Source organism: Tursiops truncatus, chromosome 8, assembly GCF_011762595.2.
Source record: "Tursiops truncatus isolate mTurTru1 chromosome 8, mTurTru1.mat.Y, whole genome shotgun sequence".
NCBI lineage: Eukaryota > Metazoa > Chordata > Mammalia > Artiodactyla > Delphinidae > Tursiops > Tursiops truncatus.
Window position 1 is genome coordinate 14,220,246 of NC_047041.1, and position 130,113 is coordinate 14,350,358.

General features: G+C 43.6%; 4 protein-coding genes and 1 long non-coding RNA gene across 33 annotated transcripts; 2 read left to right on the forward strand and 3 right to left on the reverse strand.

Moving 5' to 3' along the window:
- Window positions 1-2,511: 2,511 nt before the first annotated feature.
- Window positions 2,512-18,743, forward strand: IFT46 (intraflagellar transport 46). 2 transcript variants are annotated; one of them, XM_019941793.3, is made up of 11 exons: window positions 2,512-2,671; window positions 3,412-3,508; window positions 9,570-9,706; window positions 11,386-11,460; window positions 11,616-11,709; window positions 12,155-12,283; window positions 13,958-14,079; window positions 14,436-14,502; window positions 17,460-17,520; window positions 17,806-17,891; window positions 18,251-18,743. In XM_019941793.3, the coding sequence occupies exons 2-11, from the start codon at window positions 3,470-3,472 to the stop codon at window positions 18,344-18,346; spliced, it is 906 nt and encodes a 301-aa protein (XP_019797352.1). In that variant the 5' UTR covers window positions 2,512-2,671; window positions 3,412-3,469; the 3' UTR covers window positions 18,347-18,743. The 2 variants fall into 2 exon arrangements, with proteins under 2 accessions (XP_019797352.1, XP_073664248.1); XM_073808147.1 differs by lacking the exon at window positions 2,512-2,671 and adding an exon at window positions 6,977-7,056 and having other exon boundaries at window positions 3,456-3,508.
- Window positions 7,827-31,441, reverse strand: TMEM25 (transmembrane protein 25). 15 transcript variants are annotated; one of them, XM_073808143.1, is made up of 9 exons: window positions 31,381-31,441; window positions 30,763-30,856; window positions 30,184-30,495; window positions 29,435-29,725; window positions 29,097-29,228; window positions 28,773-28,803; window positions 28,517-28,617; window positions 28,288-28,374; window positions 7,827-23,420 (listed from the first exon to the last, which is right to left on the reverse strand). In XM_073808143.1, the coding sequence occupies exons 2-9, from the start codon at window positions 30,830-30,832 to the stop codon at window positions 23,260-23,262; spliced, it is 1,185 nt and encodes a 394-aa protein (XP_073664244.1). In that variant the 5' UTR covers window positions 30,833-30,856; window positions 31,381-31,441; the 3' UTR covers window positions 7,827-23,259. The 15 variants fall into 15 exon arrangements, 12 of the variants coding, with proteins under 12 accessions (XP_073664244.1, XP_073664245.1, XP_073664241.1 ...); XM_073808144.1 differs by lacking the exon at window positions 31,381-31,441 and adding an exon at window positions 31,048-31,179; XR_012333302.1 differs by lacking the exon at window positions 31,381-31,441 and having other exon boundaries at window positions 7,827-9,989; window positions 10,618-23,420; window positions 30,184-31,164.
- A 74-nt stretch (window positions 31,442-31,515) lies between these two features.
- Window positions 31,516-37,145, forward strand: LOC109550964 (uncharacterized). Of its 3 annotated transcripts, none has more exons than XR_012333304.1 (4): window positions 31,516-31,647; window positions 32,106-33,702; window positions 35,360-35,466; window positions 35,802-37,145. It is a non-coding gene; the product is annotated as an uncharacterized lncRNA (long non-coding RNA). The 3 variants fall into 3 exon arrangements; XR_012333305.1 differs by having other exon boundaries at window positions 31,529-31,651; XR_012333303.1 differs by lacking the exon at window positions 31,516-31,647 and having other exon boundaries at window positions 31,938-33,702.
- TTC36 (tetratricopeptide repeat domain 36) lies at window positions 31,633-35,808 on the reverse strand. The gene is made up of 3 exons (XM_019941803.3): window positions 35,323-35,808; window positions 34,132-34,320; window positions 31,633-31,965 (listed from the first exon to the last, which is right to left on the reverse strand). The coding sequence occupies exons 1-3, from the start codon at window positions 35,654-35,656 to the stop codon at window positions 31,703-31,705; spliced, it is 786 nt and encodes a 261-aa protein (XP_019797362.2). The 5' UTR covers window positions 35,657-35,808; the 3' UTR covers window positions 31,633-31,702.
- KMT2A (lysine methyltransferase 2A) lies at window positions 36,132-112,262 on the reverse strand. 12 transcript variants are annotated; one of them, XM_033861992.1, is made up of 38 exons: window positions 111,813-112,262; window positions 109,616-109,714; window positions 86,070-86,139; window positions 82,567-82,890; window positions 80,237-80,373; window positions 78,736-78,913; window positions 77,434-77,668; window positions 75,507-75,571; window positions 74,699-75,076; window positions 74,098-74,171; window positions 72,984-73,115; window positions 72,294-72,407; window positions 68,676-68,822; window positions 68,155-68,250; window positions 67,823-67,943; window positions 66,752-66,874; window positions 66,140-66,324; window positions 64,976-65,149; window positions 64,127-64,237; window positions 63,751-63,824; window positions 62,435-62,628; window positions 62,002-62,108; window positions 61,018-61,155; window positions 59,839-59,997; window positions 59,448-59,565; window positions 59,247-59,325; window positions 58,027-58,187; window positions 57,645-57,830; window positions 53,188-57,433; window positions 52,219-52,299; window positions 50,801-50,865; window positions 49,540-49,710; window positions 48,625-48,699; window positions 43,431-43,605; window positions 43,161-43,268; window positions 42,041-42,124; window positions 41,494-41,623; window positions 36,132-41,036 (listed from the first exon to the last, which is right to left on the reverse strand). In XM_033861992.1, the coding sequence occupies exons 1-38, from the start codon at window positions 112,245-112,247 to the stop codon at window positions 40,761-40,763; spliced, it is 9,825 nt and encodes a 3,274-aa protein (XP_033717883.1). In that variant the 5' UTR covers window positions 112,248-112,262; the 3' UTR covers window positions 36,132-40,760. The 12 variants fall into 12 exon arrangements, with proteins under 12 accessions (XP_033717883.1, XP_019797354.2, XP_019797356.2 ...); XM_019941795.2 differs by having other exon boundaries at window positions 68,155-68,247; window positions 80,237-82,890; XM_019941797.2 differs by having other exon boundaries at window positions 66,761-66,874; window positions 80,237-82,890.
- Window positions 112,263-130,113: the final 17,851 nt, after the last annotated feature.

Below are 130,113 nucleotides of genomic sequence, written 5' to 3' on the forward strand. Positions count from 1 at the left end.
AAAGTACATACTGAGGAAGACCATATTCAGAGAATCATTTTCTTAAAAACTCTATACACTTTAGATAAAAGGAATCAAGATTTAACCGGTATTAAATGAAGTCCCCAAAACAATAACAGATGAAAAAATTAAACCCACCATCGAAAACTTTTAAACTTCACATGTCTGGAAAGATATATATCAAACTGTATTGTTTATTTTTGTTATTAAAAACACACATTTTTTAAAAAGATGAACAAATTTTTTTTTTTTTTTTTTTTTGCGGTACGCGGGCCCCTCACCACTGTGGCCTCTACCATTGCGGAGCACAGGCTCCGGACGCCCAGGCTCAGCGGCCATGGCTCACGGGCCCAGCCGCTCTGTGGCATGTGGGATCTTCCCGGACCGGGGCACGAACCCGTGTCCCCTGCATCGGCAGGCGGACTCTCAACCACTGCGCCACCAGGGAACCCCCGAACAAATTATTTTTAAAATTTATTTTATTGAAGTATAGTTGACATACAATGTTGTGTTAGTTTCTGGTGTACAACAAAGTGATTCAGTTATATATATATACGTGTATATATATATATATTATATATTCTTTTTCATATTCTTTTCTATTGTGGTTTATTACAAGATATTGAATATAGTTCCCTGTGCTGTAAGTAGGACCTTGTTGTTTCTTCATTCTATATATAATAGTTTGCATCTGCTAATCCCAAACTCCCAATCCATCCCTCCTCTACCCTCCTCCCCCTTGGCAACCACAAGTCTGTTCTCTATGTCTGTAAGTCTAAAAAAACGAAAAAATTCTTAATTTAAAAAAGTAAAAATTCTGTCTGGAATTATTGCTTTATTATGGCAACTTCCAGGGGCCTTCAATATGGACCACCAAAGTTCAGCAAGGACCAACTGATACTGATTCTTTGGAAATATGAAATTAGCTGAATTAAACTGCAGAAGAAAAGCACCTCTGCAAGCATGCTTCGTGAGGAGTACCTTAGAGGCAGTATGTCACAGTGGTTAAAAGCAGAGACTTGGAAATTAGACTGACCTGTGTGTGACTCCCATTTTCTGCACTTACTGCCTGGGTGACTTTAGGCGAGTTACTTTAACTCTCCTAAACCTCAATTACCTAATCTGTATATTGGCAGTAACATCTATCTCATAAAGTTACGAAGTTAGATTACATATTAATAAATAAGATTATCTACTCTAAGTGCTCCTACATACTAAATGCTCAACAATACATATCCATTATTGTTAGCAATAACATGACAAAATAGTTCTTAACGTTTTGCATTTCCCTTTTAACCAGAAGTGTCTCAGAAGAGGTGTCTCTGATTTCCCTTTTTAAAGCCAATTTTCGCTTTCCTCTGGCAGGTTTTCATGATCAAATTTCCAAAATTCTTTTGTTTCTCTCCCTCTGACTCCCCAAATTAAGTATGTCTGTAGTTTTGAAATATTTGTTCCTTATATCTTCATTCATTCATTCCTTCATTCATCCACACAATGAGCATTTTGAAAGTGCCTGATTCATGCAATGCACTAATCTGTGAAAAGCTTAAAAACTAATTAGACACAGACCCTGCCCTAAAGAAGCCCACAGTCTTCTTAAGCAAATAAAAATGCAGGAGAGGGCTTCCCTGGTGGCGCAGTGGTTGAGAGTCCGCCTGCCGATGCAGGGGACACGGGTTCGTGCCCCGGTCCGGGAAGATCCCACATGCCACAGAGCGGCTGGGCCCGTGAGCCATGGCCGCTGAGCCTGGGCGTCCAGAGCCTGTGCTCCGCAATGGTAGAGGCCACAGTGGTGAGGGGCCCGCGTACCGCAAAAAAAAAAAAAAAAAACGCAGGAGAAGGAAGCAACCACATAGCACAGGGAGATCAGCTCGGTGCTTTGTGACCACCTAGAGGGGTGGGATAGGGAGGGTGGGAGGGAGACTCAAGAGTGAGGAGATATGGGGGATATATGTATAGCTGATTCACTTTGTTATAAAGCAGAAATTAACACACCATTGTAAAGCAGCTATACTCCAATAAAGATGTTTTTAAAAAATTCAGGAGAATGGGTTAAACCTGAATCTCAGATAATGAATAATTTGATAGTACTGTAAGTTATGTCCCATGCAATGAGACACAGTGGAGGGGAAGGACTATAATGTAATATAAATACTATAAAAGGTCGTACAAAGTGTCCTGGGAATTTAGCTAAACTTCCGAGTTTGCCTAAAGTCTGATTGGACTGACTTAGTAGGAATTGCATACCCAGTGCTCCTTGTCCTGGGGGAGACAGGCACACCATATTTCCGGATTGGAAGGCTAACTCTATGCGAACCGAAATTCATCCGTCAGCTTTGCCGCCCCCGGCCGCTAGATGCCGCCACAGACAAATTTATTGAAACCCTAGACAAACAGGATCCGAGGCCCTCTAGATCCTCCCTGGATCCTTCAATGCTGGAAGAGACTTAACGCGCGAAGGGAGAAGGTCTCACGAGAGTGAAAGAAAGTATCGCGATTTTTTCTTTCTCTCCTTTTTTTTTTGCTTAGCGACTGACAACAGGCCGGTTGCTCCGAGTAGAAGCCCTTGGCCTTCTTCCAAGTAGAAGTGGCCTGGCCTGAGATTGGAGTGAGACCCCAGCCCTAGGCTGGGGTTCTTTCCACAGAGGAGACGGATTCAGAGGGGCTACAGGTAATTCGTACTCACCCTAGCAGAAAGAGATCTTTCTCCCACCGTAGAGGAATAGAAAGGACTCCCCTTCCCTCTCCCCATCTCCCCTCCACCTCTTCCCATCTTCTTGACAACTGTTCTTTCCCTCCTTCCTTCACGCCATCACCAACCATCCTGCTTCCTTTACTCCCCAAGAAACTTAAGTGGGATCCGACATACAAGACGGGGGTGGTGTGGTGGGGGTGAGGGTGATGCTTTCGGGATTATTGGGTGGGACCAAGAGGCTGGAGTTTACCCTGTCTTCGGGGAACGCCCCTCCCTCCCAGGTAACCCCAGAGACAGAACTCTTTCTAGAGCCTCTACAGCCTCCCCTGAGAAGCTCCGGCCGCCTTGCGAAACTGATCGAACCGGAGGAGACAGCCATTATCTACAGACAAATACTGTTTTGCCCTTGCGCGGGTATCTTACAGCTTTGGGGAGCTGCTTCAGAAGTTGGCTGTCGTTTCTCTCCACGATTCCCTCGTTCCTCAGCCAGCCTGCCAGCAGTTCCTAAATAAGGGCTGCAGCAGAATGACTTAACTGCTTGACCTGGGGCAAAGAAGCCTTAAGGAAAGTTTGAATGGGGGGGGTATGGTGAAGGTTTCAGGTAAAACTGGTGTCTTGGGTAAGGAAGAGGAACCAATGCTGGTTTGGAATCCACCTCCCCACAGAGTGCTTAATGTCCCGTGATAGGAGCTCTGTTCATATTTCCTTTTGCTTAGACCAAGACCGTTGAAAACCAGACATATGATGAGCGTCTAGAGATTAACAACCCTGAAGATGTTGCGAGTATTTATGCTCCAACCACAAGACACAAAGGTAAGAGAGGCATGAAGAGGAAAGAAAGAAATGGTTGTTTTTTGTTTTTCTCTTTGTTTTGTTTGTTTTGCAATTGTAAGTCAGCGGTTACTAAAAACAAACCAAAATTTGTAAAAAAAAAAAAATCTCCAAATAAACCATGAGAATCAAAACTGTTTATCTCACATGAATGACATGTAGCTTAGAATGGCATGTAGCTTAGAACTTAGCCGTACTTTCTTAGAAACAGAAACAAAACAATTGTCTATTACCACATGGAGAATACTTTTGACCCTGGTAGGTACCGCCTTGAGGGTTGCAGGATGGATTCATGATTGTCCCCAAGAATTTTCTATTTTCTATTAGCAGATGTTGGCTTTCAGAGTCAAGTTACTTGCCATTGCTTCTGTTTTCCAAATAGTTAAGGGGGGAGAAAACACAGCCACCCAGATTGCAGGATCTTCCATCAACCTAACCAGTGTTCCCCATCGCCATTTACTTCATGATACTGTTCTGCCCACAGTCTGCCGGGGGTTCATGTTTGTTTAATTTATCAAAACTCTTTTGCTCAGTTCTGAAGATGCTTCAGTTACCTATCCTTAACCTGCAATTCCAATTGAAACCTCAACAGAATATTTTTAGAGGACTTGACACCATCATTTGTTCAACAAACATTTTTTGAATGCCTATTATCTGTCAGCCTTATGCTTGGCACTACGTATACAGTTTTTTGTTTGTTTCTTTGTTTTGGCCATGCCGCGTGGCTTGTGGGATTTGAGTTTCCCGACCAGGGATTGAACCCAGGTCTTCGGCAGGGAGAGCTCAGAGTCCTAACCACTGGGCCGCCAGGGAATTCCCAGGTATACAGTATTAAAAGAGACACTGACCCTGCCATCCTGATGCCTGTAATTATGGGAGACAGATGCCAAATGAATAAAGAAACACAATTACAAATGTGTTAAGTGCATTGATGGGAAGCAAAGAGTTTGATGTTATGGAGAATACTGGTGAGGAGTGGGATCTACTTTTGATGGAGGGGTCAGGGAAGACCTAAGGAGGTGATGGTTGAAACTGAAAGGTGAGAAGGATTTAGACACAGAGGAAAAGTAGGCCAGGAAGAGGGAGCCCCTAGTGAAATGTGAAAAGGACCTGAGGCCAGAAAGAACTTGGGTTACTTTGAGGACTTGAAAGAGACCAGCATATGGTAGGAGAGAGTAACCTCAGAGGTAGTCAGGAGGTATAACAAGCAGGGCTTTAGAAGCCATACTGATGTTATGCATGGCATGGATTGAAGGGTGCAAAGGTGAAAGCAAGGAGCCAGTTAGAAGGACTGTCGCCATGCTGAGTTGAGGTGTGACAGTGGCTTGGATGTGGGGAGGAAGTTGAGAATAGAGAGAGTTGGCAAATGCTAGAGGTATTGTTGTAGTAGAATCACTGAGACTTGCTGATGGATTGGATTTAGCTCTTGAGTTAGGAATCAAGGATGACATCCAGGGTTGTTTGTTTATTGTGGTAAACTTGCCTAATATAAAATTTACCATTTTAACCATGTCGAAGTGTACAATTCAGTAGCATTAAGTACATTCGTGTTGTTGCATAAGTATCTCTACTATTTCCAGAACTTTTTCATCATCCTGAACAGTTATTATTAAACAATAACTCTCCATTCCCCTCCCCTCCCCCCCGCCCCCCAGCTGCTGGTAACCTCTATTCTGCCTTGCCTCTATGAATTTACCTATTGTAGGTACTGCATAAGCAGAATCATACAGTGTTTGTCCTTTCCTGTCTGGCTTATTTCACGTAGCTTAATGTTTTCAAGGTTCATTCATGCTGTAGCATGTTAGAATTTCCTTCCTTTTTATGGCTGAATAATATTCCATTGTTTGTATAACCACATTTTGTTTATCCATTTGTCTGTCGATGGACACTTGGGTGGTTTTGGCAATTGTGAATACGCTGCTATGAACATTGGTGTACAAGTATCTGTTTGAGTCCCTGCTTTCAGTATTTTGGTGTATGTATACCTAGACGCACAGGTGTTTTTTTTTTTTTAACCAGGTCATTGACCTACTTATTTTTTTGTTTTAAATTTTTAATTAATTTTTAATTTTTTAATGCCTGTCATACATATTTATTTATTGAAGTATAGTTGATTTACAATGTTGTGTTACTTTCAGATGTATTGCACAGTAATTCAGTTATATTTATTTATTCATATATTCTTTTTCAGATTCTTTTCCCTTATAGGTTATTAGAAAATACTGAGTATAGTTCCCTGTGCTATATAGTAGGTCCTTGTTAGTTACCTGACACCCAGGTTTTTTTGGTTTTTTAATATTTATTTATTTATTTGTTTGGGCTGTGCTGGGTCTTAGTTGCAGCATGTGAACTTTTAGCTGCTGCACGCAGGCTTCTTAGTTGCAGCATGCGGGATCTAGTTCCCTGACCGGGCGTTGAACTGGAGCCCTGTGTACTGGGAGCTCGGAGTCTTCCCCATTGGACCACCAGGGGAGTCCCCTGACACCCAGGTTTTTGACTTGAGCACATTTATAATCTTGCCAGCCGTGGACATTAGAATTTGCTTTCAGTTTAGGCAATTTAAAAGGAGAAAAATGGTGTTTAGTGGGCATTCACTTGACTTAGAAATCATTGAACATGTTTTCATGCCAGTTAATAATATCTTACATCTGGTTATGCTTTTAATTGTTCAGAATATTTTATTGCTTTTATCTTATAGACAGTGATTCAGATTCATATTTGTGACTACTATTTGCCAGGAAGTAGGTCATTTCCTTCCACATAAAATTGTTTTCAATTGATCCTTACAACAATCCTGACTGAGAAATATTACTGACCCCATTTAGAAGTGGGAATACTGAGACTCAGAGAGGTTAAGTCATTTTGTCCACCTGATAGAGTTGTCCTATAAACCCAGTCTTCTGACTATAAATCCAGCACTCCTTTTGCTTTACTAATTACTAACTAATTACTAACCTCATTTCACCATATGTAAACTAAGGGCAGATTTTATGCTATTTATGTAATGGCAGATAATCAGTTAGTATAATGTCTAACCTAATGCCTTAAGCATAGTAATACTTAGTAAGTATATCTCAAATTGAATTGACAGAGCCATGACTAGAATTCAGTTTCCTGTCTTTCAGCTAGATATTCTTATAAACCCTGTTTCATAAAATGGTTAGAGCATAAAATATTATAAATGAAAAATATCTGTCTTTGAAAATCATTTTAACAATAACCTAGGGACTTCCCTGGTGGCAGAGTGGTTAAGACTCCATGCTCCCAATGCAGGGGGCCTGGGTTCGAGCCCTGGTCAGGGAACTAGATCCCACATGCATGTTGCCACTAAGAGTTTGCGTGCCACAACTAAGGAGCCCCCCTGCCACAACTAAGACACAGCGCAACCAAATAAATATTTTTTAGAAACCCCAAAAAACAATAACCTAAAGGGAAAACTTTTCTTCCAAGGACTTCGTCGTTCCACCCATCTTCCTAACAAGACTATGGCTGACAACAGCAGTGATGAGTACGAAGAGGAAAATAACAAGGTGCAGTATAACCCACAGCTTCTTGTGAAATTTCTGCTTTGAATTTTTAGTAGTTAGTTTGAAATGACACTAGTTCAGTAGCAAACATTTCTTAAATACTCACCTCCAGTGATTGGGTTCCTTTGAGCTGGTGGAGGACAGTCACGAGGCAAGAGCATTAAGATTTTGACTCTCCTTCTGCAATAAAGCTTACTGTTATAGCTGATGTTTTGGTGAGAAATTTCATATAACACAGGCCAGTGTTTCACAAACTTTTCTAGTCATAATAATCAACTGGGGTACTTATTTAAAAAAAAAACAGATAGGAATTCCCTGGTGGTCCAGTGGTTAGAACTCTGCTTCCACTGCAGGGGGCACGGGTTCGATCCCCTGGTCGGGGAACTAAGATCTCACATGCCACGTGGCATGGCCAATAAATAAATAAATAATTTTTAAAAAAAATTTAGAAAAACATTTCCAGTCCCCACCCAGAACTGCCTAATCAGAATCTTGAAGGTAAAAGCCTGCAAATGTATATTTTGAGCAAGCACTCCAAGTCATTCTTATGATAAAGAAAGTTTGGAATGATTGATCGTGGCATTGGTTCACTGTCAACAGTTGTGATACTGCTAGTATTTTGTGAAAGACACTTTAGTTTTGAAGTCTTAAGGCCCAGATGTTTGGTGTTATTCTATGAACCAAGATAATCACCGTTTCTGAAAGTGGGATGAGAAGACGCCTTAAATTTGCACACGTGCACTGTCTAACAGCCCCTGTGTTTAGGCTTAGCACATGGTCCAATGGTTATGTTTTAATCGTCCTCCAAGAACAGGCGTTTTGAAAACTCAGGTGAAGGAGAATATTTGAAGTAATGCAGAAAGCTGTAGCAACAGAGACGGATTTCATAGAAAGTCTAAAAGGTCATGTTTTAAGATAGCCCCACTTTGTGACTAGTGTGCTGTTTGACATCTTACCTACAAAGTCATTTTTTGGCATCTTGTCTGTGGTATATAAAGTCTTCTCCCATAGGTCAGAGATTTTGCAAAGCACTACTTTGAAGAAGCAGACAAAAGAAAAGTGAACAGTTTTCCTAAATTGACCTCCTTATTTTGTATATTCACCCTAAATTTTTCTAGTTTTCATCATGATGTAGTCAATATTCAAGGCTCATTTATCTTTCCAATTTAATATGCACCCAGAATCAGCAGATAGGATCCACTTTTGAATAATCTTTGAGCTGACGATATTCTTAAAAATCTCTCCTTGCCAGACTGCTTCCCATGTGACCAAGAATAATTTGGGCAGATTTTAAATTAGGAAAGAACACTGTGGGAGATTCTTACCAATTGTATACCAATAAGGCATATTCTGCAACTGTGTCATCGGTCTCACATGTTACAGATTAGTTAAAATATATTTTTATCTATGTATAATAAATCTGTGTTATGCTTAGAGGAGAATGTAACCCAAAGAAGTTTTTGATGTCCTGTAATGTGTCACAGTTTTATATGTCAGTAGCTGCTTTAATGTAAAAGAAACATTAAATAATTCAAAAAACTAGAACCAATCATCTCTTAACCTCAGTGTAAGCCATATGGCATATGGAAACCAAGCTTGAAAAACCTATTTTTAAAGGGGGCCAATTGGCCACCCTTTAGGTCCTAAGTGAGGGCATGCCACAGGCTCCAGGCCCTAAAGTCAAAGACATGGACCCTGTCCCAACTGCCCCGGCAAGCCCAAGCACCACCTTACCCCTTCTCGTCAGCTTGAGGGTGGGGTGGTGCATCTAGAACCAGAAGCCCAGAAAGGTAGGTCGTAATGCCAAGGACAGAAGAGTCTCTTATCTTGAGATATAATGTACAGTCATTGCATTTAACTTACGGGGGAAGGGAGGGGAACCATGCATAGGTCAGATACCCATTGAATGGAAAGGGAAAACCCACAGTCTCCGGAACTGCTGGTCAGAATCCAGGCCCGGGGTTGATTATGAACTTTCTTCTTTTGATAGTTACAAGCAGCTTACCCTGGGCAGTCTTGCAAATTAAATACTAGATTTCCTCCCTGTGATCTCTGTGAGTATTAAGATTGCCTAAAGTGTGTCTTCCCTACTTCATCTTCCCCCATTTCTTCCCAAAGTAACTATTATATTTAGAGTTGCTTTCTTCTTCAGAAGTCCCTCAGTTTTAGAGTTGAAGCTGACTGGATAAAGTTTATGCAGAGTTCTCAGAATCTCCTAAGTAATAGGTAAAAGAGATACGTATTCAAAAAAAAAAAAAAAAAAGAGATACGTATTCGATAAAATTTATACCCAAGCCTCGAGCAGAGGAAGAGACCATGGTTATAGAAAGTGGGGACTCAGTAGCTAAGGAGGAGCAGAAGAAGGTTCTCGAGGCCCTTCTTGGGAGTGCTTCCTTCTCTTTCCAGTGAATTGGTGTCAGGCGGGAGGGTTCTGGTTAGAGCACTAGGAGAGAACTGGGTAAAGGTACACTAAATTTCTCCTTACCTGGACCTTTCTATCTCCTGCCCTATCTCAGGAGAAAAAGAAGACCTCGCAGCCCACTCCTCAGCGGGGCTTTAGTGAAAACGATGATGACGACGATGATGACTCATCTGAAACTGATTCTGATGATGACGATGATGATGATGAAGAGCATGGGGCCCCTCTTGAAGGGTGAGAAAAGCCCCCTTGCCAAGGAGGAAAACGCCTCCTTCAAAACACTGGACAGGAGGACGTCACTGAGAAGTGAAATTCCAGCAGCTCTTTTGATCTCCTCTATTTAGGATTATCAGATGCTCAGAAACCCAGTGTAATGAGTTTTCCTTCTTTTTCGGCTCTACTGCCCGAATCCTGTCATGTCACTTGCACTATCGGAAACACTTGTGGGCTCAGGGATTTCATGAGGATTTGCTGAGTCAGTTTAACTGATGGTCTCTGACTTCAAGGAGTTCACATTCTAGGGAAGAGAAGATAAATTTATACACATACCAAAGCATTTCTATTTAGCAAGGAAAACATGCATGCACAGGAACATTTCTATTTTAGGCTCAGACCCTTTTAGGACGGGTAGAGAATAGGTGCATCCGGAACCCTGTATTGAGGCAAAATGTTCCTGCATGATGCTTCAGTAAAAATTCTCCTCACCATATTCCAGCTCTGGTGCTAGATTAATCATGACCCACCCTTGTAGGTTTTAATCAAAGTAGATTCTAAAGCCCATTCATTTAAAATACACTTAACTGGTGTAGCCAATCAGTAGAATTCTTTCTAGCCATTAAAAAGTATGAGGCAGCACTCTATGCACTGTAAAGAACAATCTCCAAGGGACACTGTTACATTTTAAAAAGGTATAGAAGTCTTTAGGCTGTGCTATCACGTGTATAAAACAAATGTTACATAAGCTATCTCTAGGCTGCCCTAGGAACTAATAATACTGATTACTCTTGGGAGGGGAACTTGGTGGTAAGGGAACAGGGGTGGAAGGGGACATAACTTTCCACTGAATACATTTTGTACCTTTTATTTCCGATCATGTGCATGCATACTTTATTCAATGAAGTAGTTTAATAAAAATAAAAAGTTACCTTTGAATTATCCACCTGAAGGTAGACACTAAGTAAATTAGGCAAATGTTTAATACCAGACTGACTTTTCATGCTTCCCAGTTTACTTCATGATTCTACTTCCATAAATTATAATCTGGGGAAATATAAACTATTTAGTTTTTTTGTTAAGCAACTCTTCCCAGAAGAACCTTAAATAACTTTCCTAGTCACTTATATACTTTGTCAATTCATTACCTTTTACTTAATTATAGTCATTAATATGTACTCTACTACTTTTTTACTGTATACGTTTCATGTATTAATACAAGTATTTTTAATAACTGCGGTATTCATCTTGACATATCTAACCATCTCTCAAGTGTTGGACATTTTGTTTCTAATTTTTTACTTTTATAAATAACACTGAAAAACATCTTTGTAAAAATTCCTTTTTTTCTTGGGGTAAACCATTTTCATGTCAGAAATTAAGACCTCATTCCATCTTTTCTCTTCATCCCCTTCATTCAAAAAAAAAGGGAAAACAATTTCTGCTACTTTCTAAAATTTTTTTAAATTATGTTTTGGATTTTCTGTAGCTCTGTTCTTCATTGTCAGAGATAGCTGAGAGCTAATTATAATCACTTTTAAAGTTACCTTGCAAGCTGCTCAGAAAACGCAGATGTGGGTGGAGCAGAAACTAGGTCCAGAGTCATATGCCCTGTGGCCAGAGTAACACCCGGGCTGAACCAGGGCTCAGCAACCCCTGCTCTTCTCTGGCTACCTTGAACCACATTTTCCTTTCCCCAGTGCCTATGATCCTGCAGATTATGAGCATTTGCCAGTTTCTGCTGAGATTAAGGAACTCTTCCAGTACATCAGTAGGTGAGTACCAGGCCCTCCCACCATAATCCCCAGCCCTGCCTTGCCCTTTCCTTCCTCTAGTCTGAAACATGGCCATTCCCCTTAGGTTTTTTCAGCCTGAATAATAAAGTAAGTTTCTCTGACAGTTTCCACCTTCCCGTGGCAATATCTCCTAGGTATACACCTCAGTTGATTGACCTGGACCACAAACTGAAACCTTTCATTCCTGAGTTTATCCCAGCTGTCGGGGATATTGATGCATTCTTAAAGGTACAGTCAGAACATCCTAAAACTGACTCCTTAGGTGTTTCTTCTGACCCCTCTATCACTCTAACAGTTCCACTAATTTCCCTGACTACCAATAGCTACCTTAATATATATTCTTCATTTCACTGGAGTTCTTAACTTGCTCTCAACTCCAAATTATACTTATTGCTATTAGGTAATAATTGATTATCTCACTAGGTGTTAAAAATTTGTCATGTATCTGCCTCCTGGTTATCCATGACTTAAGCTTTATACCTAAGGTCCTATAGATCATGTATTTTTTTCTAGGTAGTACTTTAGTACAGCATGATATACAGGCATGCTTTTTAATACTAGAAATAATGATGAACCAGAAGAGTTCTTCCTCTTCAGCTTATTGGAAGCAAGTGTACCTTTTTAGATCCCTCCCATGTTTTTTTCTCTGCTTTCTTACCTTTCTCCTAACCAGGTTCCACGTCCTGATGGAAAGCCTGACAGCCTTGGCCTACTGGTATTGGATGAGCCTTCTACAAAGCAGTCGGACCCTACAGTGCTCTCACTTTGGTTAACAGAGAATTCCAAACAGCACAACGTCACAGTAAGATACTAGCCTAGCACAGGCCCCAGCTCCAGGGGGCCGAGAGTAGAAGCCTTGCTAGTATTTGAACAGTTGACTTACTGCCTATTAAAAGGGATGGCTATGGTTTCAACCAGCCCTATTTTTTTCAGTAACAATTGTATTAAGATATTATTTACCTACCATGAAATTCACCCTTTTAACTTGTACAATTCAGTGACTTTTAGTATATTCACAGAGCTGTACAACCATCACCACTATTTAAGAACATTTTCATTATTCCAAAAAGAACCCCCTTGGGAATTCCCTGGTGGTCCAGTGGTTAGGACTCAGCACTTTCACAGTGGTGAGCCCGGGTTCAATCCCTGGTGGGGGAACTAAGATCCCACAAGCTGTGAGGTGGGGCCAAAAACCTAAACAAAACAAAGAGAAACCCCATGCCCATTAGTAGTCACTCCTCTCCTCATTTCCCCTGCTCTTAAACCCTGGTCACTACTTCATTCCTTTTTTATGGCTGAGTAATATTCCATTGTATGGACATACCATATTTTGTCTATCCATTTACCAGTTGTTTCCATTTCTATTAATTCTGCATCTATGAACGTATACAAGTTGTTGCATGCACATATATTGTTGTCTTGCGTATATAGGTAGCAGTGGGGTTGCTGAGCCATATGGAAACTGTTTAATATTTTGAGGAACTGCCAAACTGTTTTCCAGAGTGGCTGAATCATTTTACAATCCCACCAGCAATGAATTAAGAGTTCCAGTTTTTCCACATCCTCGCCAACACTTGGTATTGTCTGTCTTTTTTATTCTAGCCATCCTAGTAGGTGTGAAATGGTATCTTATTGTGGTCATTCCTGTCCTATTGACCTGCCCCCTTCCCCTGGCTCCAGAAGATTTTATCAGGTTTCCTATAATCTTCATTTGGCTCCTGGCAGGCTTCCCTTTTCAGCAGCTACCTTGAATACGAAATAGCAGCATATGATGAGGCACTCTGTAAAAACAAGAGTAAAAACATCCTTCAGGACTTCCCTGGTGGCGCAGTGGTTGAGAGTCCGCCTGCCGATGCAGGGGACACGGGTTCGTGCCCCGGTCTGGGAAGATCCCACATGCCGCGGAGCGGCTGGGCCCGTGAGCCATGGCCGCTGAGCTTGCGCATCCGGAGCCTACACATCCGGAGCCTGTGCTCCGCAACGGGAGAGGCCACAATAGTGAGGGGCCCGCGTACTGCAAAAAAAAAAAACAACAACAACAGAAAAAACATCCTTCAGGGGCTTCCCTGGTGGCGCAGTGGTTAAGAATCCGCCTGCCAATGCAGGGGACACAGGCTCAAGCCCTGGTCCGGGAAGATCCCAGATGCCGCGGAGCAACTAAGCCCGTGTGCCACAACTACTGAGCCTGTCCTCTAGAACACATGAGCCACAACTGCTGAGCCCGTGTGCCACAACTACTAAAGCCCGCGTGCCTAGAGCCCATGCTCTGCAACAAGAGAAGCCAACGCAATGAGAAACCTGTGCACCGCAACAAAAGAGTAGCCTCCACTTGCCCCAACTAGAGAAAGCCCACGCACAGCAACAAAGACCCAACACAGCCAAAAATAAATAAATTTATTTTTAAAAAAATTCTAGAAAAACAAACAAAAGAACATTCTTCAGTGCCATCAGCCAGGCTTTCCCCTTATTTTTCTAGCAACATATGAAAGTAAAGAGCCTGGAAGATGCAGAAAAGAATCCCAAAGCCATTGACACATGGATAGAGAGCATCTCTGAATTACACCGCTCCAAGCCCCCTGCGACTGTGCACTACACCAGGTAAGAAATAGTACATTCTTCACTGTAGTAACCCATGGTAACTTTCACCACCTGTGAAGCCATTGCTTCTGAGAAGGGGGTCCCAAGGCTGGGACATATTTGAGATATATCAACCTGAGGATCTACGGATCCTGGCTGCTACTGGCTAAGAGTGTGGACATAAAGATTATGATTTATCTGGTATTATTACTTAGCCAGCTTCTCCAAACCCCAGGTCCTGGGTAAGTTTGGCCCACCCAGTCTATGTTCTCCTGAAATCCTAATGTGCCAGACTGAGAATCTCCCTTCAGTCTAGAATATCCTGATGCAGAGATTGCTGATACCTGCCCATGTTCTCTATTCACGTTTACTTGTAGGCCTATGCCCGATATTGACATGCTGATGCAGGAATGGTCTCCAGAGTTTGAAGAGCTTTTGGGAAAGGTGAGTGGAAGGTAGCAAGAGCTAAGAAAGTGTGGCATTCATTCTAGGGCCCAGTGTTTTCTCTCTTCTTGTATTACTATTATCATTAACTTTTAAATTGAAGTATAATACAAAATCAGAAACATACATATAAGTGTTGGTTAACTTTCACCAACTGAACACCTTTGTGTAACCAACACATCACATCAAAAAAACAGAACATCTCTGGCATCCTGGAAGCCCCTCAGGCTTCCACCTCCCAACGTGACTATTTTCCTGACTTCTAATAGCACAGATTAGGTCTGCCTGGTTTTTTGTGGTTTTTTTGGTTTGTTTTTTGGCCATGCCACATGGCTTGCGGGATCTCAGTTCCCCGACCAGATATTGAACCTGGAATCAGTGAAAGCCGGAATCCTAACCACTAGGCCACCAGGAAACTCCCTAGGTTTGCCAGTTTTGTATTTTATCTAAATATAATCATGTTCCTTTGTGTCTTATTTGCTCATCTATATTGTTCATCCATATGGAGAGTCATCCATATTGTTCAGACATCATGGTTATATATTTGTTCTCACAACTGTATGGTATTCCATTGTTTGAATATATCCGTTCTATGATAGCCATTTGGGTAGCTTCCAGTTTGGGGATATTACAAATTACTCTGTAATATTATTGTCCTACTACTATGAGTACATACCTTTTGATGAACATATGTACTTTTTGTGTTATCACTTTAGACTCCACCTTTTCCACAGAGGTGTATATGCTATTCTAAGAAGCTGAAGTCCTATTCATAATGATCCTAAATTTTTAAAAAGTGCCCAGGAATATATTTAATAAGAAATTGTCAAGACTTTTTTGAAAACCAATTATAAAACTTTAGTGAAGGGCAGACACAAGCTCTGAGTGAATGAGGAGTCAAGCCATGTTCCTGGAAGGGAGGGGTCAATCGCTCAGCACTGTCAGTCCTCCCCAGTTCACCGTGGAAATGGAAGGCCGTTTCAATTAGGATTTTAACTGCATTGTTTTAGAAACTGAAAATTCAGTAACAAAGTTTATCTGAGAGAATCAATTTTTAAGACTAATCATGAAAATTTTAGGGAAAAAATGAGGATTTGCCCTGTCAGACATTAGAAACACATTATAAAGCTGTAGTAAATAAAACAATAATGTACTGGTTAGGAATAGAAATAGATCAGCAGCACATAACAATCCAGAAACAAACCCATGTAAATGTAGAAATTTGTTGTATAAGAAAGATGGTTATTTTAAATGATTAGAGGGACTTCCCTGGCAGTCCAGTGGTTTAAGATTCCGCACTTCCAATGCAGGGGGCGTGGCTTCGATCCCTGGTCGGGGAACTAATTATCCCACGTGCTGCGTGGCCAAAAGAAAAAAAAAAAAAACTAGTTTGGAATTAAATGATTAGAGATAGGATGGGTTGTGATGAGATGATTGACCAGCCATTTGAGAAAAATTAAATAGATCTAAGCCTCAACCATATGCATATAGGAATTCTAAATGAATTAAACAGTTAAAACAAAAATAAAACTATACAGGACTTGCCTGGCGGTCCAATGGTTAAGACTCCACGCTCTCAATGCAGGGGACACGGGTTCGAGCCCTGATCGTGGAACTAAGATCCCGCATGCCACGTGGTGCGGCCAAGAAGAAAAAAAGTTACTTACATATATATGTGACATTACTGTCCAAGCAAAAAGCTCTTACATATCAAGAAAAGAAAACTGAGCAAAGATGATAACAGGTCCTTCCTGGCCACGGTGCTTAAAATTGCTTCACCACGTTCCCCAAGCTCTTTCCCTGCTTTTTCTCCATGCTACTTACCTTCTAACATACTGTATACCTTACTAATTTTGTCTTTTGTTTCTCCCTACTAAAATATAAGCTCCATGAAGACAGAGTTTTCGGTACATGTTTATTGAGAAATTGTTGTAAAAGCAAAAAATTTGAAAACAATCTCTTTTCTCACAGCATTTTAAAGCTATAGCTGAAGAAAACTGTTTGATTAGGGAATTGAATAGATGGATTGTAGTACATCCATTCAGTGAAATACACAATGGAGTATCATTTGGCCTTATTTTGCTCTGATACAGAGAAATACCAATGACATGTTGTTACATGGAAAAAGGAAATTGCAGAACCATCTACTCTGATTTTTGTAAAAAGAGAACAAAAAATTTTTAAGAAGCCAGTGGTTTTTAAACTTACAATATTAGTTTAGATCTGGAGCCTGCTGAGATGTCATGTCATTTTTTTCTGTTCCTGTGGTGTCCAAGGACCATTAGGCCTTCTAACACCAAGTAACTATAAATACTTGGCCATAACTTGGGTCCAGTTTCTTCTTCACAAATACACACAGGAAGACTGCATGGCAGTATATTTTACTTATAAAATATTTTGGTCCTGTTATATCATATGCTACTTTGGTGGTTAATGAGTATAACCATTTTACTGATCAGGGGGAAAAGAAAAGGCACGTTGTATTATTTGCTAGGGCTGCCATAACAAAGTGCCACAGACTGGGTGGCTTAAGCAACAGAAATTTATTTTTTCACACTCTGGAAGCTAGAAGTTGGAGATCAAATTGTCAGCAGAGTTGATTTCTTTTAGACCCTTTCTCCTTGGCTGTCTCCTCCCTGTGTCTTCGCATGGTCTTCCCTCTGTATGTGTCTAGGTCCTAATTTCCTCTTCTTATAAGGATTCCAGTCATACTGGATTAGGATTCACCCTAATGACCTCATTTTAACTTCTCTTTTTTACGACCATATCTGCAAATATAGGCACATGATCTGAGGCACTTAGAGGTTAGGACTTAAAACATATGAATTTTGGGGGAACACAATTCAGCCCATGTCACCCCTTATGCTCGGAGCTCTTTTGCTTCAGAGAGAGTGAGTGATGCTAGGACCACTGAAATTTCAGCCTTTTGACTCGGGTCCATCCCGTGCCCCTCCTAGGTGAGCCTGCCCACAGCAGAGACTGACTGCAGCCTGGCACAGTACATAGACATGATCTGTGGTGAGCCCTTCCATCCCTTCCTTGACCCCCATCTCTGGATAAAGTCATTGTGGGCTGTTGAAAAGGCCGGTTCACTCTGAGTTGCAGCCTTTACTTTAAGCCCGTTGTGCTATTTGGCAGCACGCGAGGGTGGTATTTGGGTTTATATGACTACCTGCTGGGTATTTAACCCCCAGAGTTATAGTCACACATCCCGTCTGGGAGGGGACTGGCCATCCTAAACAGAAATGCCCCATAGCTTCCGGATTTTTGTTTATTTCTGCTCACGGGAGTTCTTGATTTCAGCCATCCTAGACATCCCCATCTACAAGAGTCGGATTCAGTCCCTCCACCTGCTCTTTTCCCTCTACTCGGAATTCAAGAACTCACAGGTAAGACCAGCATTGGAGATTGACTTAAGCTGTAGTGAGGACTGCTGCTGTCGCCACTATTTTGGGTCTGCTGTGATTCTGTCCTGTGACAATGGAGAATGTCTCTGCCTGGAGTTACCATCACCCTTCCCCATAACGAAGGGAACTGCAAAGCAGGCAGGGGTGGGGCTTGTAAAGGAAGGGGAAGTAGAAGCAATGTGGGCCTTAGACAAGGCTAGGTAAGGATCTACAGTGGACACTCATTCTCACAGGAGAACCAAGTGGCCTAATGAATGGAAGCAGGAAGCAAGGTTAGTTCTTGCTAAAATGTAGTAACTAGTATGTCCTCAATCCTTCACATTCCCTCTCTCTCCTCACAGCATTTTAAAGCTCTAGCTGAAGGCAAGAAAGCATTCACCCCTCCATCCAACTCCACCTCCCAAGCAGGAGATGCAGAGACATTAACCTTCAGCTGAGACACCTCCCATGTCACTCTGTTTCACGGCTGAGCTGGCTTCTCTGCCCCATCTGAGAAGGAGGGATCACTGTCAGCCACTTGGCGGCCTTGCCTGCCTCACAGCTTGATTCGGAGACAGCGCACGTCTTACTGCCCTCTCTGCCAGAAAGCACTGCCATGGTCGTTAAATGGCTAATGCCTGTGTCAGAGTTCCTTCCCATGGAAATTAATTATGCATCTACGCTACTGTGGGGATGTGAGTTAGAATCTCTGGAATTCCTGGGATCCCAGGATGCTCAGGTTGGGAGGAAGGCTTAAAAGATGTTCTTTTGAGATAGCAATAGAATTATTTTCTTTCATTCTTAAAGTTGGTTGGCAAAGATTTTACAAATAAAATGCTCTTATCTTTCAGGTTATCCTGCTGTCCTTGAAATATGAAAGAGAGAAGGCAGACTGAGCATAGGCAGAGATAAGGAACTTGGCCTAGGAATAGGCATTAAGTGAATAGCAGTTTAAGCAAATCAACTTTGTGAAATAAAATCAAACCCCAGTCCTCCAAGGTTGGCAACAGAGGGGGAACTTTTTTCTCCCAGAACTTATTTTTTCTGGGGGTCTCCCACCAGGTAGTGCTATCTGCCTTACAGGCTACCTGCCTGTATAGCTCCAGACCTGTCTGGTTGTGGTCTCAGGGAGCCTAGCTATTGCAGTCACCCAGGTGAGAGATGATGGTGTCTTGGACTGGGTGGTAGTGGTAGAGATGGACAGATTCAGGAAATATTTTGGAGGTTTTATCAGCTAAGCTCCAGTCAGAAACCATACTAGTTATTTCTAACAAAGGATGTTAATTTAAGTATGGGCAGTTGGTTACAAAAGTGTTGGAAGGGCTGAAGAAACAAAAGGGAGAATGGAGAGTGCTGAAGGAACAAGAGGCTAAAGGGGAGTGTCCACTGCTGGAAACAGAAGAGCTGCCACAGTGGCTGGGATGGCTGAGCAGGTCCGAGACCCTCACCCCTACTACAGCCACCCTGGGCAAGCACTGCTGCCTCCTCTATCCCACCCTCTCCTAGCTTGCTGGTGCCTCCCACTGGCAGAAATTAACAGCTGGCAAGGGAATCTGGAAAATCGAGCAGCATAAAGTATAGAAGGGAAGGTGTGGGGTACGAGACAACAGATAAGCAACCAGGAGAGGTGGAACCAACAGAACTCAGTGATAGAGTGAATGTGGGGGAGGGAAGAGAAGAAAGGGCGACTCCCAGGTTCTCTGGCTTGAGCAGCTGGGCGGGTAATGGAGCCAAGTACTGATACACGGGGCAAGAACTGATCGGAGCGGAAAATTACAGTAAGATGCTACAGCCTAATACATACCTGAGAAACACGAGACAGGAGGGGCATCGTTTCCTACAGACCCTTAAGCCAACTCTGATGTTCATCTCATGCTTGAACTTGAGCAGGAACATCTGAGCTCAGGCCTCACTTTGACACCATGTTGGGACCAGGTGCTCTGCTCCCAGATGGATGCCATTAATGCTCACATTTCACTCAAGGAAAAAGAGAGGCAAAAACGTGATAGGAACTCAGATTCTCCATCAGGTTTTCAGGGAACAGTCAGACTGCCTTCTTTGGCTAGAACTGAGACTCAGCTCTAGTAAGTATAGTCGACTCTCGTTATCCACAGTAGCTATGTTCTATCAAGTCACCGCAGACACAGTTAGCAAATACTGAACCACTGCTCCTGGGGGAAATATAAGGTAAGGTTCCTGTGTGCCTCTGTCATAACACTGGCGTCAGCAACCATTGATTCATTGAACTCACAGCCACCAGCACTGTAAGTCATGCCATAATGAAGCTTATCTAACGCACTCTCTCTGTAAGGCACATGACAGCCTTACTACACTTAGTTAACTCTAGCCAGCACCTCAGCACTATGCGGGTGGGGGCCATTTAATTTATTTATTTTCAAATATTTATTGTATTTATTTGGCTGCGCATGTCTTAGTTGTGGCACGGGGGATCTTTTTTTTTTTTTCAGTTGTGGCATGTGGGATCTAGTTCCCTGACCAGGGATCGAACCCAGGCCCCCTGCATCGGGAGCATGGAGTCTTAGCCACTGGACCATGAGGGAAGTCCAGGGGGGCCATTTTAAACACTGAAACCACCACCAACAAGCAAGAAATGAGGCATTAGGTACATCTTGGATAGGGCACTCATTTAGAGTGTGAGAGCCGAAACCAGGAGGCAGGATGTCGCCTTGTTCAGCCTCAGCTGGGAAGGTACGTGTCGGGCAACTCACATTTTTCACTGCTCTAAGCATGTTTGCAAACGATTGTAAAAACACTGCAAGTATCGATTTTAGGATTACAGATACATTTTAGTAAGTGAATTCGCAAATACAGAATCTGCAAATAATGAGGATCAGCTGCCTGAGTTACTGGCTGATGCGCAGGCCTGTAATGTTAGCCTGTCTCCCTACCCTAGCACGTCCACTGACCTGTCCGGTGAGCACTTCAGACACTGTTTCTATCGTGGGCTCCTCCTCCTCCACAATCTGAGGTTACTCTCTTTTGGCTACTTGATCTGTGGCCCTAGAAAAATAAGTTAACTTCTATGCCTCAGTTACTCTAGCTATGAAACAGTTATAATAAACACTAACTTAACTCCTAGGCTTGTCCTATGGGTGAAAATATGTGAAAAGATTAAATGCCACAAAATGTAAGATCTAATAATTATGTTACTAAGTACAAATTTTTCACTTGGCCTTTTAGACTTTCCATTTGGCTATTCTCTCCCTGCCCGAGATTCTCATTTTTCTAATTCCCCAGCGAAAACCACAAAACCAGCCTGCTTGCCATGCTCTACACATGATTCATGAGTTCCCTCTTCTAACTAAACCTTTATGCAGTCTATTTTCCTGGCTTGAAGTGTCCCTCCCTTCTGCTATCCCAGGCTCTCTACATTTCTAAATAAATAAAACTTGAACACAAGTATTTACATTTGCATTCCCTCCTTTAACCTTCCTAAAATGACAGTATAGGAATTATTTTTAAAGGTATAAACCAGCAAGGACAGATAATAGGAAAGAAAATGACTATAGACCAGAGAGCAATACAATTTTGAAAGATGGACAAGTGGTAACAGATTTAGTGGGCAGGGGGAGGGGAAAAAACCTGATACTTGATTTCCAGTAGAGGAGAGGGACAGAGAAACCAATAAGAAGTAAGCCATTTGACACTGCAGAGTCCTGGAAAGGATCAGGAATCGAAAATGTCAGATATTTCTGATGGCATGTGTGCAGGGAGGGGCTGCAGACAGGAGGATTGGCTGAACGTTTGTAGAAAGATGGGATCCCCAGAACCTTCCCTATCTGTGCTGCCCACCTCCTTACCCTGGCAGAAGATAGTCCCCTTTAAACCAAGGCGCCTCTGGACATGAGAACACCAAGCAATTCTGAGGACAGGAATAAGGGGCCATATTTAAAATAAGAGGACAAAATAGAGGAATAAGCAATGAGACCCGCAGCCCTCTTCTGGCTTATCCCTCCAAAGCACAATATCGGAGGAGTCCTCCCTTGGGAAACTGATCAGCCAAAGAGAAAAGACCTAAAGATATTGACAGAGAGTCTTCAAGCTTATGGACTTACTTGGTCCCCCCTACCTACCATCAACTTCCATTCAGCTTGCGGGTATCTCATTCTTGTGCATGTGTGTGTGTGTATGTGTGCGCAGGCATGCTTGCAACTCTCATTCTTAAATGTGAATGTACCGTCACCAGGCATTTGAAGAAAGCCAGAAAAAGACAAAAACAGTACAAAGGATATCAGAGAAGCAAAGCAGGCAAGATATGAAAAAAATTTTTTTAACTATAATATTCATAGAGCAGTAGTTCTCAAGTTTGGTTGCATGTTAGAATCAACTGGATATATATATATATTATTATTTTTAATATTTATTTGGTGCACTGGGTCTTAGTTGCGGCACGTGGGATCTTTAGTTGCGGCATGTGAACTCTTAGTTGCGGCATGTGGGATCTAGTTCCCTGACCAGGGATCGAACCCAGGCCCCCGGAATTGGGAGTGCAGAGTTTTAGACACTGGACCACCAGGGAAGTCCCAACTGGAGATTTTTTTTTTTTGCGGTACGCAGGCCTCTCACTGTTGCGGCCTCTCCCGTTGCGGAGCACAGGCTCCGGACGTGCAGGCTCAGCGGCCATGGCTCACGGGCCCAGCCGCTCCGCGGCATGTGGGATCTTCCCGGGCCGGGGCACGAACCCGCGTCCCCTGCATCGGCAGGCGGACTCTCAACCACTGCACCACCAGGGAAGCCCTGGAGATATTTTAAAGATAAGTTTCCTCTCCCAGACAACACACCAGACTAATGAAATCACAATCTCTGGAGGTAGGATACAAGAATCCATATTTTTTAACTTCCTCAGATTAGTTCAATATGCAGACAAATTTGAGAACCACTGTCAGAGATGAGAAGATTCCATATCCATGAAATATTGGGCTGGCCATTGGGCTGGCCAAAAAGTTCATTCGGTTAGTGAATACATTGTTCAATAAAATTCTTGGTGAAAATGAAAAATGTGTGGGACTTCCCTGGTGGCGCAGTGGTTAAGAATTTGCCTGCCAATGCAGGGGACCTGGGTTCAAGCCCTGGGCCAGGAAGATCCCACATGCCGTGGAGCAACAAAGGCCGTGCACCACAACTACTGAGCCTGAGCTCTATAGCCTGCAAGCCACAACTACTGAGCCCATGTGCCACAACTACTGAAGCCCACGTGCCTAAAGCCCGTGCTCCACAACGAGAAGCCACAGCAATGAGAAGCCTGCACACCACAACGAAGAGTAGCCCCCGCTCACCGCAACTAGAAAAAGCCCACGCGCAGCAATGAAGACCCAACGCAGCCAAAAATAAATACATACCTACATTTATTTTAAAATAAATACATACATGGGCTTCCCTGGTGGCGCAGTGGTTGAGAGTTCGCCTGCCGTTGCAGGGGACGCGGGTTCGTGCCCCGGTCCAGGAAGATCCCACATGCCGCGGAGCGGCTGGGCCCGTGAGCGATGGCTGCTGAGCCTGCGCGTCCGGAGCCTGTGCTCCGCAACGGGAGAGGCCACAACAGTGAGAGGCCCGCATACCGCAAAAAAAACACAAAAAAACACATACATTTATTTTAAAATAAATAAATAAATAAAAATAAAAAGGTAAATAACAAACAAAGTAATTTCTCAGACCACAATGGAATGAAGTTAGAAAACAATAAGGAGAACTGAAAAATTTTGTGTAAATTAAACAATACTCTCAACCAATGGGGCAAAGAAGAAATCACAAGGAAAATTAGAAAATACTTAGACATAAATGAAAACAAAAATACAGCATTCCAAAACTAATGGGCTACAGCAAAAGCAGTGCTCAGAGACAATTTATAGCTGTAATTGCTTACATTAAAAAAGAAGGAAGATCTCAAATAAGCAATCTGACTTTGCAACCTGAGGAACTAGAAAAAGAACAAACTAAACTCAAAGCTAGCGGAAGGGGGACTTCCCTAGCAGTCCAGTGGTTAAGACTCCACGCTTCCAACGCAGGGGGCGTGGGTTCGATCCCTGGTCAGGGAACTAAGATCCTACTTGCCACATGGCGCAGCCAAAAAAAAAAAAAAAAGCTAGCAGAAGGAAGCAAATGATAAAGATTAGAGCAGAGATAAATGAAATAGAGAATAGAAAAACAATAGAGAAAATCAACAGAACCAAAAGTTGGTTCTTCAAAAAGATTAACAGAATTGAAAAGCCTTTAGCCAATTGTCTAAGAAAGAGACTCAAATAACTCCAACCAGAAATGGAAGTGGGGACATTACTACCAATCCTACAGAAGTGAAAAAGAGCAGAGGGTACTATGAACAGTTGTATGCCAACAAACTGGATAGCCTAGATGAAATGGACAAATTCCTAGAAACACAAAACTTACCAATACTGAAAAAGAAAATTTGTAAGACCTATAATTAGAAGATTGAATCAGTAATCAAAATTTTTTTAAAAATCAAAGTAAAATACACAAAACATGAAATTTACCATTTTAACTATTTTTAAGTGTACAATCCAAGGGCATTCGCATTGTTGGGCAACCATCACCACTGTCCAGCTTATGAACTTTTTCATTATCGCCAACTGAAACTCTGGACCCATTAAACAACGATTCCTTCCTTTCCCTCCCTCAGTCCCCAGTAACTTCTATTTTCTGTCTCTATGGATTTGCCTAGTCCAGGTACCACATAAGTTGAATCATACACAATTTGTCCTTTTGTATCTGGCTTACTGCACGTAGCATAATGTTTTCAAGGTTCATCCATGTTGCAGCATGTGTCAGAATGGCCTTCCTTTTTAAAAAGCTGAATAATATTCCATCATGTGTATATACCACATTTCCTTTATCCATTCATCTGTTAATGGACATTTGCATTTCCACCTTTTGGCTGCTGCAAATAACACTGCTGTTAATATTGGTGTACAAATAACTGTTAGAGTCCCTGCTTTCAGTTCTTTGGGGAATAAACCTAGAAGTGGAATTGCTGGATCTATAGGGTAATTCTATATTTAACTTTTTTTTTTTTTTTTTTGGCGGTATGCGGGCCTCTCACTGTGTGGCCTCTCCCGTTGCAGAGCGCAGGCTCCGGACCGCAGGCTCAGCGGCCATGGCTCACAGGCCCAGCCGCTCCGCGGCATGTGGGATCTTCCCGGGCCGGGGCACGAACCCGCGTCCCCTGCATCGGCAGGCGGACTCTCAACCACTGCGCCACCAGGGAAGCCCTATATTTAACTTTTTGAGGAACTGCCATACTAGCTTCCATAGTGGCTGCACCATGTACATTCCCACCAGCAGTGCACAAAGTTGAACATTAATTTTTACAAGTCTTGATTAAATAGTCTATTGTGTCTGGAGAATTTCAGTAAAACATAGTCCAGGTGGGAAAATGCAGCCTGAGCTGTGCCTGCCCAAAATGTTGGACTGCTGTATGTTCCAGCTCAAGGTAACTAGTGACCTGCCTATTATTGGAGAGTAAAGATTAAAGATTAGGTGAGTAAAGTGTATAAAAATTGGGGAATTCCCTGGCGGTCCAGTGGTTAGGACGCCACGCTTTCACTGCCGAGGGCCCGGGTTCAATCCCTGGTTGGGGAACTAAGATCCCGCAAGCTGTGCGGTGCAGCCAAAAATAAAAAATAAAAATTGGTCTTCTTTCCCAGGAAAGATTGAACTGTCATGTTAAGGGTATTAGTAATGCTTGAAAATTCCATGATCCTTAGATCAAAAAGATTTCAGAAATATCAGAGAAGTAACCAGATCAGGGATCCCCCCCCGATATTTTATTATGAAAACTGTTAAATAAAAGAACTTTGGAAGAATTGTACAGTGAATTCTAAATACTCACCAACTAAATCCTACAATTAACATTTTGCTTTATCACACGTCCATACCTCCCTATCCATTCGTCAGTCTATCTTACTTTTTGATACATTTCAAGTAAGTTGCAGACATCAGTACACTTCACCCTTAAACACTTCAGCATGCTGGAGAGGGTATAGAGAAAAAGGAACCCTCCTAGACTGTTGGTAGGAATGTAAATTGGTGCAGCCACTATGGAATACAGTATGGAGTTTCCTCAAAAAACTAAAAAGAGAGCTACTGTATGATCCAGCAGTCCCACTCCTGGGCACATATCCGGAAAAGACAAAAACTCTAATTCTAAAAGTTACATGCACCCCAGTGTTTATAGCAGCACAATTTACAATAGCCAAGACTTGAAAGTAACCTAAGTGTCCATCAACAGATGAATGGATAAAGAGGATGATACACACACACACACACACACACACACACACACACACACACAGTGGAGTATTTCTCATCCATAAAATAGAATTAGGAGTTGGGGATTAAAAGATACACACTGGGCTTCCCTGGTGGCGCAGTGGTTGGGAGTCCGCCTGCTGATGCAGGGGACGCGGGTTCGTGCCCCGGTCCGGGAGGATCCCACATGCCACGGAGCGGCTGGGCCCGTGGGCCGTAGCCGTTGAGCCTGCACATCCGGAGCCTGTGCTCCGCGGCGGGAGAGGCCACAACAGTGAGAGGCCCGCATACCGCAAAAAAAAAAAAAAAAAAAAAAGATACACACTGCTGTATATAGCGATAAGTAGTAATTCTTTCAATTAGAACAGACCACATGGTGTTAAAAAATGTTTACCTCGATGCACTATAAATTCTTTTTGTGTCTTTTAATTTTTCCAGATTTAAAAGACTTAAGAGTAGAATATCACACTGCTATATATAAAACAGATAAACAACAAGGACCGGCTGTATAGCACAGGGAACTATAGTCAATATTTTGTAATAACCTATAATGGGAAAGAATCTGAAAAAGAGTATGTGTGTGTGTGTGTGTGTGTGTGTGAATCACGCTGCTGTACACCTGAAACTAACACACCTTCGTAAATCAATTATACTGCAGTTAAAAAAAAAAACATATTTGAGGGAATGAAACAGATATACAGCATTCACTCAGTCAGGTTTATTGAGAATCTACCACATGCTCAGCACTGTCCTCGGCAGTAACGTGAGAAAAATTACAAAACAAGATATCAAGAAGGGAAAAATACACTTTGCACTCTGTTAATCTGCAATCTTTTCCACGTTGCTTTTCAAAAGTGTTCTTGGGTCGTTTTGGGATATGTGATCTCCCTGCTTTTTCCATGTTCCCCTAAGGTTTCCAGCACTGTCAAGTTATGTGCCACTATGGCCATCCCCTAAAGAACAGAGGATGGGACAGGAAGAACAGCTTCCTGCTGATGGGGTAGTCAGGGCTGGGGTCCCATAGCGGGGTGGATACTTTGAGCAGGAACCCGTCAACCTCGAGGGCTCAGGGCACTCACAGTGAACCATAAAAAGGCCAGACTTGGGGAAGCCCCAGACAGGGCCCTGGGGCCCTTGCTCACCCCCTCCCTGGAAGATGTGCTTAAAGTGCTAACACTGTAAGAAAACAAGGCATAGCTACATGCAGGCCTGGACGCACCAGACTTCTCACCTCCCATTCTTCCCCTTTCTTGTGCTAACACCAGGCGCTGGCACCACCAGGGCCCAGGCCAGAGGGGAAGTCTAGTGCCAAGTGAAGAAGTGGAGAAGGTCCAATGTATAACCTGTGATGCCCAAGAGGGGGCTGGGGCAGAGAGGTATGCAGCAAAGGGTACTGGTTTGTGCTTGGCCAGCGCTGCTGGGCCAGAGGTGAGTTCCTGTGCAAAGGGCAGGTTGGTTCTCTACAGCTAGCAGGGTCCTAAATTTTCCCTGAGGGAACAAAGCTGCATAGCATGGGAAGGAGATCCAGGACGTGCAGGGCCCTCCCAACCAGGCTTGCCCCATGCCTGCTGTACACGGTGCTGAGGAGCACCGGTGTGGGGCAGAGCTGCCCCAAGCCGACAGGATCATGCCATGCCACGCTTAGATGCTGCATGACCTCCAGGCGCACCTGGACAGACAGCCCCATCCGCCTGGGCACAGGCAATCATGCAGGCCCTCAACCAGAGTTGGAACAAGGGCTTAGGTCCACCTGGCAGCCTTGCCAAGGATACCAGTGACCCAGAGGACAAGCAAAAGTGGCAGTGGCATGGCCTCTTCCCGTTGGCAATGTGGCCAGGCCTTGGAGGAGGACCGGGAGGGTGCCCAGGGGCCAAGAATGCACCCTCTGTCTCGGCCTCAGCTCAGAGCCAGATCTCATCACTGCTCACACTGGACACCCGATAAATGTAGCCCAGCATTGGGAGACGGATGAAACCTGCGGGTCAGAGATCCCAGGAGACTCAGTCACCCTCATTCCTTGGAAGTTGGGAGACCACTCTCTGCCCCTTGGGGATTCAGAGGCCTTTGGCACAAGCAAAAGGGCCGGGGAGCCGGGCAGCAGGCCCCTTTCCCATACCTCGGCTGGTGAGGAGGCCGCCGGGCTCCGGATCCAGAAGTTCTGGCTGGCTGTTGTCCTGAGCCATCTGCTGGTCCGCTCGTTTCCCTGTGGGGTGACAAAGGGGATGGTGCCCAGGATGAGGTGTGTGCCCAGCGGGGTCTAGACCCTCCTAAGGCCCAGGGTCTCTCTTTTTCTCAGAAGCACCTCCACAGATAAAGCTGGGGCCAACAGAGGGTCCTGGACGTACCTCTGGAGTCCGGAGTGAGGTCGCTGAGCTGCAGGTGGGACGGGAGGGACATGTTCTCCCGCGGCAGGCGCACGTTGTTGAGTTTCAGGTTGTTGGAGTCACTACAGGGCAGAAAAAGGCTTGGATGGGCCCTGGCACCAGCGGGCACAGACTCCTGCTTGGGGCCCGTTCCCGAACTACCAGAAAGCCCAGGATCCCCCCTGTCCCCATGCTGCCTCTCCATTTGGCCCATCCACACAGCCCCAGGGAGAGTTACCTAGAGATCAGGGATGGGCGCCGGGAGGGGCCTGAGGAGAAAGAAACCACAGCAGTGTCTCAGTGTGCCCACCTGCTCTGGGCTCTGCCCCCTGCTCTCTTCAGGCCCAGAACCCTCAGGCAAAGGGTCTCTCAGATGCCCAGACTGGCTTCCCAGTGCCTGGCCCTGCTACCTGGGATGCACGTGGTCTAAATCATGGCCATGCCCAGGAAGACCTGTCCTACCACTTGTCAGAGACGTTCTGCCCATGGCCTTGCTGCCCACCCCCTGACCTCGCCTCCCCTTCCCCAGCCACCCTCTGCCCCCGCCCTGCTTTGGCCCTACCTTTGGTCTTCTTCGCTTTCCTGCAGACCAGACAGGCCACCAAGGTGCTGAACCCCACCAGGGTGCCCAAGGCAAGCCCTCCGGCCACAACGATCCCCAGCAGTGGCACTTCCACCCGGGTGGCCAGGAGCCCTGCAGGTCATTCTCTGGTTAGGTTCCACACGGGCAGGGCCCCCCAACTCTGAGATGCCACAGGTCACTACTCTGTCCTCCTTGCCCCAGGTGGCCAGGGACAGCTTTCACCAGACTCGCCCAAAAGGCAACAAGCCTTCCTGTTTCTGCACCACGATCCCACACCCATCCGAGGCTTTGCTGGGCCCGTGGCTGGCAGTGCTCACCTGGGGCCGGAAGCGAGGCGCTGGTGACACCCACGTCGTTGGTGGCCACCACGGACAGGTTCTGTGGCAGGCTGCGGAGCTGCAGTTGCACGGTGTGTTTGGTGAGCCAGGGGTAGTTCTGGGCATCCAGCACCAGGAAGTCAGAGGTGTTGACAGTCACCGGCCCATCCTCGTCGATCCAGGTCACGTTGGCAGGCGGGTTCGCACGCACCAGGGCAAAAAGGACGACCAGGAGGCCCGGGCCTTGAGCTTCCTGGTACTTAGCCCCAACCTGGGCAATCTCCGGCTTAACTGGTACAAAGCAGAGAGAAGTATGTTCCCACCACAGCCCCTTGCACGCCTTCCCTTTCTTCCCAAACCCAGAAGGGAGCCAGGGGTCTGGACCTCTCCTTAGGGGGCACTGGGAAACAGGATGGCTGGGTCTGCCAGAGAGGCAGCATTTCGTACAAATGAAGATTAAGAGTATAAACACTAGAACCAAAATGTCAAGATTTGAATCCTGGCTCTGCTGCTTACCAGCTGTATGACCCTAGGCAGATTGCTTAACCTCTCTGTGCTTCAGTTTTGTCGTTTGTAAAATAGGGACAACAATAGTAATTACCTCATAGGATTTTTGTGAGGATAAAGTGAGTTAATATTTGCAGAGTGCTTAAGTGTTTTTTAAATGTCCTACCAGACCACTTGCCTGGTGGCTGCTGGGGGTCCCTGGGCAGAGAACCTCTGTCTCTGTCCACCTGAGGAGCACTCACATTGCACATTGAGGAGGACGGAGGCGTTGGCTGACCGGCCACTGTCTGGGTCTTGCAGGGAGCAGTTGAGCTCATGCTGGGCCCGCTGGGCAGTGACAGTGAAAGTGCTGGTGCCTCCAGAGAAGGCCTCCCTGCCCACGCTCAGCAGTCTTGAGGTGCTGGTCTTCTGTAGCTGTCCATCCAGGTACCAGGCCAATCGGGGGGTGCCAGGCCCCCCTGCCACCCAGCAGGTGAAGGCGTGGCGTTCATTCTCTCGAAGTGCCCGCTCTGCCCAGGTATGACCATCAATTTGTGGCGCCAACTCCCCCCAACCTGGAACACAGGGGATTCTGTGGAGAGCTGGTGGAGGCTTAGTACTGTTCTGTGGCCGGGATGAGGTCCAGTTACAGAAGGGCAGCAGGCCAAGAGACAGAGCACCTGGGTTCTCTAACCAGGGACGGCTGGACCTTGGGGAGGTGGATGAAGGGAACCCAACTCTGGTGCCTGGAATGGGTACCCAAACTGAAGGTGCAGGCAAGGAGGGGACAGAGGGGGACTTGACCGCACAAATGCACGGCCAAGGGATGAACAGGGGTGTACCTGAGCTCAGAAGGGCCGGCAGGAGCAGAAGTGTGTGCGGGAGGGTAGCTGGCCCTGGAGGCAGCGCCATGGTGGCCCCGGCCTGGGCCCCAGGCTGCCGAGAGAAGGGGGCAGGCCTCGATGTTAGCCAAGTGAGAGCAGACAAGCTTAATAACTGCTCCAGGAATTTACTCTCCAGAAACAAAAATAAACCATGCGCGGAAACACAAATGTAGAATGATCCACAGTAGTGAAGGCAAGGACGCAAATGGTCGAGCCCAAAGGTCCAAACCAGCCAGCACGTACCTGTACACCTTGCGGGCACAGAACTGAGCGCTGACTCCACGGGACAAACAGGCACACGCTCGCAGGTACACAGAAGCAACCTGCAACCGTGCAGCCCGCACCCGGCCCAGAAACACACGCGCGCGCGCGCGCGCGTAAACACTCGGGTACACGTGCCCCTCCCCCAAAGGGACCGTCCTTCTCCCGACCCCGGCTCTCTCCTGCCCGCTTCCCTCACCCACCTACGCCCCTTCTCCCCTCCTCCGGATTTGGGCCGAAGAGAAGAGGATCCGGGACGCGGGGGTCGCGAAGCATGCCCGCCCCCGCCTCGCCCCGCCTTCCGGTGCGGCTCACCTGGCTCAATCCCCGAGAGCAGCCGGAGCGACTGCTCAGGTCTGATGAGCACTGCAGTCATCCGCAGGGGCTCGGGCTGCGCCAGGCAGGGCCAATCGATGCCCGACCTCGGCCCGAAGGACCCCACCCCCCACCCCTCCCCCAGGGCGGCGGCTCCGGGGCCACGTCCCGGGCCTCGCAGACAGCCTCCCGCGCGGGGGATACTTGAGCGCCCTTCCCTGCGGGGACGGCGGAGGATGCAGACACAGGCGGTGGCTGGGAGAGCCGGCAGGTTTATTGGTTGCGGGCGCCCCCCCTTCCCTCACGCCCGCCCGCCGGCGGCTCAGCGCCGGTCGCGGGGCCCGCGCAGCTGCCCCATCATGTCGGCCAGCATGCGGTTGCACAGCGCCGCATACGGGTTGAGCAGCACCAGCTGGCGCCGAGCGAACGGGCTGCCCAGGCGCGCCGCCCGCTCGAAGTCCCCACGGGCGTCGTCGTCCCGGCCCTGCAGTCGCGCCACGAGCCCGCGCTGCACGAAGCTCTGGCGGGCGGCGCGACCCCGGCCGCCGCTCAGCGCCAGCGCGCGCTCCAGGTCCTCCAGGGCACCTGCGGGACCGACGGACGGGCGGGGGTCAGGGCCGCGGCCAGCAAGCGATCCGGACCCGAGTGGAGGCTCTGGGGTTCGGCCGTTTACATCCCGCCTACACTTGACCCTAGAGATCGGTATTGTTATTCCCTTTACGCAGATGAAGACTGGAAGAGTTGGCAAGACTCGGCCTGGGCTGCACAGCAGTTAGTGGCAGAGCTGGGACTGAAGTCCAGGTCTCGCCTTGTCCGTGTTATTTTCCACCATCTGATACATCAAAACACGGACGGAGGGTCACTATGTTATGAATCTGGCCCTGTTGCCAGGCGCGCATACGTTATTAACCATCTACCATGTGCCAGGTGACTGACTCCGAATCCCAGAGTCCAAAAACATTAGAATTAACTGACAACCATGTCTTATACAATAAAGTCCTTTTTTTTTGCCGCACCGCGGGGCATGCGGAATCTTAATTCGCCGACCAGGGATTGAACCTGTGACCCTGCAGTGAAAGCGCAGATTCTTAACCACTGGACCCCCAAGGAAGTCCCTCTCTAACTTTTGAAGACATTTCTCTCCTCTTTTCCATTGATGCCTTAAAACCGCTTCTCTCACCTGTGTTCTCTACTGACTGCCTCTTCTCATTCTTTATTTCCATGGTCTTCATTATTTTGTATCTAATTTTCTTTGAAAGAGGTCTTGGAGCCAGAGCTGGCCTGCAGCATTTTTGTTTTTATCATCCTCATAAATACTTGGCTTATTAGGCATCAGAGCTGTGAACTCAACCTCAGGCAGCCAGCTGGTATCCACTGGAGGGTACCGAGCTGCATTTCTTCTGGGCTCTGCTTCAATTCACTCAAGTTCTCTAGTCTATAGCGCCTGTCAGGGCAGGGCGCTGGGGGAGCGCCAGCAGCATCCTCAGCGAGGCTGATCTTCCCTGCTCTCTCTCTGTGTGTTCTGGTCCCCGGAACCCAGCAGAGGCTCTGCTCCCCATCCTGACTGGTCGGTTGAGAAGCTTTCTAATCACAGCATTCCTTGGTTTCCCTCAGAGGAGCTGGTCAGGAGGAATTGAAGGCCTTCTCCAGGCAGAATCCCCTCTGATGCTGTCTGGGGTTTTGGTCTGCAGGCTGTCCCAGCAGCCTTTATGGCCCTGCTCTGCCAAAGCCAAGTGGCAGACAAGCCTGGGAAAGGCCCTCAGAGTCCCCCAATATTCCCAGAATGGAGTGCAAACTCCTCAGCCTGGCATTCCTGGCCCCAGGAACACCTCTACCACCACGGGTCTCGATAGTCTAGTAGTTCCCAACTAGGCTTCTGTGGTTTACCCTTTAGTTGAAACCCGTTAGTGATTCCCGGTGTTTTCGAGACAAAGTCCGATCTCGGCCTAACGTTCGCAGTTGTTCACTCTCTGGCCCCTGTTTACCTCTCCAGGCTCTGGAGAGGCTCCATTCTTCCGGCACTCCCTTTTCCAGCCAGATTCCCTGTACCTGTCCACGACTTCAGGACCTCTACAGGCCGTGCCTTCTCCCACTCCCTGCCCTCCGTCCAGCTAACGCCTACTCATCCTTCAAAACTCACCCCTCAGGAACAGATCCCATGCTGAGCCCTGTCAGCTTGTTATGCTGCTATTATGTTTATGTGTCTGTTCTACCCTCTAGGCTGTGAGCTTCTTGAGAAGTATTATCATGTGGGGATTAAGAGCACAGGCTCTGGAGCCCTGCCACCTGGACCAGATCCCAGCTCTGCCGCTTCTCAGCTGTGTGAGTAGGAAGCTACTTAACCTCCATGCTTCAGTTTCTTCATCTGTAAAATGGAGATAAGAATAGCACGTACCTTTTAGGGTTGTTGTGAGGATGATACGAATGACTACAACTCACATGTGAAGTGCTGAGTGCCTGGCACACAGTAATTGCTATAAGCACTATAATCGTCCGCACCTAGCCCACTGCTAGAATGGTAGACTCTCATTAAATTTTTATCAATAAGTAAATGGAATGCAGTCCCCCTGACTCTCACAATATCCCCAAGAAATTAGCCGAGCCCACGGTATGTCTCTTATGGGTAGAGGCATACGTTCCAGAGGGGCTTAGTGACTTCCCACGCCCCATGCCCAAGCCCCACAGACACACCGCCTCTGGTCTGTGCCCTCCCCGGCCCCTCTGCACAGGCTCCAGGGACTCTCCCCTCACCTGCCACGTCTCCCTGGAGTCGCCGGGCCTGGGCTCGGTTGCTGTAAGCCGAGGCCCTCTCAGGCAGCAGGTTGATGGCTTGGCCAAACTTCTCCAGGGCTGTGCTGAGGTCGCCAGCCTCTGCTGCCATCACCCCTTGCAGCTCCAGGGCCTTGGCCTGCTCCAGCTGTGCTCGAGGGAAAACTCCATCTGTGCCAGGGAGGGAGCCAGGAGGGGACAGGTGTGCAGTTGGAAGCAGGAAGCAAAAGCCACCTGGGGCTTTGGAAACCTGGGACACGAGCCAAGGCTGACTGGGCAGGGGTGTAGGTCACAGCAGGAGTCAGATGCAGTGTTTGGGGCAGGGGGAACTGAGGTCAGCAAGGCAGAGAGCTAGCACTGCTTAAAGTTCCAAAGGGACCTGGGAAAGGGGCCTTGGTTGGCTCCCCACTGCCAAGAGAATGAAACCCAAACTCCTTAGCCTGTAGCTAAATGATTTGCTCAAGGTCACACCGCCCATAAGCTGCACCGCTTGGATTTGAACCCAGGTCTTTCTGGCTCTTCAGCCTGTCTCTGTTTTGTTCTACTCCACTGCTTCCAACAGGAAGGCCTCCATGACATACCCGGGTCATGAAAACCATTTCCAGTGTTTCTCTCAGCTTTTCAGCCTGAAGTTTCATTAAGGCTTAGGTTTCACTCCTTTAGAAACAAAGGGCATCAAAAACCCCTGACGCGGAAAGCAGGCCCCCTTAGGGGCTGGTGGAAAAGCCAGTGAGCGCACTCGCTCTGGAAGAATTAGCTCAGGGCTTGGCTTGTAAGGTGTGTGACACTGAATACTTGCTTAGGTTGGAGACGTTTAGCTGAGCCACCCCCTGCCCTGTTTCTCTCTTCCCTGCTGTGGAGGGTGACATACTCTGTAGTGACAAAGACGTGAGCGTTTCACATGGCCCCTCTCCCCATCAGCACAGTTAAGCTTGGACCATGGGGTGAACTGAGCGGGGAGGTAAGTTCAGAGGGGGGTGGTGGAGGAGAAACCTGGCTTTCTCCTCTGGGCACAGTGACCCTTGCCAAGCCCCCGTCAGTGCACTGAGGATCAGCAATCGTCATCCAAGGGTCGTGGAACAAGGGCCCTCGTAAGACCACCTACCTCTGCCACCCCAGTGAGGCAGCAGACCAGCCAATGTGGAGAGCTATACTCCAAGGTCGAATACTGACCTTCATCTCCTTCTTCCTTCTCTGCTTCCTCTCCCAGGTCCAACCCAACAATGTCTCCAAACGGAGTGTCGGGGTTGAAGATGGCCTGCAACACTGCCTGATCATTTGGAGTCCCCATGGTACTCAACTCCAAAATCCAAAAAGGTGACTCCCCGTGAGAGGGAGGAAAAAGGGGTGAGGGCCGAGCCTCCACCCAGCTGATCCAGAGGGAGGAGGTCCGTTTGAGGACCAGCCCACATGAGGAGTGTTGACCACTCCTTGGCTGCAGTGTAAACTCGGCCCCCTTTAACCTGGGGATAGTGACCCTGGCTTGACAGAATATATTTACAAACATTTCTCAACTGCCTCCCTACCCCCACGCCAGTCCTAGGGAGAAACAAGAGTAAATAAATTGCATTTCAGCTTTAAGGTGGAGTGGAGCAAAGAGAGGGTACTGCCCAGGCTCTCCCTGAAATGCTTTCATTTTATTATATTCATAGATTGGGAGGAACTCGTTAGAAGCCAACGCTTGACCACCCGTGGATGAAGAAGGGGGATATGTACAAAGTAAAGGAACTATTCCTTTGTCTTCTTGACCCCTTCCTCATATCCAGAGTTCATTAGGTCCTGAACATACATCACTGATGAATAAGGGGAGAAAATATGGTTAAGAGAGACAGTGTAGAGTGGGGCCTGAGTGTAGAGTGGGAAATGATTTCACGATTCCCCCTTAAAAGAAAGGACTGTGGAAGGGACTTTGTAATCAGGTCACGGGCCACGCCCCTCCCATTAGGCCACCTCAGCCAAAGCCAAAAGAAAGTTCAACCATGTGCAGCAATAAACTTGACATGTTTATTAATTAAACTATCACTTAAATAAAAAAAAGTGCATAGAAAATAAACATGTTTAAAAACTCCTTTTTTTTTTACAACTATGTACACTTTTTACTTTTACATTCAGTCTTTCGTAGACAGCTTTCAGCATTATTATTTTTTGAACTATTAAAGTATTTTCCTTCATCCCTGTCACAGGGAGTTAACACTGATGGACTTTAGACACATTTTTTTTCCTTTATTTTTCTCTTTTTCTCTAACCAGAAGCTTGGAAGAACACAAGGGAAAAAAAACCGAAAGATCTGTTATACATGATAAAGTTGTCAAGAAATGTCTTATTTCTAGAAAAGAAGCTTGTCATCTGTTGAGCTTTTGAAACAATTATTCAACTACCTGTATTTACTAAAGAGACTGTTAAAAGTTCAATAAAAGAAACACCACAAGTCTATTTTCTTGGTTGAAAGACAGAACTAGAGTACCTCGGAACAAGATACCAGGAAAGCACAGAACACAATTTTCCCCTAAATGCAGGTGGTAACCCCAACATTCATAACCAAAAATAGAGAAACAAGGAGTACAGGTACTGACTGGCAACATTCACAGGCAGAAAAAATCCAGGTGACACCATTTCTGCATTTCTCTCTGATCCCAGAAATGGACTGTTCCGCCATCCCCTTAGGATGGGTCCCCCTCCATTGGGCGGGGGGATCAGAGGAGCGCCAGACTGACATTTTCCTGCCACTACTAGCAACTGTAACACAATCCTTATCTATAGTGTTAAGAGAATTAAAAGCCATGGACTGAACTAGGCTTTGTTACATGGTGCATTACTATATTAGTTCCTATATATATCATATTTATATTTATTTGAAAACCAAAACAAAAAAGTTGCAAGTTTTCAGAGTGTGAGACTTGACTGGTATTCATGATTCGGCACAAAACCATCTGCTAGATAACCTTGTATTGCTTTAAAATGAAGGAAATGAAACATAAAATTACACCCAGCCCTTTGCAATGACCCGCTTTTCCTTTAAAAAAAAAAACCCAAAAAAACCACAACTTGATTTCTATTTTAAAAAATCCCAAATCAAACTTAACATCTGACAAGGTTTTGACCTTTAGTATTTTCAGATATTTGATTGAACGACAGTCCTTTAGAAAGATACATTCATTAAAAGGTTTTTTTTTTGTTTTTTTGTTGTTTTTTTTTTTTTTTTTTTTTTTCTTAAATCAAGGGAGCTGCATGGTGCTCACGGCATTGGCCGGGGGTTTGACAGAGGCAAGCGGGGTGGTGGAGTGGATCCCGGCAAAGGAGTCTGGTTGAAAACGTATATGTAGCTGCCAGGGCTTCCCCCTTGATTCTTGTCATTGGTCTAAAAACAGGAGGGGCCGGGCTGGAGGTGGCGGACGGTAATGGAGGGAGCCAAGGGACCAAGTTCCGGCCAAAGGGTCAGCGCCATGCAGCTATTCTGGTTACACAGTTGTCACTGGCCACCAGGAAATGCAGCCACGACAGGTTCTAGCAGCGAAGCTGTGAGCTGGCTCTGTCACTGAGAACTGACCAGGTTTGCAGCTGTTACTCCCTTCGGGATGCCCCTTAGGGGATTCTTGGGAATGACCCACCACAGTTCCTCAGTCTGCACTTTTGTGCGGAGATTCCCTTGGTCACTTTCAAAAGAAACTCGGAGGTGTTTTGGAGATAGCTATGCCATTTTTTTTTTTTTGCCTTCTTTCCCTCTTGTAGGGAAACCTTAGCTTATTCCCCAAGTTGCTGGCAGGTACGCTGAATTTTGGCAATGGACTCAAGGCTGAGCTCTAAGAGGAATTCCTCATTTCCGCGGTTGACAGGGAGTGGAAAGGCAAGGCAAACCATCTGCAGCTGGCAGGAGAAGGAGAGCTGGGGGTTCCTCCCCTGGCCTCAGGGTTTGGGACTGGTAGAAAGAGCTGAGGAGGGGCTCACAGTACAGCACGGCCTAGCAGGGCAGTAACTAGGTCTATTTAGCTGAGTTTCCCCCACCCCCGACTGGCCTTTGGGTCTTTCTCAAGGTGAATTCATGACCCATCAGTGCATTAATCATTTCAGTAACAAATGCAGCTTAAGGTATTTTTCTTTAAAAAAAATAGGAATAAAAGGATTTACAAAAAAACCTCACACAGTGCAATAATAAAGGAAACCAGACACTAGTGGAACCCCTTGGGCCACTGTATCTTGTCACGGGCAAAAGGAGGAAGGGAGGTGAGGTCTGGGTAGAGCGCTTTCCCCAGCCCCCTGCTGACACTTCTCCACGATGACAGGGAGTCTCTGCCTTCCTGGCCACAGTGCTGGGCTCCTTGCATGACAGTGAAAACAGTGACAATGTTCCAGCAGAGCCACCAAAGTTCTTAATTAAGGTCACGGAAGAACAGGGAGCCCAGGATGGAAGGCACAGCAGAGCCACGAGTCCCGGGGCAGAGAGCGCTGGGCTGAGTCGTATTGCTTCGCTAGACTTCCTTCCGTAGAAATGGGCTTCTCGAGGCGAGAAAAGGTGCCTCGCCCTCCACTGGACTACGCTGCTCTGAAACCTTGTAGCTGACAGAGGCAGAGGAGAATCTGCTTTATCGTGAGTGGTCAGACTGTGCTTCAGTTTCAACGGGCTGCCCCAAAAGAGGGCACAGGGGGATCCGGGGGGGTCTTTGCAGGCATGAGGACTTGGTGGGCAGAGGGAGAGGGAACGAGGTGACCTATGAGGCAGATGGTGATGGAAAATGTCAGGTTGCCATTCAGCTTGGTTGCTAACTCTGAAGGAGGAAAGACGAGGGAAGTGTAGGTTCCCACCTCTCAGCACTGAGCTGTGCCAGAAAGGAGAGAGACAGGGCAGGAAAGAAGAGAAGAAACTGCTGTGTCGAGATCCTACCGCAGCCTTTTCAGGAGCTTCGATTTGGGAAGGAGGGGAGTGGCCCGATGGAGTTGGGGGGACCTTCCTTTGCCATTTATTGTCAAAGAGCAAACCCAGGAAACGTTTATGTCAACAGGGCACAAACAAGCTACACATTAAACAACAAAAAGTACACCTTCCAGGGGGAAGTTGGGCAGGAAAAACCAGACTTTGTGTGTTCAGCTGAATATTTTCTCTAACTTCATCCTATGAAAATAAAAAATTATTAAAAACCGATCTTCTTTTAAATTAGGATAATACCGCGGTTTAAAAAATAGCCTTGTCATAAGTGCTTCTCCCTATGAAGTGCTTCTCATAGAAAAATATACAAAATATATTTACATTTATAAAACCTTAAATAGTAAACTGTAAACAGAACAGAGTAAAATCCAATGACTTAATTTAACAGGTTCAGGACACTGTCTTGGGGAAAGGAAGAGAAGAAACATTTGATGCTGTTTTGACCACATCCTAGGGAGTAATCAGGGCAGTAGTGTCATTTAATTTACTTTATCTATAGATTTTGTGCAGGTGGCAGAGTTCCCTCGATACAAGGTGGTCTAGTCCCCAAGTTTTGGGCCTTGAAATCTGATTAGTGTTCTGCCTTCAACTGGACACTGACCATTGAAAAATTAAGTCTTCCTATGTCTTAACAAGGGGAAAATAAAGTTATCACGTCCTAGGAATGGGGCCCAGGGGTTACCCTGGTTGTGATACTCTGGTTGTTGCATGATTCAACTCCTATTTAAATAATCTTCCTCTTCTAAAAAATCATGCTACATATATTTCTTTAAAACTCTCAGTGGAGTTTTATGAAAACGTCTCCAAATTCTGTCTGGTTATGGCCAATGGCTCCTGTCCACTTCCCCACTGGGAGTGCTTACAGGCTCAGGGAACGTTTTGTAGGCACATCCTATGCCCAACAGGGAGTGTCCTCGAGCAGGGAGTCACTCTCCCCTACCACCCAGAGAGCACGGGAAAGCAGTGGGATGCAGAACGGGGGACGAGAAAAGTGGAGTGAAGAGAAGGAATGAGAGGGAAGCCGCTCCTATTGTCTAGGAAGGTGACTGTCTGAGATAAGGCTCATGGGGGTAACACTCCCACTTACAGCCCACAGGCTCAACGTCTGGTAATGAACTGGCACAACCCCAAGACAGCCTTTGACACCAAAGGTGCTAAGAAATCCTGTCTCCCAACCAGAAGGGAACTCTCAAGTGGGAGCATCGTAGGGAAAACCACCAGACCGCCTTTGTTCAACACACGGCTACAGGCTGGGCCCGGCTGGCAACCAACCCCGCCCGCACTGGGGCTGTGCCTGACCCCTTGCTTACAGTGCTCTGGAAAGGCCAAGGCAAGGATGGCAACTTCTCTCTGAGGAGGTGCTCAGGCCCGATCTCCCAACATAACTAACCCTCTATAGGCTCCTTCCAGGCAAGTCTGCTAGGGACCCGTTTCCCGCTTTTTAACGGCACACAATCAGAGGGGCCCCAGCAGAAAGCCGATCGCGGATCTTTTCTTCGAGACCTCATCTCTCTCCAGGACTATGATCACATGTATAATGTGAATATGGGACCTAAGGGAGCCCAGCCATCACGGAGGCCCCTCAACTGTGCCCACTCAATCCTGGAACTCCTGGCTGCTGGCAAAGGCCTTCGGCACTGTTTTGGAGGCCCTGGGTCCTAGTGCTCCAACAGTGGGGAGAAGAGCAGCTTTAGTTTAGGAACTTCCGGCATTTCTTGGCACCACAGTTGCAGGGTAGCTTGTTGCTGGCATCCTCAATGGGGAACTTATAGTCGTAAGTGAGTTCCTCCCCTCGGTAGATTTTGCGCATGGCAAAGATGACAATGTGCTTCTGCCCGTCGATATTAATAACCCGAGAGTAGCAGTTAGGCTCACATGAGTGATTGATGAAGCGGGCAGCGTTTCCATGCATGGTGGCATCTACCACCTCGGAGTCATCGATCCGGAACATGTAGCAGCCAATGCCCTACAGGAAGGAGAGCGGAGAAGAACCTGTTATTTATTACAGCGCAGGCTTGACAACATTTCCCAACCTTTTTCTGATGTGACCTTAGCCACTGATGAACAGGTTCTTCTGGTAAAATTTCTGGATTTCTCCCATCTTTCAGGATGCTTCCATGACAAATTCCTAGATTACAGGCACTAGACTAGAGGTTTCTTAATGTCTCCACAGGCAAGAGAACTGTGTGCTTGTGATCCTGGGATCCATTCAGACAAACCTTCAAAGAGTATCTTTGTGTGCTAATCCCGAGAGTGGACTGGGCCCACTACAAATTCAGAGATGTTAAAATGTAAAAAAAAAAAAAAAAAAAAAAAAAGTCTAATTAGAATATACTAATTCTTCTGCAATCTAGGGATCATCTTTATAGTTGATGGCCCCTTTCTATAACGAAAGAACTGGGGAATGAAAGTGTGGAACTCACCTTGCTGTCATAGTACTTCTCTCGCTTGTCAGTCTGTATGGAACGGATGACATTGCCAGCGTACTCAATCACCATCTCACCTGCATCGATGTTTCTCTTACAAAAAAGACCCCGGCCATGGATGGGAGACCTAGGACATAAAGACGGAAAAGACATCAGCTGCAGATTTTGCAAATAAGGTTAAATGTGTGAATACATGAATAAATGAATAAAATCTCCTGGTCTATTAGTTCCCCAGGAGAGACAGAGACTTGGAAAGAATCTGGACCCACCTGATTTGAGTATATTAATCACTCTAACAAACAGCCCAGGATTAAAGATTTCTCCGTTCCAAAGCCCACCAGAAGCAGCAATACTTTAAAGCTTACTGTGTTACATTCCTCGTTCAACACAAGGAGCTGCAGGGTCCCAGGACATCAGGTTAGATTAGAAATATCGATAAAAACCTCACTTACTGAATGAGGGAGGTCACTCCAGCATTTGATCCACTTTGATTTTGGAAAACTTCATTAGTTTTCTATAATTCTTTCTACAATTTTAGCCATACCTGTAGACACCAACTGCCTCCTTAGAAGTCTTTTTTAAGTGCCGGAAACGCATGGGCATTGGCAGATCCATACTAGTTGCCCTCCTAAAGAGAGACGGTTCGTTATTAATGAATTCTCTTCAGGAAATCATCAGTTTTGAGTCTTGGATCAAAGGTTCCTAGAACGTATGACTACACTATTCTGTGTGTTCAATCCCAAGCATAACAAATGCCTTATAAAATTAGGCCTAAAATATAGTACGTTATATATGAAGTCTGTGGTGGTACATGCAAAGCTGACAGAGTACACTACAGTTAAAGAAAATAAAATATACATCTTACAGTTATTTGAATTTCTCCTCTAAAACACATTCCTCTCTCTTTGCCAGCCAGCTACTGTTACTTCAACACAAACTCTATTTCAGTCTTCTTAAATGTTATCTGGGAAATTGTGATCTAAGCAAAACTGCAACAGAGGGAAGCAAAGAGTATTTCTTTTTTTATTTTACTTTTAAATTTTTTATTGAAGTATAGTTGATTTACAATGTTGTGTTAGTTTCTGGTGTATAGCAAAGTGATTCAGTTATACGTATATTCTTTGCGGAGCACAGCCTCCGGACGCACAGGCCCAGTGGCCATGGCTCACGGGCCCAGCCGCTCCGCGGCATGTGGGCTCTTCCCGGACCAGGGCACGAACCCGTGTCCCCAGCATCGGCAGGCCGACTCTCAACCACTGCGCCACCAGGGATAGCCCTATACGTATATTGTTTTTCACATTCTTTTCCTTCATGGTTTATTACAGGATATTGAACATGGTTCCCTGTGCTATACAGTAGCACCTTGTTGTTTACCTATTTTATATACAGTAGTTTGTACCTGCTAATCCCAAACTCCTAATTTATCCCTATCACCTTTCCCCTTTGGTAACCAAAGTTTGTTTTCTGTGTCTGTGAGTCTGTTTCGTAAACAAGTTCATTTGTATCATATTTTTGATTCCACATATAAGTGATATGATATGGTATTTGTCTTTCTCTGACTCACTTCACTTAGTAGGATAATCTCTAGGTCCTTCCATGTTGCCGCAAATGGCATTTCACTCGTAGAGAGCGTTTCTTAGGACCGCTCTCCACTCCAGACTTACCGAGCTGACTTCAGCTGCACCTCCTCCTCTTCCTCATCATTGGGGTTGTATTCAGGAGGCTGCCGGTGCTTAGAAGCCAGGAAGTTAAACATGTCAAATGCTGACTTCCTGGAGCCAAAAGATGAAAATATACTTAGAGAAATACTTTAATAGAACCAGTGAAGGACAGTGTTAACACTGGAAATCTCAAAGGTTAAGTGGGAAAATAATTATATCGTTAGATCATAAAATCAAGACCTCAAACTGCTTATGGAAAGGAAGAGAACTTGCCTCAGGTGGACTTCAGCCCTGGCCGAGCCATGAGGGTTCAGTGGAGGCTCATTGGCCTCCTCTGGTTTGTGGAAACGGAATTTGTAATTCCTACAGTGCTTGGCACCAGACAGTTGCTCAATCAGGAACACAACTGCATCGTGGAGAATCCCCAGCATCCTCAAACCGTTCACACCTGCAGGATCAAAGGCACCAGGGTAGTGAGGAGCCCAGCCAATAGGAAGCCACATACAACCACAGAAATGCCTAAGCTAGGGAATCACTCTGCCAGAGGCTGCTCAAGGGTGAATTATACTAAAGACAAGCTAGAAATTAACATTAGATAGCCATTAAAATGATGCGGATACAGATCCATCAATATGGAAAACACTCATGATAGATTAAGTGAATAAAGCATGCCACCAATCTATGGACTATTTTCTATGTTCTCTATGTACACAGAAATGCTATATGTGTTATTTCATTTCATGGCATAATGACCACACCAGGCAGGAAGCGCCAGCTTCATCTCAAGGTAAGTAAACCTAGGCTCACACCCAAGGTCACATAGCTACTGTGACAGGATTTGAACCTTGGTCTGTATAAGTCTAACTATGATCCCATTTTTGTTTACAGGTAATGGAGTACTAAGCTCACATGCACACAGGCACCTCACTAAAATTTATAAGGAATGTTAGTGAACCCCTAACACAGAACTCTCTTCCGTGCTGTTACAGTGAGCTTATGGAGAAATACACTCAATAGCCACTTTGTTTTACTCACTTAGTCTTATTCCATTAATGAGCATTTCTTATTTCTTTTTACTTAAAAAAAGACATTTATGTAAGTCTGCTGGCATAGATGGTGAAAGGCTTTCTAAAATGGTTGGCTTCAGGACTTCCCTGGTGGTGCAGTGGTTAAGACTCTGTGTTCCCAATGCAGGGGACCCAGGTTCAATCCCTGGTCAGGAAACTAGATTCAACATGCATGCCACAACTGAAAGTTTGCATGCCACAACTAAGGAGCCCGCCTGCTGCAACTAAGGAGCCCACGTGCTGTGACTAAGACCCGGCGCAACCAAATAAATAAATAAATATTTAAAAAAATAATAATAAAAAAATAAAATGATTGGCTTCTTTCCTTAAAGGATGGGACATAGTAGTAATTGCCATACCTCTTTTTAACACTAGCAAATAGCAAGTTAAATAAATAGTGTATCACTTACAATGATTGTTTTTGGTATTAATAGATACCAAAATAATAATGGCATCTATTGTGGACAAGATACTATTTCATAGGCATAACTGTGTTAGGATCACACATGCAGTTCCAACAGACACACCGTTTGTGTTATAAAGCGTATGTATAGAGATGTAACCCCAGTGTAATCTGGAGCCATATGCTATGGCTGGAAGGATATCCGTGTTTAAATGTTAACAATTACTTCTAGGAGGTGGGACCCCGTCCACCAATTTGTTATTGTGGTGATTAGCTTCTCCAAATTTTAGAATTCTACATCTTGTATAATTTTTTAAAAGAGAGGAAAGTTATTATCAGGTGCCTAATTTCCACTTCACTTACAAGAATCTCTAAGGGATATAATTTGGTTTTAGTGGCAAGCAGAAAGTTAAGTCTCCAGATAAGCAACATTCTTATGATCACAATCGTTGTTCCGATTAGAACTCAACCTATAAAAGTATAAAACACAAGTCGACAATATAAGAGCTTGAAGTCATATAAGACAACGGCAAACATTTTTTTTTTTTCTATACAACACTGATTTTCCCTAAGAATTCCTTCCTAGGAGTTTCAGATTGCTGTGGATTCCTAGGTAGAAAAAGCCATTAAAAAACATACTTAAGTGTATTTTCACAAAATTCATTTTAATGTTTAGGCTGAGCGTTCAACTCTAGTGTTCAACCTTCACTGGAGGACTTACAATGAGATTGGACACTGTGTCAATAATGGGAAAAGAAAGATGAGTTACACACGGCCCCTGTTCTCAAGGAGCCCTTGGCAGAGTGAGGCAGATATGAACACAGACCTTGCAATGTGAAAGCAACCAGATAAAGGTGTAGTATGAAGTACTACAACAGGTAACAATCTATTCTCGTGTGGGCCATTCACTTGTTCATCCAACAAGTATTTACTGAGCACCTACTATATCTCCCGCATTCTTTCCATCTCTCCACTGTGCCGGACAGAATCTTGGGAAAACAAAGGTGAACAAGACAGGAAGGTACCCAAGACAGAAAGGTCTCAGATTTTTTTTTTTTAAAATAAATTTATGTATTTATTTTTGGCTGAGTTGGGTCTTTGTTGCTGTGCGCGGGCTTTCTCTAGTTGCAGTGAGCGGGGGCTACTCTTCGTTGCGGTGCACGGGTTTCTCATTGCGGTGGCTTCTCTTGTTGCGGAGCATGGGCTCTAGGCACATGGGCTTCAGTACCTGTGGCTCGTGGGCTCTAGTGCACAGGCTAAGTAGTTGTGGCACGTGGGCTCAGTAGTTGTGGCTCGCGGGCTCTAGAGCGCAGGCTCAGCAGTTGTGGTGCATGGGTTTAGTTGTTCTGCGGCATGTGGGATCTTCCCGGACCAGGGCTCAACCCATGTCCCCTGCATTGGCAGGCGGATTCTTAACCACTGCGCCACCAGGGAAGCCCAGGTCTCAGCTTTAATGTCACAGAACCCTTGGACCCTTACCTAATACCATACACAAAAATTAACTCAAAATGAGTCAAGGACCTAAACGTAAGACCTAAAACTATAAAACTCTTAGAAGAAAACATAGGACAAAATCTTCATGACACTGAATTTAGCAATGATTTCTCGGATATGACATCAAAGGCACAGGTAACAAAAGAAAAAACAAATTGGACTTCATGATGATTAAAAAAATTTTGTGCATCGATACTATTTAAAAAAGCTAGTATTCAGTGATTTCTCTGAATTCTATCTCAAATCCCTTCAGTCAGGATAATGATCTTAATTTGGCATATTAGGGTACTTAAATAAATCATGTCAGGTTCATTACTTTATTTTTTAATTTTTGGCTGCACCGCACGGCTTGTGGGATCTTAGTTCCCCGATGAGGGACTGAACCTGGGCCCTCGGCAGTAAGAACAGAGTCCTAACCACTGGACCGCCAGGGAATTCCCAGGTTCATTATTTTAATTAAACCTCACAACAAATTCTGAAGGTTGCATTAATATTCCCACTTAAGGACATTAAGCCTTGAAGAAGTAAATTAGCTTGCACCTGAAATAATACTGATAGCGAAAGGGCAGAAATGGGACTTGAACTCAGTTTCTGTCTCCAGAGTTCATGGTTTCTAACCACCATTCCATGTGGCAGCAAAAGACATGGATAAATGAAAGCAATCTTTGTGCCGTTGGCAAAAAGGGCTGAGCTACTCAAATTGAGACTGAGAACACTGAGCTTGGGATGCTGGTTTCCTCCAGGAGCAGAATCTTACACATATTATCAAATCATTTCAGAGTGACTCCTGGGAGAGGCCATGTACAAATTTAACTATAGTTCACCCAATGACTGCCACTGTTGGACAGAGCAGGACCTATGAACCATATTTTCCTGCCCCCAAAATATCTCCCTCACCAATCTAAAAAAAACAAAAAGCAAAAAAGACACTATCCAGAGTAAAAATGGAGGCAGCCCACAGAATAGCAGCAAATATTTGCAAATCATGTGTCTGATAAGGGATTAATATCCAGAATACATAGAACTTATAAAACTCAACAACAAAAAAACAACCTACCTGATGAAAATATAAACAAAGGACTTTGAATAAACATTTCTCTAAAGAAGATATATAAATGGCCAATAAGCACATGAAAAGACGCTCGACATCTCAAGTCATTAGGGATATGTATAGAAAACAATAAGTACTGGTGAGGATACGGAGAAATCGGAATTCTTGTGTACCATTCGTAGGAACGTAAAATGGTACAGCCACTGTAGAAAACAGTATGGTGGTTTCTCAAAAAATTAAAAATAGCATCACCATATGATCCAGCAATTCCACTTCTGGGTATATACCCAAAAGAATTGAAAGCAAAGTCTTAAAGAGATCTCTGTACACCCATGTTCACAGCAGAATTATTCAAAAAAAACAACAAAAGTTTGGAAGCAAGCCAAGTGCCCACAGATGGATCAACTGATAAAGTAAATGTGATACATACATACAATGGAATATTATTCAGCCTGAAAAAGGAAGTAAGTTCTGCAACATGCTACAGCAAGGATGCACCTTGAGGACATTATGCCGAGTGTACTAAGCCAGTCACAAGACGACAAACACTGTATGATTCCACTTATATGAGGTACTTAAAATAGTTACAAATCACAAAGACAGAAAGAATAATGGTGGTTACCAGAAGCTGGGGGAAGAGGAGAATGGGGAGTCATCGTTTAATGGATACAGAGTTTCAGTTTTACAAGATGAAAAATTATGGGGATGGATGGTGGTGATGGCTGCACAACAAGGTGGATGTATTTAACACCTCTGAACTGTATACTTAAAAATAATTAAGATGAGATATGGGGATGTATGTATATGTATAGCTGATTCACTTTGTTATACAGCAGAAACTAACACACCATTGTAAAGCAATTATACTCCAATAAAGATGTTAAAAAAAATAAAAGAATAATTAAGACAGTAACTTTTATGTTATGTGTATTTTACCACAATAAAAAATATTCATCTGTAAAAGAAAAAAACGAATGAAGTACTGAGACAACGTTACAGTAGAGAGAAATCTTGAAAGCATCATGTTAAATGAAACAAGCCAGTCACAAAAGGCCACGTATTATATGATTCATTTCTGTAGGAAATGTACAGAACAGGTACATCCAGAGAGACAGAGAATAGACTAGTGGCTGCCAGGGGCTAGGGCTGAGGAATGACTGCTAGTGGGTATGGGGCTTCTTTTAGGGATGATGAAAATGTTCTGCAATTACACAGTAGTGATGGTTTACACAACTCTGTGAGTACACTAACAGCCATCGATTTGTATGCTTTAAATGGGTAAACTGTGTAGTATAAGGTTTATATCTCAGTAAAGCTGTGAAAAATGATTTTTTTTTTTAAAAAAAAGGTTGATTTTTTTCTTTTTTTTTTGGTGAAATCAACCCTGTAGCTTAGACCCACAAGTTACCAGAGGATACTGAGACAGGAGTAAAATGACCGCTGCAGCATTACCTGCAAATGAAAGCTGCTTTAGGCGGGCGTTTGACCGAGCCTCCTGGACTTTGTCTGTCAATGACTTCCAGGCATCTGTGAGGAAATAAGATAATTCAGTCAAACATCTCTTAATACCAATGATGTGAAAAGATCCCCTGCTAGAACAGTTTTTTGTTGTTTTCTTAGTTTAAATCAGTTCAGTGAATAAGAAAGAAGCTGGGAAGGTGCCCCACCCAACAGTGTTCCTTTCTGTTACAAAGGATACAGAAGTGGTGAGGAGGTTCCCACCTTCTGAAAATGACCCCTGCATCCTCAAAGCACTCACTTCCCCTGAGGGTAGTCCAGGTCCCAAACCTGAATGTGTGGTATTAACTCTACTCCCTCTACTGCTAACCAAAACAATACCAGCACTAACGGTTAACCAGGACTGTGGGAAGGAGATCACAACCTCTCAGTTCCTTACAATTAAGGGGTGTAACTAGAAAACCTTTACAATCCCTTCCAGCTCTAACCTAAGAGTCTACGATCTCTTCCTATCTGTTGGATTTTTCCCACACTCCACACTCAAATACATCTTACGCAGAATGTGTACACTCAAACTAGTTATTTTTTTGTTCTCCTCACATATGTTTTTTTTTTTCAGTCACCCAGGCCGGAATCTTCAGAGGCATCTTTGAGTCCTCTCTCTCAACCCTCTATATCCAAGCAATCATGAATGTGTCTGTTCTTCTCTCCTTTCCTTTCTTCTTCTACTGGAAGTGGGCTTTATTACCTGACATCTCTATTGCAATAATACTCTCACTAGTGGCCTCTTGCCTCCTAGTGTCTCCATTTCAATCTATCTCATATGCAGCTGCTCACATAAATGGTACTACTGCAGCCCTAGCTGAGCAGAGCCTGTGCTGTTGGGCTGACCTAATTTAATCCACTCACCTTCGATACTTTCCGCACAGATCTGAAAGCCATCGTCACTTGAAATTTCAAAAACAAGTCCTTTTTTGGGCTTTTTCTCAGCAATGCTTTCCTTCCGCTTCTGTTCTTGCTGGAGCCAAAGCATCAGTGGAGAGCTGAAATTACTTTCTTCTTCTTCCGCTGTCTTAGGTTCTGTGAGGGAGAAAACAGACAGGGGCCACAGTGGATGCCACAGCAAACACTTACTGAGGACTTTATGCGCGTTTTGTCTCCAGGCCTAACAGCATCACACAGCTGGTTTTATTTACTCCCGTTTACAGGTAACAAACCTGAGGTGCAAAGAGGTGGAGCAGCTTGCCTGAGGTTAGAGCTAGGAAGTGACCAAAACTAGAATTTTTTTTTTTTTTTAATGTGAAGTTATGCTGTCTCTCTGGTAGTTTCTGGTATGACAATCTGACAGTCTTTCAATAAGTAATTGCCCTCAACAGAGTCAAAGCTAAAAAATAACGATGGTTAACATGTATGAAACGCTACCTATGAGGCACTCTTCTAGGAACTTCCTGTATTAACTCAGATAAACCTCACAACAATCCAATGAGGTAGGTGAGAAATGATCTAAATTTTAAAGGTGAGAAAACGGAGGCAGAGAGAGGTTGAGCAGCCCATGTTCATAGAGCTAGTAAGTGGTAAAGCTGGGATTTCAACCTAGCTGACTGCAGAGTCTGTACTCTCAGCCACCACCCCACACACTGCCTTCTTACAGAGACGTATCAATCCTCTGCAGGAATCAGCAAATCAGCAGAATGTGACTGCATCCCAAATTGTATGGCTAAGCATTTTCTCTGCCTGGTTTTCTTCTGGGAATCCCCTCAACGGGAAAAGGACAGAGTCTTATATCCAGAGTTCTCTAGTCTTGAAGCGACTAGTTGTTTACTGATGAAATGCATCAGGACAGAAGTGCTATGGAGATGTATCTGGAGCCATAACCTACCTCTGGCTATATTATATAATAAAAATGGTTCTTGGTCTTCACTAGTGACAACTAAAGGATGAAGACAGCTTATTGTGAGCTATTTCAGTCACACTGCTGTTACAGCAAACAGAGCAGAAGAGTATTTATAGGTTTTAGTTTCGTGTCCTTTGGCCAATCACTTAACATCTTTAGCGCTTTGACTGTTTTTTTTTTTTTTTTAAATCTAGAAAATCAGTAGGTAGAGAAGGTGACTTTTACAGTACTTCTGGCTTGGAAATTCTGATTCTAACCCGTTACCCACCCACATACCTGAATTTTCTTGTTCATCTGCTGGATTCTGTGTTGTCTGAATCTCAGGAAGAACAGCCACTTGCCTACATGAAAAGAAAACCAAATGTGAGATGTAACACCAGCTAGTTCTTCAATTCAAAGATAAAAACTGTCCACAATCTACCATACAGCTGTATCAGTTATACAAAACAACCACTAGACATGAACCACAGCATGCTTTGTGAACAACCTGTTGAATGAACACACCACCACACTACTGTAAGATACATAACATCAACTATCTTTTGTGAGATTCTCTCCCAAACATTTGACATGAATTTTCTGCTTTTGGAGTTGTAGACTGTGTCCTTAAAATTCTTCTCATACCCTTAACTGTTAGAAAAAAATAAAAGGACGCTTGTTAGAAGCAGTTCCGGAGTTCCTTAAGTGAATTAGCTGGTTTAATTAAAAACAAAAGCTGGGCTTCCCTGGTGGCGCAGTGGTTGAGAATCCGCCTGCTGATGCAGGGGAGGCGGGTTCGTGCCCTGGTCCGGGAAGATCCCACATGCTGCGGAGCGGCTGGGCCCGTGAGCCATGGCCGCTGAGCCTGCGCGTCCGGAGCCTGTGCTCCCGCAACGGGAGAGGCCACAGCAGTGAGAGGCTCGCGTACCGCCAAAAAAAAAAAAAAAAAGCAGCCTGCATGATGAACCAGTAAATCATACCTATTTTCACCTTTTATAATTAAATAAATCCTGCAAACAATTCAGATGCAGATCAAGAGGGAACTAGTTAAATAAATTACTGTAGGTCTACACAACAGAACTGGAGGCAACCATTAAAAAATGAAGTGGCACAGAGATATGTGCACGATACAATAGCTGAAAAAAAACAAGTATAGAACAGTATGTACGGCATTATTTATTTTATGTAAAAGGTATATACGGGGGCTTCCCTGGTGGCGCAGTGGTTGGGAGTCTGCCTGCCGATGCAGGGGACGCGGGTTCATGCCCCGGTCCGGGAGGACCCCACATGCCGCGGAGCAGCTGGGCCTTTGAGCCACGGCCGCTGAGCCTGCGCTCCCCAACGTGAGAGGCCACAACAGTGAGAGGCCCGCGTACCGCAAAAAAAAAAAAAAAAAAGGTATATACACATTCAAATGTACACCATGCATATCTGTAGGCATAGAAATGTTGGTATGAATGAAAACAAATTACAAGCAACAATTACCTCTAGGCAATAAATTGGGAACAGGGTAGGCAGGAAGAACATGGAACCGTTACCCATTATTTAAATAATTCTGTGTTTTGTTTTTTTTTTTCTTTACAAGCATGTATTAATTCCATTAAAAAAACTTTGGCCAAAAAAAAAAAAAAAACCACAAATCAGGAAGGACTATTTTCTAAATGAGGTGGACAGAACTGAGTGCTTCACCTCAGGGAACTAAGTCTTACACTTACCCTGCAGGCTGCCCACACTCTTTCTGTGGCGACTGCTCCACGTTAGCTATATCCTGCTGCTCAGCCTCTGCTCCTGGAGCCCTGGAACAGAATCATTTGTATTTTTTCAAGAAAAACAACAGTAAATATGTACCCAACAAGGAGATCACTCTAAAGAAGAATCTAACAGGATCTGATAAAATTTATGAGCTGAGAAAAGTAACCCGTGGTGATACGGGTTAGACAGTGGTTACCTTGGGGGGTACTGACTAAGAGAGGGCACCAGGAGCCTTCTGGAAGACTAGAAATCTTTTATGTTATGATCTGAATGGCAGCTACATGGATGCATACCTAGATAAAAATTCACTTTGTGTACTTTACGTATATTTTAATGAAAATGTTTCAGAAAAGGACACCATGAGATCTACAACAGGTGGTTTTGCCCTCCAGACAGGAATAATCATCCCTTAGTATCCTAACTAAGCCTCAGCGAAAAAGAAACAGGCGCAAACAGCAGCACTGTTCTAAGTCAGAGCAAAGAGCAATGAAAGACATAGTCCTGGGCTTCCCTGGTGGCGCAGCGGTTGAGAGTCCGCCTGCTGATGCAGGGGACGCGGGTTCGTGCCCCGGTCCGGGAGGATCCCACATGCCGCGGAGCGGCTGGGCCCGTGAGCCATGGTTGCCGAGCCTGCGCTTCCGGAGCCTGTGCTCTGCAAGAGGAGAGGCCACGAGAGTGAGAGGCCCGCATACCAAAAAAAAAAGATGTGGTTCTATCCAAGGGACCAACTGCCAACGGATGGAACTAAATTTTACTCCATAAATCAGCACTGTGAGGGGGGAAAAAAAAAAAAAAATCAAATCAAAGCCCAGAAAACCCAAGTAATGTAACGTGGGCCGAGGTGTGTCCCTCCCAGAAGACCACTTCAACAGCCTCTACTCCAGAGCATGAAACCCCTCAGACCCAGCAGAGCCAAGGTCTGCATCTCTCACCCTGTGACTGAGGTCAGGGGTGTCGTGCTGGCTTCTTGGTCTGGAATGTGTGCTTCAGAAGAACTGGTCCGCAAGTGGGAGACTTTGTGCTTCTTGCCACTCCCTTTGTCCAAGGGCAGCTGAATCCGTTTGATTTTTGGTTTGGGTTTCATGGGCCCCGGCACTGAGGGACTTGCTGACTGCTGTCCAGAGGACGGAGAGCCCCCAGGAGAGGTGGAGCTGGCTTGCATAGCTGAGGATAAAGCCTTATTCTGCTCCAGCCCCATGCTATTAGGAGCATCTACCGTCTGGGTAAAGTTGGAGCCCTGGGTCCCTGGAGCAGAATCAAGATCCCGCTGGGAAGAGAGAATCCCGGTTTTGCTGGCGAGGAGCTGGTTCACATGCTGGAGCTGATAGTGTTCTTCTGCTTCCCCTGAAGGTGAAGCAGCTGTTATGCCCGCAGTCTGAGTCGAGGGGAGCACACAGATGCTAGATGCTGCCGTCATTGCAGCAGTAGTGGGAGTCTGTGACGTCCCCAGTTGTGGAAACATTCCTGAACTTGGCGGTAAAGCCACAGGCTGGTCTTGAATCCCCAGGCTCTGCTGGCTGGCTTTGATTAAAAGATTGCTTATGGAGCCAATATCTGGGCTACCAAGCAACCTCGGGTTGGTTAACGCGACATGCCCTGGAACGGACGCGCTACTTGTAGGGGCGGTTGTAGTTTGCATGGATACAACGTTCAAGACGGAGGAACCGGAGGCCAAGCCAGACACAGGCCCTGACGTGAGGTGGCCGGTATCCTGGCTCATGGTGGCTGCACCCGCCGCCGGGGCAGCAGTTCCTCCCACACTCTGCGGTAACAGGGGCGCCTGTTCAAAATACATGATGCCGGACTTAGACCTTTTTATGATGTTGGGGACAGTTCGGTGAGATGAAGTATTAAGTGACCCCAAGTCTAACAGATTGGGATGATTTGGAAGCTGGGAGGGTGTGAAGTTAATCAATGTCATGTTGGAAACCACGTCGGAAGGGGCGATGTTTGAAGGGGTACTAGAGGGAGCGAGTTTTTTATTCTTTCGGGTCTGCAGGCGAGATATGGGTCTCTTCTTGAGTCCAGAGGATGGCGTGGCTACTGTGGTACTGAGATCTGTCCTCTGGCTGGCTTCTGAGACCAAAAGCTGGGGATCTGGAGGAGGCTGGACCCCGATAAGTAGGCCTGAAGGAGGACTGCTGATGTTTGGTGGGAAGCTACTCTGAGTAGCTGCAGGGAAGGAATGTAAGTGCTGGTGATGAGGCATGGGGAGCAATCCTTTGCTAGCAGGAGGGAATAAAGACTGGGAAGTCGGCAGGCTTGGACTGAGTCCTGTGGTTAGGGTGAGACCACTTCCCATGGGCCCCAATACTGACGTGTTTGTCTCCATCACACTGGGTGCAGAACTAACAGAAGAGGTCAGCTGGATTTTTTGGGTCACTCCATTCGGAAGAGTCTGGAGAACATAAAGTGGCTGCATGTTCTGGTTAACGACAATGAGTTTCTCGGTGGCTGGTTTCAGGTGGGGCGGAGTGGTCTGGACAGCGGCATTAGAAATCTGAGACGGGCCAGGGCTATCGGTAGAGTTGGGCACGTATTTCTGGTTCTGGATAGGAACGGTAGGGGAAACAGGTACCTGAAGGCCAGGGGTGCTACTATTTCTAGTTAAATCCTGATTGTTGCCATGACCTTGCTCCACCGAACCACAAGGAGGGCTGGAGATGTGGTCTGCATCCATGTGACCTTGGATAAAGTGGTCAGGAGTCATGTGGCCTTCAGGGCTGGGATCTACTCCTGGACTCAGCAGGGAGGAGTCACCTTCAGAGGAGGCCACAGATTTTTCTGGGATGGCTCCTCTCTTCTCTCCTGAGTCTGAGATTACAGCTAGCCTACTGGGGTTCTGGCTCGGGACAGTGGGACTCCGGGTGGTCAGGACAGAGAGATCTGACGGCAGCTCTAGCGGCAACTCGAACTGCTCCTCTGCTGAGATGGAGGAAGAGACACTGCTGTCCACGGCTTCCGTCGTCGGCAACTGCTGAGAAAACACTTCGAAAAGACCCATGTCTTTTTCACGATTACTATCAAGACCCAAACCTTCACCAAGATTCAGGAGTTCCGACGAAGAGGACTCTGGGCTCTCACCCAAAGCCTGCATGGACGGAGTATTCTTCAGTACAAAGTCCATAATGTCTGAGGGCAGGATGTTCCCACAGTCGTCACTGTTGTTGTTGTCTGAATCCGATTTCAGGAGCTCAGTATTATAGGTGTCCAGTAAGTTTTTGTCTGAGGGGGTGCTTGTGTGGACCCTGCGGCTTGACTCCAATGAGCTGAGCTGAGCTTCCAAGGAATCCTGTCCCTGTGTTTTCACTCTGCTCACAGCGTGGCAGTTATCCATCTTTGGCTCATTTTTGTGGCCCACAGAGCTCTTAATGACGTGCTCTTTCTCACCAGTGTCTTCAGGCCGATCCATCTTCAAGTTCTCTGTTCCGTTTTCTTTACTGTTTCTTTTTGGGATCTGGCTGCCTTTCCTCGTTGTGGCTGTGACGCTAGTATCACTCTCTGTCCCATCGTCAACACCATCCAACTGTGAGATTTTGGGGAGATCACATTGCTCCTCCTCCCGAAATAAATTATGGGGTGTCAGCCGTTCCTCTCCACCTGAAGAAATCACTGTCCTAGTGAAATTGTAATAGTATAAATCGTCTTCGTCGGAAGTGCTCAAGTCATCAGCCCCGTCCACCTGTCCTTCAGCGGATCTCTTGCCTCGCTTCTTCCCAGTTGAGCTGCTGTAAAACGGAATGTCTTCTTCGCCATAGGACCTTACTCCATAGAGTGGGGTGAGCCCAAAGAACATGTTAGAACGTGCCCGGGCACTGCGACGGGGATATCTCCTCTTGAAAGAGCCATCCTCCTGAGGTTTGGGGCCATCTGGAAGCATTAGGTTTCTGTCCTGTACTGGAAGATTCTGATAGTTATTACTTTGAGAATCCTGGGATGAGGTATTATTCGGGCTTGCTTGGGCGACTGGACCATCTCCTGGACCTTCGGAAGTGGAAATTGGTTCTGTTGGAGATGCTGACTCTATCTGCAAAGGGGAAAGAGGACTACTTTCTTTTAGGGTATTCTTGGACTGACTCTCACCCTCCATTTTCAGAGGTGTCAGTGTTACTTTGACTGTGCGTTTCCGGGGTGTCTGTAATTCCTTGGCAGACCCTTCTACTTGCATGGATGGAGCTTTGGGGACTCCTGGAATAGAATGGACTTTGTCCCCAATCTTATCAGAGGAAACATTATTACATGGTCGTTGCCCCATGAACTCAGGAGGCAAAACTTCATCAACAAACTCTGGCTTTAGGTTTCCTTCCTCACCAGTTGCCACCTGACCAGGTTCCAAAAAAGATTTACTGGAATGCTTTTCTTTGAACATTTCTTTACAAGATTTTTTCCCTTTCTGTCTCCTGTCTCTGGAGCTGGATCCCACATGTTCGTTGATGATGGACGATCTGTTGCTCACTCCAGATAGCTTCAAGGTTTTGACTTCAGTATCTTCATCGGGAGGGGAGTTTGCTGACTGGTTGGAATCTGTCTGTTGGTCTCGATCATTCCTCTGCCCTCTCAGATGGAGTGGCGGGAACGGGAGGGCCTCTTTAGAAGAAAATGGCACTGAAGACAGTTCAGCAAAAGTGCCCGTTTTACTAACATTTAATTCTCCAGCTGTTGCATTATGAACCTGTGGGGCCAGTTTCGGAAGGCCAGGGTAAGCCACATTATGTGCCGATCCCTCTGAGTTCCTGGAACTCGGCATTTTGGTCTTCTCTCCCTTCGAAGAGGAGCTCTTGGATGTTGAGTCTGAAGCACTGGAATGCTTCATTTCTGAAGATGAAGAGCCATCGAAGTGACTGGTTTTAGTGCCCATAGTAACTACCGTCCTTTGCAGATGTGAAGAGGTGGGAGTGTTCTGCCCTAAATTAGTGTTAGAATTCAGTGGCCCTAAGACATGATCAACCGCTTTGGCACTTGACTCGAGATCTGCAGCGGTCCCTATGGTGGCGACTGAGGAAACACTGTTCCTGGAGTAAGCGCTCCCAGTTCTCATTGGAGACATTATCCGGAGTTTAGACCGCTGGGGTGACAGGGAAGAAGTACTGTGACGCCTGGAGCCAATGCTTCGAAGTCCAGAGGAGAGTAAAGGGTCACCCACTGTGACTATCTCATGAGTGGTTGGGGTAGGGCTTCCTAAACGAGAGAGAAAGTAATAAAGTCCATTACAGATCGGACACATGTGCTATACCACTGGTTTCAATGACTTGGCTAGATATGTTTACAGCTAACGGAAAATCAACGTTTTCCATTGGCAGAAGTCACCACGATAAAGGTGCCTGACAGTATTACAAACTAATCTTTGAGCTGACCTCCTTGGGTCGGGTAGGTCAGTGAAGTCTTTTACCTGCAGAAGGCAGTGGCCGACAGCCAGGGGATCTCTGTGTTGGAGAATAGCTGGGTGTTCGAATCCTAGGGACCTTTGAGATGACGTGATAGAAACAGGAACCAGAGGTTTGTGAATGAGGAGGTCGATCTGGTGATGGAGGATTTACAATTTCAGCTGTGTTTTGACTTTCTTTAGGTGAAATTTCTGTGGCAGGAAATAAAAACTCTTACTAAAAAAGTTTAATTAAGATATCAAACAAATGAACCAAGAAAAAGCCAGCTGTCAGGTAAGTACCAAAACAGAAGCAAATGTGACCTCCCAAAGCAATGCCTTTTTCCCACCCGTCAATCACAATATTCCCCCAAATCGAATTCAAGTCCCATCTTGATTAAAGACTAACCTGCAAAAGATGTTGGACTGTGAGCAATGGTCCTGTTTTCATCATGTTCAACAGTGCTGTTGATATCTGGCTCTACAACCGGAGGACGGCATTCCACTATCTTGCATGTGTACACGCAGCGTTTGCGAGCATCCGTGGTGCTCCAGTACACCCGAGAACACCTGCACGCAGATGGTAACGATCACCGTGAGTGCGAGGACAGAAGCAGAGACTGACATTTGTCAAAACCTCTTCTCAGCCTAGGTTCCCTGGCCTCCTTGATTTATAAAATTTAGCTTTATTTCATGGATTCTTATTAGAGGGTCTCCTGGTTAGGGTCTTCCAAGTTTTTTGAAGTCCTTGGTTTTTCCTGGCCTCTCAGAAAACAGCATCAAATCCTTTTTATTGTGTTGTAAGCAGGGGACAAAATTAGTAAAACAGCCTAAAATGCAAAGAAAAAAAAACCAACTAACTATTGATACTATAAGAAATAGTTATTGGCCTTCAGGAAGGGATAACTGCCCCACCATGTGTACAAAGTGAGGAAAGAACAAACCTGGCATATTTCCTTTGGGAGAAAAGCCCCACGAGACAAGAGAAATGGAACTGCTTCAAGTCTGCTGGATGCTGACGGAGCCTAGCTCTTTAAGAGCTGCCAGCTAAATGTGGAGTAGAGACTGTGTTTTCACAATTGAAATGCAGAATAAATCAGAGTATATAGAACAAAAGGGAGACTCCAAAGGGGAAGAGAGAGGAAGCGAATTTAAAATTTATATCGTCAGTTTGCTAGAAGTTTAAACAATTTGCTTCATGTGGGAAAGATTACAAATTCTTACTGGACTATTTGATTGTTATTGTAGGGGTTATTTTTCGAAAGACCTGGAAAATGTAAAATGAGGACAGAGGCATGAGGTGTTTGATCCCTGACAACAAACTGGACTTCTGAACTGAAGTGAACAGAATTTAGTGGAACCTTCAGAGACTGGCCTGGTGTTTTCTACCTAGGTTTTATTTGGAAATGTTTCTGAAATTATGTCAACAATACTTTCCTTCTACAACTGGATCTAGCTGACATAAAATGATACTTTAGTCCCAATCTACGAGAAGTAGCAAAAAAATAAAAAATAAAAGGAATTAGTTAAAAGTCGCTAACAAGTATGGCTCTACATTTAATGACCTACTCACTGCTTCAGGGTGCTCAAGGGGTGGGGCTGCTGTCTTCTCTCTACAGAGCTACTTACTGATATCCAATAGGAAAGAGCTTATCCTCACAGTCAGAGAGATCGTTCAGAATCCCTAAGCAGTCAATTGTCATGGAGCCTGAGTAAGAAAAGAAGAACTGATCAGAGGCAATCATGAGAAGGCCCACTTTCTAACTGAACACTAGGAAGTACCCCAGTGCCACAGCCAGCCTTCCCCGACAACCAAGGCCCATGTCATACCAATCATCATGTGGATATTTTCTGGTTCTAAGCCATTGAGAAACTTCCTTCTCAAGCTGATTCCTTCAAAGTCCACAAACACTCTTCTAAAAACTTCAAATCCATTCTCAGGAACCACCTTAAACGAAAAGCCAGGGTAGCTATTAGGCTATCCCTTTTACATACCATACTCATGATACTGACTCAGAGGGAAAGTGCAGAGCATATCTCAAAATCACCCTTCTGTTTCACTAGCAGTGCCTCTGTTAGTGCTCCTCAGAGGAGGTGATTCTAGGAATACCTAGAATCACCTACTAGGAACACCTAGGACGATGGTGAAATACAGTTTACCATCTTGCTATTTTCAGCCTCTTTTCCTAGAGAATTCAAGAAGCAGCTAAAGCTGTCTCACCTCGCCTTTGATCAAATCCCGATGTCGTTGGCAATATACTTTTTTATCATCCAGAAACACACAGTTCTTGGCTCGGGAACACATGAAATGATAGTTGCTGGTGCAGGATGTGAGGCAGCAACCCACAGTGGCTCCTGGCTTTTGGCAGAATTCACATCTCTAACAACCCAGAAAGAACAGAGTCCAAGTCAGACTTTCAGAAGTTTTAGCCATTTTCCATCTCCCCTAGAGAGTCACCCCATTCCGGCTTTCCCACAATTCATTTCGCTATTGCTAATCTGCTGAATTACAGAGAAGTGATATGAGCCATAAAACCTCCTCTACAAATCCTTTCTTTCCTATGGCCCATGCGGCCTATGATTATTAAATTTAAATATTACAATTTGATTTAGAACTTGAATCAAAACAGTTTTTTCTAGGATGCACAACTGATTTAGAGAAGATGAAACTTTTAAGATCGATGTTAAAAACATCATCTTGGTAGAAAGCTGTTATATCCGAAAGAACTCAGTTCTGGTAAGATTATACTAGTCAGAGACGTAACAGTTCTTAATCACTAGGCCTAACTGATGAATTTATGTGATTCAAAGATTTCCTTCAACTAGGCTGTATGTTACTACCTCATTCTGTCACAGTCACAGTCTGGGCTCCTCTCCAGGGAAGACTTTTTATTTGTGCTCTCCGCACATTTTACTTATGTTTCTTACGCATGTGCTATTTTTTGTTTCTTCCTGATAATCCTTCATTTTCTCCCCCCATCAAAATATAGCTTTAAAAATTTTACTCCTCCACAGCCTTTTCTGATTACTCTAAGCTGCTACCAATCACCTTCCACATCTTCGTGTGTGTATTTTGTGGGTTCATCCTATGGAGCCTCAGAGCGCTGATTCAACTGGAACCTCTGAGGTCATTTTGTCTAAATCATTTAATAAATTAATACCTTTCTTGGGCATCTGAATTATCTCCCCAACTGGATAAGACTTCGTTTTCTATTTCTTTTGTACCCATCCTCCAAGGGTCAGACTAGCAATCTGCCTACAGGGTACACCAATATTTGCCGCTGGCTAACCATTCTGAAGGAGCTATGAGAAACACCAGCGAGGCAGCGTTTAGCCCCAGAAAGAACATCTGGAAACTGAGAGGGAGTCTCTTCCATAACATTCACCCACAGGTTCTTACCAGCTGCTTGCCCCTGATCACAGCCATATGCACATTCTTCAGTGATCCATCATCATCTTCAAACACTTCTGCTGACCACAAAGCGCAATTTACATGTGTCCATTCGTTTTGGCCAATGTACAGCAAACGGCCAGCATCCTATGAAACAAGAGATTTCCTTTTTTCTTTGAAGAATATAATGTCAAATAGGGTTTTCCTTGGTATTAGCTTTACCTCATTCAGGATAACTTCAGTAAATCAAGCCTAATTCTTTAACTTAGGGGTGCACACAAAAATCACAATTCAAAGTTTCTTTGTTTTCACTTCTCACCTTTTTCCATTACCTTTTCCACAGGCTGGAAATATTTTATAATCATAAAGGATTAAAGAACAAGCAATATGTGTTACGTTTACAGAAGTGCCCACTGACTTCTTTAATACCATATTTCAAAGCCAGTTCTCTCAGCTTGCCTTAAAAACCTTTTTTTAAAAAAACTGTATGCTTACTATGTGCCAGGACCCAAGTAAGGCTTTACATACATTATTTCCTTTAATCCTCATAACCATTCTGAGGCAAGATTATTATTATCCTCACTTTAAAAATGAAACTGAGGGTCAGAGAGGTTAAACTCTTTGCCAAGGTCAACAAGTAGGCGGCAAAGCACAGCAATGAATCCAGGCAAACCACCAGACCCGGGGACCTTAACCACACTGCTAACGACTACATGAAACACAAGCTATTTAATGCGCAACTTCTGTTTTATTCACTTTCATAGAATCTTTTTTTGAGGAACTGCCAATAGAAATTACAAGATATCAGCACGTTAATTTAAGGCAACTCATCTTTTAAATCAATTAAATCAGTTATAGAAAAATAACCCCCAAATGCCACAAACTAAGTGACAAATATTCACTGAATAAACGGCACTGGTCACCAAGTTTAGACACAAAGAGGTCACTATTGGCTAGTCTACTAAGCAGGACCCAGTGCACCAAGGTACTTACATTAGCACTGTCGTCACCGTACGTCAAACACAATGCACACTGTCTATTATCTTCTATGCCTGGGGGTGGGTTCAGTTCTGGACTGTCTTCTCGACTCCTATCAGTACCTTGGAACCCAGAAGACATACAGTTAAAATTGGCAATACTATGTCTGACATCCAGGAAAAAAGAAAACAATTCAGCTTAAATAGCCTAGAGCCTATGAAATCAACACTTTCAAAAAGTGTTCCAAGTTATGCTACCTTACTATCCATTACATTACTTGTATCAATTCTCTGTTAACATTCCAAGTGAAGCAAAAATAATGATTTTATTACATTTAAGGATCACCAGGAAATTTTTCCAATACGGAAGTACATTAAATTTAGAGTCACAAAGTCAATCATTTGCACCCAGAGAGAAATGGATAACAAGTCTTCATTTGGTGTCTTACTCAAAATTGGTGGTGTAGGAGGATGCAGAGGAGTTGGTGAGTCTGGCTCTCCAGGCCCTTTAGGTTTGGGAGCTGGAATGATTTTCTTCATTAAAGGAGGCTGCTCAGTGTGGCTGTTTTCCTCTCGCTCCTGCCACTGAGCATAATTATGGTCAAGTGAAGGTGGAAGCACTGCGTTTGGTAACATCCCACTGCTGGAAATAATTGATTCAACAAGTATTTATTGAACTCCTACAAGATACCCAGAACTGTACAAAACAGTCAAATTCTTGATATCATCAGGTCTCAGGCCTGGGCACAAGCCTTTCACAGACTGTAAGAACAAGTCACAGAATTTGAAAACTGCCTACACAGGACTTTATTATTTTTAAAAATATAATCCCGATGTATTGTGACTCTTGGTCAAACATCTAGAAACAAATGATAACTTTATCAATGTGTCAAAAGGATTTACTGGAATAAAAATTTAAGGTTAAACATGGAGAATCAAGAACTGTTGAGAACTACTGAGCCTGTGCGTCTGGAGCCTGTGCTCCACAACGAGGCCGCCATAGTGAGAGGCCCGCTCACCGCGATTAAGAGTGGCCCCCACTTGCCGCAACTAGAGAAAGCCCTCGCACAGAAACGAAGACGCAACACAGCAAAAGTAAATTAATTAATTAATAAACTCCTAAATAAGATAGAACCCAGTTATAACTGGGCTATATATATAGTACATGTATTGTACATATGCCACAAGTTCCCTAAAACAACAAATACATAAATAAAGAAAAAAAGGGCAGCAGACTGCAATAAACATTAAGTGTTGTCTCTAAACCAGCAATAAAAAGGCATTTCAGGGCTTCCCTGGTGGCGCGGTGGTTTAGAATCCGTCTGCCAATGCAGGGGACACGGGTTCGATCCCTGGCCCAGGAAGATTCCACATGCTGCAGAGCAACTAAGCCCATGCACCGCAACTACTGAGCCTGCGCTCTAGAGCCCAAGTGCCACAACTACTGAAGCCTGCGCGCCTAGAGCCCGCGCTCTGCAGCAAGAGAAGCCATGACAATGAGAAGCCCGCACACCACAATGAAGGGTAGCCCCCGCTCGCGCAACTAGTTGCTCATGCAACTAGAGAAAGCCCACACACAGCAACGAAGACCCAACACAGCCAAAAAACAAACAAATAAATTAATTAATTTTTTTAAAAAAGGCATTTCAAATGATTAATCTTTAATATTAAAACCTAGTCTAAAAAAACCCCTCAATCTAAAAATATAAGAACGCTCAGATTTCTAGCTGATGAAGCGAAAAAAAGTAATACTGAATTTACTCACTTGCTTGATACTTTATTTGGCTCCCAAAACCTGGACTTTTTGACACTGAACCACGGAAAAACACGTTCCATTTGCTAACAGAAAAACAAACAAACAAAATGTAAGCATGTGACCATTCATTTGGAAAGCACATAAAAACCAACAACTTCACACCAGCTTCTCTGTCAATATGAGGATGATTCAGGCCACCAAAGGAAAGATCCATCCACTCTGGAACCTCACTAATCTCCTCCCAAAGAATCAGAGGAACGAATTAAACGAAAAATGATTTATACACATGACAAAGCAAAACATAGATGAGAACAAGTCTGTTCTGTTCATGTGGTAACAACCCACGGATTAAGCATCAAAGACATGAAGTATTAATATCATTCACCCGAATAAAGAAGGACTTGACCATGCTGTTGGCTTTTTTAATCTCTGGCTGCCCTCCATCTGAGTTAATGGCTGCTTGAATGATCTTCACGATATCATCACTGAACTCCAACTGTATACAAAAACAAAGCATTAATTATTCATAGAACAGTGTGCTCTCAAAACCACTTCCTCTTCCCTCCTAAATCATCCAGCACAGAGAACCAATAGAAAACGGACACCCCATTTTAATACAGTGCAATTTCTCTTCAGTGGAGGCCTTTGGGATTCAGTTCATAATTAACTTGTGGCAGTCAAGACATGCCAGGCTAATAAGGTAAGAATGCAGATAAATTAGCTGTATCCTGGTAAGTTACCAAACAGGGCCACGATTTTTTACTTAGACTAAAATGAATAAACAACTGAATAGCAAACACGGACCATGAGATAACAGATGATCATTTCCTACATTTCCTTAAAATCATAAAATTAAAAGGCATCTATCTAGAAATGAACATCCATTATAAAAAGACATACTATTCAGATGCGATCTCAAAAGGGGCAAACCAATTAATTGCACATTAGTAATTTTCCATAAACAGTATTAATATAAAAATAATTTTAATATAAAGATAATTTTTGAAGAACTCAGGTGAAAGCCAAATAAAAAGACACTACCTTCCCTATCATAACCCATCTTCCAAAACACAGAACTAAAATGACTCACATATTTTTAGGTATTTAAAACCACATGACATTTCTAAATACAATACAACCATCCTTTAATGCTAACACCCAGCCTCATCCCCCAAAAGACCCAAGGAAGCTAAACTGGAGCTGGAAATTTGGGTAGTTTGCTGTATAGACATACCACAGATGTGTAGTTCCCTTGGTCCATTTTCCTCTTGACTCCTTCCAGATCTAAAGGCTGCTGATCTTCCTGTTTGCTGACCTCAGTAAGCACTGGTGGATCAGGCCCTTCTGGGGAGCTGCGGGAAGGTATACTCTCCTCTGTCTCAGGATTTAAGTCCGGAGGTTTGGCAGCCTGTCGTCAGGAAAGATATGTTTCTTTTATCTAACACTGAAAATGAGGCACCTATGTAGATTCTACTAAAATGAATAAAGATGGTACTGAATGATGTGTATTATAAAACCTAAAGAACTTGAAAATAATCAGAGATTTCTCAAATACTAGAAAAGGAAAGTTAAAACGAGCTGGCTATCTAATAGCTTGGCTAGGATCACTGAGGAGCTTTGCTTGATAACTCCCAACCTAGTATGAAGAAACAGAAACTGTCCAATTCCTTTTGAGTAAGATACAGATACAGCTAATTTTCCTATTCAAAAAACAGACTCTGTTAAAAGATAAAGCAGCAGCCTAGCTCTGAGTTAAAGCTATCCATGTGGTTCTTCCAACATTATACCTGTGTTCCCAATGACTACTTTATGTATATAGTTCATGACTTAAATGGACAAGAAGCAGAGATTTTCAATTTGTGTCCTGAGGAGCCCTGGAACTTTCCTGGAGCCGAAGGGTCTCTGGCCCCACTACCACCCTCGCAGATCAGGCCACCATCCTGCTCCCTCTTGCCTCGAGCACCACCACTGCCTCCTAACCACGGCTCCTGCCTGTAGGCTCAGTCCTCTCCAATCCTTCCTCTCACTCCACTCAGAATCATTTTTTTGTTTTTTTATTTTTTTCTAAGAAGCAACTCTGATCAGGTTACTCTTCTGGGTAAAGTCCTTCATTGGGCTCCCCATGGCCTTCAGAATACAAAGTCCAAATTTCATATTACAACAGCAAGACCTTTGAAAGAGATATGGCCCCTTCCTTCTTCTTACCCCAGAGAAGGGTTTTACTCTTGGTGCTAAAAATTTTCTTAATAGCCTAAGGCCAAAACAAGGAACTCTACAAAACTAAATAAAGAGTGAGGCAAAAGAAAATAAACTGAAAAGCACACACACACAAAAACGCACACATCCCATGACTAGGCACAAACCACCACTCGGAATACAAAATGAGACATGGGCCTACCTGTCGGTAGCGTAGCAAGTGGCTGGTGGTCCGAGAGTTCAACAAGGCTGTCAGTACTTGCTTCAGAGAGATCTGGAGCTCTTTTTCAAGGGCCAGTCGCCACTCCGCAGGGTGCTGCTCAGTACAGTTCACACAAGTGTAGGCCACACTTTCCGGAAGATTAGACAGAATCTCATACATCTCATCTGGGAAAACAAAAACCTACAATGATGAAGTGCTCTGAAGAGTGGGAGACAGGGAAAAGAGAAAGCTATTCCACTGAACTTAATATCAAGCTGCATGTTAGAACAGTATTAAGACTCTCACACCCCTGCTGAAGAACTCATATGTATTGATCTCGGAAGGGACGTTATTAACACTAACTCAGGATTTAGTCACTGGAGAATCAATAGGTTATGGTATCCACAAAGGACAGCGAATAAATATCTTAAAGAATGTGTTCAAGATAAATGAGCACAAATTTAACACAATGTTCTTATTTTAGAGACTAAAAAATAAATTTAAAAAGACTTCAAGTAACAACACTACCATAATTTTATGTTTATAGTACTTTGGGGGCTGTAAATGCAGCTGTACCAAGAAAGAAGGAAACTGTAATAAAAAGACTCCAACCTTCTGTACCTGAAAGATTCTCACATTTGGAATGGACCCATCGATCACATTTCCCACACTGCATCATCTTACTCTCGTAGTCATCATCATCATAACACTTATCACAGAGAGGGCAGAAGTTTCCTGAAAGCAAAGCAAAGTTTTCAGCAGAGCTTTGGTTCACATAACCAACGCCTCTAAAGCCCTTGACCCACATATGCCAATGTGATGTAAAATGCCAGCCACCATATTCTGCTTCTGAAACTACTTACAAATGCCAGCATGCACCTACCATGGAATGTTTACACATCTGTAAAGTGTTAAGATTATTCTGAGCTCTCAGGACATGCCACTAGTTCTCTTCTGTAGACCCATTTTTAAAGGTCATAAGGTAGATTTTATAGATAACGTAACAGAATGGAAGAGAGAACTTTCTCTCTTAAACATTCCAAAGAAATGTTTAAATTTTTAAAAAAGAGGAGAGGGTAATGGGAGTAAAAACACAGTTAATTTACACTTTTCCCTTATTCCTAGTGCTTTTACATTAGAGCTTAGAGCAGTGCTTCCTAAAATTCGGAAAAATAGACACCCTTCATCAATTTGTTTTATCCACGTATCACCTCTTATTATTTTTTACTTAGTAGACTTAACATTGATTTGCTTATTTTAAATAACTTCAATAGTGAACTTTATATCGTTATCATCCTAAGTCAGTTTAATGTATTGGCTATAATTTTTTTCTAGCACAACTATTAAGATCAAATCTTTGACTCAGTACCACCTAAAGTCATTTCTGAAACAATCAAATGGATATATACCTCACTTTGGGAAATACTGGTTTAGAGCATTTCTTTGTGGTGAGTTACTATAAAAAGTCTCCTTGATTCATCCCCCCAAAGATAACAAAACCTTCCTAGTTGCTCTAAGCCTCTGTGTAAGGAAAAGAGCAAGACCAAAAACTTAGGAAATTTGTCTAAATGGCATCCTGGACAAGAATGGTAAGACCTTTTCATTCCACTGCAGTGTCCAGTTCACCTCCCAAACACTAAGTACAACCTCTAAAAGTTGACAAAACTGGCTTTTCTGAGGTACCTTTAGCAAAGAGTTTGGCACAATCATGGCAGAGTGAGAAATCGTGAGACCACTGTGCGTCCCACCCTTTGCCGGGAGTCGTGGATCCACAGCTCTTGCAGCGAACACACTTGGTACAGATCTGGAAGACATGAAAGAAATTCAGTAGGAACTTCTTATTTTTAATATCTCTTCTTATTTAAGAAGGTCTCAAATGCAATCCATTTCTAGAGTTGACTTCTCTACTGGGACGGCTTTTCTTCCTCAAGCAGGATAGCCCTCTTACAGTTTGTGCACGCCTGACAGTCCCATGACAATTCTCTCTGAAACTGCCCATTGTGTGAGAAACTCACCCAAACTTTCTTTTTCTTTGTGGGTTTGGTGGGGTAATTTGGTCCCAGGCACTCAGGGTGATAGCTGTTTCGGCACTTATTACACTCCAGCAGCTGCTGTAAAAAAATAAGAAGGCAAAAAGGTGGGCATCACCTCACCTTCACTGGACACCTGTCACTTAGTACCCCATTTCATACTTATCTTCAAGTAAATACAGCACATCACTGTGACGGCTTAAATTTCCTCATAAATTATTTACTCTCAAGGCATAGGGATTTATGTCCTGCCAAAGGCACTCAGTGGTGAACATTCTGATAAAGGAGATTTGATTTATTTTGAGGATCTTATCCAATGCCACGTTTTCTGCTATACTCCCAAAATTAAATTAAAACACAACAATAGGCAATCGATTACACCCAGTTAAACAGTAAAAACAGGCTAAGCCAACAGAGGAAATACGTGCGTACGAAATCCTAGATTAAAAGGCAGAAATGGAGATACAGAGTAATACTGTAAGTGGCCCCATTACTCAGCGTCGTACCTTGGTGGCCTGGTGCTGCCTTCCACAAACATGACAGAACTTGCAGCGCCGACAACACCAGTTTTCCAGCTGGTCCTCCAGAGGGCGCTCGTGCTCCTCCAAACAAAACTTGTGGAAGGGCTCACAACAGACTTGGCAATACACAAACTAGGGTAAGAAGGGAACACAGAGGCGGTCAGATAGCACGTAGAAATATCAACCAAATCCTACCTGCTTACTTTGAGCTTTAGGAGTAGTGGTGTACATACTGTATTCAACATGTTCACTAAGCAATGACTATGTTAAAAAAGGAGAATACTGGGGAGTTTCAGGGGACTAAAGTAGTAATAATAGTAGAATTATAAAATAACTAAATAGATACAATCTAAGATTTCATAGAATGTGCTTAAGTGCCATAAAAGAGGTATCAACAAAGAGCTAAGGCAATGTAAAAGAGTGGGGTAAGGGGAAATAGGGATGGTTTTAAAGGCTCTCTATAATCTACTAAATGACTGTAAGCTCTGGTTTGTCCTTCCCATCTCTAATTTTAGAAATAAGTTATTTTCATACTGATAAAGAGATTTTCAGAAATTCAAATGAGTGTGACTCATAATTTTCTTCTGCCATAAAAAAATCAGTGGGACAACTGGTCAAAACTAAAGTCTACTTAAATAATTGTAATATATCAACGTTAATTTCCTGATTTTCTTAATTATATTGTGGTTATATAAGAGGATGGCCTTGGTTTTAGGAAATACACAGTGTAAAATTTAGAGGTAAAAAGGCATATGTCTGCAACTTGCTCTCAAATTTTAAGAAAAAAAAGTCTACATATAAAATGTGTGTACATATTTTATTTCTTATTTTGTACGATACATATACAAAGAGAAAAGGATAAAGCAAATTAAAAATATTAACGCTAAAGCAATTTTACTCCAATAAAAGAAAATATTGGGCTTCCCTGGTGGCGCAGTGGTTGAGAGTCCGCCTGCCGATGCAGGGGACACGGGTTCATGTCCCGGTCTGGGAAGATCCTACATGCCGCGGAGCGGCTAGGCCCGTGAGCCACGGCCGCTGAGCCTGTGCGTCCGGAGCCTGTGCTCCACAACGGGAGAGGCCACAACAGTGAGAGGCCCGCGTACCGCCAAAAAAAAAAAAATTAATGCTTGGGGAATCCAGGTAAAGGGTGTATGGGAATTCTTTGTACCACTCTTGTAGCTTTTCTGTAAATCTGAAATCATGTCAACATAAAAAGTTTTAAAAAATTTGAATGGAGGGAAAATTCATCAAGCACTGGTTATGCTTTAGGAGTGCAATGTAGGCAGTGGGCTATTCATTTTCTAATTTCAGTTTTTAGGAATCCTGTGGGATTGCTGTCACAGCTACACAATTTAAATTACAGCAATTATACTCTGGAAAAAAAAAACAAACCTGTTTTAACACAGAAGTTGAAGTACTGGTGTTACGAAAATAAGTTATTCCTGTGGGTAACATGTATATGGATGTAACGAAAGTTAAGATTATGTAGGAAAAGAGGTACAGCTAGACCCCTAGCACTTATATAGACTGAACAGTCTCAGTTTCAATGCTATCTAAAGCAACTCCAGCACTTAGAACAATATATTGTTCGTAACAGGAACTAAGAAAATATTTCCTTAACGAATACCAGGCAAAAATTTTGCTAATGTAATGTAATTTATTTTTTTAATGCCTTTATTTTATTTTATTAAATGTCTGAATCACTAAATTTTTTAAAAAAATGCTGAACGTTTACAATGACAATTTTGCATTTCTCTGTATACTTTATCATATAATGATGTCATATATTTTCTAAATTTCTTAAATCTATATTTAAGATACAACCATATAATAAAAAACCCAAGGAAAACAAAACTTACACCTCCAAATTATTGTTTATCCCATTACTATTTAAGCTGCTAAATTTTGCCCATTAAAACTCCTTTTTTCTTCACATATTTAAAAATCCATATACTGGTATCATTTTCATTTAAAAAGTCACTCTTTAATATATAACTTTCAGCATACGGTTATTTGTGAATATAATTTTGCAGAAAAATTACTTTATGTCTGATAGTTTACTTTTGAAATTATTTAGAAAGCTTAAAGATGTAGAAGAAAAATAGCGTATCGGATTATATAATCTGCATACATAAAGGATTTGCATTGAACTAAATCACAGAGGCAGTTTTAGTGAACTCTTATTCAATATTGTCTGCACTTGCTAACGCGTAATTTAAAATAGCAAGTGGGCAGGACTGAATGTCTTAGTTAGTGAGTCTCAATGATTGCTCAACATCTGGATTACAACTTGGCTTTGGGTTTTCTTTATGACCTTAGAATACATATGTGACAAATAATAACCTAAGGAGGTATTTAGGAATTGAGAACTGTACGAATGACAAATTACTGCTTCCTAGTTAAAATTGTGCTACCTTTTTTTCCCCTTATGGTAAAGATGGCACATACTCACTGCAGGAAAACTCAAAAAGATAAAGAAAAAACAAAAGTCAACCACAATCCAACTACACTCTTAAGATTTTGGTGTAAATCCTTCAGAATTCTTTCTACATATATATTTCAAAAACATTTTTCCAAACCAAAATGGGATCATGCTTTTTACATACTATTTTGTGACCTGCTCTTTTAACTCAGTGATGTGTCATGGACATCTTTCCATGTCAATATGAATCTATATTATCATCTTTAGGACTTCATATGTGCCATTATACGCATGTCCTATAATTACTTTAACCGAAGTACCAGCCCCTTATTGATGACTTTTCGGGTTGTCTCCAATTTTTTATTATCATAAATACTGAAATAAACCCTTCTGTTTATTATATATATACAAATATTTATACATATAGAAGGGTTTATTATATACATACATGTATACAAACATACATACACATATAATTTATCTAATTATATCCTCAAGATAAATGCCTGGAGTGCAATTGCTGGGTTAGAGGGTATACCCATTTTAAAGATAAATACATACTTCCAAACAATCTTCTCAGAAAGACTGTAACTAATTTAGATTTCCAGAAACAGAAAGTCTCCATTTCCACTTGATCCTTTTTATCATGCTTTAATTTACAGTGTTTGGTAATCGGAAGGCTTCACGCTCCCCTCCCACCATGTATTTACTTCTCGTTTTGTGAATTATATACTCCTGCCCTTAGACTATTTTTTTTACTGAGTGTTTTCCTTTTTCTTATTAATTGCTAAGAGCTCTTTATAGACAAGGAAGTTTTGCTATTCAACATAAAACAACTATCAACAGCATATCTCTTTTTCTAGAAAAACATTATTTCTTCCATGTTTGGACATCTAGCAAAAAATCAGAACTCTACTAATGAGTGAATTTAAGAGATGAAACTATTAAACTTTTCACACTCAATAACTGCTACTCTGAAAAAAAAAAACCTGCTACTCTAATAAAAAGCAGACTCCTTCCTGAAATTTCTAAAAAACTTCAAAGCATTGCATTTGCAGGTTTCAACAGGATATAGTGCCTGCTATATACCAACAAAACAGAATAGAACGATTTCTTTCATCACAGCAAAATAATCTATCAGTATACTGTCTGGGTTACCAAGAAGCAGGATATCTTACCTCTACATGCCCACTACTGGCACAGAGAAAGCAAACCACCCTGGGTGTTATAGGAACAGAGGTCAAGATTCCTAAGCCTCCCATCTCCCACACATTTTCTGCTTCACAATCCTCCTGCGGAGAGAGAGGAAAAGATAATTTTGACAGTTTTACGACACAGCGCTGCACTGAAAAAACGCTGCATTGAAAATAAGGACGAAAAGCATAAAATTAGAGTGACACCAGAATGTCGAGAATATTTCATCTCAATGAGTTCAAAATAACTGCCGCTTTAAAAATTTTAAATCTCAGACACAAACTCTTAAAAGGCTCACCTGTTAACTACAATGCAAAGATTTACTGGGATTGAATTTCCCTTAGAGTTTTGCTGATTCAAGCGATCATCATGGTTTGATAATACCTATGTGAAAGAAGCACTTCCTCAGATACTGTTCTCATCTAAAAGCACTTTACAGCTCAGGATGGGCAGGACTGGCTCCGTGCCTCTGTACTTCAGTCAGTTCACAGACTGACCTGGTAACACCGACCGGAGTTCTCACACACCTGAACCCATCTATTAATGGCAGCTCTTCATTCGTCCGCCCCGCCCCCTGAATGAATTTCCTCTCTTTCAACACCTTTGGTAACATCATTTTCTCGATTTAAAGTCCACAACACTCAATATACTCCGTGGTCACTGAACACTTTTACCTTAAAGTCCACTCTGATCCTGTGGACTCCATCTGCTGGGACTTTTTGCTTTGAACTATTGCCATTGGAAAGAGTGCTGAGGATGTTCAAAGTGCCTGCATTCTCCTGCTTATTGACTGGAGGTGGTTTTTCCTATGGGGATAGAAGATGGATAAAGAACAAATCCACACCCTGCCTGCCTTCACTCTTGCAACAGCAACAGATAATAATGCAAATGACAAATCTTAACAGATCTGGAAAACATGTTTCCAATATAAGTATCCTAGAGAAACAGACAAGTAATCTTCAGGAGAATTTTTTTTTTCCATTGAAGCATTTTATTGGCACGTATGTATTTATACCCCTAGAAAACACATCCCAGGCTTTTCCCTCCTGCGTGTCTTCATCTTGCTTCCTCGTGGTCCACGATGCCAGCTGAGGTTGTCAGTACAATGAAACCACACTGACCAGATGGGAGCAGGTTATTCTGCCATTTTTCTAGATCTTGGAGTTGCACACATCAAATCTGGGGCTGATCACTCCACACTTGTGTAACCTGCCTATGAGATTCAAAACAATTTTCCCAGCTCTGTGATCGTCAATGATTTCAGATTTGCCAATGTAACCATGCTTCATCATCACAGTTTGAAACTGGATAGTAACTCTGGAACACGACTTAATAAGAACCTGGCATTTGTCTCTCTTTTCAGCATTGCTGATGCTCTCGAGAGCATCAGCCTGGACGTGCATGCACACCACTATGGGGGCACAGAAAGAACTGGAAAAGTCTTTAAGACCTCTCTCTCCACATAATAAAAATAGTGAGCGATTGTTATAGACAAATACTGCTAACGGACGTTGAGGGGGAAAAAAATTATACTCATCAGCCTGCAGCATAAGCATAAGCATGTGGGGCTACAAAGAAGGGGAAAACAACAACGGGAAAAAAAAGAAAAAAAGGGAAGTGAGCTAAAGCCTAAACCTGAAGTTTGCTAATTTTAAGAAATTCCACTGCCATCTACACAGAAGCAGAAATGCAGTTTCACTCAATCACGTAAATGTCAAGGATAAGGCTATTTCCCTACAGAATAGAACACATCTTTGACAAATGGCAGGGAAACAAATCTTTCCTCACCTTTTCTTTAGGCTTTTGTTTTACAGGAATACTGGGGCGAGGAGCCACTTTTTTCTGCTTGCTTTGCTCTGGACCTAAAGAATTCAAAATAAACTGCCGTCAGATGCCACTAAATTGACAGTTAATGCTAAATAGCAATGATGACTCTAGCACTGATTGGCCTGCAAAGAAAGGGGCATTAGAAAAAACAAAAAACCATTTAAACTCTAGGCTTTGAATAGGAAATTAAGACAGTATCTCCAACTTAACTGGTTTTTGCTTCTATTTCTTTATTATTATATAACAGTTAAAAGAGAGCTAATTGGAACTTCCCTGGTGGTCCAGTGGTTAATACTCCACGCTCCCAATGCAGAGGGCCCGGGTTTGATCCGTAGTCAGGGAACTAGATCCCGCATGCATGCCGCAACTAAAAGATCCCTTGGGCCACAACTAAGACCCGGCGCAGCCAAAAAAAAAATTAAATAAATATTTAAAAGAGAGCTAGTTTTCTTGTATCAAAGACTTAACAATATACATTTCAGGTTTCCAAATGCTGTTTAAGATGTCAGTGTCCTGTGCTGGTACTTCCGGTTCAGCAGCTCTTCCTGCTGTCCTCACTCACCTGACTCTGGAGGTGGAGGCTGCTTTTTCTTGGGCTCACTAGGAGTGGTCTTGGGGACTTCTTTTCTCGGTGGTGCTGTGCTGGGGGGCTGTAGGGGGATGGCTGGTGCCGGCTGGGAGACCTGCTTGCTGGACTTCCTGGAAGAGGGCGTGGCCACTTGTTTGGCCTCAGCTCCTGGGGTGGAGGCATTCCCTTCCTCACTCTTGTCCTCCGGAGGCTTCCGCGGAGGTGGCTCACTGTTGCTTTTCTTGGGGGCGGGATCCTCTCTTGCTGACGGGGTAGACTTCTGACTAGAGTCCGCCAAGCTCTTCACAACACTGCTCTCTTTGCTCTCTTTCTTTTCACTGGTCTTAGACTTTTTCTCTTTCTTCTTCACAGCTGGGGGTGGGGGGGAAATGCAAGATTATTTTTCTGTGAGAAAATTTTATTTAAAATATAAGTATAGGAATGTAACAATCTTAGCCTCAGTTTCCTACAGCTAAAGTTGACACTGGAAGACTCAAGAAAGTTAATGCCAAGTTGGCAAGTGAAACAGGTATACTCTTATTACTCTAGGAAATGAAATATAATGTAATTTTTTGTATGAATTAAAAGAAATTTTTCTTATGGAAATATTCAAACATACTCCAAGGTGAAGGGAAGAGTAAAATGAACACTCATGTACCTATCACCCAGCTTCAACAACCAACAGCTCCCTGGGAAACAGCAGTACTTGAAAAAAGGCTAGTATTCTCTTTACACTAGATGTACACAACTATATGACATTAAAGCAGGAAGCATTTGGGGGAAGATCTTTTGACAACACTACCTTTTGCTTGCTTCTGAAGGTAGGCTTTGGAAGGCATCCATTGTAGATTCTGACATTTTCTCATCCTAGAATAATAAGGGATACCATAAAGTAAACTTCATTTAGGAGAGAAGCAATTGAAGCACGTATTAATTCGTCTGCAAGAATCCGTGAACCTTGGGCTTCCCTGGTGGCGCAGTGGTTAAGAACCCACCTGCCAATGCAGCGGACACACGTTAGAGCCCTGGTCCGGGAATATCCCACATGCCGCGGAGCAACTAAGCCCGAGCACCACAACTACTGAGCCCGCGCTCTAGAGCCCACAAGCCACAACTACTGAAGCCCGCGCGCCTAGAGCCTGTGCTCCTCAACAAGAGAAGCCACTGCAATGAGAAGCCCCTGCACCGTGACAGAGTAGCCCCCACTCACCACAACTAGAGAATGCCTGCGCGCAGCAACAAAGACCCAACGCAGCCAAAAATAAATTAATTAATTAATTTAAAAAAATAAAAAAAGAATCCATGAACCTTTACTCAGGTTCATTTTGAGAGTTGAAAAAAGGACTGCTCATTATTTAAATTCAAGCCTTTAAATCCTTTGATCAACAATTTCACCTACCTTGAGGATCTAAAAGGAGCAAATATCAAATTATTTTTGAAATGGGACTCAAATGTCTTGCAACCCAGTACTGACTAGCGCCACACACAAAACGATCAGTCGTTACTTCTCGCAGTCAAATCAGTTCTGCTCCCTTATGAGATTATTATTCATATAGTAATCTGAATACAAAATGGACTAAAATTACCCGAGTCCTTTGTCTGCCACTACAATGCTACAGGTCTATCTCAGGGCTTTGAGAGATATTTCTATCCTCAGTTTATTGAAACTCAAAACTTAATTTGAAGTTTAATATTGAACTGAATCCACTGCAACCCCTAAATTTAGTGCCATTTTATCTTGCTATCATGTACATTTTTTTGCTGTTCTGTGAATTGTCTCACTTCTTTCCACTAATGGGACTGAGACAAGATTCTTGCTTAAGGCCAGACTAAACCAAAGCACAGAACTTCTCTGTCTCCTAGAAACTGTCTCCCCTTAAGTAAGTAATGCAGCATTTCTCCCAATTATGTTTTATATAAGTCACTTTCCTGTTATTCGTTCATTCAGCAAACATCTACGGATAATATCCATTCCTGGTGCCAGGCACTTGATGAGATACTCAACCACCAAAATTTATTTATGCAATTCTCTTGATCCACTTTAAACAAATTATCCCAGAGAGTAGAAAGTGCATCCACAAACTGACTAGAAAAAGGGAAAAAAGGTAGAGTAATCAAAACTTCCAGGGAATTCCCTGGCGGTCCAGTGGTTAGGACTCGGCGCTTTCACTGCCGTGGCCCGGGTTCGATTCCTGGTTGGGGAACTAAGATTCCGCAAGTAGCGTGCGGGGTGGGGGAAGACTTTCATAGGCATGAAAATATGCTGAGAGTTAGCGAGTGGAGAGACTTATATCACCAATATTTCCTGAATGCCATAAAGATAAAGGTAATTTCAGTTGACCTGATAAATAGCAGGCCTAAACTCATTGGTGATTAAGTAGAAACCCTCCAGAGTTGCACTGATATGGCAGCTCTAGACACACGTGGCTATGTGAATTCAAAATTACAGGGAGTTCCTCAGTCACACCAACCATGTTTCAGGTGCTAAACAGCCATATGGCTAACGGCTACCACACCGACCTGAGCAGATACAGAACATTCACAGCGCTGCACCTGAGGATTTCTGATTTAAGCACAGCCCAAACCCAGCACAGCCCAAAATCCAAGCGTACAACTCATCTTGCAACTTGAGGTGACTTGGTACAACCACACTGGGCATTCGGGCACATTTTCTCTGTGACAAGCGGGACAGTGGCTGAGACCAGCCCCCCAGAGAGACGCGCACTCACTTGCAGCACTGCTTCTTTATGTTGCGGCCACCAAACTTGGGCTTGTCCAAGCAGTTAGTGCACACACCACAGTCCTCAGGCACCTGGCAGCCGGGACACTGTCCACACCGCCTTGACCGCCGTCCCTTCTTTACTGGAGGTTCCTGCGGCGCCTTGTTTCTGGTGACGGGTTTAATTGGTTTGATGGGCGGAGCAAGAGGTTCGGCGTCTTCTGAGCCAGCAATCGATGACTTGTCTGTTAAAGAAATGTGGCATTAGCTCTGACAGAGTATCTGGCTCCTTCCTGGGAGCAGAGGGGAGATTCTCAAAATCTACTGATGTTAGTATATACATTCAAACGTTGTTTTAATTGAAACTCCAAAAATCAAATTCATTACAATAAAAATATTCATATGCAGAACAGAGAGCCTGTTTTAAATAATTAAATGTTTAAAAATGCCTATAACTTGCAGTTTGATGAAAGCAGAAATCCAAACAATGAAAACAAAATACAGTGTAACCGAAAGTCAAGAACATGAATTGAGGGAGTTCCCTGGTGACCTAGTTGTTAGGATTTGGCACTTTCACTGCAGGGGCCCGGGTTCGATCCCTGGTTGGGGAACATCCTGAAAGCCACGCAGCGTGGCCAAAATACAAAAAATAATTAATTAATGTTTTTAAAAAAAGAAAATATGATTACAAAAAAGAAAGTAAAGAAAGCATTAAAAAAAAAAAAAAAAAGAATATGAATTGAATGCTTCTGAAGACTCTCTAAACCTCTAAATTTCATCTGAGCAGTCACCCATGAGAACGTGCCTCACAGACCTGAAACCACAGGGCCCCCAGCTGCTGTGCTCTGAAATCCAGGGGTACAGAGGCCACAATTACCACAGAGGTTGCTCTCAGGCAGTGACAAGCATGGCAGGGATACTAGGGTAGGCCTGTTCCAGGGAGACACGAGACTCCTCTGACAGTCAATGTTTGCTCAAGGGCTCCCTGACAGCCTTGCCGAGCTTTCTCACACTGCACGGCATCCAGGAAGATTCTGCCCAGCCTTCCTTCCCACTCTCCTTCACTAGGATCAGACTTACAGAGCAGTCTGACAGCTCTCCCAGCCCTTCCTGACTCCCTCCCCATTTTCTCTCTCAGGCATTTCCTCTAATAACACCCTTACACATTTAATCCCCCCACCCTCCGCCATCTGGTTTTTGGAGGACCCAGCCTAACATATAATGCTATGAAGAGCCTACTGGGCACTCCCAGGATGATCAGCAAACAAACCCAGTGTCTGCTCAGACCTCAAGGTTGACATCCCCGACCTACCATCATTTCCCATGGAAGACAAAATCTTTTCTCGTTCTTCCCAAGGTAAGGCACTCAGGGTGGGCATGTCATCAGGAAACACAGCTCGTTTTCGGCCAAGGGCAACAGCAGCTCTTCTGCAGACGTGTTTAATCCGGGGTCCTCGCACAGAGGTCTCCGATGAGTCACTTTCTTGACCCTGAGGAGGAGGCAAGCCAAAAACAAACAATAACAACCATATGCGTTGAAAATATAATTGAATGAAGCCAAGGTATAGTTGATTAACTTATAGATTCAACACATACAACTCTAGTTATTCCCAGCTGATAGGCCATATCAATATATAGAAATCACCTACTTCTAAAATTGGCAGACAAGGATTCTAATCAAAAAACAGAAATCAGCTAAGCTTCTATTCCCAATTATACTACTTCTTTAAAATTTTCCTCAAAAAAAAAAATCAAGCTGCCAGTCTGCATTATCAAGAAGCTCATTCTCGTGTAAACTGGGCTTATCGAGCCACAGACTATTTCTTATATTTCCCTGATCAACAGAGAAGTAGGGGGAAATAACCTATACATGGAAGTATAAAAGGCCACGGCTCCAAACAGAAATGTCTCACACTTTGAAGAGCCACGGCTCCTACCACTAGGAGGTTAACCAAAAACATCCAAAATGGTGTCGGAAATAAGTCTCATCATATTCCTGCTAGACCTCTCAACTGGCAGAATTACTAAATGTAAATGTGGCCCTACGCTGAATAACATTAAAACCTAAGTTTGTGGTCATCTTAACCTAACTTGACATGTTGGTATAAACACGCATCTACTACATGACGATGTTTAAAAACAATCTAAAGATTGGCAGGTTTTCTCAGAAAAGACCAGTGCCTAGCTCGCTTTGTTAATTAAAAAAAAGAGGAAAAAAAAGCTCTTCTTTACAAAAATCTGTTTGTCATCATCTTAACTAACTGAATTGTACAGCTTTTCTGTATTACAACTTGAGGCTAAGTGCTTCTCATATGTATTCTGCAGATACCTATTTTCTATTGGTCTGATCACTCACAGCTCAGAGGAAGAGATTCCCCCCGTCCCTGTTTCCTATAGGAAACAACAGTAAAACAATCTGACTGCAAAAATGCATCTTCAAAATTAAGTCACAGATTCCATTACACCAAACCCATTAAGTACAAAACAACTCAGCGTTCAGGGTAATGTGGCCCCACGTACCTTTCAGTCTTGGTTCACCGCTTTCCTACACGTACCAGTCCAGCTATCCCCGTTCCTCAAGTATGCTTTATACTTTTCTATCTCTACCCTACACTGTTTCCTCTCCTTAAAAATTTCTCCCCTATCATTTTCTACCTATCAAAATCCTACCCGTCCGTAAAGGACCACTGCGAATGCCACCATCTTTTCCTGATTCCCATACCTGGATCTAACTGAAACACTCAGCCTAAAACTTGCTCCTAGACGGGGCTCGAGAAACTGTTGATTTTAATGGGCAAGATGGAAAAGAGTACCTGTGCTTTGGGCTGGTCAGTTTGTTTAAGACTCTTACTCTTCTCAATCTTGCAGAGCTGGGCTTTGGCCTTTTTTAGGAGGCTGGCAACCCTCTTGTCAGTCATTGGAAGCTTGTCTGCCTGAGCCAACATGGAGCCTATGGAGGAAGTGGAATGTTTAACAGTGCTAGATGAAGGAGTGGAAAGGCAGAGGGTTTTCTCCTTCTCCAGGGATGGGGCAGTTGGGCCGAGGTCCAAGTTGGTTTTTTCCAGATTTCCTCTCCCTTTCTTTATAAGTATTTTGGTTTTGACAGCTGTTGTATCCCCAAGAGTCACAGAAGCAATATCAGTCCCAGAATCAAGTGATGAAGACTTCTTCCGCCCGGTTGCTTTTTTGGCAGAAGATGAAGTGGCCACATCTTCACCAACAACCTTCTCTTTGGAAACCCTACCCACAGGATACAAAGCAGAGCTACTCTGAATTTCTGATCCCTTTTTCCTTTTCTCTTTCCTGGACTCCCGCTTATTCTCTTTCTCTCTCTCCCGGTCTCTCTCTCTACTCTTGTCCTTCTCCACGCTCTTGTCAGCATCTCGCTCTTTGGACAGCTCCTCAGGGGCTTTGTCTTTATTTCTCCCTCTCTCAGTCTGAGAGCCTGGGGTAAACCAAGGGAAGAGAGGAGTGGGACTACTGGACGAAAATGGCTCTGCCGGAGCACTAGTCTGCTTCCTTGGTCTCTGGTTTTTCTCTGCAGATTCCCCAGACTGAGTCAGGGAGTGAGAAGGAAAAGTAAAAGTTGGGTTTAAGGCACTAGTGGCAAGAGGACTAACAGAAATGCTTAACGAGGAAGAGACAGAAGACGGTGGGGTGAGAGGTGACAGCTCAGAAGTGCTAAGCCTTCCACTTCTTGTCCTCATGGAGTGAGAAGGAGATCTTGGTTCCGATCGAATAGGGCTAAACACTTTTCTTTTCCTTTTCCTGTTAGATACTCCTGAAGAAGATGTTCCAGCAGAAGTTCGATTACTAGGCAAGGTTACAGACTCAAATATCCTAGAGTGAGCCTCACTTGGAGTAAATCGTGGAGCTCTCAGAAGAGGGCTCCTTTTGTGCATATCAAACCTTGTTCCAGAATGGAGTGGCGAAAACAATCGGGCTGAAGCAGCAGTACCAGATGTAGAAAACCCGGACGCGAAGCCGACATCCTCAGGAGTCAGTGGAGGGGGGCGGAAATTATCAAATATTGGTTTGCGAATAAGACCTTCTTTGGCATACTTTGCTGAGGAAAAGTACTGTGGCTCTGACCTAGAGTGCTTTAAAGAAGTCCACCTAAATGTCGGTTCTCGCAAAATAGATTTTCGCTTCCCTTGCATGGGAGCGGCAGAAGTAGGCAAAAATGGTGATGCTAAAGGGATGGTTGGAGGCATGAGCCAAGGTGTGTGGTCAGAGATACTGGAGGCTGGCTGCAGCGGGGGCGGTGGAGTAAGCAGGGGTGGAGGTGGCGAGGAAGAGGTCTGCTGCTGGGGGGCACTTTGTAGGGTGGACAACTTTTTCGTCGTTCTAGATCCAAAACTTCTCTCTGACACTGAATACCTTCTGCTTCTCCTGTCATTACTATCGTTTTCTGGGGACTGGGAAATAGGCAGTGGAGTGTGAACTTCGGGGGTATCGCTCCGCTCTTCAGGAAGTACCTGAATCTCCTCAGAGGCCTGAGAATCTGTGGAGGTATCAACACTGGGGCTACTGGACCGGGAGGAGTCTGAAGACATCTGAGAGGAGTGCTGAGAAGCTGCACTTGATTTTTCGGAAGATCCACAGGACGTGGCACTGAATCTACTATTCGGTGTAGACTCTAGTCGGGCAATTTTAATTGGAGGGTCATAATCCTCATCCTCTATGAACCGCCGAGGAGTTTTAATGATCCTCGAGGAGATGGCACTGACAACAGGCATAATGAACTGTCGGATGTTTTTGACCTGTGTCTTCACCTTTCTTCCTTGCAGCTGAGCTGCTTCTTTCTCAATTTTCTTTTGAGCCCCCTTTTTTGCCCTCTGCAAGAGCTGCTTAGCAATTGTTGCATCTGTCCTTTTAGAAGAAGGAATAATCCTAACCGGCTTAATCCTTCGAGGGCTTTGTCTGACTACTGTCTTATCTTCTTTTGTGAGTGGAGGTGTTCCTTCCTTGTCTTTCCGGACCTTCTGGGGCTTTTCCAGTTCAGAGTTAATGAGGAGACCTGAAGGGGTCTTTATCCTTTCTGTTGATGGAGGCCTTCCTCGCCGGCGTACAATCTGTACCCCCTTCCTTCCTATTTGAAGCTTCCCTGTCTTAAACTTTGACTTGAGAGGAGAGAGTTTACCTGCTCTTAATTTTTTAATCTTTGTGGCTTGCTGAAATGTAGCAGAAGGTGTTCGTTTCATTTTCTTCAGGCTATCTTCTTTGTTTCCCTTTGGTAACTCTGAAATGTCCTTTCCATGCGTTATTTTGAGTTTTACTCCAGGGAAGGTGGGAGGTCTTCCTCTCTTCTTTTCTATACTTTTAGAATCTTTCTTCTTGATCTTATCTCCAGATTTGGTCTCTGATTTATTTAGAGGGGAGAACACAGATGGGTCTGAGAGGAGAGCTGAATTTCGGTCAGAGCCACTTCTAGGTCTCCCGCGAGGTTTTCGAGGACTAGTTTTAACTGTGTATAGAAATTAAACAATGAAGAGCATATATTTAGCTTTGTAGTTTAGGTCTTAACTAAGCTGAATATAATTTAGCACAAGCCATTCTGTACTGAACTCTACCTGGGTCTAATCAGTCAATAAAACATCTTAATTGTGCTTAGTTTCTTTTCACCAAAAACCTGCCTCAAAGAAATCAAGTAAATAACATCCTACCTAAAAGAACACTTAACTACCTTTTTGATAGAAAAACTAAGATAATAAGAGGTTTTCAACTGAGCAATTAATATATAAAACTAATTTTCCTACAACTTTGGGTGAACAAGAAGGTTTTTTCTGAATTAAAAAAAGGTGTGTTTTAAAAAAAATCTGTATGAGCTTTTCCATATCGTAGCCACCAAGAGTTAATATCTGAGAACACATTTATAGTAAGTCATCCCATTTTTTAAACTCAGAATTTTGGCTTTAATAAATCTGAACAAGGTGCTCTTCAGTCAACAACATACCAACTCCTATAGGCTACAATAATATACCAACTCCTATAGGCAGCTCAGCTCCCTATATTTTCAATCTGCTTTGCCAAAGTAAGTTTAAAAAGTTTCACTGGGGCTTCCCTGGTGGCGCAGTGGTTGAGAGTCCGCCTGCCGATGCAGGGGACGCGGGTTCGTGCCCCGGTCCGGGAAGATCCCACATGCCGTGGAGCGGCTGGGCCCGTGAGCCATGGCCGCTGAGCCTGCGCGTCCGGAGCCTGTGCTCCGCAACGGGAGAGGCCACAACAGTGAGAGGCCCACGTACCGAAAAAAAAAAAAAAAGTTTCACTGAAAAGAAAAACATTCATTCATGAGACATCAGAATAAGATCACTGAACTCAGTGGTAGGTGAACTAATCAGTGAAATGACATGAGATGTCCATTAATCTATTCCCCTACCTACAGGTTCTTGAACTAGTTAGTCTCAAATTACAAAAAAGATTTAACCATAATTGATGTCAAGAGCAAACTGACAATTTAAATCAGATTTCTTCCATTCTAAATAAAAGGAATTTGCCAACTTATAAATCAGCTCAATTTGCTGCTTATCAAGAGACTTCAGAAAAACCACTGTTTTCTAAAAGTCTCTTTTTTTGTTTTTCTTTTTTGGCCATGCTGCACAGCTTGTGGGATCTCAGTTCCCTGACCGGGGATTGAACCCAGGCCCCAGCACTGAAAGCAGTGAAAGCCTGGAATCCTAACCACTAGACCACCTGGGAACTCCCTAAAATTCTTTGTATAGTCTGTACTTTCTTTTCTTTTTAAAGATGTATTCTTTGTTATTGAAGTATAATTGACATACAATACATATTAGTTCCAGGTGTACAACATAGTGATTTGATTTATATACACCACAGCTTGATCACCACATATAGTCTGTACTTTCTAAATGTATTATGAGTTGCCTCCTCTATCATATCATCTCTTCTCTCGTGACTTTTCAGTGCTTTATATGACTCAACATTCTTCTGAGATTAAAACCTCCCCTAAGAGGCACCAGAAGAGATTTATGCCATTATGATGAACATTTTAGACTATGGAACCAGCTTTCTAACAGAACAGAAATCAACAAAGGTCTTATTGTTGAGCTTTCTAAATATAAATGCTTTCCTCACCAATTAACTTGAAACCTCTCTTAACAGATTAAGATTCACAAATCTGTTCTCAATATATACTGATTACAACGAAAGTAATGGACTAGAAGACAGCAGAGAAACAGTTTCATTTCTTAATAAAGTATACACAGATGGTTTAAAAAAACAAACAAAAAACAACATTTAAGGTACACTGACAGCCAAGAAACAAACTTGAGGAAACCATCAAGAAAGGGTTGTGAATTAACAAAATAAACTCCTACCCAGAAGTACATCACAAGATTCCTTACAATCTTGGTAGACTTGAAGCTGGCTACTCATAGGTCTTTATTAATTCTGAAAACCTCTTCTATCCATCTTTTAAAAAAAGCTCTTGGTGGACAGGGAGAAAAAGCAGAATAGAGAAGAGTCCTGCTCTGCTAACTTCCATAATCCACAACACATTCAAAGAACTCACAAATCAGTCAGAAGTAAACTGCTCATCATGTCTTTTCTGGGCCTCATTTTATTATCTATAAATGAAGGGTTAGACCAGACAATCTCTAACATCACCTGATACGAAGTTTTAAGATTTCATCACATCTTAAAGAGAATATTGCTACTGTCTAAATGGCACAGATACTGGAATACTACTGGCTAAGTCCTCTCAGCTAGAATGGCAATACCACCACCACTTGGGAAAGGAAAAATTGTCAACTTATGTGTTTGAGTTAGATTACTATATAATATATGATGACTCAAATGAAATGCAAATGCTAACGAACATCACAAACTATGTCAAGGACCAAAAGCACAGCTAACAACATCATATTTAACTAGACTGTCTATGCACATAAAATCAAAGACAACCATACAAGAAGTCAGAATGGCAGCGCAGATGGGGAATGTTTTTTTCATCAAAAGATCTATAGCCCTCTCCTATACAGAACAATTCTGCAAGCCATTAAATGTTATTTCCACTGAGGATCATCTTGCAGGAAACCGCTGTTAAGTCTAGAATTTCAAGACATTCTAGATATATTCTTATTGAGAACAATGACAAATATTGCTAATAAATGGAAATACCCATGTCGTTTTTATTTTCTTTATTTTAACAGTTTTTCAAGGATCAGATAAAATAGTTTCATACAGTGCCAACATTTTGTTTTTAGTTCTTTGACAATAGTAGACCAAATTTCATCTGTAAAAAACAATGGCCAAATTATTTCCAAAGTCATATTTACTGCCACACAGTTCAAAATGTGTAAATGTGAGGATGCTGCTCTCAGTAGGTAACCTTCAATTTGCCTACCAGGTTTTGCAAGCATTCCATGGAAATCCAGCCCCCATGCCTCTGGTGGTTCCCATAGAGAAGCATTATCAAGGATAAACCAAAAGCGGCCTGACAGAGAGAGGTCCCTTAAAGAGGTCTAGCTCATAAGCCATTTCCTACTTAGTGTGAGGGAAAGGGAAGGAGGCACCCAAAAAACCCCAGTATTTAAGACCACCCTTTACATGCAGAGAAGGCAAGGGGAAGTCACCAGTCTCTTAACAAACAAAACGTAAAGATGCCATGCATTTAACTGGCCATACCTGAAGGAGACCTTGTGGGACTTCGTACTCTGACTTCTTCATCTGAGCCAAAACCTAAGAACTGCTCATCCTATAACAAAGGAAAATTATTTTAAAATCAGGAAAAAAACAACAAAAAAAACATGAATCTGAACATATCCCAGAGAAATGCCCAGAGGAGACACAAATGAATTTGGAAAATTTAGCCTCTATGTATTACTCATCATCATTCATATGGATATTATTATAAAATAACTTAATACTGAAATAAATGGACCCAGCCATATGGCTTCATTACAGACAATAGGAGCTGTGTAGTAATTGAACAATGCATTGATAAGTCACCTTTGGTGCACAGTACATAGGGGACAGTCCTAAATTTCAAACTATAGATACAGCCCAAAACAATTAAAGAATGACTTTAATTCAAGTAAGCAAATCAGTACAATGGCAGAAATATACAGCCCCAATAAAACAAATACCTTTTCAACAGGTAGTTAAGTCTACAGACACATAAGGAATAATCTACAATATCATAATCTCTTGTCTACTAAATATTAATAGAGACTGAAATTGCCATTATCGTCAGTTCCTTAACTCAGGAACTGACATTTAGATGTGATTTCTATACATTTGAGATCCAGAGATTCTCAACATGCATTTTATGGCATCATTTTTAAATGCCCTGTGATAAGAGACTTAATGGTGGGCAGCAGCATTTGTGAAAGGGATGATGAATTGACTACACCAATTCAAGAATGCATCCAAGAATAACTGAAGGAACCATCTTATTTTCAGTCATACTGAGAAAAGGCAAAAACTTCTCTTTACCTCTAACTTTTAACCTGCCTTTTGAGAAAATACTAACGATTTAAACGATTTTGAACAAATTGTCAAGAAATATGGTCTATTTAAACAACCTGATTAATAGAAATTCACCGATTCAGAAGCTAAGAGTTTTCTACAAAGAGATAAGAATTTCAGATGCCAGAAACAAAATCCACATAAAATAAGAACAAAATAAGGAATTATAGACAGATTTTCTTGTACCTCCAATTTATACTGATAATCCCCAAACTAAGTTCCAACAGTTAAAGCCCCCCAATTGTAGAGGGGGCCACTTCATCCTCTCGTTTGTCGGCACGCGCCACCACTGAAGAGAGGGAAGGGCTTGTCTGAGGTCTCAATTCTTTTATTTATTGGAGCGTTTTAAGGAATAAATGGAATAATTTATGTAAGTTATGTAATTTATGTAAAATCATTCATAAAACTATAATGTGGTATCCATATTGTAGTTCTTATTATTGATGTGGTTTTAGAAGCTGAAGTTCTGAAGGGCCAAATGACTTGCCCAAGATCATACAGTTATTTGCAAATAACTTCCTACCATAATGGCTACAATCTAAAACTATAAATAAATATGTAAAGGAATCCAATAAGTCACCCAGAGTACAAAATACCCTATTCTTTCAGCTACTATTAAAGTAACATGACACCCATTTTCAAATCCTTAAAGTTTCTGATTTAATTCATTCTTTCCCTGCATTATCCTTATGGAACAACTGCTAATCTATGCATTTCACAAAGACATCTGAGGATTTCCTAACGCTTGCCAGGGGACTACATTGCTAAATGCATAAGTTCTATGCTCCAAGTGTTGCAATGAGAGAGTTCTAGCAACTATACATACAATAGCCAACAGGTAAAGTAACCAACAGCTGAAGTAATGAAAAATGTTTAATCTTTAAAAGAAACATAAGAGATCCACATTGCTATGTTTATTATCAGCAACCTTAGTGAGTCACTTTTCTATATTTCTAACTTTCACAATATGTAGCTGTACAACCCTAATTCAGTGTGCTCCAAAAGAGTACTACTGAGCTGTCAAGCAGTAATTTAACTAACTCTGCCAATGTTTAAAGTTTCCAAGTACTTTCCAAAATGACAGAAGGCATTAACTCTTTCTTCGTGGTCTTGTAGTTGGAATAAGAAAAGAATGACTTGACTTCCACCCAAGAGCTTTCTTTTCACTTCAAATATAGACTGACTTCTCGAAGCATGCTTAAAAAAATAAGCACCCATTGTTTAAACAATCCAGACAGTTTAGCCAAAAACAAAAGCCATCATTGTTATGTTAAAGAGTTCTGGTCAGCTAACTCTGAACTTCCAATTCCACGTAAAAGTCCCCCAAAATCTAAGGAAAACCAAGCTGAGAAAGCACTGGGGGAAAAAATGCTGCAAGAAGGCGCTACAAATGAAGTCCTTTTTGCCTCTCCTGTCGCTCTCATCACCCCCTTTAAACACACGGGGTTCCTGGAAGATGCAGTAAACAAGGTAACAGTGCTTAGCTTCCCAGGGATTTAGGCTTGCGTAGAAATCAAAAGACTAAGTCAAAATGTCTACAAAAAAAGGTAACAAGAGAAGCTGCAATTAAATCCATGTTTGGCACTATGGCATCATAAGCCTGGACACTCGTGAAGAGAGGAAACAGAAGACCCCACGCTACACAGGATGAAGTATTCCTGGAAACTGGGCCCAAACAGCCATCCGTACTTTTCCTTTCACTCTGGCTTCCTCTGATGAGCACAGCACTCCAAGACAAACTATAGGCAAGAGGCAACAAACCTATTCCTTCTGGATAATGATGTCACTAGATCGTCAAGATTTTACCCTTTTCTTACCTCCAAAGATAGAAAAATATCCTTGCCGAGTTGAGCACCATAAAATACCGTTGGACCATATTTAGCTTCCGGAGATTAGGAATGCAATGAAGCTAATGTTGTTTCCCAAGTGAAAGCTAATTCTAAAATAATACATGTGTGGAATTTCTTTATTATCCCTACCCCTACCTCTAGGGGTTATTTGAGAACTTCCAAACATACGTTTACTAGCAAATTCTACGTTACCCATAAATATCTTAACATTTGATTTTTATTTTAATGGCAGAATTTTAATCCTTTAGTGGCTATTATATTTGTGATGAAGCAACAGGAATATGTTTTCCACAAGTGAATCTAAGTGAACCCAAAGTATTACAGACAATGATGTTTACAGATAAAATGTAATGACGAAGGTATTTTAGAAAAATACATGAAGTTCTGTATTTCAAGGAATTATGTACTGCTAGGACAACTCTGCAAACAAAACACTATTTCTTTTACTTGTCCATTCATTCAAAAACCATTTATATGCTATCTGTTCCCAATGCAAAGGTAAGTAGTAAGACATGATCCTGCTCCCAAGAAGTAGCTAAAGCAGACAGGCAGGTGCACAATCTCAGCCTTCCTTTAGAAAGCCAAAATCCCTTAAAAAGTCGGTGAAGGAGGGCTTCCCTGGTGGCGCAGTGGTTGAGCGTCCGCCTGCCGATGCAGGGGACACGGGTTCGTGCCCCGGTCCGGGAAGATCCCACATGCCGCGGAGCGGCTGGGCCCGCGAGCCATGACCACTCAGCCTGCGCGTCCGGAGCCTGTGTTCCGCAACGGGAAAGGCCACAACAGTGAGAGGCCCGTGTACCGCAAAAAAAAAAAAAAAAAAAAAAAAGTCGGTGAAGGATAAATTACTACGTAATTCATATTCTGGAATAAAAAACTGGCTTAAATCTTGGAATAGTTCATTCTTCCACTTGTATTTGTATTAGGTTCATGGAGAAATAGTCAACAAATCTCAAAATTCTTCCAAAGGATGGCAATGTCTATCTCCATGCCTCAGTATTGTACTAGGCACCACTCCAGCATTAGAAATCTGAGAGAGTTTAAGTAATCGAGACCTAAATCATCTGCAGTGATTAGATGCGACACAGTTCCTAGTAATACCAGTGATCTGATAAACTTGCAACTGAGAAAGTCAATGCCTTTTCCTTCCTACCCCCAACTAAAATAGATTTTAGCTCCTCCCGTAAGTTCTTCCCAATTTAGTCAGAGCAGAAACCATTCACCTGGAGTTCTTCACCTCCCAATCTAATGTGGAGGTTCCAAAGCTATTTTGAAAACTCTTCTATTAAACAAGCTTGGCCACACCTGGCCTTTGATGAATAAGGCCTAGGATAACCTCTCATAACCTTCTTTCTTTTCTAGCAAGAGACTCAGCACTTCAGAGCACTGAATTAGATGGTAAGTACCTTAGCATTCTTCTGTCTCCAAAATGGTTAGTCTTTAGAGTTAAAAAAAAAAATCAAATTTCTTCACCTACAGAGGTTTATTGATGAATCAACTGAAAATAACATCAAAAACCATAGACAGTATCAAAAGCACCCGATACGTAATTGTTTGAAATTCTTTGTTTTGAAGGCTTATAATTTTTGGTATCATCATATATGGTTCCATCATATGAGGAGGCCACAGAACTAAGAAAATTACTAAGAACAACTAAAGAAGACGAAGAAACGTCAAGGAGGCATATTGTGCATCTCAGTAGCTCTAGTTAAAGAAGAGTAACACTTCTCCTTTGGGAATTTATTCCAGTTAGCTACACTGCTGCTGGCACATTTCTCTGAGTGTCTATCGCTACAAGCTCTAAAATAACAAGGGCTTGGGAATTCCCTGGTGGTTCAGTGGTTAGGACTCTGTGCTTTCACTGCTAAGGGCCTGCATTCGATCTCTGGTTGGGGAACTAAGATCCCACAAGCTGGGCAGTGTGGCCAAAAAGATAAATAAATTTAAAAAATAAAATACCAAGGTCTTAGCGCTGCATTTTAAAGACATACATAATCACCAGTACTTAATTAGCATAATGGATAAAGAATGTGTTTACAAGTTTGTCTCCTTCTCTAGAGCACTCACTCTTTAAAGACAGGGAAAGTTTACTTATTCATTGTTGTATTTTAGTATCTGGCACAAATTTAGAGTAATAAATGTTTGTAAAATGAAAATAAAGGAAATGCAGTACACTGTTTAAAAAACATTACGTGGTAATAGCACAGTAGCATAAAATACTGGTGCACTCAAAAGAATTAGACAATAAGATTCTTCTTTTAAGAATTCATAGGGAGGGGTCTTCCCTGGTGGCAGTGGTTAAGAATCCGCCTGCCAGTGCAGGGGACATGGATTTGAGCCCTGGTCCAGGAAGATCCCATGTGCTACGGAGCAACTAAGCCTGTGCACCACAACTACTGAGCCCACGTGCCACAACTACTGAAGCCAGCACGCCTAGAACCCGTGCTCCGCAACAAGAGAAGCCTGGCAATGAGAAGCCCACACACTGCAACCAAGAGTAGCCTCTGCTCGCAGCAACTAGAGAAAGCCCTGGCACAGCAACGAAGACCCAACACAGCCAAAAATAAATAAATTAATTAATTTAAAAAAAACACAAAAACTAATGGAATGCAGTGTGTTTCCTGCTATGCCAGAGGAATACACATGCCAGAGAAATGAATATGGAAGCACAGCAGAAAGGTGACTAACCCAGTCAAGGAGAAAGAGTCAGGAAAGCCACTGCAGAAAGGGTGAAAGCTTACTCAAACTTCTAAAGGATGGTAAATTAGGGTTGAAGGGAGATATTTCAGGCAGAGAGAATAACACATACAAAGGCACAGAGATACAAAAGAGCATGGCATGGAGTGAAATTACAGACAGTTCAGTAGGGCTGAGGCCCTAGCTGATGTGGGAAAGGAGCATAAGATATTTAGGAGGAAAAAAGGCAGAGGCAGATCATGAAAGGCCTTAAATGCCTTTCTGAGTTTGAAGTTTATCTTCAAGGAAGTGTGGGCCTCATCCTGAGGGCTACAGCTCATCAGTAACACTTTCGGGCAGGAGAGAAGCATGATTAGATTTATATTTTCAAAAGATCACTATGACAGCAGTGGGGAAGTAGAGACTGCCTTTAAAACCAGAGGCAGTAAGAACAACTATAAAATGACTGCAGTGGCAATGGGGATTAAGGAAAAGGGCAGATTCCATAGACAGTTAGGAGGCAAAATGAACAAGGTTTCAATATAAAGGGTTCAGGGGATGGAAAGAATCAGTAAAGACTTGCAGGTGTTGGGCTTAGGTTGATTAGGTTTATGGTGATATATTTATAAGACTGGGAAAAAAGAAAGAAGAGAGGTTTCTAGGAGCAGGAGGGAAATCAGTTTAGACGCATGAATCTGAAATGTCTGTCCAAGTTGTAAGATACAATGATCTGGAGAAAACGCATCTGATTCAATGAATTTATGAATGCTGAAACTGTGTATATAAACAGTCACCCAGGGAGAGAATACAGAGAAAAAGAGGATACACGGCAGATCCCCAGGGAATACCCACACTTCACGTACAGGGGAAAGGGACGCTAAGGGGGGAGATAGAGATGGAATGGCCAAGGAGACAGATCATGTATCTAAGTACAGAACAGTCAAGGGAAGAATACGCATCAAGAGATGGCCAAGTTGGGGAGGGATACAAAAGGATTTTGTACAGAGGATATCAAAATTGGGAGGTCACCTATGACCTTACCAAGGGCAACTTCAAGGCAGTGTTAGAGGCAGGAGGAACCAAAGCGCAGTGGGTCAAGGTGTGATTAAAAAGTGACAAAAATGGAAGTCAGTATTGACCACTTTTTTGGAAAAACTCAATTACATGGGAAAGGACACGATGGGCACAACGTAAGAAAAGATTTGCCTGGGGGGATTACTTATTTGTTTGTTTGTTTGTTTATTGGCCGCACCGCACAGCATGTGGGATCTTAGTTTCCCCACAGTGTGGAGTCTTAACCACTGGACAGCCAGGGAAGTCCAGGACTTTTTTTTTTTTTTTTTTTTTTTGCGGTACGCGGGCCTCTCACTGTTGTGGCTTCTCCCATTGCGGAGCACAGGCTCCGGACGCGCAGGCTCAGCGGCCGTGGCTCACAGGCCCAGCCGCTCCGCGGCATGTGGGATCCTCCCGGACCGGGGCACGAACCCGTGTACCCTGCATCGGCAGGTGGACTCTCAACCACTGCGCCACCAGGGAAGCCCCAGGACTACTTTTTGAGTTGAATGTGTTTACATGCTGAAAGAGAACACAGCAGCCAGGAAGAGACTGAAAATTCTCAACAGCAAATCGCTAATAAATGGGAAAGGGATGGGGAGGAGGGGTTGGCACTGAAAGAGAATGAAGACAAAGTGCAACGGAAGGGAGCTCTCTATCAGAAAAGGGGCTAAGCGTGCATTTAGTTGCAGACAAGCTGATAGGCAGGAGTTAAGCTTAGAGAGTTTGCTGAAATCACAGGCAAAACTCTGTTTATATGGGCATCTGCCAGACGAGAGACACAGATTTCTTCAGATTCTCAAAGAAAAAAAGCAGCTCACAACCTACAAAAGTTTTTTAGACCGTAGCTCTAAAGGAAATAAATCATGGACAATGGCTGATTAAGAATAAATGGAAAAAAAAAAAAAAAAAAAAAAAGAATAAATGGGAGGGCTTCCCTGGTGGCGCGGTGGTTAAGAATCCGCCTGACAGTGCAGGGGACACAGGTTCGAGCCCTGGTCTGGGAAGATCCCACATGCCGCGGAGCAACTAAGCCCATGCACCACAACTACTGAGCCTGTGCTCTAGAGCCCGCGAGCCAAAACTACTGAGCCCACATGCCACAACTACTGAAGCCCCGCGTGCCTAGAGCCCATGCTCCGCAACTAGAGAAGCCACCACACTGCAACAAAGAGTAGCCCCGCTCACCGCAACTAGAGAAAACCCGCGTGCAGCAACGAAGACCCAACGCAGCCAAAATAAATAAATTATTTATTTATTTAAAAAAAAAAGAATTTAAAAAAAAAAAGAATAAATGGGGGGGGGAACTTCCCTGGTGGTCCAGCGGTTAAGACTCCACGCTCCCAGTGTAGGGGGCCCAGGTTTGATCCCTGGTCAGGGAATTAGATCCCGCATGCCACAACTAAAGATCCCCACAGAGATCCCGCATGCTGCAACAAAGATCCCCAGTGCCACAACTAAGACCCGGTGCAGCCAAATCAATCAATCAATCGATCAATATTTTTTAAAAAAAAGAATAAATGGGAGGGGGTAATGGGGAGAAGTGGGAAATCAGATGCAAAAATTGATAAAAATTGATTTGGTTGGAAAGGGGTAGCCACAGCAGGGCCAAGATCGAAGACAAATAAAGTATCAGAACCTTGTTAATTCTAGGATGGTATGGTCAAAGCTCATCCAATACACAGCAGGAGCTACCTTTGGGTCTCGAATGTAGACAAGGCATAACTCTGAAGTTTGAAGTTTATTCTAGATACATACATATGAAATTAGAGTAGGAAAGAGACTGAATAACTGGAGAGCAGATAGCAGCCTACAGTCAAAATTCAAATGGGACTGGCATTCAATCACTCCAGCAAGTATTTACTGAGTGTTGCCAGGCACTGTTTTAGACTACACAGGTGAAGAACTGACAGAATTCCTGCCCCATGAGAAAATAACCATGTAACAAATAAAGAACGCAATGAGGGCGTGAAGGATTGATGGGGGTTACCTGTGAGGGCTGTTTTCACTAGGGTGGTCAGAAAAGGCTTCTGACCTTGGCAAACTGTGGGCCACAGGCCAAATCTGGACTGCCACCTGGTTTGTTCAGTCCATGAACTAAGAATGGTTTTTAACATTTTTAAATGGTTAAAAAAATCCAAAGAAGAATATTTTATGCACATGAAAGTTATAAGAAATTCAAATTTCAGTGTGCATAAATAAAGTTTTATTGGCACACAGCCCCATGTGTCATCATTTCTGTATTGTCTATGGCTGCTCCTGGACCACAACAGCAGGGGGGAGTCGTTGCGACAGAGACCATCTGGCCCTTTGCAGAAAAAAGTGGCTGAACCCAGATTTAGACCTAAATGATGAGAAAAAGACAGACATATAAAGATCTAGGTGGCATAGTATTCTAGCTAGATAGTAAGTGCAAAGGCCCAGAGACAGCAACGAGCATGGCATGTATGACAGACCAAAAGGCCAGTGTGGCCGTGCAGCAGAATGAGTGAGATGAGAAGAGGTGGTGCTGGAAGAAGCAGACCTGACCAGAGGCCAGATCATGTACGGCTTTGCCAGACAGGGTAAGAAATCTGGATTTATCCAAGCAGTGGGGAGAAGGGAGATGCGGGAGAGATACCAACATGTTTAAAGTGAGGGAATGGTAAGATCTGACTGATTTACACATGGAATCTACAGTTGCTCTGTGAAGAACAAACTTCACTGAGGTAAGAACACAAGCAGGGAGATAAGGGAATAGTCCAACCAAAAGATTATAATGGGCAAGTGTGGAGTTTTGGTAGGAGAATTAATAAGAGGAAGTTGGATTTAAGGTATTCTGGAGGTAGTACAGACAGAATTTGCTGATGGGTTATTTGGAATGTGAATATAGAGAGAAATCAAGGATAACTCTCAAATTTTAGGCCTGAGCTATTGGGTAAAGGGCAGAGTCATTCTGAAACAAGGAGAAAGGAGAAAATCAAGACTTTCTGGACATGGGAAGTGTAAGATACCTACTAAATATCCAAGTGCTTCAATGCATATCTGTTTCCTTGTCTGGGAATAGCAGTGGCTACCTCAGCAGGTGGGCAAGATTAGGTGAGATGATACATGAGAAGCACTGAGAATACTGCCTGACCCACAACACTCGATAAACACTCAACATGCTTATTATTATTACGCAAATGGAACGTCAAATAGGCAGCTGGAAATACAAGCCTGGGACTCAAAGTAGTAGTCAAGGTTTAGAGACAAAGATTTAGGAGTCCTCAGCATACAGATGAGGCCTGGATGAGGTCACCGAGGACAAGTGCACAGATAGAGAAGGTGGCCAAAGGCAGACTCTTAGGTGACGCCAGCATTCAGGGGAGTTAAGCAGAGGAAGGAAGCCATACAGAATACTGAACATTAATAACCAATGAGTTAAGAAAAAAGCAGATGAGTGTAGTGTTACAGAATCCAAGAAAAGAGTGTTTCAAGAAGGGAGTGGTCACCTGGTTCAAATGCTGCCCAAAGGTTGAACAGGAGGAGGACTGAGAATTATCTATTCAATCTGGCAAGAGAGAGGCCCTTGAGGATTTTGATAAGAGCAATTTCCTAGAGTCATGGGGATAAAAGCCCAATTGCAGGGGTTGAGGAGTGGCTGAGAGGTGAGAAAGTGGCACCTGCAATTACATACTGCACTTTCAAGGAGTTCTGTTGTGAAAGGGAGCAGAAAATTGGGTAGTAGCTGGGGGAGGACCTGGGGTCAAGGGTTTTTTAAAACAAGGATTATATTAAGACAGTTTTATATGTTGATGAGAGAGAAACTGGTGATGCAGGAGAGAGGGGGAATAACTGCAGGAATGACCCTGAGTAGATGAGAGGGGATGGAATCCAGAGTACAAGTGGAGAGTGGCACTTCTTCAGTTGTAGAAGGCAGTAAAGGATGTGCTAGTGCTTAAGTTCCCTTTTAACAGGAAGGGGAAAGCTATTAAATACCCTGGGAGTGGGCTTCCCTGGTGGCGCAGTGCTTGAGAGTCCGCCTGCCAATGCAGGGGACGCGGGTTCGTGCCCCGGTCCGGGAAGATCCCACATGCCGCGGAGCGGCTGGGCCCGTGAGCCATGGCCGCTGAGCCTGCGCATCCAGAGCCTGTGCTCCGCAACGGGAGAGGCCACAACCGTGAGAGGCCCGCGTACCGCAAAAAAAAAAAAAAAAATACCCTGGGCGTACTTTAAATATCTTGATTCATATCTTGATTCACATATTACACCTGGTATAACTGACTCTCAAGAATCAGTAAATCAGTAAATGAAGACTACTATTTGAATTGCTCCCAAGAACAGTTCTGTTAATATTAGTTTTGAGAGCTTTCTTTGGCCTTCAAATTACCAACTTCCAAAGTATCTTGCAAGGTATTATAATTTTAGTATTTATATTCATGCTATATTTTAAGCCGAGCTCAGTAAAGAGAAATCAGACAGTAAGTTCCATGAGGGAAGGGGGGAAGGGACCTGTTCAATGCTAATGCCCCAATACTTGGTCATCTGCCTGGTACATAAAAGATGTTCTTTGAAAAACAGATTAGATTTCCAGTCACCGTTTCTTACTCTGTAGAGTGCTATGTTTATGAATGCCATTTAGGAGGAAGATGAGCCTCTTTGCAAGCAGTTTTTCACCATTTGTAAAAGAAAAAAAGATAGTGACACCTGTAAATCATTTCCAAAAAGTGAATTTAACAATGGTGTTTTTGAATTTATAAGAAGGGAAAAGAATAAAATACTCAAGCATAGTCCATTACACAGATATCAGGAGACAAACTTCTTAAGCCAAGATGGTTTCTGAAATCCAAGCAGTCTAGAAATGTACACAGTTACTGAACTGACATCATAGTCTCTTGTCAACAGAATGGCAGGGACAGGGCCAAGGCCAGATTCTCTCTGGCTACTGGTGCCTCAAAGAGAACTGTGGCTGTTTGAATGCAAAACAGATAGGAAGAGATTTACACTGTTTTAAATATGATCTCTGCCTGATACTGAGAAATGTTAACCCCCAAAGCCACCTAGGATTAAAGAGTGCAAAGACAGTAACACAATGTTCTTCAATAACAATAGTTGGTAAAATTTTCACCCACACAAGAATGAAATTGTTTTCAAATATTTAATTCAATTCTACCTAGCAACTCTCACCTAAGAAATACAAATGATACCCACTTTGTAATTAAAGAAAGAAGTAGTTCCTCATCCTCACTCCATTATCAACAAGAGCAAGAAGCAAAGATGCTCAAAACAGCTAAACAAATGAGACAGGTGAACTCCACCCATCCTGCTCCGGAAAAAGAGGTCGACAAAAAGAAGCTCATTGTCTTAAAAAAAAAAAAAAAAAAAAGGCAAAATGAATGCACTACATCAGATAGTAAGCTATACAGATTCTTGGCAATGCCCCAAATCACTTCACACGACCTTAAAAAACAAACAAACAAACAAAAATCAGGACTTCCAAACTCCTAGGTTCCAAGTCTGAACTGGTTTATCTACTTGCTGAAGCAAAAGAAATAAGCCCACTTATATACTGTAGAAATTAATCAGCACAATGACAGGGTTTATTCGTCTCTGTTTAACAGGAAAGTACCACAAAATGACCAGATCCACTTGAATAGGCTGGAAAAATTAAACAAACACCAACACTGTTTTCAGAGATGGTTCTTTTTATTACAAGAGGTTTTGGTCCTCCATATGCCAACTTTCAGCAGTTAACTTCATTTTGAGCTATATGTTCATTCAACTACAAGTTTCTATTATAAAATTTGTAGTTCTTTCTTCCAGCTTGTTCTGATCCTGCTGCAAAAGTCAGGTTGCATCTTTCCTTCTGGGCTGTCGAATGATCAACAGCAACTAAAGTAACATTGAGAAATTCACAACTTTCTTTCCTCTAAAGGTAAAAAGAGTTATCTCTCCAAAAAGCCAGTTTTCTGAAGGAGCAAAGTGAAGTTACATGACAAAAGTAAATAATCCCTTTGGCAAAACAACAAAGCTACTAAGTCAGCCAACACAATTTTGACCTAACATTTTTGAGGAATTAATGTACAATATATGAGTTGGGAAGTTGTGTTCTTACTAACTTAAAAAACCAACTGACTCTTCTGACTACTACATCATATTTGGAAGTTTCATCACCACATTCTGAGAAGCACACATTAGGTGGCATTAACTTACTTAAAAAAAAAAGTCCCTGGTATTTTATTAGTCAACACTGGAATCTCTCAAGTAGAATAAAGAATCAGGAGAGGGCTTCTCTGGTGGCGCGGTGGTTGGGAGTCTGCCTGCCGATGCGGGGGACGTGGGTTCGTGCCCCAGTCCGGGGGGATGCCGCGTGCCGCGGAGCGGCTGGGCCCGTGGACCGTGGCCGCTGGGCCTGCGTGTCCGGAGCCTGCGCCCCACAACGGGGGAGGCTGCGGCGGTGGGAGGCCCGCGTACCGGAAAAAAAAAAAAAAAGAATCATGAGAATTATTCTTTGCCGTTTTATAATCTTTTGTTTTCTGAATTTCTACTTGTATGAGGAGCAATTGAAAGTTACGGGAAAAGGGGCTTCCCTGGTGGCGCAGTGGTTAAGTATCCGCCTGCCAAAGCAGGGGACACGGGTTCGATCCCTGGTCCAGGAAGATCCCACATGCCGCGGAGCAACTAAGCCCATGTGCCACAACTACTGAGCCTGTGCTCTAGAGCCCGTGAGCCACAACTACTGAGCCTGCATGCTGCAACTACTGAAACCCGCGCTCCTAGAGCCCGTACTCCACAACAAGAGAAGCCAACGCAATGAGAAGCCCGCGCACTGCAATGAACAGTAGCCCCCACTCAGCCCCTGCTCGCCACAACTAGAGAAAGCCTGCGCGCAGCAACAAAGACCCTACTCAGCCAATAAATAAATAAATAAATAAATTTATTTATTATTATTTTTTTTTAAAAAAAGAATCCAACTGCCAATGCAGGGGACACGGGTTCGAGCCCTGGCCCAGGAAGATCCCACATGCCGCGGAGCAACTAAGCCTGTGCACCACAACTACTGAGCCTGCGAGCCACAACTACTGAAGCCCAGGCGCCTAGAGCCTGTGCTCTGCAACAAGAGAAGCCACTGCAAGGAGAAGCCCGCTGCACCGCAATGAAGAGTAGCCTGGCTCACTGCAAGTAGAGAAAGCCCGCGCACAGCAACAAAGACCCAATGCAGCCAAAAATAAATAAAGAAAATAAATAAAAATTAAAAAAAAAAAAGTTACGGGAAAAGTATGCCTCCCTTATATTTCCAATTCCCAGTTTCTCAAATGACACCAATTTTACAATTAGGGAATCAAGCTGCCCTTCACTTTGCCACCACTTGCAGAATCCCTGCAACAATCCAGCTTCACCTTTGAACTCCAGTCATTTTATGAGATGATCTGGTTAACAGTAGACAGCATTTACTATACGAAACTTAGAAAATATTCATTATATTTTTAATATTTAAAGCCAAATAACCTTAAATAAGCCTAGTATCCATTTATCTACAAGAAGGAAATTATACACAATTCCAGTACTAAATTCCAAAGTCCTAAAGCTTCAATAACCCACTCAAGGTTTTGCGACTAAGAGCTAGTAGGAAAATGAGCTGGTGTTAATATCAGCTCTGCCCAGACTTTTGGTAATCTATATGAATAATCCCAATTCACAGTTTTCATTCTGACTGTACCGGAAATGCTTTTCGCAACCCAACATATCTAAAAAGGTTTCATTCTAAGTAATGTAAGCCCTCCTCATGGCCTCAAAAGCCAAGGGTCAGAGGCCTTTATAATCCTCATTCACATGAAGCCAACTTATTAGACTGGAAAGGATTTACAAAGCACTTGTTATAATGCATCCACAAGCAGTGATACCCTTAACAAGGGATATTCTGAAGCACAGCTCTTTAGACTGCAACTGAAAATGGACATAAAAGCTACAAATATTTATTTGTTTCCTATATTGAGACCACATCTACTACTTTCCCTGGTTTCTCTTGATGTTTAAGGTTTCCCTCTTAGCTCCCTCTTAGCTCATTTTCTAAGTTTTTATTCTCCTATAAAACCACTATAAAATCATTTCACACACAAAAAAATCATTTCATAAAGACATTTCTTTGGAGCTTACTACTGAAAGTTAATTATTGCCATAAACTGACAATTCAAATACTTCTTAGGGACCCTAGGACCCCTTGGGGAATATTAAAAAGTATAAAACATGATCCATGCCCTCTAGGATCTAAATAGAAATATACTTATTGATTCAGAGAATGAGAAGGTAGCTTGAGAAGTCATTTTACACATACATAGGCAGGACTCCTGTCCTTTAAAATTCACCTCCAGAGAAGATCATAAAATTATTTCGGTAATCTTTTCGCCATCACTATAATGAAAACCATCATTAGCAACAAGTTCCTTACACAACTACCCTTTGCTTCAATTTAAACCTATTTTTCTCTTATTTTAGCATCAGTAGAGCTGGAAAACAGCTGGTTACCATTCCTAATAATGGATCCATTCATGTTTTTTGAAGAGTTATTAAGTTGCCTCTTAACTTTTCATTCTCCCAACCTTTCCTCATAGGTCTGACTTCCAATCATATAATCATCTTTTGAGTCTCCTCAGAAACCTCTCCAAGGTACCCTCATCCCCTCTAAGTTGAGGAACCTAGAAGTGGAAACAACACTCAAGTAAGTGGGTGATCAGTGCCAGCATTATCTATATAAAAGATGATGCCGGGCTTCCCTGGTGGCGCGGTGGTTGAGAGTCTGCCTGCTGATGCAGGGGACACGGGTTCGTGCCCCGGTCCGGGAAGATCCCACATGCCGCGGAGCGGCTGGGCCCATGAGCCATGGCTGCTGAGCCTGTGCGTCCGGAGCCTGTGCTCTGCAACGGGAGAGGCCACAACAGTGAGAGGCCCGCGTACCGCAAAAAAAAAAGATGATGCCATCCCATCAGGATTCCTCAACACTTTTTTTTTAACATCTTTATTAGAGTATAATTGCTTTACAATGGTGCGTTAGTTTCTGCTTTATAACACTCAACATCACTTTTAAAGCCCTAATCGGTACTTTTACAAAAATGTCCTTTGATGGCTCTTAAGACTTTCCTCTGCGGTACTTAAGTTAGCTTACTATTTCTCAAAATTACTCAAAATTATCCTGCTAATAGTCTTCAACAACATAATAGCTTATGCGATATGTCCTTGCAAAGAGTTCCTAGAAGTTGTATGTATACCAAATTTTCAGTTCAACAAACATTCACTGATCACCTTCTATATGAAAAGTCACCACTGTAAACAATATAAAACACAAATGATGACTCAGAAATGGTCTGTGTCTTAAGGAAATCATAATCTATTGGGGGAAAGACAGACACAATCAAAAGTATTTACAACACAAAGTATTCTGGAGTAAATTCTTTAAGGGTAGGTAAAGTACAGTAAGAAAACAGGAAAGAAGTTGAATTTCAGCTAGTAGTGGTATCTTGAAAGCTTCACGGAAGAGTTGGGATCTGGGGATCTGAACTGAGCCATGAAAGATGAATAAGTCAGAGGCAGGTCAAGATGGGAAACATTTTAAGGCAAAGGAAAGGCATTAGCAAAGGTGTAAAGGCAGGTACACACAGACTGTGGAGAACATCTAATAGACTGGTAGTTCAATATGGTTGAAGCACTTTAAGTGAAAATGTGTGTTCAGGAGATAATGTTCAAAATGTAGAAATGTAGGCCAGCTAGATTATAAAGGGCTGGGAATTCTAAATCTTATTTTACATTCAGTGAGTAGTCAAAGGGTTTTAGGAATAAAGTGACAGAATCAGATCTGTATTTAAGAAAACCACTGGCACCACTATACAGTGAAAAGGAAGGCAGTGAGACCGGTTAGGAGCTTATGGTTTTAATCCATGCAAAGGTAATGGAAATTTAAAGTAGGATGGTAAAAACAGAAAAACAGGGACACATTAAAGAAACAATACAATAGTATCACAGACAAGCCTCAGAAATTTATTGGATGGGCTGAGAAGAGAAAGGGACTGAAGGTACCACAGTGCAGAGAGCGTGAACAAGCCTTCGAATAGTTACAGATTTGGATTTGAATTCTAGCTCTGCCACTTACTAGCCATATGACTTAAGGAAACCTATTTAACGTGTCTGTACCTCGGTTTCTTCATCTGTAAAAGGCAGTGTATTAAGTATTTCAGCAAACCTTTTTTTTTTTTTTTTTTTGCAGTACGCGGGCCTCTCACTGCCGCGGCCTCTCCCGCCGCGGAGCACAGGCCCCGGACGCGCAGGCTCAGCGGCCATGGCTCACGGGCCCAGCCGCTCCGCGGCATGCGGGATCCTTCCGGACCGGGGCCCGAACCCGCGTCCCCTGCATCGGCAGGCGGACTCCCAACCACTGCGCCACCAGGGAAGCCCAAACCCTTTTTTTTTTTAAGTGAGATAAAAGAGAACTACATTTTTCCTCCTTAAGCATATTATCCTCTACTAGGTGAAGTTTAACTTGTTTTTGACTATTCTGCTCGTGGTTATTTTTATTTCTCAAGTTAAGTTCCAACCTACAACTTAGCATTTCTTCTGTAATTAAATTGTTAGCTGCATTGATCTCCACAGACCAACACTTACTCTCCACTCTCCCTAAGCTAAAACTTGAGAACAAATGTCAAATAGCTACCAAGTATAGACTAATGAATCTGAACTTGGGGGCCAAGAAGCCTGAAGAACCTCGGAGTTGTTTTAGGAAATCACCAAGTACTCATACTCAAAAAGATAAGGAACACTAGTTACAGGGACCAAGGGTAGCAACCCCAATATAGCTGTCTTGGCTTGACAGTTATGCAACTCATGAAGGCACTGCCTTCCTTGGTTACCTACCTGCCTATTTACTGTCCTGTTCTTTTTATTCCCTTTTATGCCTTATCGCTAATAACATTCTAGTTGGATACCAACGGTACCCACTGTTACCAAGATGTGTGACTGGCTTCAGTTTGGTTCCACCTAGCTTACTGATGAACTTGATACCCATACCAAAATCAAGAACATTCTAAAGTCAAGATTATAGCACTCGAATAGGTATATATGTGTACACATATATATGTATACCTCCAAGTAAAAAAAACCTGTTACCTCGGTGGGGGAAAAAAAAAAAAAGATTAAGCACTCCTGTCCTTACAATCTGAGTCCTACTGAGTCCTAATAATAATTAGGGATCCCTCTGTACCAGGCAAAGTGCTAAGTACTTTGCATGCATAATTTCAATTAAGCCTCACAATAATCTTATGAAGCACAATTACCACTGATTTACAAATGAAGAAACTGAAGCACAGAGAGGTTAAGAAAGTTTTTCAAGGTCATTCAGCTAATAAATAGTGGAGCCAAGATTTGAACCCAGGCAGTCTGAACCCAGAGCCCATGGTCTTAATAAACTCTTAATTACTGTGCTGTACTATCTCACACTATTACAGATTACATAATGAGATTCTGTCCTTCCTTTGTAAAGGTATTTACATATGCACAAATAAAAAATCCTTGCTGGAGAGATTACAAAAGGATTTCCTCATTAACTAAGCTTAAAGAGATGTTATCCACATGGTTTTACTGCTTATAATTAAAGGCAATAATAATCTAGGGACAATGTTGTATGCTTGTGTTTGATCTAAAAATCAGTCAATACTCATGGATGGACAGAAGTTGAATACAAGCACGTGTAAATATTTATTCCTTTAGGTGTAGATATTTATTACAGATACGTGTGATTAACTACTCCCCAGTTTTTAGAACTGAGATAGTACAAAGGAGAGCTTAGTGAAAAAAAATTTCTCCAAAAACACTCCTCACAAGTAATGTTACTCCCCTAATTCAAGACAGAAAGCCACAATTACTTTGATGCTGTAAAATGAGAATGAAACAATGATGCTTCAGCAAAGCGTGGACCATAAGGGTTGGATCTCTCTAAAACAATTCGAATGTTAGAAAGCTTCATAGCTCTCAATGATGAGAGACATCAAAACATCTACACCCAAACATTCCAACCAAACCCAAAACACAGAAATGCAAGAAAACAGATAAAATATATGGAAAAAACTCCAACTCCAGAAATAAATGGCAGTTGAATAGCTCCTACCCACTGGTGCCCCACAAGGCACTGCTGAAGCGATAATTAAAGGTAAAACAGCTGGGGAAATCCCTTTAGTCTATTTGTCCAACAGAAAAACAACTACTCATTTCAAAGAAAGGGGAATTTTCATACACTGCACAGAAAACTGCCAACTAACTCTTACATTTATATCCTTGTTTCCTTAAAACTAAAACTCATTAGAATAGTTGCATTCAAAATCTAAAAAGTTAAACCAAGTTTGAACTCTAAGAAGTTTCATACGAATCCTACAAGGGGATTTATATCATCCAAAACAACTGCAAGTCACACAGCAGCATTCTTCTTTCAAATGTCTTAGTCTTTAAAAGCAAACGCCTAGCAGCACCTCCAGCCTCCTGGTTGGCTTCCCCTGGTGTGTAACCTGACAAGGTACAAAGCTCATTGAAATATTTAACAGTGGTGGTATGGATTTCTTTGGATAGATCAAGAAAAGCAGCTCATCCTTTTTAAAAACATAAAGAACCATTTTATGGGATGCCATTCCCTCAGTCCAAGTGTCTCTGTATTTCCTCAGGGCTTTCTCAGAGGAGTTATTGAGGGGGAAAATGAAAAGGCTAACAAAAGGACCCCTTTTCTCTCCCTATTCCCAACATAATCCACCTCAGCCACAGGGCCAGTTGCATCCACACTGTCATAAATGCCAGCAATTAGAGAATTAGGCCATAAAACCACCCACTCAGGTATAAGAGCGCAGGCCTCCAGCTTTATTTCATGCATGCCATAAACTTCCTTCTTTCAGGCCTTCTTCACAACCAAGGAAATGACAATAACAACAACAAAAAAGTAGCCCTTTGTCCGCCTCATACTGATGTGATCAATGAAACCATCTGGGTCCAGGTGAAGGACTCAAGATTCCTTCTTCTTAATAAAGACTGCATTTCCTCTAGCATGGCACATATAGATCCGTTAAAGGACATGCTGTATTTTGAGCACTAACATAACACGAACTAAAGTGAAGCTACATTTTCCAGAAAAATTACTTTCCCTGCTTCTGAAACTGCTCTAGAAACCTAGCCAATTCTTGATCTTCTCAGGAAATACTGGAGGCTACAAGAGTTTTCTTAATTAACTCAATAATTTCTAGATCCTCCTGCAGTCTTTTCTAATCAAAAAAGTTAATTCAAATATCAAAGTTAACTCTATGCTTTAAAATCTGATACAATTTAGGAACAATCAGTAATTTCATTTGATTGATTGTCTTCGCAACCACAAAACCCCGAAGTCTGTGATTTACTCCATAAGCTTTTATTTATCAAGCTTTAAATCAATCTAGATAAGACCCAAACAAACACTTTTTAATAGTAAACTCTTTAGCTTCCTTCTTCCTACTAGTGCCTATAGGGTTAAGAATCTGACTAAAATGTAGGTACCTCATGTCAGACTCATTAGTAATTTAACTTTTCTTAATTCCTGAAAATAACGTATGCAAACAAAAGAAGGTCCCATCCCAGCAATCCTAGAATAAATTCCTCCCAAAGTAGTGATAGTCACAAAGCTTCCCCCTTTCTCATAGGTCTATGCCACTGGGCTCTCCACCTTGGCAGAGGAAGAATGGAAAGAGACAAGATATTCACAAAAGGCCGGATTGAAGGCCTTCAGTTAAGTGCTAGAAGGAAGCTGAAGTTCTGTGCCAACACTAGTGGAATGTGGGCAGGCACAAAGAGATCTTAATTAGGAGACCTACAATTAAAACAGTGAGTCTCCAAAGGAGAGAGAGGCACTGCAGTCTGTTATGCCTCAGAGCAAGCGAAACAAGTGTTGGCCACCCCCCCTAGCCACAGGGCAAGGAAGGCAACGGGTATTAAGCCTGCACAGCTGCTCTATGGAAGGCCAGCTCCCAGGTGAGCAGAGATGGGAGGGGAGTCAAGATGGGAGTATTTTCTCTTCTCAACTTCCAATCAAAAGATCAATCACTATTTTGTGAACGATGATTTCCTACAAGAGCATGTGCCTTAAGATAATTAGATGGAAGGTAAAGATGGGGACAAGTGATATGCCTTTCAGCGAAAGATGAAGAAAAGTTCTAAAGACTGCACTTGTGATGATCAGTAGAAACTAAACTACGTTTTAGAGCGTATTAACAACTACTCCCTGCAATGTAGGTACCATCACTTTGGATTTGTAAATACATTAGTGTATTGGATTTTTTTCATTTAAAAGCTCACACATCTAAAGGAATATACCACCTAGACTGAAAATAACTTCCCTTTTGGAGAGTCAGGAATCTACAATATTGAAAACATGAAAACAAATTTAGCCAAACAACAGGGCCTCTCAACACCAGATAATGAGTTATACTTAAAATTTTATCTTCACTTTTCTTATAAATGAAATTGGTCAACTTCAGCAAAGAACTTTTTCCATAAAATCCTTACATTTTTTTCCATACAATGAAAACTATCCCACCAAGTTCAAATTTCTCTTCCCAATAATAATGGCAGTTTAATGGCAAATGTACACTCTGACATTAAAAATTACCAAACAGGGCTTCCCTGGTGGCACAGTGGTTGAGAATCCGCCTGCCAATGCAGGAGACGCGGGTTCCATCCCTGGTCCGGGAAGATCCCACATGCCGTGGAGCAACTAAGCCTGTGCGCCACAACGACCGAGCCTGCGCTCTGGAGCCCACAAGCCACAACTACTGAGCTCGCGTGCTACAACTACTGAAGCCCGCGCACCTAAAGCCCGTGCTCCGCGAGAAGAGAAGGAAGCCACCACAATGAGAAGACTGCGCACCGCAACGAAGAGTAGCCCCCGTTCGCCACAACTAGAGAAAGCCCGCGCACAGCAACAAAGACCCAATGCAGCCAAAAAAGAAAAAAAAAAATTACCAAACAAGCTCACTGACTCTGACTTTTTAAATAAATTCAGAATAAGAAGTTCTGACCTGAGCAAATAATTAATATAACAGAGAGGAATCAGAATACTGGAGCAGAAAAGATTCCTGCGCTGACATTTAGCCCAACCTTTTCATTTTACTGATCGGAAATTTCAAGTTAAAAGTGAAACTGTCCAGACTGGTGAGTGACAGAGACGAGTGCGAGGAGAGCCCATGTCCATCGACTTTCACGCGGAGGGGCTTCTTCTAGTCTACTTGTGTTCTCTGCTTCACTTTCCTTCTGCCCAGCTCAGGATTAGCTGTGAAGGTAATGAAGGAGCAACTCCCACTCTTGGCACATATGCCCAACGAACATCCAAAAAAAAAAAAAAAATCACAGACACTCTCCCACTCCAGGACCACCATCTTTTCTAAGCCCAACCCAAGAGCCCACCTTAGTCCACCCGAACTAAACTGCCATTTCAAATACAGACAAATACATACCAATGTTGTGATTCGGTTTCCATTTATATCTAATCAAAGTTCGCCATGTTATGATCAGGGTGGAAATTCTGCTTTTAACATTTTGTGAGGTGGTAGGAATGGTAACTGGATTATGAAAGTAATAAAGATTACTTGCTGATAAATAGACCACTTCTGGGGTTCACATTAAAACAGCCCAAATTCTAGTCAACAGAGAGGATGCTGTACTGTGTTTAATTAGATGGCAAAGTAGAGTCACATATATACCACCTGAAACAATCCTCAGAAAAGTGGGACCCTGACACCATGCAGGGGAAAGGGAAGGCGGAAAAGCAGACCTCCGTGATTTCTCACAGTGCTCAATCAAATAAAACTCTAATTCTACTTCATAATTGTCACACAGAAAGCCCAAATAGGAGTTCAGCAACATCTATATGTTTTTTAAAATAATCCCATTCTGACAGACCTTGGTCATGAAGAACTCTTACATGTAGTTATTACTCAGAGAGATATCAATCCCGAGGGAAGTTCAGAACCTATGGCAGTAAAGGACAAATCTTCTACAGCTAAAGGAGTTTAAACAGGGAACTGATATGGAAGTTCTGTCACCTTTCAACCACCTTAGCTTAGTATTCAATAAGTATTAACTTACGTTTTGTTATGAAGTTATAGTCATTATTCACTGAAAGCGAACCAGAATTTAAAGAGGCTAGAATCCTTTTGGATCACAAACCATGTCTTCATGAATCCACACAAGCCTTGATACAGATCTGTGAGCAACTTCTGAGAAACAATCTTTAGAACTCTATGTCAGCCCGTGGGAACCCTAAACCTCCTTGTTGGAACTTTATCATTGATTTGTAAGACTCTGTAACAAAATGCTTGGTTTCCACCTTGAAAACAACCAGGTCAAAGGATATAATCACATGGTTTAGTACTAAGCCATACCATGGGTTAGCACTCATGAATGCATACCATTAACCCATCCTAGATTAACTCAAACTACCACATAAAAGGCTTACCAATGGAACAACAGCTCATTCAAGCCTAATTCAGAAAAAATACTGAAGTTTAATGTAAGGAGTCAACCACTTTCCTCATGATGAAGTAGCAACTACTGTTCAGGCAAAAGTTTTAAAGAAAAAAGGTATTAATATGATCTTATTTGAAATTACTGCATTTCCTTGACAGGCTTTACACTACATACTACTGCTAAGCAAAATAATGCCAGTGGATAAGAAAATGTTAGCACCTGATTAAAACTTTAAAGGTGATTTGTCAAAGACCAACAGATAAAATATTCTGGTGCCCAGACATTAGGTCCCTGAATCCAGGTGGCTCTATTTCTAACCAGTCTCTTGAAAAGCTATGATTGGAAGCTGTCAGCATAAAACTTTGCTTTTGAATATGTGATAACAACATTTGGAATGTGAACACTTGGTCCTTCAGTATAAAATAAATAAGCATGCTAAACAAGAAGAAAATGCTTCTCAGGATCCCCTTAAAAATAGACTAACTTCTCCTAATAGAGACTTTCTTATTATACTCAAATATACATGGGGCTAATATTCTACATATAACCAGGCAAGTCTCAATTTTGAAAACAAGCAGGTAAATGAAATGTCAGTAAGTCTATTTTTTTTTTGCTGCTGTATCTTTTAAAAAAGCAAAATCAACTCACATTTAAGCACCAACTCCATGCAAGTAACCTGAACGGTTCAGTCTTTTTGTCATGTATGAGGCCTTTGGTTCTCCAACTACATGGGATCTGTGTTGTTAGCTTAAAAAATACAGAATTGGCCTTTCAAAAAAAAAATAATAATCTACAGCAACCAATAAATAGTCTCAAACAACCCTGCTGACTGCAGCTGCCTTCTGAAGGCTGGGAAAAGGAGGTGGAGAGAGAGCAGAGAGAGGCAGGGAAAAGGGACGCTGCAGCTAGCTACATCGCAAGGAACACGCCCCCATCATGTCCTCCTTGCTCTGTCAGAAGGCGGGTTGTTGTCAGTCTCCTGATCAGGATGCCTTAGAAACGATTTAAAAAAGGAGGCAGGAAGACTAACAACTAAAAAATGCCAGCTCCTTGAAAGGAGGGGCCAGGGTCCCTGGGATCTCCTCCCTCCCCTTCTGCCCAGGATCTTTCTGTAGATCTAAAGGGGTGCGGGGCACAATAGGGGACGAGGGGTTTGCCCAGGATATTTTGTGTGCACCAACGGCAGAGCACGCAGGAAACGGCTGGTTGTTATCTTTCCCTTTCTGTTTCAATCAAGAGCACTCCAAAGCAGCAACCCCCTACCCCCCTCCGCTTCAGCCCCTAGCAGCTGCTCTTCCTCCTAGCATCCCCCATCCCATTCTCCCCCTTCCCCTACGATTCAAACTCCCCCTTCTGCATCCAATGTAAAACAAATGCGCAACGCCACTGGCTGAACCTGAACTCAACTTCCCTTCCCAGGGCAACTTTCCTTTTGGCTGAAGGGAGCTGAATAATGCCTATCAAAGCATCCCCATTCTCGCCCCAGTACTAAATGGGGAAGGGGCAAAGCTGGAGATCCTTCATCCATCTTGGGTCCCCCTCAAACAAATCAGAGAGAGAATGCTAACTCCTTCTAAGGAATAACTTTGCTTCATAACCTCTTCATAACCCTCTTTCTCTCAACCAGAAGCAGCCACCACCACCGCACTACAGTAAAACTGTCCCTTATCTACTCTCCTCACCCCAACCCTGCTTCCCCCACCCCTTCCAAGCCCCAGGATTGGCCTAGGAAAAGGTGGATCAATAATGAAATGACGGAGAAAAGGAGAAGGGCGGGAGGGAGCTAGGTTTGAAGACTGCGTGCTCTCAGGCGCAGTGGGTGGGGTAGGAGAGCAGCTGCTTCCCCTGGGAGGATGCTGCCCAAGTACCCCACAAACACCGCCCCTCACGGGGGCCCCCTTCCCCAGAGCTGGAGGGAAAACCTGCCTCCTCTCCAGGGGGAATGGTGGAAAGCTGCTCTTCTCTGAGCCTAGGGAACAGTGGACAATTTTCCCCTCGAAGATGCCACTAATCCTTCATTCTAAAGGAGGGAAAGGGTGGAGTGAAGGTAGAGTAATCCCCTGCTACCAATAGGCTAGAAACTGCAGCTCTGTAAAATGGGGGAAACAGACTGCTGTAGGAGGAGATCGCCGTTATCTTCAGAGGGAAAGAAGGCTAAGGGAGGCAAGGTGGAGAGGAAAGTAGCTTTTTCCTGGTGGGGAAGGGCGGGATGAGGGGAGAACCTCTCCGCTGGGGGTGGGGGGGGTGCGGGTGGAGGTGAAGGAAGGGGGAGTGGCTGGTAGTGTAGGGACCTGGCCCGGGGACGGAGCGAGGGTTCATCAGGTTTTCGAAAGCAAGGTGCTAGAAGGGACATCGGTCCCCAAGGGTGGGAGAAGAACGTGGCTTTGGATGAGGCCATCCCCCGAGAGATGCCCAAGAGGAAAACTGCCCCAGGAGTAAAACATCTGCCCAGAGAGGGAGGCGAGGATGTGGCGGGATCAAGTCTCTAGGAGGGAGGGAGGGAGGAATCTCGCTCGGATGAGGTAATCTGTGAAAGGGAGGAGGGGTTCAGTCCCGGGATGGGAAACCCGGGCGAGGGGTCTGTGCCAGAGGATGTGGGGAAGGGTCAGGGGAAGGAGAGTGGGGGGTCAAACGCCCTCGGCCAGATGGGTCCGAACCCCAGGGTGGGGACGCCTGGGGGCCTGCAACCCTGGATGGGGGTCCCGAGATGGGAGGGCCATCTGCCCCGGGTCAGGGACCCCAGGATGGTCCCCGAATTGGGATGCTCCACAATCCCGGATGGGGGAGGGGAGGGGGCTCCGCAGAGGGTCGAGACCCCGGACCTGGGGGTTCCTCGCCCCCTTACCTCTCCGCTGCCGCCTCCCCCGCCGCTCTCCCCAAACACGGCCCGGAACCGGCGCAGGTTGGTGCCGATGGCGGCCGAGACCTGCAGCGCCGCGTCGAAGCCCGGGCCCACCCGGAGCAGGGCCGGCCCAGAGGAGGCTGAGGACGATGACGAAGACGAAGACGAAGCGGACGACGAGGAGGCTGCTGAGGCGGCGGCCGCTCCCCCTGGAACACCAACCCCGCCGCTTCCCGCCGCCGCCGCCGCCGCGGCCGCCACAGCCGGGGGGGAGGGGGGCGCCCCGGGGCCGCCGCCGCCGACCAGGGGCCCGGGGGGAAGCAGCAGGGCCGGGACGCGTTGCCGCGGGGCGCCCCCTAGGCCCCGGCGCCCCCCGCCGCCGCCGCCCCCGGTGGTCCCGGGTCGGGCGGGGAAGCGCCACCGACAGCTGTGCGCCATGTTCGCCCCGTGAAGTGAAGCAGCGAGAGGGAGAGGCGACAACACAGGGGGGCGGGGAGGCGGAGGGGGGGGGGGCCGCGGGCCCCGGAACCTGCCTGGCCCGCTCGGCGCCGCCCGGCCGCCTGCACCCCGTGGCCGCTATGCCGAGGGCCGGGCCGCGCCAGCCGGCCCAGCAAGCTGTATAGCGGGCTCGGGCCCGCGCTGCCGACGCCAGGCCGCTGCTACGCCATCCCGAGGCCCGGGCCGCAGCCTGCCGCCCGCCCGCCCGCCCCGCAACCTGGATAACTGCGTGCCCCGCCCTCCGGGAGCGGCATTACTCGGGAAAAGGAGGGGGGAAGGAAGCCCAGGAGCCCGACGCGGAGCGCGGGTTCCGGGGAGAGGGGGAGGGGCGAGGACTACGGAAAGGATGGAGGCGGAGGGAGGCCGGCCGCCTGCAGCCTCTAGAGCCGAGAGGCCGATTACACACGTTCCCGGGATGCGCTGGGAATCGAACCGCCCGGGAGAGCAGCTTCCAGTCTAACGCGGCTGCCGGGCCGGGGACGAGTGCGCCTTCTCCGCCTCGAGGCACGGATACGAGAGGGGTTAGCCCGGATTTAACGCTTCTAGAATAAAAGAGCCCTTATTGTGCTACAGGCAAGACGGAATTGTTGCCCAGTTTACTATATGCAACATAGAAAGGGCCTCAATGAATGCGCTTTAAAAAATAATAAGAAAAGAGCCCCTCCCATTTTCAGGCTGGAGCTCTCTCCAAAATGCACACACCGAGTGGTCGGCCTCTCGCCACCTCCTCGCCCTACTGTGCGCTCGGGGCTGAGAAACCTCTGGCTTTGGTGCCCTTCTGCAGAGTTGGGTTGTGTTTCTCCAGCCCGGGCACTGGGGCCGCGGCGTGCTCCGCTAATGAGGCGGCGTTACAACGAAGCTGAAACTGGGTGGCTAACGGGGCCTGGAGGGAAGAGGCGGGCAAAAGCGCCCCCGCCCCTTCTTCCTCAGTTCTCTGCCTGCCGCTGCATGCAAAGCAGACCCTAATGTATGCACGCAGAGCGGGGGGGCTCGCGACCACGTTTCTGATTAAGAGAGGGGGAGGAGAAGAGCGTTGGGCATTATGATACACTGGGTGGAAGGGGCCCGCCGGCGGCGAGCTCTGTGCGCGGGGTTAGTAGGCAGAGGGGGGAGGGGGAAGGGGAGGGTTAGGGCGGGGGATGCATACCCACCCGGTTCACTTTATTGCGGGAAAGAGAGGAGGGCGCCACAAGCTAGGCGTTAGAAGCCTGCAAGGCTGGGAAAGCACAGAAGGGAGGGAGGGGTTTGTACCGGGAGAACTTGTGTTGGCTGAGGCTGGGGGATCGATACACAGCCAGCAGGCCCCGGGGCAGCCTCCATCCCTCCCACCCCTGGCCGAGGTGGAGTTCGCTGGAAGGTCACGCAGCCTTCCTGGACTCCCGCACCGGTACAGCGCCCCGCCTGTAATATAACAGCCTGGGGCAGCGAATTTGGGGAGGAGGGGGAGGGTCGTGGTGAGCAGGTTGCAATCAGCTCTGGCCCTCTGGAGGGTGCACTGCAGCCTCCAGAGAAGGTCCACGGCCTCCTGGTGCTGAAAACCTACGTCCCTCCACCCGCGAACGTTTGTGCAGAGCGAACGATGGGGTGGGGGCTAGAGAGGAGCAGGGAGAGGAAGGAGACACAGGCAAGCTCCAACTCCCCCAACTCGTCCTGGATCGATCGTGGTTCCAACCGCGCAGGATGGAGCCCAGATGGTTTGCAAAGCTCACACTCCCACAGCGCACACACAGAACCAGATTCCGTTGTTACATCGCGTGGTTTACTAGGTGCAAAAAGGGTGGGAGTACGGGGAGAGTCTCTTAAACGGCAGCCCCAGGACTCTGCTAAGGACATAGACACCCCATTGTGGACGGTTTCTCCATTGCAATATATTTAGCGTTAGGCGTTGGGGGTTTTGCTTCAGTGTCGCTGCTCTGATCAGTTACAGATTGGCGACCACGTGGATTCCCTCAAGCATCCTGATTTGTTCCCTCTCTCACTCACTCTCGCTTATTTTTCTTTTGTATTTGCCGCCCCCCCCCTTCTTAAATATGCATAACGGTCTGCAGAGGTAATAGGCAGGGGACTGAGTGACAGGCTTTACAAAACTGTGTCAACAGGATTTCTTCCCGACCTCCGCCCCTGAGAAAACATAAACCGGCTGGGTTCTGAGTAACCTCTTCCTTTCAAGCACTCTTCTTTGGGCACAGGTGGGAGGTCTGCAGGCTGAGTGGGGACAGCAGGAAGGAAGAATGTCTGTGAAGATTGTGTGAAGTCCTCAGACTCAAGCCTCTAAGTAGAAAACTCCTTGATAAAATCATCTAGTTTGTCTCTTTGCCTCCTGACTCGTCCAGAAGGAGCCAGAGCGAGTCGGAATTTGGTTTATTATTGGAGCTTTTAAGGTGGAAAGAATAATAACTGATATTTCTTGAGTGCTTTCTGTGAGCCTGAGTGCTTTATGCACATTCAATTCTCACCAACCCTCCGAGATAATTCTGATTTTACCAGTGGGGAAACTGGCGTAATGTCCAAGGTCACACAGCTGGTAAGTGGCAAGACCAAATCTCATTGGGGTCTGACACCACTATCAACTAACCATACTGCTGATTCCCCAAAAGATATACTATGCCACCTCACTCCCATTAGGAAAACAACAAGTGTTGGTGAAGATGTGGAGAAATTGGACCCTTTGTGCACAGTTGGCAGGAATATAAAATGGTGCAGCCATTGTGGAAAACAGTATGGTGGTTCCTTGAGGGAAAAAAAAAATTACTATATGATCCAGCAGTTCCGCTTCTGGGTATATACCCAAAAGAACTGAAAGCAGGATCTTGAGGAGATATTTGTATACCCATGTTCATGGCAGCATTATTCACAATGGCCAAAACATGGAAGCAAACCAAGTGTCCATCAACCAGTGAACAGATTACCAAAATGTGGCATACTCATACAATAGAATATTATTCAGCCTTAAAAAAAGGAACGAAATTCTGTAATATGTTACAACATGGATGAATCTTGAGGACATTATGCTAAGTGAAATAAGCCAGACACAAAAAGACAAATACTGTATGATTCCACTTATCTGAGGTCCTCAGAGTAGTCAAAATTGTAAAGACAGAAAGTAATGGTGGTTGCCAGCGGACAGAGTGAGGGGAGAATGGGGCGTTATTGTTTAATAGGTATAGAGTTTCAGATTTATAAGATGAAAAGAGTTATGGGGATGGATGTAGAAATAACTTCACAGCAATGTGAATGTATTTTTGAAAAAAGGCATTCTATGCCTTACTCATAAGTTACCTTAAACTGCATGTGCTTTATTTAACCTTTTATTTTAAATTTTAATTCAGCTTATTTTTCCTGACTACATAATATATTAATATGGTTAAAAATTTAAAGAAATAAAGTTTTCACTCCACTCTTACTTTAACTACCCTCTCCCCCCGCAGTCATACCTTATCCTTTCTTAGGGGCAACTAAGATTATCAGTCTCTTGTATATTCTTCCAGAGGTAGTCTGTACCTTTACAAGCAAATACGTATAGAAGTTTTTCCTCAAATGAAAAAATATCAAACCCATTTCCTGTATCTTGCTTAGAAATCTATATCTTGGAAATCATTCTGGTCAGTAGACAGCATTTCCTCATTCTTGGGGCTGCATGGAATAGATGTAGCATACTTTATTTAACCAGTTCTCTGTTAGTGGGCATTTATTTCCAAATTTTTGCTATTTCAAACAAGGCTGCAGTGCACAACCTTGAACATATGTTACTTTGCAAGCATGCAAATATATCTGTTGTATACATTTCTAGAAGTGGAATTTGCTAAGTCAAAAGGTATGTGCACCTATAATTTTGATAAATGTATGCCATGTTGTCCGCTGTAAAGATTCAGTGCCCGCCCGGTGAAGATTGTACTAATCATACTCCCGCCAGCAATGTCTGAGTGCTTTCTCCACACCCTTCCGAAAAGGATTTTTTAACTTCTTGATTTTTGCCAACTTAATAGACACGCACATATTTAAAATTTTTTTCCAAATGATATAAGGAAATTTTTAAGAAGGGCACCCCAAATTTTGCCCCTTCCTGCAAACTCATGAATTGCTTCTGGTTTAAAGGGACCTCTAGATGTTCATTCCCTTTTCTCCTGTCTGGAAAGATTTCTAGTTGCAAACCAGTATTGTGGTGAAACTAACATGGACTCAGATACAGTCATTGTAACTATGTGATCTTGAACCAGGCACCTAGGCTCATGATGCCTCAGTTTCCTAATCTGCAAAAATAAGGATATTAATAGCAACTTCACAGGATTATTATGAAGACTCAATGACCTAATCCAAGTAAAGTGCATTCTCTCGCATTCAGATAGAAACACTTCCTTAGTCATTGGTGAAGATACCCCCTCTCAAATAAGCAATTTCCTTTTTCCAAACAGGCCCCCAGTGGAAAACGTTGCATTAGTAGTCCCCAAAGTCCTAGAACTAAGAAAAGAATGGTGGCTGAGTCATTTAAGCTTGCCCATAGGAAGGCTTGATCATCACTGAACAGAGAGGACTGTTCAGAATCCTTAGATCCTGCTTTCTTCTGGAGAAGGAAGAGCCAAGTCCATTACTCTTCTGCGAAGGCACCCTTCCATTAAGGAAGCAATGGTTGCATTTTGCTACTGCCCCTTCCATGAGTTTCCATTCCAAAAGAATTAGGTATAGCTATATCTGTGACTAAAAGGACTTTAAATAATCACCCCAGCATGAACAGCTGGCTTTCTGTAAAGGATTAGGTGTAGTCCTGGCCAAAGGCAAAGACTAGATAATTTGGGGGCCGTGAGCTCCTTGAGAACAGGAGCTGTATATTGCTTTCCTTTGTATCCCCTGTGCCAAGCAGTGTCTGTATCAGCTAAATTAATATTTGTGGAATAAATGACCCTTCCCAGCTGCACTGTTGGACCTTGGGATTTATACCCAAGGGGTCTTATTTTGTCAGAGGCAGTCGCATGTGCTGGGTTTAAAAAAAATACATTTTATTTAAAATCAGTTAAGTTGTCTCCATTTGAAACTGTACCGATGATCAAAGTTTATATCTCTCAAAGAGAAAAAATAATAGGAATAATTATTATTTGATTATTACTGCTTCACCTTGTAGAAGCTTGAAGGAAATGTTGAACGAAAGCATTTCCTTTCCCTCTCTTCCTGGTTACCTGTAAATTGTACTCATTTTTGTTTTTTTAAATAGTTATGGGACTTCCCTGGTGGCACAGTGGTTAAGAATCCGCCTGCCAATGCAGGGGACATAGGTTCGATCCCTGGTCCAGGAAGATCCCACATGCCCCGGAGCAACTAAGCCCGTGTGCCATAACTACTGAGCCCGCGCACTCTAGGCCCTGCGAGCCACAACTACTGAAGCCCGTGCACCTGGAGCCTGTGCTCTGCAACAAGAGAAGCCACCGCAATGAGAAGCTCATGCACCGCAGCGAAGAGTAGCCCCCGCTCGCCGCAACTAGAGAAAGCCCACGCGCAGCAACGAAGACGCAGCACAGCCAAAAAATAAATAAAATTTAAAAAAATTTTAAAAACAAATATTTATTTGGTTGCACCGGCTCTTCATTGCGGCAGGCAGGCTCCTTAGTTGTGGCTCCAGGGCTCCTTAGTTGTGGTGGCATGCAAACTCTTAGTTGTGGCATGCATGTGGGATCTAGTTCCCTGACCAGGGATTGAACCTGGGCCCCCTGCATTGGGAGTGTGGAGTCTTATCCACTGCACCACCAGGGAAGTCCCTAAATTGTACTCTTATAGTAAGTCTTCTGATTGGTGTTCTTACCTTCAACCTCTGTGCTTTCTGATTTTCTGTTCTTTCATTTATTCAACTAGCATTTATTGAACATCTACTTTGTACCAGGTATTATGTTAGATCTGGAGATACAAAGATGTTATGTCACAAAACTTCCATAGAAACATGAAAAGGAAAGAGGTCTTTGAAAAACAAAGAGTACTTCAGTATTGCTCGAACACTAGGTACACGAGGGAAAGTGTCAAAAAATGACTGGCCAGGGGATTCCCTGGTGGTCCAGTGGTTAGGACTCCATGCTTTCACTGCTGAGGGCCAGGGTTCAATCCTTAGTCAGGGAACTAAGATCCCACAAGCTGCGTAGCAGGGCAAAAAAAAAAAAAAAAAGACTGGCCAGATCATATTAAGGAGTTTGGGATTTATTCTGGAAGGTTAGGGGGAAAGGACAGATTCCAAACAGAGACTGACATGAGGGAATTTGTGCCACACTACTGTAGCAACTGGTGTAAAGAAGCAGGCTGATGGTGAGCCTAGAAGCAGAAAATGCAGTGAGGATATTTCTGACCTCTTCCCACGCCTTCAGACTCACATGTCTGAAGTACACTGAAATACTACTACATGCAGTAGTCCAGATGATGGGAGCAGTGGCAGTGAAGATGTAGGAATGAGGACAGATTCCAGAGGTATTTAGCAGATAGAATGACTTTTGGTGTCCATTTAGATCTGGGGGATGAAAAAGAGGGGCTTGTCTCAGGTTGCCAGCTGCAGTCGATCAAGCAGATGGCAATACCACCAACTAAGATAAGGACAACAGGAGAAGGAAGATGTTTTTGCTTGGAGATGATGAGCTTGGTTTTAGAACACTGGAGTTTAAGATCCTGTGAGATCTGCAGGTGGAGCTGTCTAATAGGCAGTTGGATGTCCTGGACTAGAGCTCAGGAGAAAAGGCTAAAAATACAGATCTGGGACTTGAAGCATGAAGATGGTCACTGAAACCATGGGCAGGGATGAGACCACACAGAAAGACTGTGTGTGGCACACAGAAGCAAATGCGTCAAGCATAGAACCAGAAGAAACTTATCTTTCTATCTAGTAGGCTAACAAAAAGTAGCCAGTGGAAGGAGACTGAGAAAGAACGCTCAGTGTGGGACTTCCCTGGCGGTCCAGTGGTTAAGACTCCGAGCTTCCACTGCAGGAGGCACGGGATCCCTGGACGGGGAACTAAGATCCCGCGTGCCACATGGCATGGCCCCCCCCCCCAAATTTTTTTAATGAATTATTTTTAAAAAATGCTCAGTGAGATAAAAGGGGGCAAGAAGGAAGCCAAAGGAAAAAGAGTTTCAACCAGAGGAGCTGTAAACAATGTCAAATGTAACAGAGAGTTCCAGAAGCAAAAAGGACTGAGGAGTGTTCCTCGTAGTCCCAGGGAAGTCGCAGGTGAGCCCTGTAAGTGCGGTGGCCGGGGAGACATGAAGTCTGGAGTCGGACTGTATTTGGTTGAGGAGGACAGGGAGAGAGCAAGAAGCCAGTGGAGGCAACTTTGGAGAGGCTCAGCCATAAAGGGAAAGAGGACTTTAGCTTGGGCCCCTTAACACGTGGTTAAGAGTTTTAGCTATTTTTTGGTTATTATACAAGTCACATATGCGAGGTAAAATTTTCCAAATTGTAGGGAAGAATATAAAATAAAAAGTCTAAATATCCCTTCCTTCCCTCAAAAGATAATCACTATTAAGTTTGTTGTCTATTATTTCAGAATATAAACACATTTATATTTATCTATCTATCTATCTATCATCTATCTATATGGATGTACACACAGACACACACATACTTCTTTACTCAATGTGATTATACCATACAAACTACTATGCCTTATCCCTTAATCTTTTTCACTTAACAATATGTCCTGGAAGCCTTTCTGTACCTTTCTGACCTTATCTCCCGCCTCTCTCTCCCTAGTTCATTGTGCTCCTACCTCTTTGACCTCCTTGCAGTTCCTGGAACACACCTGCACACTCACACTTTAAGGCTTCTGCACTCACTGTTCCCTCTGCCTGGAATGTTCTTCCCCCAGATATCCTCTTGGCTCACTCTCTCACTTCCTCCAGATCTCTACTTCAACGTCACCTCTTCAGAGAGGCCACCACTGTCATTTGTGATACCTTACCCTGCTTCCGTTTTCCTTCATAGCACTTGTATCTGCATCTACGGACTTGTTTCATGTCAATCACCCCCACAAGGATATGCACTCCATGAAGGGAGGTACTTGGTCCACTTGGCCACTGAAGCCAGGCCCCAGTCCCTGCAGTGTGCTGTATCCAGAGGCTAGAACAGTACCTGACCTTAATAGCTCCTCAATAAAATAGGAAAATGCATATAGAGCTGGCATAGTATTGTATTAAGGATAACAACATAGTGTTTAAGAGTGCAAGCTCAAACTGTTTGGGTTCTAATCTTTATTTCTCAGTAGGTGGGTGCACTTGGGGTAAGTGAATCCATTTCCTCTCTGTAAAATGGGGCCATACTAGTGCCTAACTTCCTGTGTCATTGTGAGGTTTAATGTGTGAACATATGGAACATGCTTAGAACAGTAACAGCACGTAGCCAACTGTTAATAAATGTTTTCATTGCAATGATTAGTAGTAATATTCTAGAAAGACAATATAGTAGCTTCAACCTCAGTGAGCTTCTGTCTTGTCTTTCTTCCATTCTTCCAGCCCTTCTTCACCTCTTTGATTCTTCTTGGCTGCTTTCTCTGTCCTTCACCCCTTAGACACTGATGCCTCCCGAGTGCTTTTCGTTTCTCACATTCTCTTAGAGTGAACTCATGGTTGTAACTACTACCCAGGCGGAAGAGTGCCCGAACTGCTGCCCCAAACCACACTGTTCCCCGGGGCCTGACTCTTGCATTCAGACAGCTTTGAGCATTTCCATTCTAATTACTTGTTAGGTTGTATGACTCACTGAAGTGTGGGTTCCTCAAGGGCAGGAATAGTTCCTCAGTTATCTTTGTCTCTGCTTCTCCAAGGGAGGTGCTCTTGGTAGGGACACTTTGTAGGTGCTCAGAGTCTAGTGAAGGGAAACAGACAGCAAATAAGTTACTATTATAAGTCAGCTGGTGACAAGTGCTATGTAGGTACGATGAAGAGGGTAGAGAGCTGGGAGAGGCTAAGGTGCAATTGTTTTTGAAGGCTGGCCAGGGGAGACCTTTGGGTTAAGGGGCTATTTGAACAGAGTGCTGAGGAAGTGAGAGAGTAAACCAAATGCAGATGGGCTGAGACAGAGTGTGTTTAGGGGACAACAAAGAGGCCAGTGTGGAACAGTGGTAGAAATGTGTTGAGCCAAGCAATGGGGGAGGGGGTGCTTCAGCTCATACAGAGACTTAAAATGAGATGAAGAGCCACTGGAGGGTTCTGAATAGAAGACTGACAAAATACTTAATACTTGAAAGGATAACTTTGGCTGCTAGTATAAGAATAGATAATAGAGAGGCAAGGATGAAGGTGGGGAGATCTGTTGGCAGGTGACTGCTGTGGTCCAGGTGAGAGATGAGGATGTCCTGGCCTTGGGTGGTAATGCGGAGGTGATGAGAAATGGACAGATTCAGGATATATTTTGAAGATAGAGTAAGGATTTGTTGATGTACTAAATGTAGGGAGAGAAAGAAAAGAGGCAAGGATGAATGGATAAGTAAATGAACAAGTTAGTGGTATATATATAGTCATTACAGAGTGATACATTACAAGGGCTGCCTAGGTCAGAAAATAAATGAAAGGGAAAGTTAACAGAAGAAAGAGGATTCAAGATACACTCACATACTTCCATTCTCTTGAGAAGAAGGGTAATGAAAGATAGGTCAATAGCTTGAGAATGAATTAAAGGGAAGGTGGTGTTTTTGTTTGTTTTTAAGAGAGGGAGACTTGAGCCTATCTATAGCTTCAGGGAAAGTATCAATGAAAAAGGAAAGAAAAAATTGCTTAATGAAGATGCAGCCAAGTTTCTGAAAAGAATCATCTACCTTCAGAGCCTCCACTTCCTTCCCATTTTCCACATACTCTTCAAACACTATCATCCGGCCACCCACTACCCCGACTGAAACTGCTTCCACTAAAAAACTCCCATGACTTTCTAGTTGCTAAAACTAATGGAGACTTTTTAGTTCTTGTTATACCTAGTCTTTTTGCAGCATGGTTGAACTTCTGGAAGCTCTCTTCCCTTGGTTTCCATGACCCCACTCTCTCCTTCTTGCTTTTCTACCCACCTCTCTAATCTTTCTCAGATCCCTTCGGTGGCTTCTTTTCTGTGTCCATCCCTAAATGTTGATGTTTCTCAGAGTTATGTTCTTAATCCTCTTTTCTTTTCATTATTTCATTCATGTATTCAAATACTTACTGAGTGCTGACTATATACCAGGCACAGCTGTAGGTGCTGGGGATACAGCAATAAACAAAACCTACAGAAACACCTACTGTCCCCTCCTGGAGCTTTCCCATTCTTCCTAAGCAATCTCATCTCAGAAGCCAGGCCCCAGTCCCTGCAGTGTGCTTGTTACTTCCAAATTTACATCTTCAGCACTAACCGCTCTTTCCAATTTCAGACACACAGAACCAACACTTTGTTGGGCATCTTCACTTGTATGTCCTTAAACTAAATTCCTGTTTACACCAAAGTTTGCCTCTTTCTGTACAGCCTCCTCTAATTACACCACTGTGCACTTCCAATTGCTCATTTCTTTTCAGGATAACTGCTATAGTTCCCAGTCTAATCATCCTCTGATAGAAGACTGATCTTCCTAAAATGCAAATCTGACCATATTACTTCCATCCTTAAAATACTTTAATAATTCCTTATCATCTTGAAGATCCTGTGTTATTTGGTCTAACTCTCCCTCACCCCTTCCTCCAACACACATCTATTCCTTGTGTTCCTGCCTTATTAAATTTGAATTCTCTCCTACGGTCCTGCTTTGGTGCATATGCTATTCCCTCCGTCTAAAAAGTCCTTCTTTCCCCTTTTGTTCTCTTGGCTAACTTCTAGACCCATCTCAGGCGCCAGCCCCTCTACCCCAGCATTCTTCAACCTCTCCTGTGTATACAGCCATAGCATAATATGCAGACTTCTCTTGTTGATCTTTACATGATGTATCATAATTGTGTGATTTGTAATTGTTTATTTTGCTACCCCTTCCCTTTGAGCCCTTTGAAGGTAGGATATGTGTCTTTTATTTTCAGTATCCCAAGCACTTAATATGCCCTATAACAAGAGTGTAATACATGTTTGTTGAACAAATAAATAAATGAACAAAGGAAAATGGGGAATGGGTAGGTGTCTTCAGATCACTGAAGAGTGGAAAGGCAGAGAAGCAAGAGCAAATGTAGAAGGATAATTTCGGAAAGAGTGTTCTAAATGTTTTCCTCTAGGACAGGAGAAAGGAGGGAAGAAATAGATCAGTTTGAGGTCGGGGAGGAAATTGAAGGAGTCCTTGCTAGATAGTTTCTATTTTTCCTTAATGTAATAGGTAAGGCACTCCTCTTTTCTCAAAGACTGTCATGTGAACGAAGGTGTATAATGGCTTCTTTGAATCTCAAATTCCATGCCTGCCAAACACTTGATTCTATATTCTTTATCCCATAAACCTTATCTCTTGTGAAACTTTAAGAGCCAAGGAGATCATATAATATAAGGCTTTGGGATCTTTAGATAAGACAATGGACCTACTGATTCTCACTTAAATATGACTTTAAATCCATGTCGCTGAAAGCTGCTAAATTCCAAAGTCCTTCCCATTTTAACACTCCTTTTAATTACTTCTGTGTATTGTCAATGCTGCAGTTCCTAGAACTGGAAACATTTTGTTTGCCTCCAAATTACTTTGAAAAAATTCACTAGACCTAACATTACCAAATAAAAATAATTTTTTTAACTACAGACAGAAAAAGGGTAATACTGAGCAATGTTATCCTCCCACCGATATGTCTAGATTTTCTTGAGTCATGCTTAAAGTCTAACTAAATGGTCTGAAATTGGTTTAGGATTCCTTTCAGCCACCAATGCTAACTCACCTTAGGCTAACAAGACTAGAGTTCAGTTGGTCTAAATTAGAACAAATTTTTATCCATAGTTGGGGTGGAAACTCTAGGTGAGGATTAAGGTCATGGCCAAGGTACAAGAGGAGGAGGAAGTCTGAGTTAATTATAACCTAGGTTCTTCAGTCTTAATTCCAGGAAGCTGTCCCTTAGCTAGATGGACAACTTGTTGATTGAGGAATATTCTCAGAGGAACTGGAAGCTACCAATTCCTGATTCTGAGATGAATTTCCACAAGTGAAGATGTTAGCATTGAAAGACTAGACTTTATGGTCACTTGAAGAAGCCTTTTGAGTAATAAGCATTTGGTTATTTTCTCTCCAGCAATCATGACTGGCCTGGAAGTTTTCCTAAAGGTTATCTTTTTCAAGGCTAGATGAATAAGCTTGTTTTGACATGTTTTTGAATCTATAATACAACGCATGCATTGTGTTTAGTTTATTCCTAGACTTAAAAAAACGCACTGTAGGGGCTTCCCTGGTGGTGCAGTGGTTGAGAATCTGCCTGCCGATGCAGGGGACACGGGTTCGAGCCCTGGTCTGGGAGGATCACACATGCCGCGGAGCAACTAGGCCCGTGAGCCACAACTACTGAGCCTGCGCGGCTGGAGCCCGTGCTCCGCAACAAGAGAGGCCGCCATAGTGAGAGGCCCGCGCACCACGATGAAGAGTGGCTCCCGCTTGCCACAACGAGAGAAAGCCGTCGCACAGAAACGAAGACGCAACACAGTAAAAATAAATAAATTAATAAACTCTTGCCCCCAACATCTTTAAAAAAAAAAAAAAATACTGTATATCTTTTGGAAGATAACTGAAGTAAAAAACCAAACAAACAAAACCATGAAAGCATGGCCATCATTGCACAAGGCAGACCTCATAATCTGATACAAAAATGTAAGTCCAGGGCTTCCCTGGTGGCGCAGTGGTTGAGAGTCCGCCTGCCGATGCAGGGGACACGGGTTCGTGCCCCGGTCCGGGAAAATCCCACATGCCGCAGAGCGGCTGGGCCCGTGAGCCATGGCCGCTGAGCCTGTGCGTCCGGAGCCTGTGCTCCGCAACGGGAGAGGCCACAACAGTGAGAGGCCTGCGTACCGCAAAAAAAAAAAAAAAAAAAAAAAAAAAAAGTAAACCTGGTTTAAAAGCTACGCTTATTAATGTCTCTAACAGGTGAAGTTACATGAGCTTCTGATACCAAGTTTAAAAACTGAGAATTTATTTTGAAACATTATGGGTAGAGACTAGGTTGTTAAAGGATCACTGGTTAACTTGACTTTTAAGATAATTAGGATTAGGGTTTAGCCTTTTCAGCCGCATTCTCTTCTCTGTTCTGAGTCCTCTCTATTAACATCTAGACAATCCTATTGCTTAAGACCCAGGAAAAATCATGGGACTCAGACACAAAGAATACGTTATGAATCATCACTTGCTCCTGCTAGAGTTGAAATGAAGTGTCTTACATGTGGGTTAGGTTAGAGTTCAGATGTAAGTTTCTGAGTAAACACATAAAAAGCAAACCATCCCCCTTCCCCGTTCCTGCCCCTAACGGTGCAATGACCAGGTTAAATATCCAAGCATATAGAGGATGTAGTTAGAGTTAGGAAACCAGGAATCAAGTCCTGCATTCCAGTCCTTCAACCCTGACTCACTCACCTCACCGCGAATGGTTCCACATCATTTCATTCTGCACTGAACAGTGAGGAGAGTAACATTTTGTTTCAAAACGTCTAAGCGGAGTGGCTTCTGCTAACCTGCACCAGGCCTTTGCCTTAGCTGAGACTGGCAATAAGGAAAACATGCAGCTACGGATACCATTTTAGGAGAAAAAAGAAAAAGGGTTTCGTTGCTGATGTGTTCTTTAGGTGGGCCTTTCCACAGACAACTTTGAGAGGCTTGCTACTCAGTGTTTAGAGGCAGCCTTCTTCTGGGATGGGTGGCTCGCGGTGGCAGGCGGTGGGGGGGGGGGGTGGTGTCAGACGGTGAAGGTAGAGCAAACAAACTCAAGGGTCTCAAATCCAGGGCCATTTGGCTTCAGTGTTTACCCTTAGTGCAGTGGGGGTGAAATTTGGAGCCTGCACAGAAGTGGAAATCAGTTTCCCTAATGTAGCAGTAATGTGGGTATCACATAATAAAGCATTCTTCTGCTCTCAATATTCAAGGCAGATGAAACCATAACAGAATTCAAAGTAAAGCAGGGACTTCGCTGGTGGCGCAGTGGATAAGACTCAACACTGGCAATGCAGAGGGCCCGGGTTCAATCCCTGGTCGGGGAACTAGATCCCACGTGTATGCTGCAACTAAGAGCTTGCATGCCACAACTAAGGAGCCCACGTGCTGCAGCTAAGACCCAGTGCAACTAACTAACTAAATATTAAAAAACAAACAAACAAAGCAAAGTAATGATGATCAAAATATCACTCCTGACAATATTTATTTGGCTCACATTACTTTAAAAAAACTCCCCAATACAACAATCCTGGGCTTACATGGTTTTCTTTCCATTACTCCACCTGAAGGTCATCAAAAGTGGTAATCACTTTAAAAAAAAGTGGTAATCACTTTTCTACCATCATGTTAGAATTCACTGTTATCTCAGAACTATAGTTATTCACTTGTTCTATTAACTTCCCTAAACTCTTGAGACCCAAAGTGAGATGACATCAAGGTAAAAATGCAGGCAACCCTTAGGGGAAACAATAGCTATTTTAACAAGTAGTCTATAATTCAAAACCACACAACAGTGTTCGAATTGCTTTTGGATTTGACAACACTGGAATGCATTAAAACTTCGAGGCTCTAAAGATAACCTTTTTTACTTTGTGCAAGAAGTACAACATATAATTCTTATAAAAAAATTCTTATAAAAATTCATATAATTCTTATAAGAATTCTTTTTATAATTCTTATAAAAAATTTATATAATTCTTATATAAATTCATATCTATTTACAATAGCCAGGACATGGAAGCAACCTAAGTGTTCATCGACAGATGAATGGATAAAGAAGATGTGGCACATATATACAATGGAATGTTACTCAGCCATAAAAAGAAACGAAATTAAGTTATTTGTAGTGAGGTGGGTGGACCTAGAGTCAAAGTGAAGTAAATCAGAAAGAGAAAAACAAATGCTGTATGCTAACACATATATGTGGAATCTAAAAAAAAAAATGGTTCTGAAGAACCTAGGGGCAGGACAGGAATAAAGACGCAGACGCAGATGTAGAGAAGGGACTTGAGGACACGGTGAGGGGGAAGGGTAAGCTGGGACGAAGTGAAAGAGTGGCATGGACTTATATATACTACCAAATGTAAAATAGATAGCTAGTGGGAAGCATAGCATAGGGTGATCAGCTCGGTGCTTTGTGACCACCTAGAGTGGTGGGATAGGGAGGGTGGGAGGGAGACACAAGAGGGAGGAGATATGGGGATATATGTAAATGTATAGCTGATTCACTTTGTTATAAAGCAGAAACTAACACACCATTGTAAAGCACTTATACTCCAATAAAAATGTTAAAAAAAAAATCCACCCATAGGCTGCATGTGTAAATCCTATGAGGAATAGCGTGGTGCTATAAACTTATATATGATGTGCTTCTTTCATCTCTCTGAAGGGTATAATTCCTGAAAGGCAGGTGTGGCAAAGAAAGAGGAAGCTAAGATGATCAGTTCCTAAGGGATTTCTGGGATTTTCAGATTTCAGGCTAGGTCTTCTGTCAAGGATCTTCTGCTGCCCACCCTCTCATTCTTCCCTCCTAGGCCTTATGTGAAGGTAGCACTGCACTAACCTTGCTTAGTAGAGAAGGGCTGATAATCAGGGATCGAGATCTCTGAGTTTCAGAGTTAGAGGTTGAGATGCAGGAGTGACTCAGCTGGCATCAGCTTTGTAGCAGTCTCAGACTGCAGGCCTTCAGGAAATGAGTCCCCTAGGCCTGCATCTCCCTCTGTGGCAAACTGCCACTAAACTGTTTTATCAACCTAGCACCAAACACGGTAAGCTAGAGTTGGCTGTTTTACTGTTTGAAAACCTACTATAGACAAGTCAGATAGATAATGGGATAGGCTAGGATTACAAAGGTGAATTAGATACTGTACCTTCCTTAAAAAGCTTAGCAAGGGGAATAAACAAATGCAAATGTGTCATTAGGGTACAGTGATGTGTGCTAGAAGAGGCCCAACAGGAGGGGAAAGGGAAGCGTTTGGGAAAATCAGAAAAGACTTCTCAAAGTGGAACAGAGATGTACAGGTAGAAAGAGACAGGGTAAGGGCCGAGAGAACAGCATTTATAAAGGTATAGATTCATTAATGGATAAGTTAATTTATTCATCATATCTGTATTGAGTGATTATGTGCTTGGAGCTTGGGATAGTATCAGTGAACAAAATAGATTTTTAAACATTTCTGCCTTTGTGGGGCTTGCATTTATTTTAGCAAGGTAAAACAATAAACATAATAATCCAGTAAATCATGTGGAATATTAGAAGTTGAAATTTTTGGATAAAAAAGCAGGCTAGGAGAAAAGAGTATTTGGAGGAAGGTTTCTTGCAATTATAATTAGGATGTTTGGGGAAGCCCACACTGAAAATACTGAATGAGGTGAGGGAGCCAGCCCTGGGAAGATCTTGGGGTAGAGTATTCCAAACTGCGGAACCAGTCAGTGCTAAGGCAGGAGTTGCCTGGTGAGTTTGAGAAACAGCAAGGGGGCCAGTGGGGCAGGGTGAGAAAGAAGGGTAGAGGGGGATGAAGTCGGAGATATAATGGAAAGCCAGATCTTGTTGGGTGGGCCTTGTGGCCCACAGTAAGGACTTTAGCTTCAAATCTGAGTGAGGCGGGAGCCATTGAGGGTTCTGAGCAGAGGAGTGACATGGTTATGACTTACACTTTGATACAATCACTCTGACTGATGTAAATAGGCTGTAGACAGGCAAGCTTGGCAGCAGGAGGCCATTTAAGAGGGCATTTCAGCAATCCCAGTGAGAGATGATAGCGCCTTGGTGTTAGCGGTGGAGGTGGTAAGAAATAGACGTATTTTGAAGGTAGAACCAATAGGACTTTTTGAAGGATTGATATAGAACATGAAAGACAGGGAGTCAAGGATGACTCCAAAGGTTTTTAGCCTGAGCAACTGGAAGGATAGAGTTGCCATCAGCTGAGAGGGAGAAAACTATGGAACAGGTTTGGGATGGGGGTGGGGAAGGAAATCAGGAGTTCACTTTGGATATACTAAGTTTGAGATGTCTATTAAACACCCAAGTGGAGGTGTAGTGGTATATAAGCCTAGAGTTCAGAGGCGAGGTAGGGACTACAGCTATAAATTTGAGAGTCATCAGTTAAGAGGCGTCATTTAAACAGGAGACTGGATGAGATCTCCAGTGGAATGATGAGAGAGAGAGGGAGAAAGAGAGCAAGAGAGCTGAGCCTTATGTTTGGGATATTCCAAAGACAGGCTGCCAGGGAAAGGAGGAACCAGAAAAGGAAACTGAGAAGTGAACAAAAGGTAAGGAAGAAGTAAGGCCAAAGGAAAGTTCTGGAAGTCAAGTCTATCAGAAAGTGCATCAAGCAGGAGGAAAGAGTCAGCTGAGTCAAATATTGCTGAAAGAGCAAGTAAAATGAAGATTGAGAAGTGACCCATTTAAAGTGTCAGAGAGCAGTTTCAGTGGAGTGGTAGGAATGAATGCTGGATTGGAATGGGTTGAAGGGAGAACAGGATTTGGAGACACTGAATATCGGTAACTTTCAAAAAATATTTTATTTATTTAGGCTGCACCAGGTCTTAGTTGCTGCACGCGGGATCTTCGCTGTGGCATGTGGGATCTTTAGTTGCAGCATGAGGGATCTTTAGTTGTGGCATGTGGGATCTAGTTCCCGACCAGGGATCAAACCCGGGCCCCCTGCATTGGGAGCGTGGAGTCTTAACCACTGGACCACCAGGGAAGGCCCTGAATATTGACAACTTTTGAGGTG

What these genes read in the sequence shown, in the direction of transcription:
- IFT46 (XM_073808147.1), top strand. Translation starts at nt 7,012, where the DNA reads ATGGCTGACAACAGCAGTGATGAGTACGAAGAGGAAAATAACAAG. An exon ending in ACGAAGAGGAAAATAACAAG is followed by an intron (nt 7,057 to 9,569) that starts GTGCAGTATAAC and finishes GCCCTATCTCAG; the next exon opens with GAGAAAAAGAAGACCTCGCA. An exon ending in CTCTTCCAGTACATCAGTAG is followed by an intron (nt 11,461 to 11,615) that starts GTGAGTACCAGG and finishes AATATCTCCTAG; the next exon opens with GTATACACCTCAGTTGATTG.
- TMEM25 (XM_073808140.1), bottom strand. Translation starts at nt 30,832, where the DNA reads ATGGCGCTGCCTCCAGGGCCAGCTACCCTCCCGCACACACTTCTGCTC. An exon ending in CGCCTCGCTTCCGGCCCCAG is followed by an intron (nt 29,229 to 29,434) that starts GTGAGCACTGCC and finishes AATGACCTGCAG; the next exon opens with GGCTCCTGGCCACCCGGGTG. An exon ending in GAAAGCGAAGAAGACCAAAG is followed by an intron (nt 28,804 to 29,096) that starts GTAGGGCCAAAG and finishes CTTTCTCCTCAG; the next exon opens with GCCCCTCCCGGCGCCCATCC.
- TTC36 (XM_019941803.3), bottom strand. Translation starts at nt 35,656, where the DNA reads ATGTTTGTAAATATATTCTGTCAAGCCAGGGTCACTATCCCCAGGTTA. An exon ending in GAAGGAAGAAGGAGATGAAG is followed by an intron (nt 34,321 to 35,322) that starts GTCAGTATTCGA and finishes TCCCTGGCACAG; the next exon opens with ATGGAGTTTTCCCTCGAGCA. An exon ending in ACTCCAGGGAGACGTGGCAG is followed by an intron (nt 31,966 to 34,131) that starts GTGAGGGGAGAG and finishes TCGGTCCCGCAG; the next exon opens with GTGCCCTGGAGGACCTGGAG.
- KMT2A (XM_019941794.2), bottom strand. Translation starts at nt 112,247, where the DNA reads ATGGCGCACAGCTGTCGGTGGCGCTTCCCCGCCCGACCCGGGACCACC. An exon ending in TCCCACAAGGTCTCCTTCAG is followed by an intron (nt 82,891 to 86,069) that starts GTATGGCCAGTT and finishes TTCTATACACAG; the next exon opens with TTAAAACTAGTCCTCGAAAA. An exon ending in AGGGCTGAAGTCCACCTGAG is followed by an intron (nt 43,269 to 43,430) that starts GCAAGTTCTCTT and finishes TTTTGGCTCCAG; the next exon opens with GAAGTCAGCATTTGACATGT.